The 133,725-nt window shown below is 47.0% G+C and overlaps 1 protein-coding gene across 5 annotated transcripts; it reads left to right on the forward strand.

The window, feature by feature from the left end:
* Positions 1-18,957: 18,957 nt before the first annotated feature.
* Positions 18,958-95,029, forward strand: LOC143764603 (polyadenylate-binding protein 1-like). Of its 5 annotated transcripts, none has more exons than XM_077250337.1 (12): positions 18,958-19,066; positions 30,727-30,933; positions 31,852-32,045; positions 32,121-32,236; positions 34,698-34,834; positions 35,129-35,223; positions 50,383-50,478; positions 50,786-51,058; positions 51,287-51,362; positions 55,587-55,937; positions 93,630-93,780; positions 94,095-95,028. In XM_077250337.1, coding segments are annotated over exons 1-12 (2,394 nt in total). In that variant the 5' UTR covers positions 18,958-19,065; the 3' UTR covers positions 94,792-95,028. The 5 variants fall into 5 exon arrangements, 4 of the variants coding, with proteins under 4 accessions (XP_077106452.1, XP_077106461.1, XP_077106442.1 ...); XM_077250346.1 differs by having other exon boundaries at positions 18,987-19,070; XR_013213233.1 differs by lacking the exons at positions 18,958-19,066; positions 94,095-95,028 and adding exons at positions 19,402-19,539; positions 91,539-91,680 and having other exon boundaries at positions 93,630-93,758.
* The last annotated feature ends 38,696 nt before the right edge of the window (positions 95,030-133,725 follow it).

Consider the following 133,725-nt stretch of genomic DNA (forward strand, 5'->3'; position numbering starts at 1 on the left):
CATGCGGAATCACCCACGTTTAATAGCTGACAGCGGACACGAGCTGTGTCCCATGCACTGCCAATTACTGACAGTGTGCACATTTGGTTTCCTGGGATTTGTAGTTGTACATGAGCTCTTTTAGGCTTCTTGTCGCCAAATGTTCTATTAGTAGTCAGCACATGCCGCAAAGTGTTCTGGGATTGGTTGTAGAACTAGAAGTGCCAGCAAGCCCCTCAGCAAAGCTAAGGCCACATGCACACGTTGCGGAAAGTGGTGCGGATTTTTCCGTACTGATTTTTGTAAACTGTGGATTTACCTCTATTTTTTGGCGGATTCCTATTATGGAGCAGGTGTAAACCGCAGCGGAATCCGCACAAAGAATTGACATGCTGCGGAATAAACACTGCTACGTTTCCGCATGTTTTTTTCCGCAGCATGGGCACTGCGGATTTTGTTTTCCATAGGTTTACATGGTACTGTAAACTCAGGGAAAACTGCTGCAGATCCGCAGCGTCAAAACCGTTGATGGTCCGCAGCAGCAAAATCCGCAACATGTGCACATAGCCTCAGTGGCTGGAAATAGTCTACAGCTGTAGAACTACAAGCACAAGGGAACTTTCGAGATTTTTCAAGATTAGAGCAGAGACTCACTCTGGTAGAACCACAAGTCCCAGGAGCCTGGGACAGGCTGCTGCCATGTTATTCTTGCTGTAGTTCTAATTAGTCCCAGGAAGCTGATACAGCAGAACTGAAAGTGTCAGCAAGTCTAGAAGAGCAGGAGTCAGGAATAGCATCTGTCATTGTAGAACTACAAGCCCCAGAAAAGCCAACAGTGGGGCAGAGAGTAACATCTGCAGAACTACAATCACCAGCGATCCTACAACACCCAGAAGTTTCCTAGGACTTGTAGTTCTACACTATTCCACACTCCTGAGCCATGTGGTTCTACACTTGCTGGAACTTGCAGTTCTCCTACACCAGTGGCCAATACCGGTCTCCTTGGCTTCTCTAGAAACACAAGTCTCAGCAAGAATAAACCAGCATAGCCTGTGCTGGGCTCCTGGGACTTGTGGTTCTACATGTGCAAGTCTCTGCTCCAGTCTTGCAAAATCTCAAAGGTTTCCTTTGACTTGTGGTTCTACAACGGCACAACGTTCCTAGCACCTACGCCTTTAGCAACTTGCTGGCAGTTGTAGTTCCCCAATAGTAGTCTGCACCCGGCTCCTCAGCTTCCTAATGTTTGCTGTGCTACAGCCAAAAGACCTCGGAGCCAGATATAGGCTACTGCTGTAAAACTACAAGTGCCAGGAGCTGGGACCAGACTGCTGATAGAACCACAAGTATCAGCAGACACTAATGTCTGTAGAATTACCAGTAGGGTAGAGGCTAAATCCAAGTCGGCTAAAGGACCTCTGCCCATGTGACCGGAAGGGGCGGCGTCTCTTCCTCCATAGAACAGACAGAGCAGACACGAGGAAGCTGTGGATATCATGGCGGATTGGCGGGATTTCGTGCAGGATTTGGTGTTGGAATGTTTTGTGCAGGATTTGCCTCTTCCTCCATAGAGCAGAGCAGACAGGAGGAGGCTGTGGATGTCATGGCTGGATTTCGAGGATTTTTGTGCAAGATTTGGGGTCATTCTCTAAAGTCACAGATCAGGTAAGTGGGAGTCTGCCTGGGGAGAATGGGGTGGTGGTGCTTGCATGGGGCTGCCTGGGGAGAATGGGGGGGTGGTGCTTGCATGGGGCTGCCTGGGGAGAATGGGGGGTGGTGCTTGCATGGGGCTGCCTGGGGAGAATGGGGGGGTGGTGCTTGCATGGGGCTGCCTGGGGAGAATGGGGGGGTGGTGCTTGCATGGGGCTGCCTGGGGAGAATGGGGGGGTGGTGGTGCTTGCATGGGGCTGCCTGGGGAGAATGGGGGGGGGTGCTTGCATGGGGCTGCCTGGGGAGAATGGGGGGGGGGTGCTTGCATGGGGCTGCCTGGGGAGAATGGGGGGGGGGGTGCTTGCATGGGGCTGCCTGGGGAGAATGGGGGGGTGGTGCGTGCATGGGGCTGCCTGGGGAGAATGGGGGGGGGGGTGCTTGCATGGGGCTGCCTGGGGAGAATGGGGGGGTGGTGCTTGCATGGGGCTGCCTGGGGAGAATGGGGCTGCCTGGGGAGAATGGGGGGGTGGTGCTTGCATGGGGCTGCCTGGGGAGAATGGGGGGGTGTGGTGCTTGCATGGGGCTGCATGTGCATGCTGGACGGGGGGTCCGCCTGGGGAGAAGGGAGAGATGTTGTTTGCATGGGACTGCGTGCTGGAGGGGCCTGCCTGGGGAAGGGTGACTGCTTGCTGGGGGTCTCAGTGGGAAGGGGGTCATGTTCCTTGCTAGCGGTGCTGGGTGTCTGTTGGGAAGGGGGGCTGTGTGCTGGAGTCTCTGTTGGGAAGGGGGTCATGTTGCATGCGTGGGGTATCTGCGTGCAGGGGGGTCTACCTGCAGAATGGGGCTGATGTTACTCGCATGGGTCTGTGTGGTGTGGGGGGGCTGATGTCACGTGTTGTGCAGGTCAATGTGTGCGATGTCACTTGCGGTGGGGGGTGCAGGGAAGTATAGTGCTGTGTGTGGGGGCGAACAGGGGAGGGGATGAATGATGATGGAGATCTGAGGGATTGATATTACTTGGCATGAGAATCTCTGCCTGATGGTGAGGAGTCGGTCCTGTTAATATTATTATTATTGGGGACACCTGCTGTCAGGTTGATGACTGACCTATGACCTCTGGGAGCGAAACAGCTTTACAACAATGTCTCCAGATCCCTGGCTTTATTCTCTCCTCGCACGCTGTGCTGCTCAGTATTAGCCCAATGGCCACTGGTGTCAGCCACTACTTGTATGCAGTTTTCTGCATGATTTTTTTTTTTCTGTTTTATTCTAGGTGTTGTGACTTTTCCCCATCCTGTGCCCCCCAGAGCAGTGACCTCCCTGCAGATGTCATTGCATCACTGGACTTCTTTTCACTAAGTGGAATGGCGGTGCCCCCACAATCCATGTGAGGACCCAAAGGGATGACACCGTGTGCATCTGATAATGTCAGATAGATGAGTATAATTACTTAAAAAAAAAAAAAAACCCTTTTTCTCGATTTGCTCTCCCTCTGTCTCCCCGCTCTCCCTCTGTCTCCCCGCTCTCCCTCTGTCTCCCCGCTCTCCCTCTGTCTCCCCGCAAATCGATGGTAAGCTAAGCCCACCAGCATCAGGGGCTTATCTACAGCATTCTGTAATGCTGTAGTTAAGCCTCCAATGTATCCTAAAAGATGTGAAAAAGAGGTTATATTATACTCACGCGGGCGGTCCGATCCAAGTCGCGGTCCGGTCCTGGGCCTCCCATCTTGATAGGATGACATCCTCTTCTTGTCTTCACACTGCGGTGCGCAGGCGTCGGGAAAGGTCAGAGAGGCCTGGGGCCTGCACACTGCAGTACTTTGTGCTGGAGCTGCAGCGTGAAGACACGAAGAGGACGTCATCCGATGAAGATAGGAGGCGCCAGACCGGACCGCGATGCCCATCGGACAGGACCGGGAGTGTCCCTGGGTGAGTATAATATAACCTCTTTTTCTAATTTTTAAGGATACATCGGGGGCTTATCTACAGCATTACAGAATGCATTAAAGAATGCTGTAGATAAGCCCCTGATGCTGGTGGGATTAGCTCGCCCTCGATTTTGGGGGTGACAGGTTGCCTTTAAGCACCACAATACAATTTTTGCAGCTAAAGCACAGGGGACTTTGGTACAAAATGTGTTTTTTCTTTTTTGTAATTAATCTGTCTTTAATGTTTAATTCATTGTTTTGATTTCTAAAACTCTTTATTGATTTGTATGTATGCATACTTATATATTTCTCTTTTTTTTTATTTCTAACTATTTGACTTGTAATAAACTTGTTTGACAGCTATGAGTTGAAATTTCATTTCCTTGCGGATTTACATTCTATGGGGAAGAGACAAAAGGTCGGGGGTGCAGCAGCTCGGGTGGTGGTGAGGCGGCAGAATGGTTATTGCAGGCTGTAGGCTTTCCTGAAGAGATGGGTTTTCAGGTTCCGTCTGAAGGATCCAAGGGTGGTGGATAATCGGACGTGTTGAGGCATGGAATTCAAGAGGATGGGGGATATTGGGGAGAAATCTTGGAGGCGGTTGTGTGAGGAACAAATAAGTGTGGAGGAGAGTAGGAGGTCTTGGGAGGATCGAAGATTATGTGAGGGAAGATATTGGGAGATTAGTTCAGAGATATAGGGAGGGGACAGGGTGTGGATGGCTTTGTAGATCAGTGATAGTAGTTTGAACTGGATTCGTTGTGGAATTGGGAGCCAGTGGAGGGATTTGCAGAGGGGAGAAACGGGAGTAGAGAGGTGGATTAGCCAGGCAGCAGAGTTGAGGACAGACTGGAGTGGTGCAAGAAAGTTAGCGGGGAGGCCACAGAGGAGGGTGTTGTAGTAGTCGAGGCGAGAGATGAGGGCATGCACAAGCATTTTAGTAGATTGAGGGCAGAGGAAGGGACGGATTCTGGCAATATGTTTGAGTTGGAGGCGACAGGAGGTGGCAAGAGTTTGGACGTGCGGTTTGATGGACAGGGCAGAGTCGAGAGTTACCGTGAGGCAGCTGATTTCAGGTGTGGGAGAGCGTGATGCTGCTTACCATAATAGATAAATCAGGTAGGGGGGATCGGCATTGTCTACATTGAGTTTTAGGAAGCGAGAGGTGAAGAAGGAGGATATGGCTGATAGACACTTCGGGATTCTGGACAGCAGAGAGGTGACATCTGGGCGAGAGAGGTAGATCTGAGTGTCATCAGCATACAGGTGATACTGGAAACCATGGGACTTTATGAGTTATCCTAGGCCAAGGGTATAGATGGAAAAAATTAGGGGCCCCAGGACAGAGCCTTGAGGGACTCCAACAGCGAGAGGGCGGAATGAGCCAATACAGTCTGCTGAGCCTGCGCAACGACCGCAGAGTTGCCCAGATCATACCCCTACTGATTACTGGGTGGCCACCCTGCTGGATCCCTGCTGCAAAGACAAAGTACCATTATTACTTCCATCACTGGAGCGGGATGGCAAAATGTGTGAATACAAGCACATGCTGGTAGGGGCACTACTGACGGCATTCCCACCTGACAGAAGAAACACAAGGCAGAGGAGGAAGAAGTCGCCAACGCAGCTGGGGCACCACCTCAGAAGGGAGGGTTAACATGGCTAAAATGTGAAAAAAATTAATCAGCGTGACACAGCATCCAGCACCACCATCTGATACGGTCTATACAACCAGGTGCCAGCGTTAACAACATGGTGGAAGAGTACATGTCTATGTCCACACATCTGCATGTACTAAGTTGGGTCTGCCCATTTAACGTCTTGGTTTCCAAACTGGACACATGGCCTAGGCTTGTACTTTTTGACTTGGAAGTGCCGGCATGCCCCGTGGCAAGTGTAATGTTGGAACATGTGTTTATCACAGCAGGGGATATCACACGTGGGCACATCTACCTGTCCAAAGTCAACGTGGGCACTCTCGCATTCATTAAAAGAAACCAGGAGTGGAGTCCACAGGACTTGTCTGTACCTCTGGCAAACCAGACAAATGTACCATCTGCACCAAGACATTGTTATATTTTATTTGCCATTTGTTTGATTTTGGGGCCTTACCAAAAAGGAAGAGAAATAAAATCCACAAAAATAATGTTGGATACCATCAGACCTGCCTCTTCCACCTACACTGCAATGTCCACCTCCTGCTAGTCCACCTACACCACCTCCTCCTCCACTAGGACATCCGACTACGGTATCTACATTGTTCTTTTTTATTTTATATTATGTTCTTCTAAGTGCTGTCCCTAAAAAAAACAAAAAAAAAAACTGTTGCATACCTCATCCCCTGCCTCTTCCACCTTCATCGCCACATTTGCCTCAAGCTCATCCACCTACTACACCTCCTCCTACATTTGGACCTATGCCTCTTTTTTTAAGATTATTATTATTACTTTTTATTCTCTGTTATTTTAAATGATCTTACTATCCATATTTGTTTTCAGGGCTGTTGTCCTGCTTACCCCCTTTTTGTTCCATTTTTCACCTTTACCGCTTACTACCCCCATTTTACAGCACGAAAGTTCGAGACCACATTGGCTGTGAGCTGGTCTCATTATGCTGGGAAGGGCCCAATAAACATTTACCTTTTCAGCCTATTAATCAGTGAACAGCTGTCTGCTTTTTCGTAGCTGGTTATTAAAAAATGGGTGGACTCACCCAAAAAATTAATTGGGGCCCCCTCCATTTTTAATAACCAGCTAAGGCAAAACAGACAGCTAAGGGCTGATGTTAAAAAGCTGTGAAGGTCCATGGATATTGGCCCCTACCAACACTAATAAGACTAGTCCTCAGCTGCACGCGAAATGGAGCATCTATTAGAAGCGCTAATTCTTGAGCATCGACTCAGCTGTTCCTGATTGCTTTTGTGCAGTGGCAATTGGGGTAACATATACAGCTCTGGCAAAAAATTAAGAACCCGCCACATATTTAACCCCAGACCGAAAATTTCCTCTCCCTCTTAGGTTTAGTTCAGACGCAGCGTTTTTGAAGCGTTTTTCAACTTTAACATTGCTTTCAACCACTACAAATGCATTCACTGGGAAATGTCAAAAATACTTTTCAAAATTTATTTTACAATTGCAAGGTAAGGATGCATTCCAACTAGCGCTGGGGTCCGCCAGGAGGGGATCCGTAATGGATCTGACCTCCTGGTGACCCCAGCTAAGGCTGGCGGAATCCCGCCATTCCGGCAGCCTTATGCTACGTTCACACTAGCGTTGTGCGCCGCTGCGTCGGCGACGCAACGCACAACGCACGCAAAAACGCGTCAAAACGCACGCAAAAACGCTGTGTTTTGCGACGCATGCGTCGGTTTTTGCCGAAAATCGGATGCAAGAAAAATGCAACTTGTTGCGTTTTCTTGGTCCGACGCTTGCGGCAAAAAAGACGCATGTGTCGCACAACGCAACAAAAAAAAACGCGTCCCCCATGTTAAGTATAGGGGCGCATGACGCATGCGTCGCCGCTGTGTCGCCGACGCAAACCCGACGCACATTAGCTTAACGCTAATGTGAACGTAGCCTTAGCTGGAGTTACCAGGAGGTCAGATCCATTATGGATCCCCTTCTGGCGAACCCCAGCGCTACTGGGAACACAGCCTAAGATGTGTATATTTCAAAACATAATTATGTGCATAAAACAACAAAAAAGTCAGTAAATGGGCACGCCAAATATAGGCATTTTATATGCAATATTTTTATGAAAACATTTTTTGGTTGTAGCAAACTTGGTACAGGAATATTTATTTGTAACTTTACATATTCCCCCGACAATTCTCGCATATTTTTTCAGCCGAATGTTCCTTGCATACATTTTGTCCGCAAGTAGAACAGAAACGCTCCGATTTTCTTTCCTTCTTTGCTGGACAAATATAGCAGCGCTGTCATGCAGAATCCACACTCTTCCCAGCAATAGCAGAGTCATAAAAGTTCTTCCACAGCAACAATACAGACAAAAAGATTGAGTATCACATGTAAACCTAGTACAGGCCTAAAAGGCCCCAGGTGCGTGAATATGGGGTAGTCCCAAAAAAAGGTGTTGAGGGAGGATCTAAGGTGATCCTTCACGGTTAACTCAGTGATTTCCAAATTAATATACAAGGTGTTGCCGGCAACTGAAAATGACCAGACGGAGACGTGTGTCTCTGTTTGGGGGGGATCAAGCTGATCTCTCTAGCCCCCGTTTGTGTATGACTTATCATAGTCATAGAAATTATACTTCAACCAATTAGCATAAGAACACGCTCACAGTTCTTAGCCTATAAGAATGCAGGAACAATCTGTGCGTCAAAGTCTTGTAGAACAATACACTCTCAGTCTCACGTTCTACCGAGGTTGCAACAATCAAGGTCTCATCAAAGTCTCATAACAGCTGTAAACTTAAGCCTACTAACAAAATTTATATCAAAACAACAAAATGGAGTCGAAAAACACAAAATGGAGAATCTTTCTTAATTGCTTCCTTCACAAAGGTTGTTATACCGAAATGTCTGTAACATAAAAATATATGACTAACTGGAAATTACTAACAACTATATACCTGAGGAATACCTAGAGTTTCAAAATTCTAACTAAAGTACTTTTACAGAAAATAGAAAACAAGTAACCTGGCAGGCCTGCGAGGCCCCAGGTATGCGTTCTAGGGTTAAACTGAGATATCACGGAGTCATCAGACGAGTGGCCATAAACCACTAGAATATAAAAGCCACAAGGATTTAGATCAAACCACCACAGGCAGACTTTCAGTAAACCTTTATGTTTTACAATGACAAACAGCAAACATATAGAGGCTTCGAACTGTTTCTGAAGTGAGAAAACAAACATTTATCAAGATTGTGTCACTATGAGCATTGTCTGTCACATCTGTAAATGTTTTACAAGAAATGCAGCTATGTGATTGAAATACTGTACACCAAATGCATTCAGACAATCTTGTTTACAAATCGCCATTTGTATATTCGCCATTTGTACATTTGAGGCAGCCAAAGTTATGGCTCTCAAGGAGAGAAACTAATATAGTGGACAAAGAAATATTTGTAATAATGCAATGATGTTAGTTTGGCTCAGTAGTTTATCAAATTTATATGAAGTGTTTTGTGTCCAATTTGTGCAACCAGGCAACACAAAAAGGAGCTTTTCCAGTGAGCTCTTTAAGGTACACAAATGTGAAGTGTTTGCCATCAAGGATGTGGTTTCACCAATGGGGGGTACCTTTTTTAAAAATATACTATTGCCATCACAGCCACCCATGCCCAAACTTTACGGGCCTATAACAATACAAAGCATGTTCACCCAGGTCATGTCATCGGAGATAAGGGAGAGACATTGCAGGAGACAGAGTTAAGAATTAGGGCCAATGTAGTGGTGTGGGTCTCTGAGACTTGTAATGCAGTGCATGATCTGCCAAACAATTCCCCAATGGGGGTACCTTTTTTAAAAGTGCACTAGTGCCATCGCATGCCCCTAGCCCAAATATCAACGGCCTATAACAGTACTGAGCACGTTTACCCTGGTGATCTAGTGGCAGGAACATTTTAGATTGCAGGAGACCGAGTTAAGAAGTCGGCCCAATGGAATGTCATGCCCAATTCCCCAATGTGGGATCCTTTTTAAAAAAAATAGGAGAGTGCCATCACAGCCCCCTTGGCCAAAATGCACCGTACAGAGCACGTTCACCCTGGTGATCTACTGGCAGATACAGGACAGATTGCAGGCGACCGAGTTAAGAAGTAGGCCCAATGTAATGTCATGCCCAGTTCCCCAATGTGTTGTCCTTTTTTTTAAAAAAAAATAAGTGCCATCACAGCATCCTTGGCCAAAATGCACCGTACAGACCACGTTCACCCTGGTGATATATTGGTTCTGGATGAGGAGGATGAGGATAAGAACAAACAGACTAAATCTGTAAGCGTATACCCATGTGGGATTGTGAAGAGGTGCATGAGAATACGCCTCCCCAAAAGAGAGAATGTATTTGAGGTTATGTTTCGCTGTTTTCACTTGGTGGTGTACAGAAGTCTTTCCCAATCCAGGCCTTGTTCATTTTTATAAGAGTCAGCCTGTCAGCATTTTCAGTTAACAGGCGGATGCGCTTTTCTGTTATAATTCCACCAACGGCACTAAAACCCCTCTCTGACAGAACGCTAGCAGCAGGGCAGGCAAGGACCTCCAAGGTGTAGAGAGCCAGTTCATGTCACATGTCCAGCTTGGATACCCAATAATTCAAAGGCACATAGGAATCCCGGAGGATGTTTGTACGATCTGCAAGGTACCCCCTCACCATCTTCCCAAACATTCCACTTCTTGTGACAGCGCCCCTTGCCTCTGTGCCGCCACGATGGGAATGTCTGAGAAAACTGTCCCAGAACTTGGCCATTGTTCCCCTGCCTGAGCTGGATTGTACTTCTGTCTCTCTCTTGCTTGGAGTCCTTGGTTGTACAACGAACTCTTGACGTCTGCTGCCAGCGTTCTCACATGTGAATTTTCTAAGTAATTCCGCTACAAGGGCCCTGTGGTACTGCAACATTTTAGTACACCTCTCTGCCTCAGGCAGAAGAGATTGAAAGTTCTCCTGGTAGCGTGGGTCTAGAAGTGTCACCAACCAGTAATGAGTGTCACCCAAAATTTTGATAATCCGAGGGTCACGTGAAATACAGTGCAACATAAAGTCAGCCATGCGTGCCAGACTGCTAACAGGCAAGACTTCCGTGTCCTCATCAACAGGACGACTGACGATGCTGTCCTCCTCCTCCTCCCTGTCCTCAGGTCATCCCCACTGAACAGAAGCTAATACAGATGTGTTTGTAGTACCATCTATAGCACATGAAAGTAGCTCCTGTTCTTCCTCCTCCTCCTCATTGCCTACCAATCCAGGTTGAGAAGACATGAGGCTGGGCTGAGTGTAATCCCCCTGTATGTTTCCTTGCTCAATGTCCTCGTGCTCCGCCTGCAATGCATCCTCTCTGATTGTGAGCAGAGAGTTTTTCAGAATGCTGAGAAGCGGGATAGTGATGCTAATTATGGCATAATCGCCACTCACCATCTTAGTGCAGTCCTCAAAGTTTTGGAGGATGTTACATATGTCTGACATCCATGTCCACTCCTGAGGTCTTATGTGTGGAGTCTGACCTGAAATTCGATGGCCTTGTTGATGTTGGTAGTCAACAACGGCCCTCTTCTGCTCACAAATCCTTTCCAACATATGCAGCGTGTTGTGAATTCTGCTCTTGGGCTTCCTCCGGTGGTTGTAAGTGGTACTGCTCTTGATCTCAGCAGTCATCAGGTGCTTTCACTTACTACCAATTCTGACTGGACTACTTATTCTGGCTGGATCCTTTAGTCAGTGCCAGTTGTCCATTGTTTTCTGGAGGATTCACATCTCTGCTTGGTTTCTCCTGCTGGATTGTCCAAATCATCAAAGATAAGTCCTGGCTTTGTTTTTGCAGTCCACATGCGGTGGACTTTATAGCTCAGTGAATTGCTATGTTTTTTCTTGTCCAGCTTTGTCTGTGTAAGGATTTATTCAGCCAAGCTGGAAGCTCTGGAGTTGCAGAGTTACCCTCCATGCCTTTAGTTAGGTGTGGAGATTTTCGTATTCTCTGTGGTGGATTTTTGTAGTATTTTAATAATGACCGCACAGTACTCTGTCCTGTCTTTTCTTTCTAGCTAGCGTGGCCTCCTTTGCTAAATTCTGTTTTCAGTCTGCGTATGTAATTTCCCTCTCTTCTCACAGTCAATATTTGTGGGGGGCTGTCTTTCCTTTGGGGATTTTCTCTGAGGCAAGATAGTTTTCCTGTTTCTTTCTTTAAGGGTAATTAGCCCTCCGGCTGTGACGAGGTGTCTAGGGAGTGACAGGAACATCCCACAGCTACTTCTAGTTGCGTGTTAAGTTCAGGGTCTGCGGTCAGTATAGAGGCCACCTACTCCAGAGCTCGTCCATGCTGCTCCTGGGCCACCAGATCATAACAGCAGTGTAGAGTTCCAGCGCGTGGGGATGGGGACATCACACAATAGTCGGTGAGCTGGAATCTGAAAACGCTGCTGAAGCATGGCAAGGGCGGCTGAAGCTGTAGCTGACTTTCTAAAAAGGTCAGACAGACGGCATACTTTCACTAGCAGATCCGGCAGCTCCGGGTAGCTTTTCAGAAATCGTTGAACCAAGAGGTTAAGCACATGGGCCAAGCAAGGTGTGTGTATGAGCTCACCTTGCCTCAGAGTAGCCATCAGGTTACGGCCATTGTCACACACGACCATGCCTGGCTGTAGGTTCAGTGGTGTCATCCAAACATCTGACTGCTTTTTCAGCGTTGTCCACAACTCTTCTGCATTGTGCGGTTTGTCACCTATGCAGATTAGCTTCAGCACAGCCTGTTGCCGCTTGACTGAGGCAGTGCTGCAGTGCTTCCAGCTTCTGACTGATGTGTTGATTTCAGAGATGGAGGATGAAGAGGAGGAGGAGGAGGTGCAGGAACTGTAGACTGTGGGGGCAACCCTGATTGACATAGGGACAGAAATCCTCAGCATGGGGAGGATGTGTTCCATCCCAAGGTCCAACTGGGTCCCGGCTTCCACTATGTTAACCCAGTGTGCCGTCATTGAGATGTACCGTCCCTACCCACAAGCACTTGTCCACGTGTCCGTGGTTAGGTGGACTTTCCCGGTAACAGCATTGTTGAGGGCACGGGTAATGTTGTGGGACACATGCTGGTGTAATGCCGGTACGGCACACCGGGAGAAATAGTGGCGACTGGGGACCGAGTACCTTGGGATGACCGCCCCCATCAGGTTGCGGAATGCTTCCGTCTCAACAAGCCTAAAAGGCAGCATTTCTAGCACAAGCAGAAGAGAAATATTAGAATTGAGGACTGTGGCCTGTGGGGCGTTGGCTGGGTATTTCTGCTTGCGTTCCAAAGACTGGGTTATAGACAACTGAACGCTGTGCTGGGTCAAGGACGTGGACGGGCTTGCTGATGGTGCTGCTTGACTGTGGGCCACAACAGGTGCAGGGCTAGAGGCATCTTCACATGCACGGTGTACTGGGGATTGGCTTCTATGCAAAACAGTGGAAGAAGCAGTGGTGTGACCAGCAGGCAGTGGTCCTCGAGCCTGGGGTTCAGCCCACAAAGTCAGGTGCTTTGCTTGCATGTGCCTGATCATGCTGGTGGTCAGGCTGGTTGTTTTGCTACCCCTGCTGAAGCAGGCATGGCAGGTGCTGCAAATGGCCTGTTTAGGGTTATCGGCAGAGTCTGTAAAAAATAGCCAGACTCGGGAAGATCTCACAGGTGGAATGGCAACTTCACTCTTCACTAGTCTGTGGCCACCACACTGCTTCTTCCTGCCTGTTGGGGGATATGCCTCCTTCCCCATTTGTGCTGCTGTCCTCGCTACCCATGTCCTCCTGCCAGCTTGGGTCAGTTACTATGTCATCCAGTACCTCGTCGTCCACATCTGCACCCTGCTCCTCCTCCTGACTTTCTAGAAATTGTGTCTCATCATGGTCCACCTTTTGTGACACTTTCCCACCATTGCCTTCGTGTGACTGGGGCTGGTCAAAGCTTTGGGCAGCTCTACATCCGATCTCATCTTTGCCCACTTCAAGTTGACTGGGAGAGATTTCTGAATCTTGAAATGGAAAACTGAACAGCTCTTCAGAGTGTCCAAGTGTGGGATCAGTTGTCTCAGGGCACTCGGCATGGTGGGAGGAAGGAGGATCAGGGTGAGGAATATCCTGGCCTCACTCACGGCTACTCAGACTTGACCGTGCGGAAGACAAGGTGGTGGTGGTGGCTAAGTGACTGGAAGCATTATCCGCTATCCAACCAACAACCGTTACACACTGCTCTGGCTTCAATAGTTGTGTGCTGCGGTCCACTAGAAACTGGGACAGGAATGTCGAGCGAGAAGATGTGGGTCTTTGTTGTTGCCCACTTTCACCTTGCCCACGGCCTCATCCTCTGGATGCACCATCAGCATCACGTCCACTTCCCCGTCCCTTGCCTTAACCATGTTAAATGGACTACTGCACTATTTCAAATGCTCAACACAAATGTCTTTATTAGTAGCAAAATAATATCTGATCAGTATGCCTGCAAATCTATGATTTTTCAAACCCAAACACCAGGCAGGCCTCAGCCTGACCTAACAGACCGTATTCAATTTTTTTTTTTTTTAAAGTTAATTTATGCAAAATAGTGCTGTATAGAATTTGAATATCACACAGCCAAAAAATAAGTACACCAGCCTCCAATGCCCAAACTTGGAGCACAGAGATATGACGGCTGTAACGGAAATACCACAATGGCAAATCTGTGGCCTTTGAATTTTTTTGATACGAAATAGTGCTGTATAGAATATGAATATCACACAGTCAAAAAATAAGTACACCGGCCTCCAATGACCAAATATGGAGCACGCAGATATATGAGGCCTTTTTCAGTGAATTTAAAACACCAAAAAAAAGGGAGCACAAGGGTCGCACAGACAACTATGCTACGTATGCCTGACAAACTATAACTTTTCAACAGGCCTCAGTCTGACAGAACAGACTGTATTTTTTTTTTTGGGGGGGGGGGGGATTTTTGAAAAAAAAAGAAGGAAAAATAGGTATATAGACAGTAAATAAGCTGCAGCAGCAGGCAGTTATGGAGCTTTGGGAGGGATGCAGTGGGAGCAATGGACGCACATACAGTGCCTGCAGGCCTTGCACTGATGTGGATATGCTATGCCCTGCCTACCTAGCGCTACAATATCGGGACCCACGAATTAGCCCTAAAAAGGACTTTTGGTTTCTGAGGAGTTGTGGATGTAAGAGTTGCAGACCTACACTAAGCTCTCCCTATTCTCGCTGAAACAGGAACAGAATGCGGCGAGCAGGGCCTCGCCAGGTCTCTTATACTCGGGATGATGCTGTACGGCCCAGCCAATCACTGCACGACACAACAAAGATGGCTGCCGTGTTTCATGGCCTGGCAGACAATCCCTGCACCGTGATTGGGTCTCTAAAGTCCGCCAAAACTGCTGGGTGGAGACTGCAGTTACCGCCGAATAATACCGGAAATGCTCGCTGCTCGCCGAGTACCCCGATACTCGGGTGAGTAACGAGTAGTGGCAAGCATGTTCACTCATCACTATTTCTGAACTCTTCCGGAGTTAAAAAATTAGTACTGTTGTTTCTAAATGATTATGAACTTGTTTTCTTTGCATTATTTGAGGTCTGAAAGCACTGGGTTTTTTTTAATTTTGACCATTTTTCTTTGTTAGAAAAAAATACTAAATTTATTGCTTGAAAATTCTGAGACATGTCAGAAGTTTATAGAATAAAAGAACAATTTACATTTTACTCAAAAATATACCTAGAAAGAGAAAAATCAGACAAACTGGACATTTTGCAGTGGTCTCTTAATTTTTGCCAGGGCTGTAAGTATAATTACAACTGTGATTTGTCAAAAATCACAGCTGACATTGTAGCGCCCCCACTGCCGCAGGGCCGAGGGGTACCCGGTACCGGGCCTCTGAGTCTCTGCGCTGGGGTTGTCACGGTGGCTAGGCCCAGTCCGTGACCCTGCCGAGGTGCGTACAGTGATAGATATGATGATAGTGGTGGTGGTGCGGTGCAATAAATAACGAGAACACCAGGTTGCAGTCTCTTTACCTCTTTACTGAAGATCTCTGGGTCCTCAGTCCGGAATCCGGATAACCAGGCTGCGCAAGTCCGGCCGGTCCAATGGCACCTCCAGAGTTCTCTTTACAGGTGGAAATCTGTGCCTTCCTTCTAGCGCTATGTGTTGCGGTCCTTCCCTGCTGTGCTTACGGAAAGTCCCCACAACTGTTGTGTCTGTTTCTTAAGTTCCCTCACAACACGATTAGATGATGTTCTGCTAATCCTCCGTCCCTCCCTGATGTTACGGTTAGGACGGCACCCGTTTGACGGGTAGGCTCGAAGCTCTTCCGGGACCCTAGAGTCGCCCCTCTCCACAAGTTGCCCCCCAAGACTGCATAGGTGATTTAGGTGAGACAGCCCGCCTGAGACTGACTGTCCTGCCGTAGGTTCGAAGTATTGCCTGAAGCTGTATATAGAAATACTTCCTTCGGCGTTCCGGACACCGGTTGTTTGCGCCTCAGTAGGATGTTGCCTCGGTCTTACAGCACGACCCCTACTGGTATTCTCCTTGTTGCTTTGATCTCGTTTCTCACTCAGCACAATCTATCTCGCTTCTAATCCTTCCTTGGGCACCGCCGCTATGCTGAGCAGGCACGGTCCCATTACGTTCGCTCAAGTTGCCAAGCCTCTGTCAGGATCCCACCCCTGACAGGGACCCTACTGAATCTTCTCCTGCAACACCCTCTGCCACAAGGTGTTGCCTGGCTCCAACCCAGTCAGCTTTCTGTCTAACTTCCTGCCTGACCCCCAGTTTTACCAGTGTTGTGGAGAGTGGCCTAGTAAATAGAACCCTTAGCTCCCCCTGGAGGCCCGGCGGTGAAATGTATTGGTGTCTGTGATACCTGCTCAGATGAACTCCTTCAGTGCCATCAGACGTACCATAGCTCCCCTTAGTGGCGGAGCCACAGTACTGCAACGACCAGGACTCTGGGGCGCTGCAACATCAAGCCCAGGGTTAGTAATAGAGAGGTGTCTATGAAACACCCCGTTTACTAACACTGTAAGTAAAAATAAAGAAACACAGATTAAAAACATGTAATTAAAATATAAAAACAGACACCCTCTTTCACCCATTTACCAAAAAAAAAACACCTGCAGGTTCAATGAGATCCACAAGGTCCAGCGTAATCCACATCGAGGTCCCAAGACGATCCCCTGCTCCAATACATACAGAAGCCACAGTGACATCATAAAACGTGACCCCTCCCCGTGTCCGCCGTACACACACTAAGGGCGGCATGGAAGCCACCACCTCTGAGGTCACTGGAGATTACAGTTTGCGGTTATCACAGTACCCTCTGAGCTGTCAACTGTCACTTGAGGTGAACTCAAGGAGCACAGTGACCGGCAATATGCATAACCTGGCGGAAACATTGTAGTAGGTTGGATTGCTGGACTGCCCCCAGCGTGACACATCAGCACTACAGTACGGAAGTCCGAAAGTGAACCAGTGGGATCATTACAGTGCATCAGATTGGTGAATCACTGTTGGACTGCAATGTCCACTAGACTTTGTTATATACAGCAAGCTAAATCTAAGTGGGCAGAAGGACCTGGTGTTTTAGCTTACTAAGTCTGGTATTAAACAACTCCAAGGGACCTGGTCCTTTATCCCACTTGGATTTAGCTTTCTCAGTGAGCAGGCTAAATCCAAGTTGGCAGAAGGACCTGGTCCTTTAGCTTACTAAGTCTGGTATTAAACAACTCCAAGGGACCTGGTCCTTTATCCCACTTGGATTTAGCTTTCTCAGTGAGCAGGCTAAATCCAAGTTGGCAGAAGGACCTGGTCCTTTAGCTTACTAAGTCTGGTATTAAACAACTCCAAGGGACCTGGTCCTTTATCCCACTTGGATTTAGCTTTCTCAGTGAGCAGGCTAAATCCAAGTTGGCAGAAGGACCTGGTCCTTTAGCCTGCTAGGTCTAGTATTAAAACACTCACAGGGACCTGGTCCTTTATCCCACTTGGATTTAGCTTTCTCAGTGAGCAGGCTAAATCCAAGTTGGCAGAAGGACCTGGTCCTTTAGCCTGCTAGGTCTAGTATTAAAACACTCACAGGGACCTGGTCCTTTATCCCACTTGGATTTAGCTTTCTCACAGAGAGCAGGCTAAATCCAAGTTGGCAGAAGGACCTGGTCCTTTAGCCTGCTAGGTCTAGTATTAAAACACTCACAGGGACCTGGTCCTTTAGCCGACTGGGATTTAGCTTTCTCACAGAGAGCAGGCTAAATCCAAGTTGGCAGAAGGACCTGGTCCTTTAGCCTGCTAGGTCTAGTATTAAAACACTCACAGGGACCTGGTCCTTTAGCCGACTGGGATTTAGCTTTCTCACAGAGAGCAGGCTAAATTCAAGTTGGCAGAAGGACCTGGTCCATTTGGCCAATAATTATAGTATTAACCCCTTCACAACGCATGATGCAGTTAAGTCATATATCATAGAAATATAAGAAAAAAAATATTGCTTTTGCTCAATTAAAAAAATACACAAATTTGGAATTGATGTGTTCAGAAAGGTCTGACCAATCAAAATGTAAAATAATCTGATCAGTAAACGGTATAACGAGAAAAAACTCGAAACGCCATAATGACTTTTTTTTGGTCGCCGCAACATTGCAATAAAATGAAATAAGAGGTGATAAAAACATGGTATCCGTGCCAAAATGGTATCAATAAGAACGTCCTGCCAAAATAAAAAAAACTCCCAGCGGCGATGTGGATGGAAAAATAAGTTATGGGAAGGAAAAAAAAATTTAAAAAACGGAAAATCGCCCGAGGGTTAAAACACTCCTAGGTGCATGCATGGAAAAAAATCTGTGGTTGTGTGATCTACAAAAATGATCACCAGTAAATAAAACGGGACGAGGATGAGATTGGCGCAGAATATTGTACACACTGGGATTAAGGGGAAAATTCGTGTGTATAATTGTCACATATAAATAAATGTGTAATCAGATGTCACATCTAGTCTGCGGCTCAATATTACTGCAAAAAAATCACATGACAGGATTCATATATATCTATATACAATGAGGGTCCTTCTATCTACTGGGATTTAGCATTCTTATATAGAGCAGGCTAAATCCAAGTCAGCTAAAGGACCTGGTCCCTCTGCCGACTGGGAAATAGCCGACTCTGTGTGAGAAAGCGAAATCCCAGTGCACAGAAGGACCTGGGCCTTTAGCCGACTGGGATTTAGCTTTCTCACACAGAGTGGGCTATTTCCCAGTCGGCAGAGGGACCAGGTCCTTTAGCCGACTGGGATTTAGCCACAACCTTACCAGTAGGCAAAAGTCCAAGTCACCGCTGTGGAACCACAAGCGCCAGCACACCTAGACGTACAGACAGCACCCTAACCCTTACAATGTGATCATCCATTCCCCCTGCAGGATGTCCCTCCAGCTGCCGTCAGTGATCTCTACCACGTCTCCCTTCTTGGCCAGCAGTGTTACCGGGAGCAGGACGAGCAGGAAGCAGCGGACAATGTGTGCAGCGCCATGACCCCGCTGACCCCGCCCCTCACACGGCGAGGACACTGCAGGCACTAGGCATTGTGGGCAAGGGGGACATGACGACTGCGCATGCGCCACATGCACGCGCGCCACTCGCGTCCGTACGGCGACGCGCACCTGGCGCATGCGCAGTCGTCATGTCCCCCTTGCCCACAATGCCTAGTGCCCATACACTCTAGCATTTACCGTTTTCTATCTGCTCTATGGAGGGAGAGGCGCCGCCCCTTCCGGTCACATGGGCATGACGTCAGCAGACGTCCTTTAGCCTCTACCCTGAGACCAGGCTTCGCTGGAGTAGGTGACTATGACGTCTTCAAGGAGGCGGGGGCTGGGAGGGGACGGGGGCGGGGGGAGGGAGGTGACTCCGGACCTTTTTTAATGAGAAAAAAAAAAAAAGAACAGAAAGAAAACTTGCTCAGGTGCCCCCCCGCATCGTCCTGCCGTACGCACGAGCACGGAAGTGTGTATGGCAAATACGTCCCTGCGTCACGTCTGTAAACATATAATAAGTGATGCTCAATAAAGGAGAACTTTTATATTATTGGTGTGCATTTATGGCATAAAATGTTTTATTATAAGGGGGAATCCAGAAACGTGTCAGCCATGATGGGCTCACAGCAGTAGTAACTGCCCGCTGCTCGAGTGGGCGTCAGTTGGCACCATGAGGCAGCTATGCTGTGCCCTGACAGTTTAACAGAAGAAGCCATCAGGATCTGACTGGATGCAAGATAGTAAACCTGGGATTACCGACATATTGTGCATAGTTTGTGAGTCCAAAGTCGGCGCAACCCGAAATCTTTGCGGAGGAAAGTAGAGAAGTTACGATTCTAGAATTCTTCAATCACCGCCACATGTGAGGCCGGCGTCACACTCAGCGTATGTAAATACGGTCCGTTTATTACGGCCGTAATACGCAGAAAAGTCCCCAAAATAATGATCCGTATGTCCTCCGTAGGCAGGGTGTGTCAGCGTATTGTGCGCATGGCATCCTCCGTATGTAATCCGTATGGCATCCGTACTGCGAGATTTTCTCGCCGGCTTGCAAAACCGACATCTAATGGATTTATGTGCGCAAATGTTCGGTAAAACATATATACAGTATATATATATATATATATATATATATATATATATATATATACACTAGATGGTGGCCCGATTCTAACGCATCGGGTATTCTAGAATATGCATGTCCACGTAGTATATAGCACAGCCCACGTAGTATATTGCCCAGTCACATAGTATATAGCACAGCCCACGTAGTATATTGCCCAGTCACATAGTATATTGCCCAGTCACGTAGTATATAGCACAGCCCACGTAGTATATTGCCCAGTCACGTAGTATATTGCCCAGTGACGTAGTATATAGCACAGCCCACGTAGTATATTGCCCATCTATGTAGTATATTGCCCAGCTATGTAGTATATTGCCCAGCTATGTAGTATATTGCCCAGTCACATAGTATATTGCCCAGTCACGTAGTATATAGCACAGCCCACGTAGTATATTGCCCAGCCACATAGTATATAGCACAGCCCACGTAGTATATTGCCCAGTCACATAGTATATTGCCCAGTCACGTAGTATATAGCACAGCCCACGTAGTATATTGCCCAGTCACGTAGTATATTGCCCAGTGACGTAGTATATAGCACAGCCCACGTAGTATATAGCACAGCCCACATAGTATATTGCCCAGTCACATAGTATATTGCCCATCTATGTAGTATATTGCCCAGCTATGTAGTATATTGCCCAGCCACGTAGTATATAGCACAGCCCACGTAGTATATTGCCCAGTCACATAGTATATTGCCCAGTCACGTAGTATATAGCACAGCCCATGTAGTATATTGCCCAGTCACATAGTATATTGCCCATCTATGTAGTATATTGCCCAGCTATGTAGTATATTGCCCAGCCACGTAGTATATAGCACAGCCCACGTAGTATATTGCCCAGTCACATAGTATATTGCCCAACCACGTAGTATATAGCACAGCCCACATAGTATATTGCCCAGTCACATAGTATATTGCCCAGTCACGTAGTATATAGCACAGCCCACGTAGTATATTGCCCAGTCACATAGTATATTGCCCATCTATGTAGTATATTGCCCAGCTATGTAGTATATTGCCCAGCTATGTAGTATATTGCCCAGCCACGTTGTATATAGCACAGCCCACGTAGTATATTGCCCAGTCACGTAGTATATTGCCCAGTCCAGGAAGTATATTACCCAGCCCACGTAGTATATTGCCCAGCCACGTAGTATATAGCACAGCCACGTAGTATATTGCCCAGCCACGTAGTATATTGCCCAGTCACGTAGTATATTGCCCAGTCCACGTAGTATATTACCCAGCCCACGTAGTATATTGCCCAGCCACGTAGTATATAGCACAGCCACGTAGTATATTGCCCAGCCACGTAGTATATAGCCCAGCCACGTAGTATATTGCCCATCTATGTAGTATATTGCCCAGCTATGTAGTATATTGCCCAGTGACGTAGTATTCAGCACAGAGCCACGTAGTATATAGCCCAGCCACGTAGTATATTGCCCAGCGATGTAGTATATTGCCCAGCCACGTAGTATATTGCCCAGCCACGTAGTATATTGCCCAGCCACTTAGTATATAGCCCAGCCACGTAGTATATTGCCCAGCTATGTAGTATATTGCCCAGCTATGTAGTATATTGCCCAGTGATGTAGTATTCAGCACAGAGCCACGTAGTATATAGCCCAGCCACGTAGTATATTGCCCAGCTATGTAGTATATTGCCCAGTGACGTAGTATACAGCACAGAGATACGTAGTATATTGCCCAGCCACGTAGTATATAGCCCAGCCACGTAGTATATTGCCCAGCTATGTAGTATATTGTCCAGTGACGTAGTATATTGCCCAGCGATGTAGTATACAGCACAGAGCCACGTAGTATATTGCCCAGCACATGTAGTATATTGCCCAGCTATGTAGTATATTGCCCAGCCACGTATGACACAGGTCCAAAAATAAAAAATAATCATATACTTACCTTCCGCCGGCGCGTTGTAGCTCTGTCGACTGGCAGGTCCTTGTAGCGCAGGACCTGTCATGACGTCGCGGTCACATGACCGTGTAGCGGTCACATGACCGTGACATCACAACAGGTCCTTCTGCCAGACCATCCGTGCACCGGAACGTGGCGGCTGCATCGCGAGGAGCGGGAAAGGCGGCGTAGGTGAGTATATATAATCATTTTTTTTATTATTATTATTTTTAACATTAGCTGTTTTTACTATTGGCGCTGCATAGGCAGCCTCAATAGTAAAAATCTTGGTCACACAGGGTTAATAGCGGCGGTAACGGAGTGCGTTACCCGCGGCATAACGCGGTCCGTTACCGCCGGCATTAACCCTGTGTGAGCGGTGAGCGGAGGGGTGTATGCGGCGGGCAGTGAGTGCGGGGAGTAAGGAGCGGCCATTTTCTTCCGAACTGTGCGTGTCGCTGATCGGTCGCTGCAGCCATAACAGGCAGCTGCCGAGACCAATCAGCGAACGAATAACATTGACAGAAGGACAGACAGACGGAAGTGACCCTTAGACAATTATATAGTAGATGTCATTGAGACACACATATATATATTCTGTATTTATATTTAATTCACTGCGAGATATGTGAAAAGCCGGTAATTCAATTGCCGGCTTTTAATTTCTCCTTCCCAAACCCGACAGGATATGAGACATGATTACATACAGTAAACCATCTCATATCCCCATTTTTTTTGCATACTCCACACTACTAATGTTAGTGGTGTGTATGTGCAAAATTTGGGCGCTGTAGTTGCTAAAATAAAGGGTTAAATGGCGGAAAAAATTGGCGTGCAATTTTCTCTGCCACAGTGGTAAAGCCAGTGACTGAGGTCAGATATTAATAGCCTAGAGAGGGTCCATGGTTATTGCCCCCCCCCCGGCTACAAACATCTGCCCCCAGCCACCCCAGAAAAGGCACATCTGGAAGATGCGCCTATTCTGGCACTTGGCCACTCTCTTCCCACTCCCGTGTAGCGGTGGGATATGGGGTAATGAAGGGTTAATGTCACCTTGCTATTGTAAGGTGACATTAAGCCAGATTAATAATGGAGAGGCGTCAATTATGACACCTATCCATTATTAATCCAATAGTACGAAATGGTTAATAAAACACACACACACACATTATTAAAAAGTACTTTAATGAAATAAAGACACATGTTGTTGTAATATTTTATTATTCTCTTAATCCACCTGAAGACACTCGTTCTGTAAAAAAGTAAAAATAAAAAATCAACAATATCCCATACCTTCCGATGATCAGTCACGTCCCACGATGTAAATCCATCTGAAGGGGTTAAATCATTTTACAGCCAGGAGCTCTGCTAAAGCAGTGCTCGTGGCTGTAAAACCCCCGGGAATGAATGGATTGCAGAGGAATGACCTGTAGTTACCTTGAGTTGCGGTGATGCGCCCTCTGCTGGATGTCCTCATATGAACTCGAGCGTGGGAACTTTTACCAGGCTCCAGTTCATGAGGACATCCAGCAGAGGGCGCCTCACCGCAACTCAAGGTAACTACAGGTCATTCCCCTGCACTACATTCATTCCCGGGGGTTTTACAGCCACGAGCACTGCTTTAGCAGAGCTCCTGGCTGTAAAATGATTTAACCACTTCACATGGATTTACATCGTGGGACGTGACTGATCATCGGAAGGTATGGGATATTGTTGATTTTTTCTTTTTTCTTTTTTACAGAACGAGGGTCTTCAGGTGGATTAAGAGAATAATAAAATATTACAACAACATGTGTCTTTATTTCATTAAAGTACTTTTTAATAATGTGTGTTTTATTAACCATTTCGTACTATTGGATTAATAATAGATAGGTGTCATAATTGACGCCTCTCCATTATTAATCTGGCTTAATGTCACCTTACAATAGCAAGGAGACATTAACCCTTCATTACCCCATATCCCACCGCTACACGGGAGTGGGAAGAGAGTGGCCAAGTGCCAGAATAGGCGCATCTTCCAGATGTGCCTTTTCTGGGGTGGCTGGGGGCAGATGTTTGTAGCCAGGGGGGGCCAATAACCATGGAGCCTCTCTAGGCTATTAATATCTGCCCTCAGTCACTGGCTTTACCACTCTGGCGGAGAAAATTGCGCGGGAGCCCACGCCAATTTTTTCTGCCATTTAACCCTTTATTTTAGCAGGTACAGCGGCCAAATTTTGCACATACACACTACTAACATTAGTAGTGTGGAATATGCAAAAAAAAAGGGGATATGAGATGGTTTACTGTATGTAATCATGTCTCATATCATGTCGGGTTTGTGAAGGAGAAATGAAAAGCCGGCAATTGAATTATCGGCTTTTCTATACAACACCGGTGCGTATTTCTCGCAAGTCACACTGCTGGTCCGTGTGTAATCCGTATTTTTCTCGCCCCCATAGACTTTCATTGGTGATTTTTTTGCGCAATACGGTGACAAACGCAGCATGCTGCGATTTTCTACGGCCGTACAAGACCGTATATTACGGATCAGTAAAATACGGCTGATAGGAGCTGGGACATAGGGAATCATTGGGCCGTGTGTTATGCGTATTTTACGGTTGTATTTTCTGCGCTCATACGTCCGTAAAACTCGCCAGTGTGACGCCGGCCTAAGGAGTAGATATCCCAGCACCTATGACCAGTGACTCTGGGCCCCCACCACCGGGTTCAATGGGCTTCTTAGTTTGCCAATGGCTCATTACCACCACTATACACTGGATTGTCCAACATGGGTTGGGATCGTTAATCTGCATATTAAAACATTACATAAACTGTGTATTTTTTTTTTTTTTTAAGAAACAGCGCCACTCTTGCCTTGGGGCTGCGTGCGGTATCGCAGCTAAGTCCGTTTAAGTTAGCAGGGTTGCACTGGAATACCGCACACAGTCAGGGGATAAGAGTGGTGCCGATCCCAGAAGAAAGCATCTGTGTGATTCTAAAATGTTACCTCTCACCATAGGGGGGCTGTTTACACACAACATACCAAAAGGGGATGATCACACAGAGCTTCTTTTTTTTAACATGGGTTTTGGAGGGGATTCCACTCCAAAATTCACACTTAAAAATGTGCCAAAAAAAAAAAGCAATGTAAATATTTGGGGTGTTTCTCCTTGATAAAACACCACTATGAAATCAATAGAAGAAGAAGAAAGTCCCCAGTACACTAAAAAACTCACGCCAAAGCTGTTTTTTTTTTCTTGCAAAAAAACTCTGTGACTATACATCCTTAAAAGGGAAACAACATTCTTATAGAGCTTATAAAAAATGCCTCTGTTGGCAGGCAGAGGATATGCACACATTTTGGAAAGTTTGTATTATTATTATTGATGTGTAAATTAACTTGGACAATTAATTATTCGGCCTTCAGACGAGCTCACTGGTGGATTCAGTTACCTCGTTTTGCAGTCTTACATGTACTGTGATACATAGGGGCTGTGGAAACCAAACGGCTCAACATACTAAATTACATTTTACTGTAAAAATTATATTTACCCATAAATACAAGAATAAAAAAAACAAGATGTCAATTTTACTTTGTTTTAGTGAAGCGGTGAAATCTACCAGTTCTTTAAAGGATGTGTCTGGGACTTTAACATTGATGGACTATCCTTAGGGTAGGTCCTGAATGTCTGATTGGTAGGGGGTGTGACACTCGGTACCCCCCGGAGATCAGCTCTTCCTGGTGTCGGCGGAACTGCTCAGTTCTGGAGCTGCATGGCACAGCTTTGTCAACAGAATAGTGACACATGCACATACTATTCAATAGAGAACGGATGTGCAGTACATGGCCGCGGCCACTATACTGTCGATGGAGCTGTTCTGGACAGATCCACAACTCAGCACCTCCAGCCGCCACCGCTGCCAGGATCAGTTGGGTACCGGGTGTCGCACCCCCAGTAATCAAACTTTGATGATGCGGAGCGCCCCCACACCGCCGCAGGGCCGAGGGGTACCCGGAGCCGGGCCTCTAAGTCTCAGTCCTGGGGTTGTCACGGTGGCTAGACCCGGTCCGTGACCCTGTCTGTCAGTGGGGGACGTCCGGTGCAATAAGTGGTGTTAATGGTGGTGTAGCGGTGCAGTTGTGGGGTGCAGGTCGCGGTAAATAACGAGGACACCAGGTTGCAGTCTCTTTACCTCTTTACTGGAGATCTCTGGGTCCTCAGTCCAGAATACGGTTCACCAGGCTGCGCAAGTCCGGCCGGTCCAATGGCACTTCCAGAGTTCTCCTCACAGGTGGAAATCAGTGCCTTCCTTCTAGCGCTGTGTGTTGTAGTCCTTCCCTGCTGTGCTCACGGAAAGTACCCCACAACGGTTGTGTCTGTTTCTTAAGTTCCCTCACAACTCGATTAAATGATGTTCTTCTAGTATTCCGTCCCTCCCTGCTATTCAGGTTGGAACGGCACCCGTTTGTCGGGTAGGCCTGGAGTTCTTCCGGGACCCTAGGGACGCCCCTCTCCCGCAATTGCCTCCCAAGACTTCATAGGTGATGTGTGGTAGACAGCCCGCCTGAGACTGACTGTCCTGCCGCTGTTTAGAGTATTGCTTGAAGCTAGATGTTATAATACTCCCTCGGCGTTCCGGCCACCGGTAGTGCGCCTCAGTAGGGTGTTGCTCCGGTCTTATAGCACGACCCCTACTGGTATTCTCCTATTGCTTGATCTCGTTTCTCACTCAGCACAATCTATCTCGCTTCTAGTCCTTTCTTGAGTCCCGCCGCTTCCAGGAGCTGGCGCGGACCCGTTACGTTCTTTCCAATGCCAAGCCTCTGTCAGGATCCCACCCCTGACAGAGACCCTACTGTCTCTTCCTCCACAACACCCTCTGCCACTAGGTGTTGCTTCGTCCAATCCAGTCAGCTTTCTGATCTAACTTCCTGCCTGACCCCCAGTTTACCCACTATGGTGGGGAGTGGCCTAATGAATAGCACCTTTAGCTCCCCCCGGAGGCCCAGCTGTGAAATGTATTGGTGTCTGTGATACCTGGTCAGATGAACTCCTTCAGTGCCATCGAACGCACCATGGCTCCCCATAGTGGCGGAGCCACAGTGTTGCAACGACCAGGACTCTGGGGCGCTGCACTCCCCCCTGGTTAAACACAGTACTCCGGGACTGGGAAGAAAACAACAATACAGGTTAGCAAAAAGACATACAATTTTGTTGAGTGCAAAAACAATAAGTATACTTGAACAGGCTTCCCTTTATGGGAGGTGAGGACACTTTAACGTTACAAACATAATTAAATATCATAGCAACAGGCTACAATTAACTCTCATTACCCAACCGGGTATTCTACTAAGTGCAAATTTGGTGAACAATAATTTAACATTGCCTTTAAGGACTCACACTCTAAATCCACTAAAGACCCTCCTATAATCACATTATAAGGTATTCTAACTTTTTCATTCTCCTTCTTTGGGATCTGCAGGACCGCCTGTCCTAACGGCACCAGACCTACTGCCTCTCCTTTCTGTTACAGGACCGCCCTGTTCAGCCAGGGCCTACTGCCTCTCAACTACTATACATAGTATAGAACATAACTTTACTTTCATTTTGAGAACACTGAGCCGGCTCTACTTGGCTCCTATAAGGACTCACTCACTAACCCCTACGGGTTCACTTTCTGTCCTTAGTAACGAACTAACTTTCTATGGGGACTCAGGGTTTACCTTCTATCCTCACCTTCATTACTACTTTCCTTCTTTCAGCTATGCAGGACGCTAAGTCTACCCCTACGGGCCTACTGCATCTTTCTTTCAACTTTTTCACTTTCTTCTGAAGTACATCAGCAAAATCTCTTTCACAATTAACTAAATCAATACATATAACTTTTACATGTAAAACAGTTACATTTTTCTCTCAAACATCATCATCATATTACGGTTCTAAACAGTATCACTCATAAACACACTTTGAACGAACATCCCCTTTAAGAGGGGACCCAGTCTTTATGAGGTAGCATTTCTTCTCAGGCTACCAGTCCGTACTCAGCAAAGGCTCCGGTGCGGTATCTTCGCAAAGAGTCTCTTTCCAAGTAAAACCAGTTTTAAACACCCTTAAGGAGGTGCAAACTATTTACAAGCAGTTTGTATCATGCACTGTTCATGATTCAGCAGTTCTTTTCAACAGGAAACAAAAGCAAAAAGCAGAGGAAGGGATCCCGGGTAAACAAAGGGATCCCTTTAAGAGTTTAACCCTAGTCAGGTTTAAAGCAGCAAAAAGCAAGGAAGCAAACAGTTAACTATTTACATGTTCAGGTTTCCGAGGTTTATCCTCATAATAGGTTGCAAGGCATCGATTGGTAGCGAACACTTCCTGGCCTGGGAAGATCTCTGTTCGACTTCTCATCCGATGCGGTATCAATGTCACTAGTCGGTTCTTCAGGTATAATCTGGGTTCGAATGTCAATTTTGGTAGTAAGTTCAGTGGTAGAAATAATGCACCCTGTAGTAGTAGTGCTGGGACTCGTCGGTTCAGAGGTAGTCTTAATCAGGGCAGCAGGTAGTGCTGCTGCAAGTTCAGTCACTGGAACGGAGTCAGGAGCGGTGGCACTAGCAGTCACTGGAGTGGTGTCGGTCATCAGGGCAGGGTCGTCCTTCATACCTGCTTCAGATGCGGTCCCTCCGGTGCCGGTCTGCTCCGTCTGCGCTGGGGTCTGGAACGCTGGTTGCAGGGCCTCACGCTGCGGCGTTGTCATCTCTGCTTGCAGCGTCTCGCTTTTCGGCAGGGCCTTGCTTTCCAGCTTCAGAGCGCTGGACCTTCTTTCCTGATCCGGACCAAGCGAGGCTGCCGACAGGCGTCTGGTGAGGCTCCCGACGATGGTCTTCTTCCACCCGGCCTCAGTGCTCAGCTGCGTCCGCCGGGGTCGGTCGCTGAGCTCGTCCACTCCGGCCTGCAGGAATTCAGCATCAGCGGTGGAGGCCTGGTTGCGGTGCCCCTCCGGGTGGCTGGGGGAGTCCTCTGCTCCGACCCCACGCTCCGGCTCCGGGCGGCTCGCCATGGCATCCTCCATGTCGCTCACTTCTTCTTCCTGGTCCTTTTCTCGCTCTCTCCTTCGTGGGCGGTTTCGCTTTCGTTGTCTCCGCCCCCCATTGAGGATAAGTAGGCGGATCTCGGCTGCTGACGGACACGTCCTCAAGGGGCTGAAATATTTAGACTGGGCGGCCATTGTCTTTCGCGCTCTCCAGCTTGTCTACGCCCACTCCACGCCCTTCTTCTTCTCCTGCGCTCTCCTTAGCGCTGTAATGGCGGCGGTTTTGGCGGGAACTTCTGGCGGCAAGTGGCAATACACAGTCTTTGCAATAAGTCACAGTCCAAGCACAATAAATCACAGTTCCAAGGCACACATGACCTGATTCTTCAGGCTTAAGTAGATCCTGTTCGTGACGCCAAGTTCTGCGGAGCGCCCCCACACCGCCGCAGGGCCGAGGGGTACCCGGAGCCGGGCCTCTAAGTCTCAGTCCTGGGGTTGTCACGGTGGCTAGACCCGGTCCGTGACCCTGTCTGTCAGTGGGGGACGTCCGGTGCAATAAGTGGTGTTAATGGTGGTGTAGCGGTGCAGTTGTGGGGTGCAGGTCGCGGTAAATAACGAGGACACCAGGTTGCAGTCTCTTTACCTCTTTACTGGAGATCTCTGGGTCCTCAGTCCAGAATACGGTTCACCAGGCTGTGCAAGTCCGGCCGGTCCAATGGCACTTCCAGAGTTCTCCTCACAGGTGGAAATCAGTGCCTTCCTTCTAGCGCTGTGTGTTGTAGTCCTTCCCTGCTGTGCTCACGGAAAGTACCCCACAACGGTTGTGTCTGTTTCTTAAGTTCCCTCACAACTCGATTAAATGATGTTCTTCTAGTATTCCGTCCCTCCCTGCTATTCAGGTTGGAACGGCACCCGTTTGTCGGGTAGGCCTGGAGTTCTTCCGGGACCCTAGGGACGCCCCTCTCCCGCAATTGCCTCCCAAGACTTCATAGGTGATGTGTGGTAGACAGCCCGCCTGAGACTGACTGTCCTGCCGCTGTTTAGAGTATTGCTTGAAGCTAGATGTTATAATACTCCCTCGGCGTTCCGGCCACCGGTAGTGCGCCTCAGTAGGGTGTTGCTCCGGTCTTATAGCACGACCCCTACTGGTATTCTCCTATTGCTTGATCTCGTTTCTCACTCAGCACAATCTATCTCGCTTCTAGTCCTTTCTTGAGTCCCGCCGCTTCCAGGAGCTGGCGCGGACCCGTTACGTTCTTTCCAATGCCAAGCCTCTGTCAGGATCCCACCCCTGACAGAGACCCTACTGTCTCTTCCTCCACAACACCCTCTGCCACTAGGTGTTGCTTCGTCCAATCCAGTCAGCTTTCTGATCTAACTTCCTGCCTGACCCCCAGTTTACCCACTATGGTGGGGAGTGGCCTAATGAATAGCACCTTTAGCTCCCCTCGGAGGCCCAGCTGTGAAATGTATTGGTGTCTGTGATACCTGGTCAGATGAACTCCTTCAGTGCCATCGAACGCACCATGGCTCCCCATAGTGGCGGAGCCACAGTGCTGCAACGACCAGGACTCTGGGGCGCTGCAATGACCTCTCCTAAGATGTTAAAGCACCAGATAACCCCTTTAAAGCTCCCCATACACATTAGATAAATGTTGTCAGGCTTTGGCGGGATCGACAGGCCTTATACTGTGTATCGGGGTCCCCAGCTTCACCCTGAACAGATGACGGGGGAGAGAATGATCCGCCCTGTTGAATGTCCTTTTGTTCGGGGTGTAGATAAGCTTTGGTCAGAGGAGTCAGGCCGCGGCTGGTGTGTATGGCCAGCTTTGGCGTGTGACTGCCATGTAATGCTGACATGTTATTATCAAGGTGTTTTTCTTACAATCTCCTTTATTTTAGTGACCCTGCTAATAATGGCCACTAGCACTCTCAGCCACAGTACAGCAACCCTATATGTTGGGGATCTCCTTCAGGACGTCACAGAGGAGATGCTGCATGAAAAGTTTGCTCCTGCCGGCAGCATTTTGTCAGTCAGCATATGCAGAGACAAGATCACCAGTCAGTCTCTTGGCTACGCTTACATCAAGTTCCAGCAGCTGGAGGATGGTAAGAAGCAATACACAATTATAGCTATACATTGCAGCCCTGCCAGCAAGAAAATGGAACTCTCGGCTGGGGTGAAATATTGCAACTGTTCCACAAATATCATGGACATACCCCTTTAATTAAAGAAAGAAAATTGTAGATACAGTGGGGAAAATAAGTATTTGATACTTTGCCGATTTTACATGTTTTCCCACCTACAAAGAATGGAAAGGTCTGTAATTTTTATCGTAGGTACACGTCACCTGTGGGAGACAATCTAAAAATAAAAACCAAACAATCACATTCAATGATTTTTACATAATTTACATTTTATTGCATGAAATACTGTATATTTTTTAATTTCTGGCAATTTTTTAGCTTAACATATAATGTATTAAAAATAAAAAATCTTGCAACTTTCAAACTGGACATGGGTGCTTTTTTAGATTATAACTTCCTGTTGTTTCAGGAAACAACAGGTGTACATAGCTACAGTCGTCAGACCTGAGTCCAATAATTTTATGAAAGCATCTAATGAGCGTGTACAAATGTCATTGTGAAGGGAGGGTGAGCAGGGTCAGCTGTGACATCTCCTATTGTAATTAGTGGATCTTGTATTATCAGCTGTATGTAGAAGCATTACCCGTCATCCTTCCTCTGCTGATAAGGAGCCTGCTGAAAACTCTTCCTGAAAGGGCAGAAAGTATGAAAATTTCAAGATTTCTAAATTTTTTTAGAACAAGAAAAATTAGCAAATTAATTTTTTTTGAAATAAAAATAATGCAAAACAAAATATAGTAAAAAATGTTGTAGCATGGAATGCTGGAGTTGATCAACAATTCCTATCATGGCATCCTATCAGGGCGCAGAGGTCACTGAGGTGGATAAAGTCATTGATAGTCTCTTTCTTTGAAAATGTCCCTGATCCTTTCCCGCCAGCGGAGCGAGCTCTGGATACCATGGACTTTGAAGACATGAATGGCAAAGCGATGCGCATTATGTGGTGTCAGCGCAACCTGTCCCTAATAAAGAGCAGGATCGGCAACATTTCTATCAAAAACCTGGATAAGACCATTGATAGTAAATTACTGTACGACACATTTTCTGCTTTTGGCAGCATCATGTCGTGTAAGGTATGTCATCCCCCACATACAGATGTGTGAGGTCTGTGCAGTAGTAAGGTCACTTATTAATATGAGGTGTTGCAGGTCGTGTGTGACGAAAATGGATCTAAGGGTTATGGGTTTGTACATTTCGAGACCCGCGAATCAGCCCAGAAGGCCATTGACTCGTTGAATGGCAAGATCCTAAATGACCAGAGAGTGTAAGTATGCCCTCATGTAAGGCCGGCTTCACGTGTCTGGGATTTCTGGACTCCTGGACCCAAATAAACATTCTCATAGGCATATTTCAAGCTTTAGGGTTCGGGTCAGGAGACCTTCGGCTGGTCTGCAAACCGCGACCTGGATACAGACTGAGACGTGCCAAGACGGCCTAATACAAAGAATCCGCAATCATTGACTTACATGTCGCCAATGGCAGGGGTTATCCACCTCTGGGGACATTTTTTTTTTTAACTTAATTGCATTTATTTGGGGCTAAAAGTCATGTTTGCAATTCAGTTTCCTTACAAAATTTGCATCTTTTGGCTTTTACAGGCTCTTTGTCTCCTCCTCCCTGCACATTCAACTTTTATGTGGTCGGTGGTCATAAATCAGCTGACAGGAGCTCAGAAATAGACAGATAAGTGTTAGAAGCTCTCTTTTTGGATCCTTAGGCTATGTTCACACGCAGCAAAATCCGCAGCGTTTCCACAGCAGTTTCCCATGCGTTTACAGTACAATGTAAACCTATGGGAAACACAATCCGCAGTGCACATGCTGCGGAAAAAAACGCGCGGAAACGCAGCAGTTTACATTCCGCAGCATGTCAATTTTTTGTGCGGAATCCGTAGCGGTTTTACACCTGCTCCATAATAGAAAACCGCTGGTGTAAAACCGCAGTGGAATCCGCACAGAAAAACGCCGTAAATCTGCAGTGGACCATTCTACATGTGCACAGACCCTTAGAATGAGCTCACTCTTGGATTTTCAGTTAACCCATTCTGCAGCCAGCACTAGACAGAGCAACACTGAGGCTATAGAAGGCAAATGGTGCAACATTCTTAATGAAACCCAATTGCAAAACTAAATTTTAGCCAAGAATATATGCATTTAAGTTAGAAACAAAGTGTCCCCAAAGGTGGATAACCGCGCTGCCAGCTATAGAGAAAATTGGGGTTCCCAGACCCTGTTCTACCAGGCTCCACATATCTAGGACAGTGTGTGTGCCACAAATTTTTATGGGTACATCCAAACATTGCAGATTTTTTGGGGCCAAAATGTCTGCAACTAAAAATCAGTTCTATATATCCGAATACATTTTTTCTGCGATTAGTGGTACAGTGGCAGAGATTTCACAGTGTATATAGAGAAATAAATATAAATATACTACACACATATATAAAATTATCTACATAGGAATACCCCTCTAAGGCCACGTTCACGCGCTCAGGATTTGGTCAGTATTTTACATCAGTATTTGTAAGCCAAAACCAGGAGTGGGTGATAAATCCAGAAGTGGTGACGTATTTCTATCACACTTTTCGGGCAGTTTCACACGTCCAGATAATTCCGGTTCCGGAAAAAATCGGTACCGGAGTTATCCGTGTCCGTGTGCCCGTGAGCTCACGTAGGCCATACGTGCGGCACACGTGTGCCGCCCGTGTGGCGAGTGGGTACCACACGGAGCGTGCAGGAGACAGCGCTAAAGTTTAGCGCTGTCCCCTGCATCGTGCTGAAGCCGCCATTCATATTTTCTCTGCCGCAGCCTTTGCTGCAGAGAAGATATGAATAATAGTGTTTAAAAGACAGATCTATGTGTCCGCCGCCCCCCCACCCCCTGTGCGCCCCCCCGCTGGTCAGAAAATACTCACCCGCGTCCCTCGTTGGCCGTCGCTCCTTCCTCTCTGCCCCGCGGCTTCCACTGTATGCGGTCACGTGGGGCGGCCGATTACAGTCATGAATAGGCGGCTCCACCTCCCATAGGGGTGGAGCCGACTATTCATGATTGTAAATGAGCCGCCCCACGTGACCGCATACAGTAGAGAAGCTGCGGGGCAGAGAGGAAGGAGCGACGGCCAACGAGGGACGTGGGTGAGTATTTTCTGACCAGCGGGGGGGCGCACAGGGGGTGGGGGGGCGGCGGACACATAGATCTGTCTTTTAAACACTATTATTCATATCTTCTCTGCAGCAAAGGCTGCTGCAGAGAACATATGAATGGCGGCTTCAGCACCATGTGGGGGGGACAGCGCTTATTGTAGCGCTGTCTCCGGCACGCCACAGGGACCGCACACGGAGAATGTCCGTGTGCGGTACGTGTTTTACACGGACCCATTGACTTTAATGGGTCCGTGTAATACGTGCACTCCCACGAACACTGACATGTCTCCGTGTTTGGCACACGGAGACACGGTCCGCAAAAAATCAATGACATCTGAACAGATGCATTGATTTTAATGGGTCTACGTGTGTCAGTGTCTCCGGTACGTGAGGAAACTGTCACCTCACGTACTGGAGACACTGACGTGTGAAACAGGCCTTCCTCTGATAGTTCCTCTCCTGGTTTTGGCTTACAAATACTGACTGAATACTGATTGTGGGAAAGTGGGCTAAATGTTTGGGGTTTTTTTTGCTGTTAGTAAATAACAATTTTGGATAAACATGTCTGCATTTTCTGTAAAGGTTTATTGAACATACCAAGTCCAGTCACGAACGAGAACCTGAACTTGTTGCCAGTTCTTTATACACTAATGTTTACATCAAGAACTTTGGAGAAAATATGGACAATAAACAGCTCAAGGAATTGTTCAGCAAATACGGTAAATATGAATCGTGTAGCTACGAGAATCACGGTTATTTCAGAAGACCGTATTTTACTCTCTGCATTATTGCTCCACGTCCCGACCCATCAGCAGGTCTCATAACCTGAGGTAACCGCATCGCAGCCATTTATGATGTACGTTCTGGGCCAGGAGGCCTGCTGATGGGTCGGGACATCGAGCAATAACACAAAGAATAAAATATGGCCACAATACAGTCTTCTGAAGTCAGACTTATTTATGGGTTGTCCTAAAGCTTCCGAAACCTAAATTTGGGCAATACTCTCACTTTAGGGCCTACACGGAGCGTTAAAGTCATGACTGATCAAAATGGGACGTCCAAGGGATTCGGCTTTGTCAGCTTTGAGAAACAAGAGGACGCCTTAAAAGTGAGATGGAGACTTACGAAATATCTGGAGTCAGGATTGGTATCTCTTTTATTGTAGGCCGTCTAAGTTGCTGGAAGATGAGCAGCAATAATCATTTATCAGTCTGTAGACCACTCTCGTGAGACAGCATTCCCCTTTGTAGTGTTAGTTGGGATCTCAGGGCCTATACCCCTACGGCATTGTTTTACATTTTGGAGCAGAAATTGCCTATGTGCATTAGATTCTGGCGCAGCTGCCGACTTTTCTCAGGTGAAGCTACTTCAGTCGGTGGCTTTTTTTCCTATTTTTGCTCTGACATCTTCTCCCTTATATCTTCATTATGAGAGAATAAACATGTTACCTCTTTTAACTGCTCCAAGGTTTCCAAACCCTGAAGCACTGACAAGAAATAACAAAATACTGAACATGGGCAGAGTAATGGATTTTGAAGCTGCTGTGTATTATGTTAATTTTTTAAGAGTTTTTGAGACACTTTTTCAGATGAATTCCGCTCGGAATCCACTTGAAAAAGATGATGTATGCACATAGCCACTGAGCGGAAACTCTCTGAATCCTCCTGTGAGACTCAAAACTCCTCAAAAACTTGGTAGTTCCTGCTTCAAAAACTCAGCAAAAAGACTCAGTGTGCACATTCTCTAAGGATATGTGTCCACGTTCAGGTTTGCTTCAGGCTTTGGTCAGGATTTTATGCAAGTAAAATCCTGACCAAAACTGCACCTGAGGTCACTGGCAGGTCACCTGCGGTGTACCTGCGTGTTTTGCTCATTGTAGCAACATGCTGCGTTTTGAAAAAACGCACCACGCGTGCGTTTTCGCGGCAAAAACGCATGCGTTTTTTCCTGCATAGTGGAGACAGGATTTCATGAAATCCCCTCCACTATGCTGTAACATCTGGACGCTGCGTTTTTGACGCTGCGGAAAAACGCAGCGTCAAAAACGCAGCGTTTCCTGAACGTGGAAACATACCCTTAGGGGGTTTTACTTTTTCAGACATTCACTGAATACCCACAAAACAGGAGTCCCCGTGGGGAGTGGCGTGGCTGTGCGTGTGCTCAGCTATCTAAGGATGTGTACATGTGCAAACACCTCTTCATTCTGCACCTGGATGCGGTAGCCATCCACTGGCCATCCAGACAGGTTGGAGGTTGAGGGACCCCTTTTCTTGAGATCCGGTGCCACCTCTGGAACCTTATCTATCAGGCAGGGATAGCATCAGATGGTTACGCCATCAATGCCTAGGATGGGAATACCCCTCCTGGCCAGGATAATATAGGTTACAATCATTTTCCAAGGCAAGTAATGTGTTCAGAGTGTAGCGGCGCTATTGTAGATGCATAGATTAAGCAGCAAGTAAAGTCCTAAACCACATAGGGGAAATCCTAATAGTATAAAAAAGAGACAACACGTCATACTTGCGCTACAAGAAATGCATAAGTTGTACACCCGTACGGTAAGATGTTAATTACCTGATATGTGGAAGTGAACACTAAAAGATTGGAGTTAATTACGTGCGAGGGTGAGTATCAATCTGAACAAGGGTCTAGAGGCAAAGAGGAGGGATATGATTAGCAGGGCTAAAAAGTCAAAATAAATACATAAAAAAGTGTTTCTCAAGGATATGTTTTATAAATGTGGAGAGGTGGTGAGACCTGCAGTATAAAAAATAATTACTAAAGGAGAGAGAGCATGCCCCTTAACTCATAAAAAGTACAATTGCATATAAAAATGTCTAGGCCTTTGGTAAGAAGTCTTTTTAAATCCTGTGTAAACTGTTTTGAGGGATCGCCATCTAGTTTCCTATACGTCCTCGTATCATTAAGGAGGCGTTGTGATTCTCTGTCATAATGTGATTCATCCATAATGACAATACTCCCTCCTTTGTCAGCTGGGCTAATGACAATGTCGCCCCTTTGTTGTAAATCCCATATAGCCTCCCTTTCTTTTTTAGAGAGGTTGAATCTAAATTTTGAGCACTTTTTATCACTGGTTTTTTTAATGTCGTTGATTACGTTTTTCTGGAAAGCTGTGAATGCTTCAGGCTACGTTCACACTTTGCGGAATTCCCTGCGGATTTTTCCACTGCGGAATTGGGAAATCCGCAGTGCTAAACCGCAGTGGTTTAGCACTGCGGATTTTCCTGCGGTTTCTTCTGCAGATTCCGCTGCGGTTTCCAAACAGCACTTTCCTATTGGTGCTTGTAGGAAACCGCTGCGGAATCCGCAGAAAGAATTGACATGCAATTCTTTTTTTCCGCAGCGAAATCCGCGCGGCTTTTTGCGCGGAATTCCGCAGTGTGGGGACAGCGGATTTAGTTTTCCATAGTGTAACATTGTACTGTACCCTGCATGGAAAACTGCTGCGGATCTGCAGAGGCAAATCCGCTGCGGATCCGCAGCTAAATCCGCAAAGTGTGAACGTAGCCTCAGAGTATTCATTTAAGGGATTACATTTCGACTTGGGCCGTCAGTTGGTGTGTGTGTCCAGCTGTATATCATTGGAGTTAGTTGGAAGACTTCTGTCTGTAGGGGATTTTTTAAGAAAATGTTCTTTTATAGCTAACTTTCTAGCATGAATTGCTTGATGCCTATAAAGGTCTGAAATTTATTGAACTTAGTGGTCGGGGCAAATTTCAGCCCTTTCTGTAACAGGGAAACCTCATTATCCTTGAGTGGGTAATTACTTAAGTTGTAAATCCTTTGTATATCGTTATTTCTTTACAATTTTTCTATTTTTTTGGAGAATTTCCCCCCCTCAATCAAAGGATTGAATAACGAAATCGAACTGTTTGCATTTGATTGACACCTACACATGGAGCCATGGATATATAATGCCATCTGAACACAGGAGGAGCCTACCCTGATGAAGGAATCCGCGCTATTTCGAAACGCGTTGGTTGGTTTTGTGGCTCCTACAGTGTTCCGTACTTCTAACAGGGGCACCACGTGACTTGCGAGTCACATGGCCCGAACGTATCGCAGGTCCTGCCAGCTACAGCAAAGCACCGCGCACTGATCTTCCTATTATACAAGTGGCTGTCACCGGCCGGGACAGCGCGCTTAGGACATACTATACCAGACTCCGATTGAGGAATTGAAGATAAATATAAACGAAGTTCCGTTTTATCAGTGGCAAAGTTTCTGCCAGCACTTGTCTCAAGCTATACCAGCACCTTGGAACAGGTACTGTGATGTTTTAAGTTTAGTCTGCACGTCCAGTCACAAGGGTGTTCCACTATTTGTGGTTACATGTACATGCTCTCTCTCCTTTAGTAATTATTTTTTATATCTACAGGTCTCAAGTCACCACCTCTCCACATTTATAAAACAAATCCTTGAGAAACGCTTTTTTATGTATTTATTTTGACTTTTTAGCCCTACTAATCATATCCCTCCTCTTTGCCTCTAGACCCTTGTTCAGATTGATACGTAATTAACTCCAATCTTTTAGTGTTCACTTCCACATATCAGGTAATTAACATCTTACCGTATGGGTGTACAACTTATGCATTTCTTGTAGCGCAAGTATGACGTGTTGTCTCTTTTTTATACAATAATTTTCCAGTCTACAATAGTCAGGTGTACACCATGTGAACAAAGAACCAGGGGAAGATCAGCTCTCAGGGTGGGATGAAACCCTGTCCTTAGGAGATCAAAAAATGACAGTCCGTAGGAAATGGTGTCCTGATCCCTCAGGGTGAGAGATCTTGTTCTTGTGACCAAACGTATGGGAGTAAAGTAACTATTTTCCTACTTCTATAAGGCCGTGAATGAAATGAATGGTAAAGATGTGAATGGTAAGGCCATTTATGTTGGAAGAGCCGAGAAAAAGTTGAAAAGACAAGCAGTAGTAGTGTAGCAGAGGGAGCTCTCGTCAAACTCAATTTGACAGGTGGACACGCCCCTATCAAGCTGTATCAAAGTGTGTAACCCCTCCCCCCTGCCAGCTGGCCTCCTTGTCTTCTAACAGCAGCTGTGTGGCAGCTCCCCCTCCCTTTTTATATAATTTAATTTGTTAATAGAGTGAATATTATCTCCGTAATTGTTTTATATTAGAGTTTTATATCTATAGGGGATAACGCGCGCATTATGTATGCGGGCATGTTACAACATGAATATTATCCCCGTAATTGTTTTATATTAGAGTTTTATATTTATATATATGTATGCGGGCATGTTACAACATGAATATTATCCCCGGGGCATGTTACAACATGCCCCTGGGCATGTTACAACATGAGTGTTACCCCCGTAATTGATTTATATTAGAGTTTTATATTTATAGGTGGGGATTATAATGGGCGCATTATGTGTGCGACCATATTACAACAAGCGCAGGTATGAATCGTGGTGTTTTATACGTTTATAAAAAAAGCAAAAGACAGGGTATTGTAAAAGTAAAAGATATTTATTGTAAATAAACACAACTCAGAGACATTTCAACGATTCTTGCAGAGTATAAAAGCAGGTGCATTAAATAACACGTTGGCTATACAGCAACAAACGCCTTACAGAATAATGTGATTATTTATCCACTATAAGTTGTGGTTCATTATCACTGAACACATTCTAACTGCAGAAACACTGGCTGTCTAGTTAATGGCCACACAACTGCTTGCATTTAAGTATGGAATACGGTCTCCTACTTAATTACCCTAACAGCTGGGATCACCGTGCTTGGAAAATGACTGGATCACTGTGCATGGAAAATGACTGCGTATGATTCAAACCTGTGTTTGTGGGGCTCCCCGCAGCTGTTTCTCAGGTACCCCAAATAACGGGCGCAAGCAGAGGATGGCTAAAAATAGTTTACTGTGCGAAGTAAGGCGTGCTAGATTTCCCACTAGCCGAGAAAACACAGAATTTGCTAGCAGCTGTCACACAAAGCATCTGTCACCTTGAACGTCCTCTAAGAATTTAAACAACTAGTTAGATCAGTGAAGACAAGTGCAGTTTTGATTAAATTGATAATTGCAATTAGAACGCGGTAAATTTGAAAATGTTGACGAAATAATCGTGAGTGAAGACAAGTGCAGTTGGCCACTGCACATTTAGAGTGAAACAGCATATTTTTCAGCTTATAACGCAGTTTCTCATTTTCATGAGTTTTAAGAGGGCGTGTTATGTGTGATACGGGGGCTACATGCTCGTGTGGTTAATAGATAAAATACAGATATGATATGCCAATTCACCAACAGTGACCGGCTTACACATAACTCGACAATAATCAAGGGTAGATATACAATACAAGGCAATAGACTTTATTAAAGTATGTATCAGACAGGCGTGATATTTACTAAGGCAGCTGAAATGAATTTGCCTCTGTAATCAGAGCAGTGTATTTTATACACAGTGTTCACATATAGTGAATAGTGCTTCTATATGTATTTGTGCTGAGAGTGCATTCTGCAACCAGAGCAATACTGCTAACTATCAGTGTGAAACTTTCAGACAAGTACAGTATATTCTGGACATATTATGTATAATTATTAGTTAATTGTTCACTAAAACGATCATTTCTGACAGAACAATGTCAAATTTTGACAAAGACAATTCAATAATATAAAAATTCTTACAGAATATAAAAAGCAAAAACATTAAATATGTATGTACACATGCATGATTTAGCTTAAAAGACATATTATGTATAATTATTAGTTAATTTTTCACTAAAATGACACAAAATTGTGTTTTATAATACACCATGCTGTTTATTCATTATATGTTGTATTAAATAGAGTCTAACTATCACATTACATGTCTTGCTGTACCAGTATGTATCAGACTGCAATGGCACATCACACTGCTTGCTGTAGTGAATAGAGCTTCTATATGCAATTGTGCTGAGAGTGCAATCTGTTATCAGTGCAATACTGCTAACTATCAGTGTGAAACTTTCAGAGGACTGTGTTATGTGTGATAACTTACCGAAGCGGTAAAAGCAAAACACAGATGTAGAAGTGCAAAAATGACAGTCACTGTATGAGTTTTAATAGACTTTAATAAAGTATGTGTCAGACAGGCGTGATATTTACTAAGGCAGCTGAAATGAATTTGCCTCTGTAATCAGAGCAGTGTATTTTATACACAGTGTTCACATATAGTGAATAGTGCTTCTATATGTATTTGTGCTGAGAGTGCATTCTGCAACCAGAGCAGCGATACTGCTAGCTATCACTGTGAAACTTTCAGACAAGCACAGTATATTCTGGACATATTATGTATAATTATTAGTTAATTTTTTCACTAAAATTATAATCTCTGCCCGAACAGCGGATTAAACTTGAAAATTTTGACAAAAACTATCCTATATTAATGTGCGTATTTTTATTACACTCACCCCTGGTCATATTATGTATAATTATTAGTTAATTGTTCACTAAAATGATAATTTCTGCCCGAACAGCAGGTTAAACTTGAAAATTTTGACAAAAACTATCCTATATTATGGCTCGTATTTTTATTACACTCATCCCCAAATGAGCCATTGCTAATTTGATGACACAATTTTTAGCATTTCAACACTATACATTAACTAAATGCTAGAGCTTATGTTACAGTATTTTATCTGTTTATTTTATAGCATTTTATCTGTTTATTTTATAGCATATTAGATTTTCACATTATTTGTAGCTGTTTGTGCGGCTGCCTCTGTAAGCCGCATTTTTCTGCCGACAGGCCATAAAGATGTGACCGTAGCCGCAGCTCGCTGAGCGTTACCACCGGACTCACTTCTCTTTGGAGGCTTCTGAATGTACACTATTCCCACCCACGGACAGTTTTCATTTAAAAATATGAATATTATTGAATATAATGTATTACCTATGTTACAGTATTTTATTTTCCCGGTGTTACATTTGTTTTGCTGTCTGTTTTACCACTTCAATGCTATACATTAACTAAATGCTAGAGTTTCTGTAACAGAAACTAGGGACCAGTGTTTTGACAGGGTATAAAGCGGTTGTTTTATACATGACAGGTATATGAATATAAAAAGTAAAAATCATCACATGTACAATTAACATACACCATTACACTTCTTATAAAATAGAGTATATTATGTATATTCTGTGTTTCTGCCCGATTATTTGATTATTTGATTTATACCTCACTGTATGGGATTATTATGTATAGATATGAATATTACTGAATAGCCTCATATCTCCCCGGCCGTAATAGGCTCTAATGCTATAACATCCCACCTCTGCTTGCTGTCTCAGATCTCAACCACAGTAATAGAGTCTGGTGGTATAACCGGCCACCTTAGTTTCTGTAGGGGGAGCGGGGTGTGTTTCTACAGTATTATTCTGTTGTGAGCTTGAAGTCTGGGCACTATAACTGCTAACAGCTGCTAAGATTTTCTGTGGTGCAGATACAAGCACTCAACTTGCTAGCAGCTGTTAAAATGTATCTGTACTGACCACTAACTAGATGTCAGGTTGTGTGATATAGTTTAATTTGTTAATACAGTGAATATTATCCCAGTAATTGTTTTATATTAGATGTTTATATGATATATTAAGATTAGTCTTGCTTGACAAGCCAGTGTTCTGACATTTTCATAAACCTATAGCCCCAATAATATTTATTTGGACTGCAGATAATTAATTAAAAGCGCATAAAGCGTGTTAAATAGACAGTACACCAAAATCACAGCGAATCAAAATGTATTAAATTGATTACTGATACGCTTCCAACAAATTGATAATAATATCAAAAGTGTACCAACAATATTTATTCTCTTTTATTGACATCGGATATCGTAGCGCCTGTGCCGTCTATTTGCACACAATCATTTTGAAACCGTGTTTTGCTGACCTTAAACATTTTGTATAACAGATGTGTTTCTCCGGATTTTTCTAGCGCAGCTCGCTGAGCGTTACCACTGCACTCATTTCTCTTTGCGGCTTCTGAATGTACACTATTCTTACCCATAGACAGCTTTCCTTTAAAAAATACGAATATTATTGAATATAATGTTTTACATATGTCACAGTATTTTATTTTCCTGGTGTTACTTTAATAATAATAATGATAATAATAATAATAATAATCATACACCGCAAAATTGTGTCAATATTGAACGACTATGAAATTTTCCATAAAAATCTTCTTGGTTAACCCAAGACACGTAAGAAACAAATGCAGGACTTTTACAACCGCCACAGACACGTATATTATTCCATCATTCTTTAATTCAACATTATTTTATCACACATTAATTTCACAGATGTCTGTGCCATCTATTTGCACACAACCATTTTGAAGCCGTGTTTTGCAGACCTTAAACATTTGTATAACAGCTGTGTTTCTCATGATTTTTCTAGCGCAGCTCGCTGAGCGTTACCACTGCACTCATTTCTCTTTGCTGCTTCTGAATGTACACTATTCCCAACCATGGACAGTTTTCCTTTAAAAAATATGCGTATTATTGAATATAATGTTTTACATATGTTACAGTATTTTATTTTATTAATAGTTACTTTTAACTATTCTTTTAGAGTGCCTAGTAGATTTATATTCTTTGCCTGATATATTTCTACACAAAGCTTCAAACTATTTTGTAATTTATAATGTATCACAGTAGTTTCATATGAAGTTACATCTTAGGCCCCATTCAGACTATTGTAATATCTGTAGCTTAAAATAGAGCCAAATAGCTACTTTCAAATCCGGACATACACCACTGATTTTAATGGGGTCTAAGGGGGTTCTATCATGGTTTCCACATAATAGTTATGGAAAGAATAATGCTACAGAATTGGCCGCTCCGGTTATAAAACAAAAATGATGAAAATTATCCATGATGTTAATGTGAAAAAGGCTTATGCCGTGGGTTTATGGATCTCTACAATAAACACCATGTGTAGAAATTTGGCTCTAGAACTTGTTGGATTAGTGAATATAATAACGTTTGTCATATTTTATAACATGCAGCTAATGATTCCTGCTTTCAACTTGTATGTAACTGGATTAAAATAAAGAATAATGACCTAGCTGATTTGGGTGATATTGTAAAACCATTTATTGTTTCTACTACTTGGCAATTGTTACATTCAGTTATTTTTATTTATTTATTTATTTTTATTTTTATTTAGTTATTTATTTATTTATTTTTCCATGGAATTTGTTAGTCATTACAATTATTTTTGCTCCCAAGATAGGCTATTAGAGCCACCAAGCTACATAAGTGTGCAGGCTCCTGAATATTACAATTACAAAACATTCAAAGTTTGTTTCTCCACTTTTTGCAGATAATAAATCTTAATTTCTTTATAATCTGACTTTTAGTTATAGTTTGTCGCCGTTCTTTGGCGTTCTATGTATACCGTAAATTTTGCTTCCTTTCAGTGAATAATATAAGACAGATTATTTTTATTCAAAAAACATCTAACTTATGTATACTTTTAAAGCTTTGTTACATTTCTAACCGGTCTTCACCATGCTGTGTAACATAAATACATTTTTTGAATAAAAATAATCTGTCTTATATTATTCACTGAAAGGAAGCAAAATTTACGGTATACATAGAACGCCAAAGAACGGCGACAAACTATAACTAAAAGTCAGATTATAAAGAAATTAAGATTTATTATCTGCAAAAAGTGGAGAAACAAACTTTGAATGTTTTGTAATTGTAATATTCAGGAGCCTGCACACTTATGTAGCTTGGTGGCTCTAATAGCCTATCTTGGGAGCAAAAATAATTGTAATGACTAACAAATTCCATGGAAAAATAAATAAATAAATAAATAAATAAAAATAAAAATAAATAAATAAATAAAAATAACTGAATGTAACAATTGCCAAGTAGTAGAAACAATAAATGGTTTTACAATATCACCCAAATCAGCTAGGTCATTATTCTTTATTTTAATCCAGTTACATACAAGTTGAAAGCAGGAATCATTAGCTGCATGTTATAAAATATGACAAACGTTATTATATTCACTAATCCAACAAGTTCTAGAGCCAAATTTCTACACATGGTGTTTATTGTAGAGATCCATAAACCCACGGCATAAGCCTTTTTCACATTAACATCATGGATAATTTTCATCATTTTTGTTTTATAACCGGAGCGGCCAATTCTGTAGCATTATTCTTTCCATAACTATTATGTGGAAACCATGATAGAACCCCCTTAGACCCCATTAAAATCAGTGGTGTATGTCCGGATTTGAAAGTAGCTATTTGGCTCTATTTTAAGCTACAGATATTACAATAGTCTGAATGGGGCCTAAGATGTAACTTCATATGAAACTACTGTGATACATTATAAATTACAAAATAGTTTGAAGCTTTGTGTAGAAATATATCAGGCAAAGAATATAAATCTACTAGGCACTCTAAAAGAATAGTTAAAAGTAACTATTAATAAAATAAAATACTGTAACATATGTAAAACATTATATTCAATAATACGCATATTTTTTAAAGGAAAACTGTCCATGGTTGGGAATAGTGTACATTCAGAAGCAGCAAAGAGAAATGAGTGCAGTGGTAACGCTCAGCGAGCTGCGCTAGAAAAATCATGAGAAACACAGCTGTTATACAAATGTTTAAGGTCTGCAAAACACGGCTTCAAAATGGTTGTGTGCAAATAGATGGCACAGACATCTGTGAAATTAATGTGTGATAAAATAATGTTGAATTAAAGAATGATGGAATAATATACGTGTCTGTGGCGGTTGTAAAAGTCCTGCATTTGTTTCTTACGTGTCTTGGGTTAACCAAGAAGATTTTTATGGAAAATTTCATAGTCGTTCAATATTGACACAATTTTGCGGTGTATGATTATTATTATTATTATTATCATTATTATTATTAAAGTAACACCAGGAAAATAAAATACTGTGACATATGTAAAACATTATATTCAATAATATTCGTATTTTTTAAAGGAAAGCTGTCTATGGGTAAGAATAGTGTACATTCAGAAGCCGCAAAGAGAAATGAGTGCAGTGGTAACGCTCAGCGAGCTGCGCTAGAAAAATCCGGAGAAACACATCTGTTATACAAAATGTTTAAGGTCAGCAAAACACGGTTTCAAAATGATTGTGTGCAAATAGACGGCACAGGCGCTACGATATCCGATGTCAATAAAAGAGAATAAATATTGTTGGTACACTTTTGATATTATTATCAATTTGTTGGAAGCGTATCAGTAATCAATTTAATACATTTTGATTCGCTGTGATTTTGGTGTACTGTCTATTTAACACGCTTTATGCGCTTTTAATTAATTATCTGCAGTCCAAATAAATATTATTGGGGCTATAGGTTTATGAAAATGTCAGAACACTGGCTTGTCAAGCAAGACTAATCTTAATATATCATATAAACATCTAATATAAAACAATTACTGGGATAATATTCACTGTATTAACAAATTAAACTATATCACACAACCTGACATCTAGTTAGTGGTCAGTACAGATACATTTTAACAGCTGCTAGCAAGTTGAGTGCTTGTATCTGCACCACAGAAAATCTTAGCAGCTGTTAGCAGTTATAGTGCCCAGACTTCAAGCTCACAACAGAATAATACTGTAGAAACACACCCCGCTCCCCCTACAGAAACTAAGGTGGCCGGTTATACCACCAGACTCTATTACTGTGGTTGAGATCTGAGACAGCAAGCAGAGGTGGGATGTTATAGCATTAGAGCCTATTACGGCCGGGGAGATATGAGGCTATTCAGTAATATTCATATCTATACATAATAATCCCATACAGTGAGGTATAAATCAAATAATCAAATAATCGGGCAGAAACACAGAATATACATAATATACTCTATTTTATAAGAAGTGTAATGGTGTATGTTAATTGTACATGTGATGATTTTTACTTTTTATATTCATATACCTGTCATGTATAAAACAACCGCTTTATACCCTGTCAAAACACTGGTCCCTAGTTTCTGTTACAGAAACTCTAGCATTTAGTTAATGTATAGCATTGAAGTGGTAAAACAGACAGCAAAACAAATGTAACACCGGGAAAATAAAATACTGTAACATAGGTAATACATTATATTCAATAATATTCATATTTTTAAATGAAAACTGTCCGTGGGTGGGAATAGTGTACATTCAGAAGCCTCCAAAGAGAAGTGAGTCCGGTGGTAACGCTCAGCGAGCTGCGGCTACGGTCACATCTTTATGGCCTGTCGGCAGAAAAATGCGGCTTACAGAGGCAGCCGCACAAACAGCTACAAATAATGTGAAAATCTAATATGCTATAAAATAAACAGATAAAATGCTATAAAATAAACAGATAAATACTGTAACATAAGCTCTAGCATTTAGTTAATGTATAGTGTTGAAATGCTAAAAATTGTGTCATCAAATTAGCAATGGCTCATTTGGGGATGAGTGTAATAAAAATACGAGCCATAATATAGGATAGTTTATGTCAAAATTTTCAAGTTTAACCCGCTGTTCGGGCAGAAATTATCATTTTAGTGAACAATTAACTAATAATTATACATAATATGACCAGGGGTGAGTGTAATAAAAATACGCACATTAATATAGGATAGTTTTTGTCAAAATTTTCAAGTTTAATCCGCTGTTCGGGCAGAGATTATAATTTTAGTGAAAAAATTAACTAATAATTATACATAATATGTCCAGAATATACTGTGCTTGTCTGAAAGTTTCACAGTGATAGCTAGCAGTATCGCTGCTCTGGTTGCAGAATGCACTCTCAGCACAAATACATATAGAAGCACTATTCACTATATGTGAACACTGTGTATAAAATACACTGCTCTGATTACAGAGGCAAATTCATTTCAGCTGCCTTAGTAAATATCACGCCTGTCTGACACATACTTTATTAAAGTCTATTAAAACTCATACAGTGACTGTCATTTTTGCACTTCTACATCTGTGTTTTGCTTTTACCGCTTCGGTAAGTTATCACACATAACACAGTCCTCTGAAAGTTTCACACTGATAGTTAGCAGTATTGCACTGATAACAGATTGCACTCTCAGCACAATTGCATATAGAAGCTCTATTCACTACAGCAAGCAGTGTGATGTGCCATTGCAGTCTGATACATACTGGTACAGCAAGACATGTAATGTGATAGTTAGACTCTATTTAATACAACATATAATGAATAAACAGCATGGTGTATTATAAAACACAATTTTGTGTCATTTTAGTGAAAAATTAACTAATAATTATACATAATATGTCTTTTAAGCTAAATCATGCATGTGTACATACATATTTAATGTTTTTGCTTTTTATATTCTGTAAGAATTTTTATATTATTGAATTGTCTTTGTCAAAATTTGACATTGTTCTGTCAGAAATGATCGTTTTAGTGAACAATTAACTAATAATTATACATAATATGTCCAGAATATACTGTACTTGTCTGAAAGTTTCACACTGATAGTTAGCAGTATTGCTCTGGTTGCAGAATGCACTCTCAGCACAAATACATATAGAAGCACTATTCACTATATGTGAACACTGTGTATAAAATACACTGCTCTGATTACAGAGGCAAATTCATTTCAGCTGCCTTAGTAAATATCACGCCTGTCTGATACATACTTTAATAAAGTCTATTGCCTTGTATTGTATATCTACCCTTGATTATTGTCGAGTTATGTGTAAGCCGGTCACTGTTGGTGAATTGGCATATCATATCTGTATTTTATCTATTAACCACACGAGCATGTAGCCCCCGTATCACACATAACACGCCCTCTTAAAACTCATGAAAATGAGAAACTGCGTTATAAGCTGAAAAATATGCTGTTTCACTCTAAATGTGCAGTGGCCAACTGCACTTGTCTTCACTCACGATTATTTCGTCAACATTTTCAAATTTACCGCGTTCTAATTGCAATTATCAATTTAATCAAAACTGCACTTGTCTTCACTGATCTAACTAGTTGTTTAAATTCTTAGAGGACGTTCAAGGTGACAGATGCTTTGTGTGACAGCTGCTAGCAAATTCTGTGTTTTCTCGGCTAGTGGGAAATCTAGCACGCCTTACTTCGCACAGTAAACTATTTTTAGCCATCCTCTGCTTGCGCCCGTTATTTGGGGTACCTGAGAAACAGCTGCGGGGAGCCCCACAAACACAGGTTTGAATCATACGCAGTCATTTTCCATGCACAGTGATCCAGTCATTTTCCAAGCACGGTGATCCCAGCTGTTAGGGTAATTAAGTAGGAGACCGTATTCCATACTTAAATGCAAGCAGTTGTGTGGCCATTAACTAGACAGCCAGTGTTTCTGCAGTTAGAATGTGTTCAGTGATAATGAACCACAACTTATAGTGGATAAATAATCACATTATTCTGTAAGGCGTTTGTTGCTGTATAGCCAACGTGTTATTTAATGCACCTGCTTTTATACTCTGCAAGAATCGTTGAAATGTCTCTGAGTTGTGTTTATTTACAATAAATATCTTTTACTTTTACAATACCCTGTCTTTTGCTTTTTTTATAAACGTATAAAACACCACGATTCATACCTGCGCTTGTTGTAATATGGTCGCACACATAATGCGCCCATTATAATCCCCACCTATAAATATAAAACTCTAATATAAATCAATTACGGGGGTAACACTCATGTTGTAACATGCCCAGGGGCATGTTGTAACATGCCCCGGGGATAATATTCATGTTGTAACATGCCCGCATACATATATATAAATATAAAACTCTAATATAAAACAATTACGGGGATAATATTCATGTTGTAACATGCCCGCATACATAATGCGCGCGTTATCCCCTATAGATATAAAACTCTAATATAAAACAATTACGGAGATAACATTCACTCTATTAACAAATTAAATTATATAAAAAGGGAGGGGGAGCTGCCACACAGCTGCTGTTAGAAGACAAGGAGGCCAGCTGGCAGGGGGGAGGGGTTACACACTTTGATACAGCTTGATAGGGGCGTGTCCACCTGTCAAATTGAGTTTGACGAGAGCTCCCTCTGCTACACTACTACAAGCAGAGCTTAGGAAGACGTTCGAGGAAATAGAGCAAAAACGGATCACCAGATCCCAGGTATCCCAGGTGAGTGACTTCACTCCCTTTGTGTTTAATTTGTGTGAGGATTTGAAAAAAAATTCTACATTTTTAATAACTTTTTTCTTCTTCTAATTTTAGGGTGTCAATCTCTACATTAAAAATCTTGCAGATTGCATTGATGACCATCTACTGCATCAGTTGTTTTCCAGTTATGGCACCATCATCAGTGCTAAGGTGAGCTCAGCTTGTATCTGCTTCTTTCTTCTTTCTATCCTCATATTCATTTTCATCTACGTAACATAAAGGTTATACTTATGGCCAACATTAGACGTTTTCATCGATACATAGGAGAGGTGATAACTTGTGGATTGGTGGTGGTCTGACTGCTGGGACCCCATCGATCCTTTAGAAATAGAGTGATGAGTAGATGATAACTTTCAATGTCGGGAATGACCCTTTAACGTGAACCTTCTTAGGTGAGGGTGTACTATTTATTTGCCTATGTTTCATTGTAAGGATGGCAAGTGATCTAATATTTCAGGTCATGATGGAAGGTAGATGCAGCAAAGGGGTTGGTTTTGTCTGCTTCTCTGCCCCCGAGGAAGCAACCAAAGCGGTCACAGAGATGAACGGAAGGATTGTAGCCTCCAAGCCATTGCATGTCACCTTTGCACAGTGTAACAAGGATCGGCTATCTCCTCTAGCCAACCAGTTTATGCAGAAGATGGATCATATCCGAATTGTACCCAACCAAGTCATCAATACCTACCAACCACCACCACCTCCCAGCTTTATCATGCCATGTGCTTCACCAGTAAGTTTCCAGATAAAAGCAACCTACAGAAAGCTTTCTTACAGAAACAGTGCCATACTTGTTCTAAGGTTGTGGCTGGTCTTGCAGATCAGCTCCATTCGAGAGAATAGGGCTGAGTTACAAAACCACACTCGACCTGTGGAAAGATGGGAACTGTTACAGAAAGAAAGTAGCCATGTTTTTCTAACAATATACAATCCATTTATTACAACCTAAACTTGTTTTTAGGTCCAGAACCATGCAGGATACTATCATACAGGACCGATGCCGCAGGTTGTGCCAAGTCCTAGCTGTACACCACAAAGTATGTTCAGTGTATTGTGAGAATGGGGTTTAGTATGTATGCCGAGTGTCTTCTCCCGCTAAACCTTACTAGTGCACATCACAGTCTATACAGTGATATTACATAAACTCTGTGGTCTACTATACCAGTCCTCACCATTTTTAAGATTTGCCCTTGCCGTGGGGGCATGGTCTGCCAGCGATGTGAGAGGATGCATGCCCGGCCAGCTCTATGTGCAGATCCTTATACGATCCTCAGGCTGACCTTCTTTTCACCCTCTGGTCGGGTATACTTACTTGCTTAACCCTGGACACTGTAAACAGCCATTTCCCTGGCATGGAGCCTGCCATGAAGAAAGGGAACGTGCTCAAAGGCCAGGACTGCAATCTACAAGATAGGGGTCAACACGATTGTGGCAGAGAGTGCAAGCTGAGCGGGTGAGCACTAAAAGGAGGATGTGGCTAGTTTAGTAAGACTTGCAAGATCAGGAGGGGAAGAAACGGGATGACACGTTGAGAGGGATTCATCCAGACCCAAATTCCTTCTCCCACCTGCTTACTACAGATCAGCCTGAGTATGAACCAGATGAGAACCGGGGATTCCATGCTGTTTCTCCTACATGCCAACTATCAGCTACAGAGCCCAAGATATCATGCAAGCTATTGGGTGGGGGTTGTAGTAGCTCTCTTCCATCTCTGGTGCTGCAAGTAGGAGGAATTATGAAGAACATTTCAGTGGTCAGACAAGATATATGCAGTATCTCAGAGAGAACCACAGACCTCGAGGAGAGCGTTAATGAATTATAGGACATCCTACTTCCAATGAGGCTAGATTTGCAGCAACACACCAAGTTATCAGAGGCAAATCGCATCAACCAGGATGATTTGGAGAACCGCCCATGCAGGAACAATATCTGGATTGTTGGAGTCCCTTAAAAATCCTAAGGCGCAAAGACCACAGAATTCTTTGAAACCTGGCTAGTGATGGTGTGTGGGAAGGATACTCTTAGCCCCCTCTTTGCAGTGGAACGGGTGCAGACAAGGCCTCTACCACCATGCACAGTCCTGGCCAAGATATTTCACTATAAGGATCCGGATACCATCCTACGAAGCTCCATAAATGGTCCAAGAATCTCCATATTCACAGATTATTTTGTTGATGTTCAGAACACAAGTGCGCAGTTCCTGGAGAATAAAAAAACGGCTGTGGACAATGGCTTGCTCCTACTCTAGGTAATATCCGGCCCACTTGTGGGTTGCTGCTATGAATTCAATATCCTTCTTTGACTCTGCTAAGGACACTCTCTCCTAGTTGGATCAAAATGAAAAAAAAACTTTGGGCAGAAGTAGAATGAGATTAGGACCCGGCAAAGAGTGCCTGGAAACTAGGCTTGAAGATGCCTAGGCTTGACTCCGGTCCTCCTGGCTGCTACTTGAATAGCAGTTTTGTACTTGTAATCTTCATTCTACCCTCACTTCTTCATCGGTATGCTGTTATGGGGCATGGATGACTGTTGGGCATTAATGTTGAATATGCATAAAGTTTTGCAACTTTAGAACGATGGAGAATTTAGAAGGTTGCTTGGTTTCCCCCCATTGTGACTGCTACATCCAAGGTTTCGACTTAGGCCCTGGTCCCTTAGAGAGCACCTGTTAGGGCATGGTCGCAGTGGCCAAAATGCTAGTGTTGAAATTTGGGTTATGTTGAAGCATAAAGAGGGCACAACCGACCCTCAGGTTGCTGTTTAGGTTTACATCTGATCTAGAGTGTTTCTTCTTAGTCATACCTAATGTTGTGCAATGCCACGGATGGAGATAACCTTTTCTGGAATACCCCTATCTATTCCGCAAGGCTGACTTTCATGGCTAAAAAGATTACCTTATTGCCGTGGAACGTAAGGGGAGTAAATGAACCTGATAAAAGGAAGGCGATCTTCAATACCATGAAGAAATATCAGCACGTAATATTATGCCTCCAAGAGACTCACATGAAGGAGCATAATACATATCTATTACCCCCAGCCTAAGGGTACTATCTCACAGTGGCACTTTGGTCGCTACGACGGCACGATCCGTGACGCTCCAGTGTCGCTCCATTATCGCTCCAACGTCGTAGACTGCGGTCACACTTCGCAATGCACGGCGCTGGAGCGATAATTTCATGACGTATTTGCGATGTAGAAGTCGTACGGGACAGTCGTACGGGCATGTCACACAGTGACTGAATGAGCGCACAGTATTGTACCGCCCAATCAGCACACAGGAGGTGGAGAATTTGGCGCTCCTACGTATCAAGCTCCTCCACCCATTACATCGTATACAATATCGTGCACACCTTTGTTACATGATGCGATCATGCCGCCACAGCGGGACACTTGACGATGAAAGAAAGTTTCAAATGATCTGCTACGACGTACGATTCTCAGCGGGGTCCCTGATCGCAGTAGCGTGTCAGACACAGCGAGATCGTAAGTATATCGCTGGAACGTCACGGATCGTGCCGTTGTAGCGACCAAAGTGCCACTGTGAGAAGGTACCCTTAGTGGTCTCGAGCTATCATGCAACATTCTCCAAATATTCACGCGGAGTTAGTATTTTAATTAATCATACAATTCCCTTTCACTGTATTGACCAAGAAATAGCTAAAAAGGGATGATACATCTGTCTGTGTGACACAGACACTAGGGACAGTGCACACCCGCAGGTTTCCACGCTGCCATATTTCGGTCTGTGACACGGACACTAGGTACAGTGCACACTCGCAGGTTTCCACACTGCCGTATTTCGGTCTGTGTGACACAGACACTAGGTATAGCGCACACCCACAGGTTTCCACGCTGCCATATTTCGGTCTGTGACACAGACACTAGGGACAGTGCACACCCGCAGGTTTCCACGCTGCCATATTCCGGTCTGTGACACAGGCACTAAGGACAGTGCACACCCGCAGGTTTCCACACTGCCATATTTCGGTCTGTGACACAGACACTAGGGACAGTGCACACCCGCAGGTTTCCACGCTGCCATATTCCGGTCTGTGACACAGGCACTAGGGACAGTGCACACCCGCAGGTTTCCACACTGCCATATTTCGGTCTGTGACACAGACACTAGGGACAGTGCACACTCGCAGGTTTCCACGCTGCCATTTTTTGGTCTGTGTGACACTGACACTAGGGACAGCGCACACCCGCAGGTTTCCACACTGCCATATTTCGGTCTGTGTGACACAGACACTAGGGACAGTGCACACCCGCAGGTTTCCACGCTGCCATATTTCGGTCTGTGACACGGACACTAGGTACAGTGCACACTCGCAGGTTTCCACACTGCCGTATTTCGGTCTGTGTGACACAGACACTAGGTATAGCGCACACCCACAGGTTTCCACGCTGCCATTTTTCGGTCTGTGTGACACTGACACTAGGGACAGCGCACACCCTCAGGTTTCCACACTACCCTATTTCGGTCTGTGTGACACAGACACTAGGGACAGTGCACACCCGCAGGTTTCCACGCTGCCATATTTCGGTCTGTGACACGGACACTAGGGACAGTGCACACTTGCAGGTTTCCACACTGCCGTATTTCGGTCTGTGTGACACAGACACTAGGTATAGCGCACACCCGCAGGTTTCCACGCTGCCATATTTCGGTCTGTGACACGGACACTAGGGACAGTGCACACCCGCAGGTTTCCACGCTGCCATATTTCGGTCTGTGACACGGACACTAGGGACAGTGCACACTCGCAGGTTTCCACACTGCCATATTTCGGTTTGTGTGACACAGACACTAGGGACAGTGCACACCCGCAGGTTTCCACGCTGCCGTATTTCGTTCTGTGTGACACGGACACTGGCGACAGCGCACACTCGCAGGTTTCCACACTGCCATATTTCGGTCTGTGACATGGACACTAGGGACAGTGCTCACCCGCAGGTTTCTACGCTGCCATATTTCGGTCTGTGTGATACGAACACTGGCGACAGCGCACACCCGCAGGTTTCCACACTGCCTCACGATCCGTGTTATACAGTGGCAGCATGCAGTATTCGGGGCATGCACTGTAAGGCAGCGTTTGCACCCGTCTGCGATCACGGCAGCATGTTACGGTTGTGACTGAGCCCACCTTTTAGTGACGGCCATGTGATCCCGTCCTCACCCCATGATATCAGACTCCTTCGTGAAAGTCTCCAGGATACATTGTTCGGCATTTCAGTATTTCGTATATAATCTTGTGCAGGTGTAAAGCCGGATGGAGAAACCTGGAGTGAAGACTCTGTGAATAAGCCCCCAGCACTGGTTCCAGGAGAATCGCACTCCTTTGCCTCGCCGCCCACTGTGCCGCCTCCACTCATCCAGGACGCCTCTACAGTGGATCCTTCCAATCCCAACAACTATAAATCTACACCATCAACTTCGAGAGAGTCGCAGCCCGGTAACTCGGCTCCAACAGCTAACGGTGCGTCGACCACAAAGAGAGGAGAAAGCCCAATTCATCTCTCCCCAACAGAGGAATCCTCGCATGGGGAGATGCAGAAGCTGCACGATAAACCCATCACTGCGAATTCTGCCGCCGGACGAGATCTGCCAGGTGAGCAAATATCGCTGCATCTACTTACATTGGGCCTGAGAGCTAACTGCAAACTGAACTATTAAAGGTAGAGTTGAGCGACTTTTACTTCTTTCGGATCGAGTCGGGTTTCGCGAAACCCGACTTTTCAAAAGTCGGGTCGGGTGAAATCGGCCGATTATTGCGAAAAGTCTGGGGCCGACTGAAACACGAAACCCAATGCAAGTCAATGGGAAATCAAAGTCGGCAGTGAGTGGAAGACAGGAAAACACCTACAGTGCCCATTTTAATGCCAAAAACATCAATTCATATTACTGAAGCTTGTCAATCTTAATTTACTTTATAATAATAGTTAGGCATTGAAAACTGGGGTCATTTGGCTAAAGTTGTGGGGGGGCAGGGCTGGCTCAAGATTTTCCCAGGAAACGCGGAATACATCACGGCGGTGGAGCAGGGAGAGGTAAGTATTTCAACTTTGCAAGTGCTGTGATCCTGAGCAAGCAGGGGGGGCCCACTCGTTGGCCTTGGCACTGGCACAGGGCCCCTCAAAGTACGGTGGTGTGTTTGACGGCGGGTGGCGCCTCCCACCGACAGAGACAATTTTGCGTACTATGAGGGGCCCTGTGCCAGTGACGTCGCCAACGAGTATGCACCCCCCCCCCCACCTGATGAAGGAACCTGCACTTTCATCTGCACCTTCCTCTTTGTCCCCGTGTAAGGTGGTATAGTATGCGGGGAGGGGAACCTGACTTTCAGCAGGGTCAGATTCTGGCTGTGTAGAGTGCCAGGGGAATGTAGTGATCTGGGTCAATGTACCAGCAGACTCATATAGCAGTGGCTGGGCAATGGGCAGGATGAGGAGGAAACACAGATATAGGCCCAAATAATAAAGTAGGCTAAATGCAGTTCAAAATTGGTAACAGGACTAAACTGGCGGCATTGCTTTGTTCAGCGGAGGACAACTTTAATGAGAGGCTGACACAGTTAGTAGGCCCAAATAATAAAGTGGGCTAAATGTCTGCCAAAAAATTGTTCATAAATAAACAGGCGACATTGCTTTGCTCAGTGTCGGAAAATTGTAATGAGTAGTGTAACGGGGTCTGCTGTGCTGTAGTAACTCTTTCAGCACCACCACGTGGTTCCGGAGGTCCACTTTGCTTTGGCTGGATTCTGAATGAAGGACGCTGACTGGAATTCCTTAGATTACATGAGAGCATATAAAATATCACTGCTACTCCACATATTTCCAGTGTGACACTCTTTACTCACAGAACACAGAATATATCACACAGTTACAGAGGGCGGGTCAATTGACAAACAGCAAGCCAGACAAACATTACAATAGCCGCAGGTGGCCGGAGCCTGCTGATATTCACTGTGGTAATTACAAAGGTGGGGGAAGGTCAGAAGGAGGATATCTTGTCTCCTCTGCCCAGGGGCGCAGCCGGTGGACTGATGCATTTCACATGGAACCTATTATACATAATATATACTGCATAACAAATTCTTGGTGCTGGGGGTTCTGTAACACGGCTCCCCTTTTCAGCGACGCGATCGGCATACACAGTCTGATCCTTAACGGATCGGTTTGGGGATGACCGAAGTTTATGGGGTTGGTACAAGTTCCGTTTGTCGACTTAGTCCATTGGCATTACCGTTTTGTTTGCCGGGTCTGTAGTGGATGGTGAAGTCCAGAGGTTGTAGGGCTAAACTCCACCGCAGTAATCTGGCGTTGTCTCCGGAGACCCGATTAAGCCAGACTAGGGGATTATGGTCCGTTAGGAGGGAAAACTGTCGTCCATACAAATATGGTTGTAACTTTTTGAGTACCCATACTACTGCCAGGCACTCCTTCTCGATGGCTGCATAGCTCACTTCACGGGGCAGTAGTTTCCGACTCAGGTAAGCTACCGGGTGTTCTTGGCCGTCCGGCCCGACTTGACTCAGTACTGCCCCCAATCCAAACATAGAAGCGTCCGTGTGCACAAGGAAACGTTTAGTTGGATCGGGTGCGGCCAATACAGGGGTATTGGTGAGGGCGTCCTTTAGCTGGCGGAAGGCTTCCTCACACTCTGGGGTCCAGGTTACCTGGCGGGGTTGGTTCTTACGGGTCAGATCCGTGAGGGGCTTGGCTACGCTGCTGTAATTGGGGACGAATTTCCTGTAATACCCTGCTGTCCCTAGAAACGCCATGACCTGGGTTTTAGTGCGTGGGGTGGGCCATTTGGCTATGGCCTCAATCTTGGCTGGTGCTGGTCGCTGTTTCCCACTTCCCACCCAATGTCCTAAATACTGAACCTCCGCTTTGCCCACGTGACACTTGTTTGGGTTCAGGGTGATTCCGGCCTTGTGGATCCTGTCTAATACTGTCTCTAGGTGATTTAGATGCTCTTCCCATGTCGCGCTGTAGATGTCGATGTCATCCAGGTAGGCACAAGCATAGTCCTGGAGACCATCCAGAAGCCGGTCAGCCAGCCTCTGGAAGGTCGCAGGGGCATTCTTCATCCCGAATGGCATAACTCGAAACTGGAATAAGCCGAACGGGGTGACAAATGCCGACTTGGGAATAGTGTCAGGACTAAGGGGAATCTGCCAGTAGCCTTTGCATAGATCGATGGTGGTCAAATACTTTGCCCCCGCCAGCCGGTCTAACAGCTCATCCACGCGCGGCATGGGATACGCATCCGTCACAGTTTTCTCATTGAGCCTGCGATAGTCTACACAAAACCGTGTAGTCCCATCCTTCTTGGGCACTAACACTACGGAGGATGCCCAGGGACTATCTGACTCTTCAATGACCCCTAAACGCAACATCTCTTGTATCTCTTGTCGCATCCCTTCTCGTACAGACTCCGGGACGCGGAAGGGGGGTTGTCGCAGGGGGGTCTGATCCTGGGTATCAACCTTGTGTTGTGCCAGGTGGGTGTACGCCGGTCTCCCTGAAAACATCCTCTGTCGCTGCCTCAACAACGCCTCCGCCTGCTGTCTCTCCCGGGGACCTAAGTCTTCACCCCAGTGTACCTGATCCCATGTTTTAGACTGAGTCCTCTCCCCTAAGACGTCAGGCAAGGGAAGTCCGGCTACATCCTCTGCTTCAGGTGCACAGATGGCCACTACCTCTTCAGGGCGCTCCCGATAGGGCTTCAGCATATTCACATGGAACATGCGGATAACCCTGGGGTCGTCACAATCGGCAACATTATAGGTGGTGTCGGCTATTTTCCCCACTACCTGGTAGGGCCCCTGCCATGCAGCTTGGAACTTGTTCTGCCTAGTAGGTTCTAACACCAGGACCTTCTGTCCTATCTCAAAGGTGCGTTCTCTGGCCCTCCAATCGTACCATACGCGCTGGCGCCGTTGAGCCACCTGCAGGTTCCCCCGTACAGCCTGGGTCAGCTCCTGTAGGCGGTCCCGGAATTCCAGCACATAGGGTACAATAGGTACCCCTTCTATGGTGCCCTCTCCTTCCCAGTGTTCTAGCACTAAGTCTAGGGGTCCCCTTACCCGCCTCCCGTATACCAGTTCAAACGGGGAGAACCCTGTGGATTCTTGGGGTACCTCCCGATAGGCAAACAGGAGGTGTGGCAAGAATTTCTCCCAGTCCCTATAAGTCCTGGTAAAAGTCCCAATGAGTTGTTTCAACGTTCCGTTAAAGCGTTCACACAACCCATTGGTTTGCGGGTGGTACGGGGTGCTCCTAATGGACTTTACGCCGCACAGCTTCCACAGTTGGTTGGTCACTTCTGCTGTAAACTGGGTACCCTGGTCCGAGATAATCTCCCGGGGAAATCCAACCCGTGAGAAAACCTGGAGCAGGGCAGCCGCCACCGTGTCTGCCAATATGTTAGGTAACGCAACCGCCTCTGGATACCGTGTGGCATAATCTACCACTGTCAATATATACCTTTTCCCTGACGGACTGGGTTTGGCTAATGGCCCTATCAGATCGACCGCTACTCGGCTAAATGGTTCCTCCACAATGGGGAGGGGGCGTAATTTGGCCTTGCATCGATCTCCCCTCTTGCCAATGCGCTGGCAACTGTCACAGGTCTAGCAGTACTGACGAACATCATAGGTTACCCCCGGCCAATAGAAGTTTTGTGTCAGACGATGCCTGGTGCGACTGACGCCGAAGTGCCCGGCTAAGGGTATGTCATGAGAGATTCACAGTAACTCCTGCCTGTACTTCTTGGGAACTACCAGCTGTCGTTTTATAGTGGGGCTCGTCCCTGTGTGGTGCTGCTCTGTGATCCGGTAGAGGAGTCCCTGCTTCCATACAAACTGTTCCCCTTCCAGTACCCCTCTCCCCTCCTGTGCCTTCCCACGATATCCCTCCAATGAAGGATCCTCAAGTAACTCCCTCTTAAATTCAGCTGGGGTGGCCCAAGAAATGTGTCTGGCTATGGGAATACGTGTAGGGCTGGGATGTCTTACTTGGGCCTCCTCTGAGTGTGATTCCGCCTCCGCAGCTCGAGCTTGTCTCCGGGTGGTCACAGGATATGTCTCAGCCAGAGGGCCGACCGAGAAGGCAGACAACATGGGCCCCAAGTCATTTCCCAGCAAAACGTCTGCAGGCAAATCCTCCATCAAGCCGACCTCAACCAGGCCATCCCCGACTCCCCAGTTCAGGTGAATCCTTGCAGTGGGCAGTCGATGTATGGCTCCCCCTGCTACACGGACTGCCACTGTCCGGTCCTCCTCTCTTGGTCCTGGACGAGATGAGGCTTCACAAGGGTCAAAGTTGCTCCAGAATCTCTTAGTCCCTGCATACGTTTCCCATTAACCCACATGACCTGTCGATGCTGTTGTCGATTATCTGCCCGGGCTGCCTGCACAGGGTCTACTTCATGCAGCACTTCCTCCATCTCTTCCACCCCTTGGTTAGATGTAGCCCCCAATGCTGGGTCAGCTTCGCCTTGGTAGCAGTGTACAGCGGCCCGGCTGAAGGTAGCTGTTCCCGCCTTTGGCCACTGGGTACGCTGAGACCGGTTGGGACATTGTCTTTGCAGGTGGCAGGTGTGATGGCAGGTGATGGCAGGTGTGGCATCGCGCCCCAGGGGGACTGTGGTAGGTTGGGCTTTGAGCTGGTCCCCCGACAATCTTCTGTGGTTTGGGGGCTTCCAGACCCATGGGAGGACCCCTAGTGACCATCTTTGATCCGGCCGACTGAGACCTCCTGGCATCATGGTGTTCGTCGGCCAGACGAGCGGCCTCCTCAAGAGTCGTTGGTCGTCTGTCCCGAAGCCATTCCTGTGTCTTGGGGGTTAGTCCATTAAAGAATTGCTCTAACAAGAAGAGCTGGAGGACGTGCTCCTTAGTGGTTGCTTGGCTCCCTTGTACCCACTGTAGCAGTGACCGCCGTAATTTACAGGCCCATTCAGCGTGGGTATCGGTTACCCGTTTTATAAGTCCACGGAACTTTTGGCGGTATGCCTCTGGTGTCAGCGCATACCGGGCCAAGATCACTTCTTTAATCCGCTCATAGTCCATACAGTCCTCATCAGGTACCGTGCGATAGGCGTCCGCTGCCCGGCCTGTCAGCTTGCTGGCCAGAATCTGAACCCGTTCCTCCGGCTTCACTTGATGACGGGCACACTGCCGCTCAAAGTCCTGCAGAAAGCCATCAATGTCTTCCTCTGCCTCCCCCAACTGTCGGAAGGCATTATACTGGATTTTTTTGTGGCTTACTGTTGAAGGTACCTGGGCGGAGGCCAGAGCTCCCCCTGCTCGCTGACTCTCCTCTCTCCTCGCTGCCATCTCCATCTTGGCCAGCTCCACTTTGGTCCGCTCTGCCATCTCCATCTTGGCTAGCTCTATCCTGGTCCGCTCAGCCATCTTTTCCTTCAGATCAGTACGTGCATCAGCCATCACCTCTCGTATGATCTCTACTGAAGGGTTTGGGCCATAGAACACCAGTCTGTTCTTTACCTCCCTCTGGAATTCAGTCTCCTCCACGTTCACATTGGGGGGCGCTGTACTGTCGTGTTCCATGATGGCTGCTATCAAATCTGCTTTTGTTTTGTTGCTGGCGATTAACCCTCGAGCTTTCACCAGGTCTTTTAATGTAGTCCTCTTTAACTTCTGGTAGTTGTTTTCCATTCATTCCTTTCCTCCTGTAGAAGGGGTCTCATATCCCGCTGTCTGCCACCAGTGTAACGGGGTCTGCTGTGCTGTAGTAATTCTTTCAGCACCACCCCGTGGTTCCGGAGGTCCACTTTGCTTTGGCTGGATTCTGAATGAAGGACGCTGACTGGAATTCCTTAGATTACATGAGAGCATATAAAATATCACTGCTAGTCCACGTATTTCCAGTGTGACACTCTTTACTCACAGAACACAGAATATATCACACAGTTACAGAGGGCGGGTCAATTGACAAACTGCAAGCCAGACAAACATTACAATAGCCGCAGGTGGCCGGAGCCTGCTGATATTCACTGTGGTAATTACAAAGGTGGGGGAAGGTCAGAAGGAGGATATCTTGTCTCCTCTGCCCAGGGGCGCAGCCGGTGGACTGATGCATTTCACATGGAACCTATTATACATAATATATACTGCATAACAAATTCTTGGTGCTGGGGGTTCTGTAACTTGTAGCAGACTAAGTTAGTAGGCCCAAATAATAAAGTGGGCTAAATGTCTGCCAAAAAATTGTTCATAAATAAACAGGCGACATTGCTTTGCTCAGTGTCGGAAAATTGTAATGAGTAGCAGACTAAGTTAGTAGGCCCAAATAATAAAGTGGGCTAAATGTCTGCCAAAAAATTGTTCATAAATAAACAGGTGGCATAGCTAGGTACAGGGGTGGGCTCCTCTGCTGAGTAGCAGACAGTGGTAGTAGGCGCAAAGTATTAACTGGTCTAAATGGAGGCCAGGGCCCATGTATATTTAAACTATCATCTACCATTTCAACAAATTTGTATTGGCAGTGCCATTGAAGGATTTAACAGCACAGACTACACAGTGGTGGAGCAGGGAGAGGTAAGTATTGCAAGTGGTAGAGCACTGTTCGAGCGGGGGGGGAACACTCTCGTGGGCGGCAGTACTGGCACAGGGCCCCTCATATTACGACGGTGTGTCTGACGTTGGTTGTGCACCACGCCCGTCAGAGACACTTCATTGTACTATGAGGGACCCTGTGCCAGTGCCGTCGCCCAAGAGTGGGCACACCGACCTGTCCAAGCAAACGGCACTCGCACGGGTGCTTGCGCCAGGTGGTGACCACGGCCCTGTGGGGGGAGTCAGCCCATTTAGGGAGGTATAAAAATGGCCTATAGTGGACATTCAGCAGCTGCAATTGGAGGAATTGGAGCAGTCAGTAAGAGGAGGCCAAAAGCAATACATTTTTCAGGCAAGCTACATGTCATCAGGGGAAGGTGGGGCCAAAAAATTGGAAATCCATGATTGGTTCATTTTAATGAAGGTTAGATCATCAACATTTCAGGTGGCCAGACGTGTCCTTTTTTCGGTCAGTATTGAACCAGCAGCACTGAAGACTCTTTCTGATAGCACACTAGCTGCTGGGCAAGCGAGCTCCTGTAATGCATATTCTCCCAATTCAGGCCAGGTGTCTATTTTAGATGCCCAGTAATCAAAGGGGAATGACCTGTGATGGAGAACATCGATAAGCGGGAAAAGTAGTTCGTAACCATACTGGACAAATGCTGTCTCCTGTCACTTTGAATTGATGCAGCAGTCCCTGTTGTGTCAGCGGTCATTGCGAAATCACTCCACAACCTGGTCATAAAACCCCTCTGTCCAAGGCCACTTCGGATTTGTGCACCTCTAACACCTCTGCCATGTTGCCCACTACGGCTCGTGTGAGAACCATCACCGCCGCTGTGTGCTGGGAATGCCTGAACCAAACGGTCTACAAGAGTTGCTTGTTTGGTAGCCAATATTTGCTCAACGTTCTCATGTGGCATTATATTTTGTAATTTTCCTTTATATAGTGGATCCAGGAGGCAGGCCAACCAGTAATCGTCATCGGTCATCATTTTGATAATGCGGGGGGCCCTTTTTAGGATACGCAAGGCATAATCAGCCATGTGGGCCAATGTTCCAGGAGTCAATTCACTGCTTGTGCTGGGTTGAGGAGCACTTTCTTGCAAATCAACATCACTTGTGTCCCGCAAAAACCCTGTACCTGACCTTGCAATGCCACCAGTTTCTATTGCCCCCTGAGAAGCATCCTCCTCCCATAAATATTCTCTTCGTCCGCCACCTCGTCCAGGAGAGTTCCCTGAGCAGACAATGGCTGACTGTCATTAAGGCTTCCCACCTCCTCAGCTGCAGACGCCTGCTCCTTAATGTGCGTCAAACTTTGCATCAGCAGACGCATTAGTGGGATGCTCATGCTTATGATGGCTTCGTCTGCACTTACCAGCCGTGTGCATTGCTCAAAACACTGAAGGACTTGACAGAGGTCTTGTAGCTTTGACCACTGCACACTAGACAACTCCATGTCTGCCATCCAAGTGCCTGCCCGTGTATGTGTATCCTCCCACAAATAAATTACAGCACGCCTCTGTTGGCACAGCCTCTGAAGCATGTGCAGTGTGGAGTTCCACCTTGTTGCAACGTCGATTATTAGTCGGTGCTGGGGAGGATTCAGCGATCGCTGATGGTTCAGCATACGGCTGGAGTGTACGGGCGACCGGTGGATGTGCGAGCAAAGTCTTTGCACCTTCAGGAGTAGGGCTGGTAACCCCGGATAATTTTTCAGGAAGCACTGCACCATCAGGTTCAAGGTGTGAGCCAGGCAAGGTATGTGTTTCAGTTCTGAAAGGGCTATGGCAGCCATAAAATTCATTCCGTTATCACTGACTACCTTGCCTGCCTCAAGATGTACACTGCCCAGCCATGACTGAGTTTCTTGCTTCAAGTACTTGGCCAGAACTTTCGCGGTGTGTCTATTGTCGCCCAAACACTTCATTTGTAACACAGCCTGCTGACGCTTACCACTAGCTGTTCGATAATGGGACTCCTCGTGTGCAACACTGGCAGCTGCGGATGGAGTGGTCATGCGACTGCGCTCTGTGGACGAGCTTTCGCTTTTGGAGGAGGAGGAGGAGGGGTGGCGAACGCGTACAGCCAACTGTTTCCTAGATAGTGGGCTAGGCAGAACTGTCCCACTATGGTTGTCCCCTGTGGACCCTGCATCCACCACATTAACCCAGTGCACCGTGATGGACACGTAACGTCCCTGGCCATGCCTACTGGTCCATGCATCTGTTGTGAGGTGCACCTTTCCACTGACTGATTGCCTCAGTGCATGGACAATGTGGTCTTTGACATGGTGGTGGAGGGCTGGGATGCCTTTTCTCGCAAAGAAGTGCCGACTGGGTAGGTCATAGCATGGTACTGCGTAGGCCATCAGGTCTTTGAAAGCTTCGCTTTCAACCAACCGGTAGGGCATCATCTCTAACGAGATTAGTGTAGCAATGTGGGCGTTCAAACCCTGTGTACGCGGATGAGATCATGACTACTTCCTTTTCCTAACGAGAGTCTCTTGTAGGGTGAGCTGGACTGGAGAGCTGCATAGGGTAGAACTAGCGGTGGTGGTGGTGGACATGGCGGATTGAGAGAGGGTTGGTGATGGTATTCTTGATGTTGGCCTACATATAGTGTTTCCTACCAAAAACCTTGTGATTCCCTGACTGCTTTGGCCTTGCGACGATACCTCCACATTTGCTGCTGCTGGTGTCCTAACCGGTGGGCTTACAGTGAGGGAAGGAATGTAGCGTTGCTGGTTACATTCATTCTCAGCAGGTGCACCAATGGTACGGGACGTTTGGTAGTTAGTCCAGGCTTGCAAGTGCATGCTGGTTAAATATCTAAGCATGCACGTTGTATTTAAATTATGGAGATTCTTCCCTCTGCTAAAGGTCTTTGAGCATTTCTTACAGATAACTTTGCACTGATCATTCGGATCTTGGTTAAAAAATTGCCACACTACACTCTTCGTACTATGGAATACATTTTCAGGCATTACACGCTGTGCTACTTTCACCGGATGGCCACGCTGTCCTAAAGCTGGTTTTGTTTTTGACAAACGTTTTTGGCCAGATACGGGCCTGCCAGATGAAAGCTGTTGCGATGTAGATGGCAGCTGCGGATCATCCTCCTCTAGCTTCTGAGCTACTGCCAGCGGCACCCTCTTCCCCCAATGGCTGCCAATCTGGGTCAACCACTGGGTCATCTATCACCTCCTCTTCAATATCATGTGCACCTTCCTCTGTATCACCGTGTAAGATGCTATAGCATTCGGGGCGGGGCACCATAGTCTCATCAGGGTCAGATTCTGGCTAAGTACACTGCGAGGGCAATGTAGTGATCTGAGTCAATGGAACAGCATAATAATCTAGCTGTGGCTGTGCATCAGTGCACTCCATGTCCGATTCATCTTGTAATGGGCTGTTAACAATTTCCCTTTCTAACCCAGGCACGGTATGTGTAAAGAGCTCCATGGAGTAACCTGTAGTGTCGCCTGACGCATCCTTCACTTTTGGTTTGGGTGAAGGACACAAGGAAGCGACTTGTTCCTGACCGGGAGCATCCACTGACGACTCGCTGCTTTTATATTTTGAACTTTCTGAAGAGGAGGTGAAAGAGCTAGAGGCTGAGTCAGCAAGGAAAGCCAAAACTTGTTCTTGCTGCTCCGGCTTTAAAAGCGGTTTTCCTACTCGCAGATAAGGGAGCCTTCGAGGCCTTGTGTAGCCAGACGATGATGCTGGCTCAACACCTCCAGCCTTAGGTGCTATTTTGCTTTTCCCACTACCACCAGATGCTCCACCAGCACCACCACCAGTACCAGCTGGCAACGACTGCCCACGGCCTCTTCCACCAGAATTCCTCATTTTTGGGAAAATCTAACCAAAATAACAACCGTTATATGGTACTGTAAAACAAGGTAGAAGGTGTATATAAACTTGTTGAGAATTTAAATCTCCCTTTTTTGGGGGGGAGACTGCACCAAAACTCAGGCCCAGTGTATAACCCAACACAATGTAAGTGGCAGAACGTGGCTGGCTGATATACCACAAGCTAAAAGAACTGACGTAGATCCACTTTGTGACAATTTGATTCTCTCTTTTTGGGGGGGGAGACTGCACCAAAACTCAGGCCCAGTGTATTACAAAACACAATGTAAGTGTCAGAACGTGGCTGGCTGATATACGACAAACTAACAGAACTGACATATACAGTGGCGTATCTAGGGGGGGGGGGCAGCCTGGGCATATGCCCCGGGCGCAGCCGGCAGGGGGATGCAGTCGGGTCGCCTAATGTGGCGGTCCGCAGTGTCTCCCCCCCGGCGGCTGCATTCTGCCGCCCCCGGTCTGGGAGTCAGTTGTTCTCTGTGCCGACTGTCAAACTGACAAGCTGACAGCCGGCACAGAGAAGCTGCAGAGCGCCGGCAGGCGGAGGTGACGTCCAGTGGCGCAGGCCTGTCTGGTGCTCGCTGCTCCCGCCGGTTTCGTTGCTTTCAGGCCCAGGATATTTCTCCCTTGCCATCTGCGCAGTGCAGGATGGAGTCACCGCGGTAGGAAGAGGAGGATGAGACGGACTGGCAGAGCCGGGAGGCGATGACGGGAGGCGCAGGTAATAGTAATTATAGCCTGTGTTCGGCGGGTACACTGCCCCCCCCCCCGCTCGCACTGTGACCAGGAGATCACACAGGATTCTCGCTGGTTTCCTGGATCCCGTGCACATTGCAGCAAAACCTCAGCTGTGAGGAGACTTTCTTCTCTGCAGGTGAATGAGGCAGACTGAGAAATGCCGCACAGTTCTGTGTTTTGGACACTTTTTTGCGCCTGGTGTGACTTTTCAGGGCTTACACCAGATAACTGGCCCGATGTCTCCATTCCCTGACAGGAAGCAGAGGCGCCTATAATAAGGAATCAGACTAAAAAGTTTATGAAAAGTTGTAGAATTTTACTGCCCCCTCCCCATGTTTAACCCTTAGTGCTTTTCCTGCAGCCCCCCGATCCTCGGCTCCGGCCCCCCGGCTGATCGTGCACCTCGACATGGACTGCTTCTACGCTCAGGTAGAAATGATCCGGAACCCGGCTCTGAGTGAGAGGCCTTTGGATAATTGTCAGGGTTGTCAGCCGGCAGGTGGGGGGGGGCACACTGTGACTGGCACCCTATGGGGGACGCGCGTTGACTGACACCGTATGGGGCTATTCAGAAGCCTGCGATGTCAGGATTCAGCTCTGCAGGTTCCAGTAGTCGTCACATGGACACTTCACTAATATGTGACTTTCATACTTGTGGTCCTGTGACAATGAGCTTCTCTTCTGCTTCTCTCAGTTTTTCACTGATCATTGAGAGCATTAGGGAGAGGAGCTCGTGGGTACATGACTTAGCCTGGAGTCACACACAGCGAGATGCGGCCGAGTCTCGCAGGTTAAAACCAAGCTCTGGTGCTGACACTCCAGAGCGGAGCGTGCGGCTCCATGTATTGCTGTGCGGCTGCACGCCCGGAGTGCCGGCGCCAGAGCTTGGTTTTAACCTGCGAGACTCGGCCGTATCTCGCTGTGTGATCCCGGTCTAAGTGTGAAAATCGCGTATGTCCTTGGTGGTGATGGTGGAGGAGGGGGGGCGCCAAAATGAAGTCTTGCCTCGGGTGCCAGAAACCCTAGATACACCTCTGGACGTATATCCACTTTGTGACAATTTGAATCTCACTTTTTTTGGGGGGAGACTGCACCAAAACTCAGGCCCAGTGTGTAACCCAACACAATGTAAGTGGCAGAACGTGGCTGGCTGATATACGACAAACTAACAGAACTGACGTATATCCACTTTGTGACAATTTAAATCTCCCTTTTTTGGGGGGAGACTGCACCTGGAGCGCCCCCACACCGCCGCAGGGCCGAGGGGTACCCGGCACCGGGCCTCTGGGTCTCAGTCCTGGGGTTGTCACGGTGGCTAGACCCGGTCCGTGGCCCTGTCTGTCAGTGGGGGACGTCCGGTGCAATAAGTGGTGTTGTAACGGTGCAGTTGTGGGGTGCAGGTCGCGGTAAATGAGGACACCAGGTTGCAGTCTCTTTACCTCTTTACTGAAGATCTAGAGTTCTCTTCACAGGAGGAAATCTGTGCCTTCCCCCTAGCGCTATGTGTTGTAGTCCTTCCCTGCTGTGCTTACGGAAACTACCCCACAACTGTTGTGTCTGTTTCTGATGTTCCCTCACAACTCGACTAGATGATGTTCTGCTAATCTTCCGTCCCTCCCTGAGGTTCGGGTAGGAACGGCACCCGTTTGACGGGTAGGCCTGGAGTTCTTCCGGGACCCTAGAGACGCCCCTCTCCCGCAATTGCCTCCCAAGACTTCATAGGTGATTTGAGTTAGACAGCCCGCCTGAGACTGACTGTCCTGCCGCTGTTTGGAGTATTGCTTGAAGCTGAATGTTATTCTACTCCCTCGGCGTTCCGGCCACCGGTAGTGCGCCTCAGTAGGATGTTGCTTCGGTCTTACAGCACGACTCCTACTGGTATTTCTCCTTTGCGTGATCCCGTTTCTCACTCAGCACAATCTATCTCTCTTCTAATCCTTTCTTGGGCACCGCCGCTACCCGGAGCAGGCACGGTCCCGTTACGTTCGTTCTCGTTGCCAAGCCTCTGTCAGGATCCCACCCCTGACAGAGACCCTACTGTATCTTCCCCTACAACACCCTCTGCCACAAGGTGTTGCCTGGTTCCAACCCAGTCAGCTTTCTGATCTAACTTCCTGCCTGACCCCCAGTTTACCCACTATGGTGGGGAGTGGCCTAATGAATAGCACCCTTAGCTCCCCCCGGAGGCCCGGCTGTGAAATGTATTGGTGTCTGTGATACCTGATCAGATGAACTCCTTCAGTGCCATCGGACGCACCATAGCTCCCCATAGTGGCGGAGCCACAGTACTGCAACGTCCAGGACTCTGGGGTGCTGCACACCAAAACTCAGGCCCAGTGTATAACACAACACAATGTGAGTGGCAGAACGTGGCTGGCTGATATACCACAAACTAACAGAACTGATGTATATCAACTTTGTGACAATTTAAATCTCCCTTTTTTTGGGGGGAGACTGCACCAAAACTCAGGCACAGTGTATAACACACCACAATGTAAGTGGCAGAACATGGCTGGAAGATATATTAAAAAATACAAGGATTGTAGTACAATTTCAATCTCCCTACAATGATCTCAGGACAAGTATGGCAGCAATAAAAAGGACTGCTGCACACAAAAGTGTGGACAAATAAACAAGATAACTATGCAGAAAGGAGCAACAGGATTTTTGCTTTTAAAAAAGCAGTTGGTTTGCTCAACACCGTGCAAACAGCAATGCAGCTATCAGGGAGCCTTATAAGGCAGCCTAATAAGCTACAGAGCTGATGCACAAAAATATAGCCTCCACTGTCCCTGCAAAAAAAAGGTGGTGTTGGACAGTGGAAATCGCTACAGCACAAGCGGTTTGGGGGTTAATATTTCCTCCCTAACTATATCCCTTCTTCTGACGAAGCTACAGCTCGGCAGCAGTAACATGGCGGTCGGCGTGCACGCCCATTTATAGCCCCTGTGACGCCGCAGAAAGCCATGACTTCCCCTGAAGAAGGCACGCCGCCGAAACGCGCGTAGGGGTCGTGGCACCATTCTCTTGAGTGTTCTGGTAATGTATTTATAATAATTTCTGGTTTATTTGTTTGCCATGTTACTGTCTATCCGCTCTCTGTAACCTTATGCAGTATGCAGTTATCTATGCCACAGTGGCTTTAACACTATGGTTAACATAGTGACGGTTTGACTTTAGTTATTATTTATAGTTTTGTTTTCCTTTTAATATTTGATGTTATTTAGAACATGACGTATTAGTCCAGTCACTTTTTCTCTCTCAGTATTGTTATACACTCAGAGTGGTGCCACTAATTTTTGTTGGCTTACCATTGTAACACACATGTGGCTACCAGGTGTGTTTTTTTAGATGTGTTTTGTGTATTAATAGGGAGTCTATCCCTTGTCTTTTTTGTAATAAAGATTATTTTTCAAATTGTTCATTATACGCATTTTTCTTTATATGATTTCAAGAAAGCCAGCCAATCAGTGCCATGCCCTTCTCTAAGATGGTGGGGACCGAGACCTATGTCATCACGCTGCCCACACTCTGCGTCCTCCTTCATTGGCTGAGAAATGGCGCTGAACACGTCATACGAAACACGACTTTGGCGCGAAGATCGCCGACCTCATGGCCGATCCCACACTAGATCGGGTCGGGTTTCATGAAACCCAACTTTGCCGAAAGTCGGCAATTTTTGAATTTGTCCAATCCGTTTCGCTCAATCCTAATTAAAGGGGTTGTCCAGGACTTGTGTGCTGATGGTCAGTATCAGATGAGTGAATGTCCGGCACCCTGCAGACACAGGGTGTATGCAGTGGATGGGGTCAGAACAGCGCTGACACTGTGCACTAGCCGGTCTTGGTGCTGTAGCTTATCTGTCACTCAGCTACGACACAAGAATGGCCACTGCACAAGAGACAGAGCTGTTCTGCTCCGACACCGCCAGCTGATCGGTGGGAGGCCACGTGTCGGACCCCCACGTACAGCCATTGCTCCTGATGGGAGTCTTAACAGACTTTGCCATCCTCCAGGACCAACATCCACATGATTCTTATGGTCTGTGCTAATGATTGGGGGCTGAGAAGGGACTGCGGCGTCACAGGGGCTATAAAGGGGTGTGCACGCCGACCGCCATCTTACTTCTGCCGATCTGAGCATAGGGAGAGGTTGCTGCTGCTTCGTCAGAAGCAGGGACAGAGTTAGGGAGGGAAGATTAACCCCCAAACCGCTTGTGCTGTAGCGATTTCCACTGTCCAACACCACCTTTTTTTTGCAGGGACAGTGGAGGCTATATTTTTGTGCATCAGCTCTGTAGCTTATTAGGCTGCCTTATAAGGCTCCCTGATAGCTGCATTGCTGTTTGCACCGCTGCTGTGTAAACCAACTGCTTTTTTAAAAGCAAAAATCCTGTTGCTCCTTTCTGCAGTTATCTTATTTGTCCACACTTTTGTGTGCAGCAGTCCTTTTCATTACTGCCATACTTGTCCTGATATCATTGTAGGGAGATAGAAATAGTACTACAGTCCTTGGATTTTTTCAGATATCTTCCAGCCACTTGCTGCCACTTACATTGCGTTGTGTTACACACTGTGCCTGAGTTGTGGTGCTGTCTCCCCCCAAAAAAAGTGAGATTGAAATTCTCACAAAGTGGATATACCTCAGTCCTCTTAGTTTGTGGTGTATCAGCCAGCCACTTGCTGCCACTCACATTGCGTAGTAAAATACACTGGGCCTGAGTTTGGGTTCTGTGTCCAAAATAAAAAAGTGAGATTGAAATTCTCACAAAGTGGATATACCTCAGTCCTCTTAGTTTGTGGTGTATCAGCCAGCCACTTGCTGCCACTTACATTGCGTTGTGTTACACACTGTGCCTGAGTTGTGGTGCTGTCTCCCCCCAAAAAAGTGAGATTGAAATTCTCACAAAGTGGATATACCTCAGTCCTCTTAGTTTGTGGTGTATCAGGCAGCCACTTGCTGCCACTCGCATTGCGTAGTAATATACACTGGGCCTGAGTTTGGGTTCTGTGTCCAAAATAAAAAAGTGAGATTGAAATTCTCACAAAGTGGATATACCTCAGTCCTCTTAGTTTGTGGTGTATCAGCCAGCCACTTGCTGTCACTCACATTGCGCAGTAAAATACACTGGGCCTGAGTTTTGCTGCAGTTTAACCCCCCAAAAAAGGGAGATTTAAATTGCCACTAAGTGGATGTACGTCAGTTCTGTTTGCCGTATATCTGCCAGCCACTTTCTGCCACTTACATTGTTAGTGTAATACAGTGGGCCTGATTGTTGCAGCTGTAATGACCAGAGGTCCGAATAAGATCCAGTGAGTCACAAACCAAGACTAAAGCAGAAATCTCCAACCACTGTTTACTCAAAAGCAGAATAAGAAAGGTATTATGGAGAATACTCAGGCAGATGCACCCCAAAAGATACACTAATAATTAATTCCTCTCAAAAAGCTTTTCTCCGACACGCTGGCAGCAAATCCACACAGTCTCTTTCTATATCACTGCTCCTTCTCCTTTTTCTTCCCGCCTTTTTCTTCTCTGCTCACACTTCCTTATCTGACACTGTTACACACGGGACACCAGACCCCACCCACCAGCACACATAGTCTCCGGGGGCCTGGCAGTGTCTGTCCTTTGCTGCAGCAGGCAAAAACCACAGGGTCCTAGTGCTCTCTCAATGAGACTACAGTTCACCCTCTTACATGCCACCCCACTAGAGGTTGGCGTCCTCGACATACCTTCCCACTCAAAGTCATCCTGAGCATATCGCTGAGGCGGTATTCCTGCCGTAGATCGTGTAGTTCTCCTGAGTCCTACATCAACAGGTGCAACCCTAGAGGGAGCTAAAGTCTCTTCCGTGGTCGTGTTAGCGGGCGCCAGTGGAGTTGCCTCCTTCTGCGGCTCGATGTCCCGTGATACAGCGTCAGGACCAAGCAGTTGACCTGATGCGCTCTCCTCAACAGCATCCTCCACATCCTCAACATTCTCATCACACGAGGCCAGATTGGTCACAGGGGGCAAATAAGCAGGCGCAGGAGCAAGCACACCATCAAACTCAAGATCATTCAGAGTTCCCGCCCCTTGGGACACGGCCTCTGGCTCTAGGGGGATAGGCGCCGAATCTTCAAACCAGCACCGTTGTAGCATGTTACGGTGCAAATTACGGGTTGGCCCCCCTGTCCCCACCGGCTCGACCTCGTACACTGGAATCTCAGGATTCACCTGTTTTTTTATCAGATACGGTATCGCCTGCCATCGGTCACTCAGCTTTCCTGACCGTCGTTTTGTCCTCACCAACACTCTGTCCCCCGGAGAGAACAACTCTGTTTGTACGGGTCGCGTGTCCCTATGGACCACCTGGCGAAGGCGGTCGCCCACCACCTGATGCACCACCCTCAACCGCCGTCGATGCTCTCGTACCCACTCGGATGCAGTCCGAAGGGGGGTGGAGGAGGGATCCGGCATGTTCAAATCCTCAATGTCTCGGCCAGGTCTACCAAACATCAACATGTGTGCTGAGTAACCAGTAGTACTGTGCACCCTGTTATTGTAAGCCCACATCAATTCGGGGAGATACTCAGGCCAGCGTGTCTGTTGCTGACCCTCTAAGGACCTCAACATTTGCAACAAGGTCCGATTAAAGCGCTCACACGCCCCGTTACCCTGAGGGTGGTAAGGCGTTGTTCTCGACTGCTCGATACCATAGAGCTGGTGCAACTCCTTCATCAGCGTCCCCTGAAAGCAGGCCCCTTGATCTGAATGTACTCTCTGCGGACACCCGAACACTTGGAAGAAATGTCGGCACACGGCCTCAGCCGCCGACTTGGCCGTCTGATCTCTTGTCGGCACCGCTACAGCATACTTGGTAAAGTGATCTGTCATCACCAGGCAATAGAAGTACCCTGACGTAGAGTACCCTATCAAAACGTAGTCAATCATGAGTAGCTCCAGTGGAGCTGAAGTCTTAATAGACTGTGTGGGAGCCCGCTGCTCAGGGCTTTTGTTGAGCCCACAGATTCGGCACTGCCAACACGCGTCGGCCACCATCCCTCCCAACTCAGGGCAATAGAGGACTCGCTGCAACCACTGAAGTGTCTTTTCACTTCCAAAATGGGCCCCCTTCTCATGCGCCTCACGAGCGACCACTGGACCCATCCCCACAGGAATTATCAGTTGGTACCGCTGCTGCAGCTCAGATGGCAGGTACACCTTATGATACAAAAGACCTTGTTCCACACACAACTTATCCCATTGTCGAAGGAGTTTCATTCCTTCCATGGACAACTGAGCCTTGTCCTCTGCACTGGGCCAGACCTTGTTTTGTACCCAACGGCGCACAAGTGCAACGTCCAGACACTCATCCTGGACTTTTGTCCAATCTGAGGGTGTTTTACCCAGGACACAGGGCATCCTGGTGGCCACCCCACTTGAGTGTACCACACTTTGGAAGATAGGTATCTGCCCCAAAGCTGGAGTTTCAGTGTCCTCAAGTTGTTCATCAACATCTTCCCCTGATGACCCAAGGGGCACTCTTGACAATGCATCTGCATTGCCGTTTTCTCGACCAGAGCGGAATTTAATGCGGTAATTGAACTTGGCCAGTCTGGTGACCCACCGCTGCTCCAACGCTCCCAGTTTTGCATTCTCTAAGTGAGCTAGCGGGTTGTTATCTGTCATGACTAGCACCTCAGCTCCTGTTAGATACTCGGCGAAGCGTTCTGTCATTGCCCACACCAGGGCCAGCAATTCCAGTCGGAATGAGCTGTAGTTAGCTGGATTTCGCTCGGAGTCTCTTAAAGACCTGCTGCCATAAGAAATCACTCGCTCTCGGCCGTCCTGCACCTGTGCTAGTACTGCCCCCAACCCATGAAGACTACCATCGGTATACAACAAAAAAAGGGTGTCAAACCGGGCATATGCCAGCAATAGGGCACTCGTTAGGGCGGTTTTCACTTCATCAAATGCCTTTTTCTGTTGGGGCCCCCATGGGATGGGGCGGTTTCGAGGACCCAGCGCTGTCCCTCTCAAAAGTTCGTTCAAGGGACCCACCACTTGTGAGAATTTAGGCACAAACTGCCGATAGTATCCTGCTAGGCCCAGGAAGGCCCACACTTCTCGTAGGTCACAAGGAGGTGGCCACTCTTGTACCGCCTTAATCTTACTGGCTATAGGTAGTACCCCGTCCGGGGTCACCAGGTGTCCCAAATACTCAATCTGGTCTCGTAACAGTTGACTTTTTTTGGCTTTATTTTCAGGCCATAGCTCCTGAGCCGCCGGAGAACTTGACGCAGCTTCTCCAGATGATCTTCAAATGAGGTTCCGAACACCACAATGTCGTCTAGATATATCAGGACTGATTCAAAATTTAGATCGCCTAGGCAATGTTCCATCAGGCGTTGGAAGGTTCCCGGGGCGGTAGCGAGGCCAAAGGGCATCCGGTTGAACTCAAAGAGCCCCATTGGCAAGACAAACGCCGTCTTGGCCCGATCTTTTTCAGCCATTGGGACCTGCCAGTACCCGCTTGCCAAATCTAACGTTGAGAAATACTTGGCCCGACCCAGGGCCGACAGGGATTCTTCAATACGGGGTAAAGGATATGCGTCCCGTACGGTGTGGGCATTCAATTTTCGATAGTCCACACAAAATCGGAGTGTCCCATCCTTCTTGCGGACCAAGACTACAGGGGCCGCCCAGGGACTCCGGCTCTCTCGGATCACTTGGTTGTCCAGCATACTGGCCACCATGCTCTTCACCTCTTGATAGAGCGCCGGAGGGATTTGACGATATCTTTCTCTAATGGGTGGAGTATCCCCCGTTGGAATCTCATGCTCAATCGTCTGGGTACACCCGAAGTCCTCTCCATGTCGGGAAAAGGTCTCTTGATGCTCCCATAAAACTCTCTCCAACTGCTCCAACTGCATGGGGGTCAGCTTCTCCCGATCCACTCCCATCTGCTCCATGATCACATGACCATTCCATTCCTCCGTGGGAGGTTCAGCCCGGCCTACCTCGACCGCAAATGTCCAGGACGACTGCTGGTCTGGTCGCAGTTCGAATCCTGCATTTTCCGGCATCTTCTCTGCCGGCACAAACAGTTCAGCCAGTATGGTCCTAGCGGGAATTGCAACAGCCTCATCTAAAACATTGATGCATCGGACCGGCACCCGTCCATTCTTCACAATCGCCAAAGACCGGGCCACATGTACCTTGGCAAATGAGGAACTCTCTTGAGCGGGCTCAAGTAGCACTTCAAGCCCATTCAATCTCTGCAGCTCCCACCATGTTGTGGATTCTGTTTGTGGGCTCCCTCTGGTGGTTACGGCTGGTACTGGGTGACTTTGGTGGGTTGCGGTCTCTGGTTTCCACCTGTCCATCAGAGGCTGGGTGTTTCCTATTTAGCCTGGCGTTTCTGTCATTCCTTGCCGGCTATCAATGTATTCAGATGTGCTCAGTTTGGTTCCTGACTACCTGCTCCCAGATCTTTCAGGATAAGCTAAGTGCTGATTTTCAGTTGTTTGGTTTTTTTGTCCAGCTTGCTTATTATGTCTCTATGCTAGCTGGTAGCTCTAGTGGACTGAGGTTCTCCCCATGTGCCATGAGTTGGCACATGGGTTCTTGTAATCTCAGGATGGTTTTTTGATTAGGGTTTTTTGCTGACCGCTCAGACCCCTTTTGTATCATTCTGCTTTCTAGTTACAGCGGGCCTCAATTTGCTAAACCTATACATCATCTCTATGTGTGTGCTTTCCTCTCATTTCACCATCAATACATGTGGGGGGCAACTATGCCTTTTGGGGTTCATTCCTCTGGAGGCAAGTGAGGTCTTTATTTTCTCTGCAGTGCTAGTTAGCTCTTAGGCTGGTGCGTGGCGTCTAGAACCAACGTAGGCACGCTCCCTGGCTATCTCTAGTTGCGTTTGTCAGGCGTAGGGCAGCGGTCAGCCCAGGTTCCATCACCCTAGAGCTCGTCCGTTATTTATTTGTACTTTGCTTGTCCAGTGCTATCCCTTGCCATTGGGATTCATGACAGTATAGCCGGCCCACAAAGTGTTAATTGTTTGGGCTGAAGCAGGAGAAAAAGAAGTGTTCTGGGGAAATTTTTTTTTTTTTTTTTTCCTTTAGAGGTTTTGCTGCCTAGCCCTTAATTGCTGTCTAGCTGCTTCTTATCTCCTCTTAACCCTTGAATGGCTCTGACCTTAGCTGTTTAATATGGATGTCCAGAGTTTGGCTTCCAGCCTGAGTAATCTCGCTGCAAAGGTTCAAAACATACAGGATTTCGTTGTTCACACTCCCATGTCTGAACCTAGAATTCCTATTCCAGAGTTCTTCTCTGGAGATAGATCTACCTTCCTGAATTTCAGGAACAATTGTAAATTGTTTCTTTCTTTAAAATCTCGCTCCTCTGGAGACCCTGCTCAACAGGTCAAGATTGTTATATCTTTCCTGCGGGGAGACCCTCAGAATTGGGCATTTGCATTGGCACCAGGGGATCCTGCATTGCTCAGTGTGGATGCGTTTTTTCTGGCACTGGGATTGCTGTATGAGGAACCTAACCAGGAGATTCAGGCTGAAAAGGCTTTATTAGCCCTCTCTCAGGGGCATGATGAAGCAGAAATATATTGTCAAAAATTTCGGAAATGGTCGGTGCTTACTCAGTGGAATGAGTGCGCCCTGGCTGCTAACTTCAGAAATGGTCTTTCTGAGGCCATTAAGGATATTATGGTGGGGTTCCCTGCGCCTACAGGTCTGAATGAGTCTATGGCTATGGCCATTCAGATTGATCGGCGTTTACGGGAGCGCAAACCTGTGCACCAGTTGGCGGTGTCTTCTGAACAGGCACCTGAGACTATGCAATGTGATAGAATTCAGTCCAGAAGTGAACGGCAAAATTATAGGCGGAAAAATGGATTGTGTTTTTATTGTGGCGATTCAGCTCATGTTATATCAGCATGCTCTAAACACACAAAAAAGGTTGATAAATCTTTTGCCATTGGTACTCTGCAGCCTAAGTTCATTTTGTCTGTGACTCTGATTTGTTCACTGTCTTCCATTTCCGTCGATGCCTATGTGGATTCGGGCGCTGCCCTGAGTCTGATGGATTGGTCATTTGCCAAACGCTGCGGTTTTAGTCTGGAGCCTCTGGAAGTTCCTATTCCTCTGAGGGGAATTGACTCTACACCATTGGCTATGAATAAACCGCAGTATTGGACACAAGTGACCATGCGCATGACTCCCGTTCATCAGGAGGTGATTCGCTTCCTTGTACTGTATAATTTACATGATGTACTAGTGCTTGGTCTGCCATGGTTACAAACTCATAATCCTGTCCTGGACTGGAAAACAATGTCTGTGTTAAGCTGGGGATGTCAGGGGGTTCATGATAATGCACCTCTGATTTCAATCGCTTCATCTACTCCTTCTGAGATCCCTGCGTTTTTGTCGGACTATCGGGATGTTTTTGAGGAGCCTAAGCTCAATTCGCTCCCTCCTCATAGGGATTGTGACTGTGCTATAGAATTAATTCCTGGCAGTAAGTTCCCTAAGGGTCGTTTATTTAATCTGTCAGTGCCAGAGCATACTGCTATGCGGAATTATATTAAGGAGTCCTTGGAAAAGGGACATATTCGTCCATCTTCGTCCCCTCTGGGAGCAGGGTTTTTTTTCGTGGCAAAAAAAGATGGTTCCCTGAGGCCTTGTATAGATTATCGCCTTCTGAATAAGATTACAATCAAATATCAGTATCCATTGCCATTATTGACTGATTTGTTTGCTCGCATTAAGGGGGCTAGGTGGTTCACTAAGATAGATCTTCGCGGTGCGTATAATCTTGTGCGGATAAAACAGGGTGATGAGTGGAAAACTGCATTTAATACGCCTGAGGGCCATTTTGAGTATTTGGTAATGCCTTTTGGACTCTCCAATGCTCCGTCAGTCTTTCAGTCCTTTATGCACAATATTTTCCGTGAATATCTGGATAAATTTATGATTGTGTATTTGGATGATATTTTGGTGTTTTCTGATGACTGGGAGTCTCATGTTCTACAGGTCAGGAAGGTGTTTCAGGTTCTGCGGGCCAATTCTCTGTTTGTGAAGGGCTCAAAGTGTCTCTTTGGAGTCCAGAAGATTTCTTTTTTGGGGTATATTTTTTCTCCTTCTACTATTGAGATGGATCCCGTCAAGGTTCAGGCGATTTGTGACTGGACACAACCTACATCTGTTAAGAGTCTTCAGAAGTTCTTGGGGTTTGCTAATTTTTATCGTCGGTTCATTGCTAATTTTTCCAGTATTGTTAAACCTTTGACTGATTTGACTAAAAAGGGTGCTGATGTTGCTAATTGGTCTCCTGCGGCTGTGGAGGCCTTTCAGGAACTTAAGCGCCGGTTTTCTTCTGCTCCTGTGTTGTGTCAACCAGATGTTTCACTTCCTTTTCAGGTTGAGGTTGATGCTTCCGAGATTGGAGCGGGGGCGGTTTTGTCACAGAGAAGTTCCAATGGCTCGGTGATGAAGCCATGTGCATTCTTCTCTAGAAAATTCTCGCCCGCCGAGCGCAATTATGATGTGGGTAATCGGGAGCTTTTGGCCATGAAGTGGGCATTTGAGGAGTGGCGTCATTGGCTTGAGGGTGCTAGACATCGTGTGGTGGTCTTGACTGATCACAAGAATCTCATTTACCTTGAGTCTGCCAGGCGTCTGAATCCTAGACAGGCTCGTTGGTCGTTGTTTTTTTCTCGTTTCAATTTTGTGGTTTCATACCTGCCAGGTTCAAAGAATGTGAAGGCAGATGCTCTTTCCAGGAGTTTTGTGCCTGACTCTCCTGGAGACTCTGGGCCTACTGGTATCCTTAGGGATGGGGTAATATTGTCCGCCGTATCCCCAGACTTGCGACGTGCATTGCAGGAGTTTCAGGCGGATAAACCTGATTGTTGTCCACCAGAAAGACTGTTTGTTCCGGATGATTGGACCAGTAGAGTCATCTCCGAGGTCCATTCTTCTGTGTTGGCTGGTCATCCTGGAATATTTGGTACTAGAGACTTGGTGGCCAGGTCTTTTTGGTGGCCTTCCTTGTCAAGGGATGTGCGCACCTTTGTGCAGTCTTGTGAAGTGTGTGCTCGGGCTAAGCCTTGCTGTTCTCGAGCCAGTGGGTTGTTGTTATCCTTGCCCATCCCGAAGAGGCCTTGGACACACATTTCCATGGATTTTATTTCTGATCTCCCTGTTTCACAGAAAATGTCCGTTATCTGGGTTGTGTGTGACCGCTTTTCTAAGATGGTTCATTTGGTGCCCTTGCCTAAGTTGCCTTCTTCCTCTGAGTTGGTCCCTTTATTTTTTCAGAACGTGGTTCGTTTGCATGGGATTCCGGAGAATATCGTTTCTGACAGGGGATCCCAGTTTGTGTCTAGATTTTGGCGGACGTTTTGTGCTAAGATGGGCATTGATTTGTCTTTCTCGTCTGCATTCCATCCTCAGACGAATGGCCAGACGGAGCGAACTAATCAGACCTTGGAAACTTATTTGAGGTGTTTTGTTTCTGCTGATCAAGATGACTGGGTTGCCTTTTTGCCACTGGCCGAATTTGCCCTTAATAATCGGGCTAGTTCTGCTACTTTAGTCTCTCCTTTTTTTTGTAATTCGGGGTTTCATCCTCGTTTTTCTTCTGGTCAGGTGGAGTCTTCGGATTGTCCTGGAGTGGACGTGGTGGTGGACAGGCTACATCATATTTGGAATCAGGTGGTGGACAATTTGAAGTTATCTCAGGAGAAGACTCAGCAGTTTGCTAATCGCCGTCGCCGCGCGGGTCCCCGACTTCTTGTTGGGGACTTGGTGTGGTTATCTTCTCGTTTTGTCCCTATGAAGGTTTCTTCTCCTAAGTTCAAGCCTCGGTTCATCGGTCCTTATAGGATCTCGGAGATTCTTAACCCTGTATCTTTTCGTTTGGATCTCCCAGCATCGTTTGCTATTCATAATGTGTTCCATCGGTCGTTATTGCGGAGGTATGAGGTGCCCGTTGTTCCTTCGGTTGAGCCTCCTGCTCCGGTGCTGGTGGAGGGAGAATTGGAGTATGTTGTTGAGAAGATCTTGGATTCTCGTTTTTCCAGATGTAAACTCCAGTATTTGGTTAAGTGGAAGGGTTATGGTCAGGAGGATAATTCCTGGGTGGTCGCCTCCGATGTTCATGCGACTGATTTGGTCCGCGCCTTCCATAGAGCTCATCCTGATCACCCTGGGGGTTCTCGTGAGGGTTCGGTGACCCCTCCTCAAGGGGGGGGTACTGTTGTGGATTCTGTTTGTGGGCTCCCTCTGGTGGTTACGGCTGGTACTGGGTGACTTTGGTGGGTTGCGGTCTCTGGTTTCCACCTGTCCATCAGAGGCTGGGTGTTTCCTATTTAGCCTGGCGTTTCTGTCATTCCTTGCCGGCTATCAATGTATTCAGATGTGCTCAGTTTGGTTCCTGACTACCTGCTCCCAGATCTTTCAGGATAAGCTAAGTGCTGATTTTCAGTTGTTTGGTTTTTTTGTCCAGCTTGCTTATTATGTCTCTATGCTAGCTGGTAGCTCTAGTGGACTGAGGTTCTCCCCATGTGCCATGAGTTGGCACATGGGTTCTTGTAATCTCAGGATGGTTTTTTGATTAGGGTTTTTTGCTGACCGCTCAGACCCCTTTTGTATCATTCTGCTTTCTAGTTACAGCGGGCCTCAATTTGCTAAACCTATACATCATCTCTATGTGTGTGCCTTCCTCTCATTTCACCGTCAATACATGTGGGGGGCAACTATGCCTTTTGGGGTTCATTCCTCTGGAGGCAAGTGAGGTCTTTATTTTCTCTGCAGTGCTAGTTAGCTCTTAGGCTGGTGCGTGGCGTCTAGAACCAACGTAGGCACGCTCCCTGGCTATCTCTAGTTGCGTTTGTCAGGCGTAGGGCAGCGGTCAGCCCAGGTTCCATCACCCTAGAGCTCGTCCGTTATTTATTTGTACTTTGCTTGTCCAGTGCTATCCCTTGCCATTGGGATTCATGACACACCGGCAGCATTAAGAGTTCCTCTTGTCTGGGTCCCAGCAGGATCGGGGCCCGCGATGGCACTCGGACCTGGCCCACCCGGCCACCTGGGACCGCACTTTTCAGCAAGTCGCAACTCAGCACTAGACGGTGTAAAATTCTGTGTGGGTCAGTGTCTTGTCGCACGGGCCCAGTATCGGGGTCCTTCACTGGCATACATCTGGTGATTCAAGTCTCGCAGCACGTTCATTCCGAGCGTCACCTCCATCCCTCTTCTAGGGGGGTGATCCACCAGTACTACCCCTTTCTGCCCCAGCTCTTGACCAAACATTTTTAGCTGCATCCACACGATCCCCTTGACCAACAGTTGACCATTATTTGCGGCGGTAAGTCGTATCACTCGGCCATCCTCGGGAATCACTAGTCGACTGAAGTATCTCTCATATACTTCTAGAGGCATTATAGTACATTCGGATCCCGTGTCAACCAAGCACCTCATCTTCCGCCCTTCAAACTCTGCTTCCATCACTGGACTACATGCAAACAAATCTTGCTCATCCCGTTGAGGGCTTTGTGCGGGTGGGGCCGCTGCTGCTTGCCTTCTCATGGCAGCGGCCGGAAGTTTAAAGCCGGCGACGGGGCTTCTGAGGCTGCAAGCGTCCGGCAGTAACGAGAGATGTGTCCCTGGCGCCCACACTTCCAGCAGGTGATTGTTCCTCGTGGACGAGGGCTTGACTCATTCTGATAGGACGACCTGGCCATCTGTGGGGTCACCGTTCCAGGGGGTAGGGCAGAAGGCCCCCGTGAGGGGGTAGAGGCGGGACCAACTGTCAGTTGAGACAATTTCAGCTTCAACTCCTTCACCTCAGCACGCAAAGCTTGTACCACGCTTACCAGCCCCTCTCCCCCTGACCCTGATGACCCACCTTCCTCCAGCTGGGCACTGTTCACTGACCCCTCGGGCACATGGGCAGATTTCTCTTCCTTTTCCACTGCAGCTCGGTAAATCTGCCAGAAAGATAATTCTGGTGCAGCCCGGGCCATCTCCAACAGTTTGTCCCTGAGAAGTCTATTGGCTAACCCGGTTGTTGTGATTTTGGTTTTTGTGAATCTCCCCCGGTGGTCAATGGTGGTATTGAACTTGTGTGCTTCACCTTCTCTGTTCACCTGTTTCCATCAGGATGTGGGAGTTTTCTATTTAGCCTTGCTCCTCAGTCATTCCTATGCCGGCCATCAATGTAACCAGAAGCCTTTCTGTTGCATGTTCCAGCTCCTAGTCAACTATCAGCTAAGTTGGACTCTTGTCCTATGTTTGTTTTGCATTTTTGTTCCAGTTCTCAGTGATTGATTATTTCTTTGGCTGGAAGCTCTTGTGATCTGAAATTGCCACTCTGGTATCATGAGTTGATATTAGAGTCTTAAAGTAATTTCAGGATGGTTTTTTGTAAGGGTTTTCAGTTGACCGTGAAGTTTCCTTTTCTGTCTTCTTCTATCTAGTAAGCGGACCTCCCTTTGCTGAACCTATCATCATACTACGTTTGTCAATTTCCTCTGCATTCACCGACAATATATGTGGGGGGCTTCTGTCTGCCTTTGGGGAAAAATTTCTCTAGAGGTAAGCCAGGTCTGTACTTTCCTCTGCTAGGGTTATTTAGTCCTCCGGCTGGCGCTGGGCGTCTAGGGATAAAACGTAGGCACGCTACCCGGCCACTGCTAGTTGTGCGATAGGTTTAGCTCACGGTCAGCTCGAGATTCCATCTTCCAAGAGCTAGTCTGTATTTATGTTCTCTTGCCATTAGGGAACCATGACAGTATGGCCGGCCAAGGGTTAAAATAATTGGCAGAAGAAAGGAGAGAAAAAGAAGTCTGCAGGAAAATTTTTTTTTTTTTTTTTTTTTTTTTAGAGATTGCTCTATAGTTGAATCACTTGCATCTCTGTGTATACTGCAGCCTTCGTCTCTCTCTCCTTCTAATCCTTGAATGGCTCTGATCTCACCTGAGTAAAATGGATCCTCAGAGTTTAGCTACAGGTTTGAATAATCTCGCTATGAAGGTTCAAAGTTTGCAGGATTTTGTTATTCATGCTCCTGTATCTGAACCTAGAATTCCTTTACCTGAATTTTTCTCCGGGGATAGATCTCGCTTTCAGAATTTCAAACATAATTGTAAATTGTTTTTGTCTCTGAGATCTCGCTCCGCTGGAGATCCCGCACAGCAGGTCAGGATTGTAATTTCCTTGCTCCGGGGCGACCCTCAGGATTGGGCATTTGCATTGGCACCAGGGGATCCTGCGTTGCTCAATGTGGATGCGTTTTTTCTGGCCTTGGGGTTGCTTTACGAGGAACCTCATTTAGAGATTCAGGCTGAAAAAGCCTTGATGGCCCTGTCTCAAGGGCAAGATGAAGCTGAAATATACTGCCAAAAATTTCGTAAATGGTCTGTGCTTACTCAGTGGAATGAGTGCGCCCTGGCGGCGAATTTCAGAGAGGGTCTCTCTGATGCCGTAAAAGATGTTATGGTGGGGTTCCCTGTGCCTACAGGTCTGAATGAGTCCATGACAATGGCTATTCAGATTGATCGGCGTTTGCGGGAGCGCAAACCTGTGCACCATTTGGCGGTGTCTACTGAGAAGGCGCCAGAGAATATGCAATGTGATAGAATTCTGTCCAGAAGCGAACGGCAGAATTTTAGGCGAAAAAATGGGTTGTGCTTCTATTGTGGTGATTCAACTCATGTTATATCAGCATGCTCTAAACGTACTAAGAAGGTTGATAAGTCTGTTTCAATTGGCACTTTACAGTCTAAGTTTATTCTGTCTGTGACCCTGATTTGTTCTTTATCATCAATTACCGCGGACGCCTATGTCGACTCTGGCGCCGCTTTGAGTCTTATGGATTGGTCCTTTGCCAAGCGCTGTGGGTATGATTTAGAGCCTTTGGAAGTTCCTATACCTCTGAAGGGTATTGACTCCACGCCATTGGCTAGTAATAAACCACAATACTGGACACAAGTAACTATGCGTATTAATCCGGACCACCAGAAGATTATTCGCTTTCTCGTGTTGCATAATCTACATGATGTTTTGGTGCTTGGATTGCCATGGCTGCAATCTCATAACCCAGTCCTTGACTGGAAAGCTATGTCTGTGTTAAGCTGGGGATGTCAGGGGGCTCATGGGGACGTTCCTTTGGTTTCCATTTCGTCATCTATTCCCTCTGAGATTCCGGAATTTTTATCTGATTATCGTGACATTTTTGAGGAGCCTAAGCTTGGTTCACTACCTCCGCACAGAGATTGCGATTGTACCATAGATTTGATTCCGGGCAGTAAATTCCCTAAGGGTTGTTTATTTAATCTATCTGTGCCTGAACATGATGCTATGCGTGAATATATTAAGGAGTCCTTGGAAAAGGGACATATCCGTCCTTCATCATCTCCCTTAGGAGCCGGTTTTTTCTTTGTATCTAAAAAAGATGGCTCTTTGAGGCCGTGTATTGATTATCGGCTTTTGAATAAAATCACGGTTAAATATCAGTATCCTTTGCCACTACTGACTGATTTGTTTGCTCGAATAAAGGGGGCTAAGTGGTTCTCTAAGATCGATCTCCGTGGGGCGTATAATTTAGTGCGAATTAAGCAGGGGGATAAGTGGAAAACCGCATTTAATACGCCCGAGGGCCACTTTGAGTATTTAGTAATGCCTTTTGGTCTTTCAAATGCCCCTTCAGTCTTTCAGTCCTTTATGCATGACATTTTCCGTGAATATTTGGATAAATTTATGATTGTGTATCTTGATGATATTTTGATTTTTTCGGATGACTGGGACTCTCATGTCCAACAGGTCAGGAGGGTTTTTCAGGTTTTGCGGTCTAATTCCTTGTGTGTGAAGGGTTCTAAGTGTGTTTTTGGGGTTCAAAAGATCTCTTTTTTGGGGTACATTTTTTCCCCCTCTTCCATTGAGATGGATCCTGTCAAGGTTCAGGCTATTTGTGATTGGACGCAACCCTCTTCTCTTAAAAGCCTTCAGAAATTTTGGGGCTTTGCTAATTTTTATCGTCGATTTATAACTGGTTTTTCTGATGTTGCTAAACCGTTGACTGATTTGACCAAAAAGGGTGCTGATGTTGCTGATTGGTCCCCTGCTGCTGTGGAGGCCTTTCGGGAGCTTAAGCGCCACTTTTCTTCCGCCCCTGTGTTGCGTCAGCCTGATGTTGCTCTTCCTTTTCAGGTTGAGGTCGACGCTTCTGAAATCGGAGCTGGGGCGGTTTTGTCGCAGAAAAGTTCCGACTGCTCCGTGATGAGACCTTGTGCGTTCTTTTCTCGTAAATTTTCACCCGCCGAGCGAAATTATGATATTGGTAATCGGGAGCTCTTGGCTATGAAGTGGGCTTTTGAGGAGTGGCGTCATTGGCTTGAGGGAGCTAGACATCAGGTGGTGGTATTGACCGACCACAAGAATTTGATTTATCTTGAGTCTGCCAGGCGCCTGAATCCTAGACAGGCGCGCTGGTCGTTGTTTTTCTCTCGGTTTAATTTTGTGGTTTCTTACCTGCCGGGTTCTAAGAATGTGAAGGCGGATGCCCTTTCTAGGAGTTTTGAGCCTGATTCCCCTGGTAATTCTGAACCTACAGGTATCCTTAAGGAGGGAGTGATATTGTCTGCTGTCTCCCCAGACCTGCGACGGGCCTTGCAGGAGTTTCAGGCGGATAGACCTGATCGTTGCCCGCCTGGTAGACTGTTTGTTCCTGATGATTGGACCAGTAGAGTCATCTCGGAGGTCCATTCTTCCGCATTGGCAGGTCATCCTGGAATCTTTGGTACCAGGGATTTGGTGGCTAGGTCCTTCTGGTGGCCTTCCCTGTCGCGAGATGTGCGAGGTTTTGTGCAGTCTTGTGATGTTTGTGCTCGGGCCAAGCCTTGTTGTTCTCGGGCTAGTGGATTGTTGTTATCCTTGCCTATTCCGAAGAGGCCTTGGACTCACATCTCGATGGATTTTATTTCTGATCTCCCTGTTTCTCAGAAAATGTCTGTCATCTGGGTGGTGTGTGACCGTTTCTCTAAGATGGTCCATTTGGTTCCCTTGCCTAAATTGCCTTCCTCATCCGAGTTGGTTCCTCTGTTTTTTCAGAATGTGGTTCGCTTGCATGGTATTCCGGAGAATATCGTTTCTGACAGGGGGACTCAATTCGTGTCTAGATTTTGGCGGGCGTTCTGTGCTAGGATGGGCATTGATTTATCTTTTTCGTCTGCTTTCCATCCTCAGACTAATGGCCAGACCGAGCGAACTAATCAGACCTTGGAGACTTATTTGAGGTGTTTTGTGTCTGCGGATCAGGATGATTGGGTTGCCTTTTTGCCGTTGGCGGAGTTTGCCCTCAATAATCAGGCTAGTTCTGCCACCTTGGTTTCTCCTTTTTTCTGTAATTCGGGGTTTCATCCTCGTTTTTCTTCCGGTCAGGTGGAGTCTTCGGATTGTCCTGGAGTGGATGCTGTGGTGGAGAGGTTGCATCAGATTTGGGGGCAGGTGGTGGACAATTTGAAGTTGTCCCAGGAGAAGACTCAGCATTTTGCCAACCGCCGTCGTCGTGTTGGTCCTCGTCTTAGTGTTGGGGACTTGGTGTGGTTGTCTTCTCGTTTTGTCCCTATGAGGGTTTCTTCTCCCAAGTTTAAGCCTCGGTTCATCGGCCCGTACAAGATATTGGAGATTCTTAACCCTGTGTCCTTTCGTTTGGACCTTCCTGCATCTTTTTCTATTCATAATGTCTTCCATCGGTCATTATTGCGCAGGTATGAGGTACCGGTTGTGCCTTCTGTTGAGCCTCCTGCTCCGGTGTTGGTTGAGGGTGAGTTGGAGTACGTTGTGGAGAAGATCTTGGACTCCCGTGTTTCCAGACGGAAACTTCAGTATCTGGTCAAGTGGAAGGGCTACGGTCAGGAGGATAATTCTTGGGTGACAGCCTCTGATGTTCATGCCTCCGATTTGGTCCGTGCATTTCATAGGGCTCATCCTGATCGCCCTGGTGGTTCTTGTGAGGGTTCGGTGCCCCCTCCTTGAGGGGGGGGGTACTGTTGTGATTTTGGTTTTTGTGAATCTCCCCCGGTGGTCAATGGTGGTATTGAACTTGTGTGCTTCACCTTCTCTGTTCACCTGTTTCCATCAGGATGTGGGAGTTTTCTATTTAGCCTTGCTCCTCAGTCATTCCTATGCCGGCCATCAATGTAACCAGAAGCCTTTCTGTTGCATGTTCCAGCTCCTAGTCAACTATCAGCTAAGTTGGACTCTTGTCCTATGTTTGTTTTGCATTTTTGTTCCAGTTCTCAGTGATTGATTATTTCTGTGGCTGGAAGCTCTTGTGATCTGAAATTGCCACTCTGGTATCATGAGTTGATATTAGAGTCTTAAAGTAATTTCAGGATGGTTTTTTGTAAGGGTTTTCAGTTGACTGTGAAGTTTCCTTTTCTGTCTTCTTCTATCTAGTAAGCGGACCTCCCTTTGCTGAACCTATCATCATACTACGTTTGTCAATTTCCTCTGCATTCACCGACAATATATGTGGGGGGCTTCTGTCTGCCTTTGGGGAAAAATTTCTCTAGAGGTAAGCCAGGTCTGTACTTTCCTCTGCTAGGGTTATTTAGTCCTCCGGCTGGCGCTGGGCGTCTAGGGATAAAACGTAGGCACGCTACCCGGCCACTGCTAGTTGTGCGATAGGTTTAGCTCACGGTCAGCTCGAGATTCCATCTTCCAAGAGCTAGTCTGTATTTATGTTCTCTTGCCATTAGGGAACCATGACACCCGGTGATAAATTGATCCCGGAGCAAGCGGTCTACCTCCCGGAACGCCCCCATGGCCCCCGGGTCTAGTCGCTGCATCTCATTCAACGTCTCTTGCAAGATATTAGAGTACTGCATCAGGGACTCACACTCTCTTTGGGGACGATTAAAGAATAGGGACCGAAGCTGGGCCACACGCGCTCGGCCCCCTGTTGTGAATTCGGTTTGTGGGCTCCCCCGGTGGTCACTGGTGGTACTGGTGTCTTGTGTGCTTTGCTTTCTCAGTTCACCTGTTTCCATCAGGATATGGGAGTATCCTATTTAGCCTTGCTCCTCAGTCATTCTAGTGCCGGCCAACAATGTAACCAGAGTCTTTCTGTTGCATGTACCTGCTCCCAGTCTGCTGATCAGCTAAGTTGGACTATTCAGTCCTTGGTCTATTTTTGTATGTTTTGTCCAGCTTGCAGTTATGTGACTCTCTGCAGCTGGAAGCTCTTGTGGGATGCTTGCAGCTGGAAGCTCTTGTGGGCTGAAATTACCACTCCGGTGTCATGAGTTGGCACATGAGTTTAAAGTAATTTCAGGATGGTATTTTATAGGGTTTTGTAGCTGACCGTGAAGTCCCCTTTTGTATTTTTCTGCTATCTAGTTAAGTGGGCCTCGCTGTGCTAAATCTGCTTTCATACTACGTGTGTCTTTTCCTCTGAACTCACCGTCATTATATGTGGGGGGCTGCTATCTCCTTTTGGGGTATTTCTCTGGAGGCAAGCCAGGTCTGTGTTTCTTCTACCAGGGGTAGTTAGATCTCCGGCTGGCGCGAGACGTCTAGAGAAAACGCAGGCACGTTCCCTGGCTACTATTGGTTGTGTGAATAGGTTTAGCATCGCGGTCAGCTCTAGTTTCCATCACCCGAGAGCTTGTCCGTTTTTCCCTATGCTCCTGATGTTCCCCTGCCATTGGGAACCATAACAGTATGGCCGGCCCGTGTGTTAAATCTATGGGCTGAAGCAGGAGAGAAAAGGAACTGTGTGGAACTTTTTTTTTTTTTTACTCTGAAGTTGCACTCCAGCTATAATTGCAGTCTGCTGCTTTCCCTCCTCTTAATCCCTGAATGGCTTAGACTTTACCTGTTGAAATATGGATCCCCAGAGTCTGGCTGCAAATTTGAATAATCTTGCTGCTAAAGTTCAGAATATACAAGATTTTGTTATACATGCTCCTATGTCTGAACCTAAAATTCCTATACCAGAGTTTTTTTCTGGAGATCGATCTCGTTTTCTGAATTTCAAATACAATTGTAAATTGTTCCTTTCTCTGAGATCTCACTCCGCTGGAGATCCTGCACAGCAGGTTAAGGGTACGTTCACACAGGACTTTTTTGCTGCTTTTTTTTGCTGCTTTTTTTTATGCTAATTTTCAGCTGCTTTTTACAGTACCAGTAAAGCCTATGAGATTTCAGAAATCTCATGCACACACGTTGGTTTTTTTTTTGATCAGTTTTTTCTGCTTTGCTGCTTTTTTTGGACATAGGGCATGTCACTTCTTTCAGCGTTTTTGCTGCGTTTTTGCAGCGTTTTTTCACCCATTGACTTGAATGGGTGATGAAAAAAACGCTGCAAAAACGCTGAAAAAACGCATGTAGCATTATTTGCTGCTTTTTTTGTGCAGAAAAATCATGGCCAGCAGGAAGTGATGTCACAGCCAAGAGCTTAGGGGTGTGGTTAGTGAGGTGTCCATAGTGACAGTGAGCCATTGTGAGGTGTCCTGATAGTGATGTATTGTGAGGGAGTTTCTGGTAGTGAGGTGTGAAGAGCCATTGTGAGCCATTGTGAGGTGTGAAGAGCCATTGTGAGGTGTCCTGATTGTGATCTATTGTGAGGGAGTTCCTGGTAGTGAGGTGTGAAGAGCCATTGTGAGCCATTGTCAGGTGTGAAGAGCCATTGTGAGGTGTCCTGATTGTGATCTATTGTGAGGGAGTTTCTGGTAGTGAGGTGTTAGCCATGTCTTGGTATAGGAGGATGGGCATTAATGTTTCCCAACTAATCATGGAGGTAATATTTTTTTTAATTTGTGATATATCTATCTATCCGATTGTTTGCAATGGTACACTTTGCGATGCTCATGTGCTGTTATGTACATGTTCATGTGTTCTGCATGTGTATGTCTGTATCTTCCTTGTCATGAATGTTGGCTTCATTTCATCTTGCATTTGGTAATTACTTTTTCATTTATTTTTGCAAGGTGGAAACAATGCCTGTAATTTGGGATTTAGCTTGCCCAAACTACAGTGATCGTCAAAAAAAGGCAGATGCATGGCATGTAATCTGCCGTAAATTGTTCCCCCGCTGGGATGAAGGCGATGCTAAGCTCCACTGGGAGATTGGTAAATAAAAAACTTAACATATGTCCTTTTCTAACAAATTAAATGACCAGGTAGTAGGTAAATACTAGTGATGTCAACGTGCTCTGATAACGTGTTATGTGAGCGTGCTTGAGTACTAACTGAGTGTCTTTGGTGTAGTCATCAAACATGTTTGATTCACCATATCTTCACGTCATGTGTTCCAGCTACCTAACAAGCATTAGACATGCAGACACAGCAAGTCCAACATACTTCCTGAGCACACTGTAGACACTCTGTTAGTACTCTAGCATGCTCAGATAACACTTTTTTCATAGCAAGTTTGCACACCACTAGTAATGACCTGCCTGTTGTGGTCATTGCTGTTTTTCACTTTAGGGCCAGGATCACACTTGTGAGAAACTTGCGCGAGCCACTTGCATCAGTACCCGGCACTGCCACCGGCACTCGGACCAGAGCATTCAGCTGAATAGAAATACATACAGCCGCACGCTCCGGTCCGTGTGCTGGCAGCAGTCCCGGGTGTAGAGGAGCAAGACTTGTGCGAGTTTCTCACAAGTGTGACCCCGGCCTAGGGCTTATACTCATTTCCGAGAAAAATGTGTAGTGCAATTAAATAAAAAATGTAATTGCGCTCTGACCAATGTTATTCAATGGGTTACATCTCATCTGCGACATTTTTTGCTCAGGTTAAATCATACTGAGAAAAAAATTTCAGCAGGCTGTGAATAACCTTGTTTATTGGATGAGACTCGCCCATGCAAGTGAATGGGCGCAAGGCAAAAGTCACACATCACTCGCACCATGTGAGTGATCTGTGATTTTTATATACCGATCGCATTTGAAAAGCCTGCAATTCATCGACTGCGTACAGTCAAATTACATCAGGAGCCAACAGGATAGATGGATTACATACAGTATATACACATGGAATAGACAGATTTACAGATATCAGTGACATATAAAATTAGTGCAGTATGTGCAGCTTACTGTACATGTATTTATTAAAACATAATTTTTCTGAAAAAAAATGGCATGGGCTCACATTCAAATTCTTAACCAGCAGAGGGATTGTGTTGTCTGGTGACATCAAGCACCGAGGTTAGTAATGAAGAGGCATCAATAAGACTCCTATCCACTACTAATCCTATTGGTACATGGTACATAAAGACACAGCCAGAATGAAGTCCTTTATTTAAAAAGAAACAGACTCCTTTTAATTATTCTTAATTAAACCATACTTACGACCTCCCCTAATGCCACCAAAGCCCTAGTCATCTGTAAAAGAGTTAAAAAAAAATTCCTCACCTTTCCACAGAGATGCTATTTGTCCCGTACCGGGTCCAGCTCTGCTACATCTATATGGCAGGCTGCATGGTTGCATGATGTGTCCTTACAGCCTGTCATCCAACAGATACTGAGCACCGTGTGCTCAGTGTCTGCCTGTGAACTGCTATTCCCTGTCTGATGGCACCGCGTGATAAAGTTCTCCTGCTCGCGGTGCTGTCTGAAAGGTCTTGCAATTTCACGGCCAATGAACTCACTTCACCCCTGTGACGTGATAGCGAGAGCGGTGTGAAATTCACATGGCAGTCGCACTGACATCCATATGTGAAGTGAGTTCATTGGCTGTGAACTTGCAGATATGTCTGATGTCACCGGAAGCAGGTCCTGCGAGTTCACAGGGCTCCGACTGACTACACGACTCAGACTCCACAGCCCTGCCAGGGCTGTGAAGTCGATAAGCCAAACCTCAGACTCAGACTCCGAAATTTCCATGACACCGACTCCACAGGCCTGGAAGAAATGCTGACTACTTTGTCAACACTGTGCAATTGACAAAGCCATGTTGCTTAATTGCTGGCATGATCATATGTGACCTGAAGAACACTGCCTGGCATAAAAGGTCCCATTAGCAGGGCATCTCACATAAAGTGTATTTCTTAATAAATATATTTTTTATATTGTAGAACATGATGTCCGTAAACGATGGAGATCTGTGAGAGACAGATTTACCAAATTCACAAATACTGAAAGCAAAAGTGGATCGTCACCAAGCAAAAAAAAATGCTCATACTATAATGACTTACAATTTCTGCTCACAAGCAGAGAGCTACGTGCGTAAGTATTCTCTCCAATCTTGCCCCCTATGCATTGATGGTCATTTAAGTAGAGGTGAAAAAAATCCTGAGTTCATGATGTTCGACAGTCTGATTAAAGTAGTTGCCCAGCCACCAGTAATTCTCAAATCAGCTTGTCATTTGCAGTCATGTTACATGAAAACAGTACAGTGGGACATAAGGTGCAGCTAGATGTGACAAGAGCATAAGCTGCAACTTGTTCCGGAGCGATGTGTGATGGTAGACATATATCCATTCTACAACATAAATATATTACTGTTCTGTACTAATGTATTTTTATTTACTTTATTTCAGAAGTCAAGGAAACATAGAATCAGAGAACAATGAAACTGCAGCATTGCCTGAAATAGATAACACTGTTCTTCCTACCAATGTAAGCAATGCAGAGCCAGAGGAGGGAGTTCATACACCGCTGTCCATGAGAGAGCCTACTGTCATGTTGAGTTCACCACGTCCCAATATTAGAGCTGCTCACCGTGGCAAGAAAAAAACAAAAAGTAATTCTCAAAATCAGGAATTCGCAAGTGAGGCTCTTGATATGCTCAGACGTTCAGAGTGTGAAGATGATTTAGACTTGATTGGCTGCAGTATGGCAAATCGAATACGTAAGATCCATCATGACAGACAGGCATCTTACATATCTGCAGCCTTTGCACTACTTGACTTTTACGAGTCCCCAAACCCAATCCCAAATGTAGCCCAAATAATAGCTGGGATGCATAATGTATTCCAGCCCAATTCTGTAAAACTTGGGCAGCAAGGCCAACAGCCTCAATTGTCCAACCCAAGCACACAACATTTTTATCAGCCATCCCCTTTCAATTTGCCATCACATCAATCTTTTATATCTCAAATTAATGGTGTACCTTTTGGTTCCAACCAGACATATAATCAGCAACCCTTGAACCCCAACACTCCAAGCACATCCAGTTGTGATGTAGGATCAGATGTAATTTCCACCCCTCCACCGCAATATCATATTTTTAATTAAATGGTTTTTAAAAATTGTTTAAATTCTTATTTTTTGGTATTTTATTACTAAAAAAAGTTATACATTAAAAAAATGTGTTCTGTTTTTGTGCTGTGCCTTTTGGTTCAAACACACCACACATTCATCGACTCTTGAACCACAAACAGGCATACTGCAATCACATCAACTTTTGCTGTTGAATATGATGTACTCCACAATATCATATTTATGACATTTCTGAAATATATGTTTATACTGCAAATTTTTGTTAACTTAAGTTGTATAATAAATATATTTTGTTATGTTTAAGACTTGTGTTGTGATTATTAACCCCTTTCTGACATCGGACATACTATTCCATCCATGTGACCTGGGCGTTAATTCCTATGGACGGAATAGTACGTCATCGCGATCGGCCATGCACACTGGGGTGCGCGGTTGTTCGCAGCTGGGTGTCAGCTGATTCTCACAGCTGACACTTGGCACTAGTTGCCAGGAGCGGTCACAGACCGCTCTTGGGATTTTAATCATCGATATGTTGCAATTAAACAAGACCACAGCATTCCAGAAGCTGGCACAGGGCTGACAGCCCCTATGCCTTTGTCAAAAACAAAAATGTCATAAAACTGATAAACCGCTGTTTAACTTTTATCCCTTATAACTTCCTTCCAAAAAAACATTTTGGTTCAAAAATTTTGCTGATGTAAAGTAGACATATAGGAAATAATGTTTTTTTTTTAAGGGCATGAAAATTAAAATTTGGAAAATTTCAAAATTTACAATATTTTCATTTGTCATAAATAAACGCAAGTCATACTGAAGAAATTTTATCACTATCATAAAGTACAATATGTCACAAGAAAACAGTCACAGAATCAACGGAATCCATGGAAGTGTTCCAGAATTATTACCTCATAACGGAACAGTGATCAGAATTTTTCAAATGTTCCTGGTCATGAACATGCAAACCACCCTCGAGGGGTAAAGGTTACAAAAAAATGTACACATGTTTTATAGAAAGGGACAATATAAGATATCATGCAGGACTCAGTGATTCAAGTTGGAGGATGTTCGCTGCTGTGCCTGCATATCTGGGACACAAGAGTATTGCCATGGGACGGATCCTTCTGGACTCATAAAGTAGTCTGCGAAAGTCTCTCGTACACAGACACCGGAATTGGAAGGCCGTCCTAAAACCCAGCTGATCGATGTGTTGAACAAAGGCAACTGTGACTCATCAATCTGCTCTTGATCTTGAGAGTACTCGCGTGCATAGTTGTGCAGTATGCAGCATGCCTTTATCACTGCATCTACAGTTTTTACTTCCAATTGGATGGCTGTGTGTAGCACCCTCCACTGGCTGCTCATTATTCCAAATGTGCATTCGACAAATTTACGTGCACGACTCAGCCGATAGTTAAAAACCCTCCGTCGGGCATTCAGTCCCCTTCGTGGGTATGGGCGCAGCAGGTTTGGCATCAACGGAAAAGCCTCATCCGATACCATCACAAACGGGACTGGATGTGTGGAACCCGACAAAGGCCTATTGGCTGGTAGTGTACAGCAATTTTGGAGAATTTGTAGTCCTATTTGTGAAGTTCTCAGCACCCGAGAGTCCCCTGTACTGCCATAGGCACCAACATCAACGGCAACAAAACGGTAGTGTGCATCAGCCACCGCCATCAGGACCACAGAAAAATACTTCTTGTAATTAAAGAAGCGTGATCCTGAATGCGGTGGCTGTTGCACCCTGATGTGTTTACCGTCAACGGCACCCAAGCAGTTAGGGAAGTTGGCTACAGTTTGAAAGCCTGCTGCGACCTGCAGCCAAGTCTGCTCGGTTGGGGAAGGCATCACAATGGGCTGCAACTTCTCCCAAATTACGTTACACGTGCACTTTACAATATTTGAAATTGTGGATTTCCCAACACGAAACTGTAGATGCAGTGACGTGAAGCTCTCTCCCGTGGCCAAAAAGCTGTGAAATAAAGGTAGAAAAAACAAAAATTAGTATGAGAACGTTAATTAATTAAACCTAAGGGCAGTTTCACACGTCAGTGTCTCCGGTATGTGTAGCGACAGTTTTCTCACGTACCGTCTCACGACACTGACACACGTAGACCCATTCAAATGAATGGGTCTCTGCAGATGTCTGCATGTTTTCACGGGCCGTTTGTCCATGTGTAAAACACTTAGACATGTCAGGTTTTGGTCGACTGCATGGATCACACAGACCCATACAAGTCAATGTGTGCGTGTAAACACTGATGCCGTCTGTGTGCTGTCCGTGTGCTTTTTTGTAAAGTCAAAAGGATAAAATTGAAACAAATTTCAATACAAGGACAGCACATGAGCGCTAAACACAGACATCGCACGGATCCCACATGGATGTACCACGTGTGCACACGGACACACAGACATGGATAACTCCGGTAACGTGTTCTCTGGTACCAGAAATATCTAGACGTCTAAAATCACCCTAAATGTGTAATACAAAGGCGTAAGGCTACTTTCACACTAATCCGTCGATACGGGCCGTCGCAAACCATCGGCCCGACGACAGTGTGTTAATTAATAACAACGTGGGCAGCGGATGCAGTCTTACGAGGCATCCGCTGCCCAGTGTGATGAGCGGAGAGGAGTGGGCGGAGTTCGAAAAAAGCATAACCGACGGCTTAAAAAACGTTACATGTAACTTTTTTTGTGCAAATGGTCCGCCAAAACACGACGCAACCGTCGCATGACGGTTGCGACGTGTGGCACTCCATCGCAATGTGTCGCTATGTAAAAGTCTATGGAGAAAAAACGCATCCTGCGGGCAACTTTGCAGGATGCGTTTTTTCTACATAACGACGCATTGCGACGTGCGTCAAACGACGCTCTTGTGTAAGTAGCCTAACCCGAGGCAAAAAAATGTAGCGGTTTAGTTACAGAACGATGGAACATTACATGAAGCAGCACAAGTTAAATAATGAATTACTTGTCTTCTAAACTTACCGTAGGGTGATGAGTAGCCTTTCCTCAGCACAAATTGACTTTCTCATCAAGGTGTCCTGTAAGGTGATATGTGGACGTAATATGTTGAGGAGACGGTCAAATGCAGGTATTGATAGTCTGCAAAATGAAACAAACTTCTCCGGGAATCTAGATAAAAAATAAATGTAGATATTATATATATATATTTATTTCTTTATAAGAAATAGAAAAATAGAGCAGCACATTCAGCATGGAAAGAGTCTGTGTGCAATAGACCTTCCACAGGCATATATCAAACCTTGCATGTAGGAGTCCAAAAAAGGAAGCAGCACACCACTGTCTGTGAATAAGGAGCTGTTTTATTTAGCCCATGATGGCGATGTTTCGGTTAAGTGTAGAGGGCTTGAAAAAGGTTCGCTACACTGAACCGAAACATCGCCATCATGGGCTAAATAAAACAGCTCCTTATTCACAGACAGTGGTGTGCTGCTTCCTTTTTTGGACTAAATAAATAAATATATATATACTAGATGGTGGTCCGATTCTAATGCATCAGGTATTCTAGAATATGTATGCGTAGTGTATAGCGCAGCCCACGTATTATACTGCGCAGCCCACATAGTATATTGTGCAGCCCATGTAGTATATTGCGCAGGACACGTTGCATATTGCGCAGCCCACGTATATAGCAATGTGGGCATGATATTCCTGTTAAAAAAAAATAGTTATATGCTCACCTTCCGTTGGCGCCTGAACCAGGAAGCGGTTACCGACGCTTGGGATCCACCGAAGCTCCGCCGAGCCGCTGGCACTGGCCGCCATCTTCCTTTCCCAGGATGTATTGCGAAATTACCCAGAAGACTTAGCGGTCTCGCGAGACCGCTAAGTCTTCTGGGTAATTTCGCAATACATCGCCGGGAACGGAAGATGGTGGCCGGCCCCAGCAGCTCGGCGAGTATAGCAGGTTTTTTGTTTTTTTATTATTTTTAACAATACATTTTTTTACTATTGATGCCGCATAGGCAGCCTCAATAGTAAAAAATTGGGGACACACAGAGTTAATAGCGGCGGTTACGGAGTGCGTTACCCATGGCATAATGCACTCCGTTACCGCCGGCATTAACCCTGTGTGAGCGGTGACCGGATAGCGTATGCAGGCGCCGGGCAGGGAGTAAGGAGCGGCCATTTTCTTCCGGACTGTGCGCGTCGCTGATTGGTCAGGCAGCCATGACAGGCAGCTGGCTAGACCAATCAGCGAATGAATAACCGTGACAGACAGAAGGACAGACAGACGGAAGTGACCCTTAGACAATTATATAGTAGATATATATATATATATATATATATATATATATATATATATATAGCCTTGTGTAAACTATATAACTACCAAGTAAATAATATTGTTCTCCAATTATAAAGAAATGTTGCATTACCGTCTTAAATCTTGGTACAAATTATTAAAATGGCCTTTCTTTGTGTGATCAGCAACAATTGGATGCACCCACATTCTACGGCGTGCTGTAGAGCGCTGTAATATAAAACAAAGTGCACATTTAGTTTATTTATTTATGCTAAAACAAACGGATATCCGTGTATGTGTTTCACACATATGGCAACCATGTGATGCATCAATATGACACGTCACAGCTAGTGTTGAGCATTCCGATACTGCAAGTATCGGGTATCGGCCGATACTTGCTGTATCGGAATTCCGATACCGGGATTCCGATACTGTAATGGTATCGGGTATCGGGTATCGCAACAACATATGTGTAAAAGAGAGAATTAAAATAAAAAAAATCGCTATACTCACCTGTCCGACGCAGCCTGGACCTCAGCGAAGGAACCGGCAGCGTTGTTTGTTTAAAATTCGCGCGTTTACTTGGTTACGTGAAGTCCCGGCTTGTGATTGGTCAGGGCGGCCATGATGCCGGGACGCGGACCAATCACAGCAAGCCGTGACGAAATTACGTCACGGCTTGCTGTGATTGGTCCGCGTCCCGGCAACATGGCCGCCATTAACCAATCACAAGCCGTGACGTCACGGGAGGCTGGACACGCGCACTTTTTAAAATGCATTTAAAAAGCGCGCGTGTCCAGCCTCCAGTGACGTCCCCGGCTTATGATTGGTCACGGCGCCATGTTGCCGGGACGCGGACCAATCACAGCAAGCCGTGACGAAATTACGTCACGGCTTGCTGTGATTGGTCCGCGTCCCGGCAACATGGCCGCGATTAACCAATCACAAGCCGTGACGTCACGGGGGGCTGGACACGCGCACTTTTTAAAATGCATTTAAAAAGCGCGCGTGTCCAGCCTCCAGTGACGTCCCCGGCTTATGATTGGTCACGGCGCCATGTTGCCGGGACGCGGACCAATCACAGCAAGCCGTGACGAAATTACGTCACGGCTTGCTGTGATTGGTCCGCGTCCCGGCAACATGGCCGCCATTAACCAATCACAAGCCGTGACGTCACGGGAGGCTGGACACGCGCACTTTTTAAAATGCATTTAAAAAGCGCGCGTGTCCAGCCTCCAGTGACGTCCCCGGCTTATGATTGGTCACAGCGCCATGTTGCCGGGACGCGGACCAATCACAGCAAGCCGTGACGAAATTACATCACGGCTTGCTGTGATTGGTCCGCGTCCCGGCAACATGGCCGCGATTAACCAATCACAAGCCGTGACGTCACGGGAGGCTGGACACGCGCACTTTTTAAAATGCATTTAAAAAGCGCGCGTGTCCAGCCTCCAGTGACGTCCCCGGCTTATGATTGGTCCGCGTCCCGGCAACATGGCGCCGTGACCAATCACAAGCCGGGACTTCACGTAACCAAGTAAAAGCGCGAATTTTAAAGAAACAACGCTGCCGGTTCCCTCGCTGAGGTCCCGGCTGCGTCGGACAGGTGAGTATAGCGATTTTTTTTATTTTAATTCTTTCTTTTACACATTTATATGGTTCCCAGGGCCTGAAGGAGAGTTTCCTCTCCTTCAGACCCTGGGAACCATCAGGGATACCGTCCGATACTTGAGTCCCATTGACTTGTATTGGTATCGGGTATCGGTATCGGATTGGATCCGATACTTTGCCGGTATCGGCCGATACTTTCCGATACCGATACTTTCAAGTATCGGACGGTATCGCTCAACACTAGTCACAGCGCATGAGAAAAACATGATCACAGTGCCTGGGAACAGGGCAGAATGTAACTATTTTTCACAGGCGTTGGTACGAGTCACACTAATCACATAACAATGCCATGTATATGTCACATGTATACTTTACCTGTTGCAATTGATCATGGATAATTTTCAGCAGTAGTAGCTTCCTATATGGCCTTCTTAGTCGCAATGGACGCGTCCTTCTCAATCGCAATGGCTGTTCAGTCTCCATTTTCTACTCACAGTGAAATATGCGTGGTTCAACAGGAAGCAGTTATTTTTTTTTCTCTGGGGTAACTCAACTTTATTATCATGCACAAAGAGACAAAAAAAACGCATGAAAAAACGCACCAAAAAACGCACCAAAAACGCACCTATAAGCAGCTGAAAATTAGCATAAAAAAAGCAGCAAAAAAAAGCAGCAAAAAAGTCCTGTGTGAACGTACCCTAAGATTGTTATTTCTTTACTGCGGGGTGACCCTCAAAATTGGGCATTTTCATTGGCACAAGGGGATCCTGTGTTGCTCAATGTGGATGCGTTTTTTTCTGGCTTTGGGGTTGCTTTATGAGGAACCTAATTTAGAGATTCAGGCTGAAAAAGCCTTGATAGCCCTTTCTCAAGGGCAAGATGAAGCTGAAATATATTGCCAAAAATTTCGAAAATGGTCTGTGCTTACTCAGTGGAATGAGTGCGCCCTGGCGGCGAATTTCAGAGAGGGTCTCTCTGATGCCGTTAAAGACGTCATGGTGGGGTTCCCTGCGCCTACAGGTCTGAATGAGTCCATGACAATGGCTATTCAGATTGATCGGCGTTTGCGGGAGCGCAAACCTGTGCACCATTTGGCGGTGTCTTCTGAGAAGGCACCAGAGAGTATGCAATGTGATAGATTTCTGTCCAGAAGCGAACGACAGAATTATAGGCGTAAAAATGGGTTGTGCTTCTATTGTGGGGATTCAACTCATGTTATATCAGCATGCTCTAAACGCACAAAGAAGGTTGATAAATCCTTTGCTATTGGCACTTTACAGTCTAAGTTTATTTTGTCTGTGACTTTGATTTGTTCATTATCATCTATTGCCGTGGATGCTTATGTGGATTCTGGCGCCGCTCTGAGGGTACCGTCACACAGTACCATTTTAATCGCTACGACGGCACGATCCGTGACGTCGCAGCGATCGTATGATTATCGCTCCAGCGTCGTAGACTGCGGTCACACGTTGCAATCACGGCGCTGGAGCGATGCCGAAGTCCCCGGTAACCAGGGTAAACAGTACGTACTTACATTCCGGTGTCTGTCCCCGGCGTTCTGCTTCTCTCCACTGTGTAAGCGCCATAGCCGGAAAGCACAGCGGTGACGTCAGACGTCACCGCTGTACTCGCTTTCTGGCTGGCCGGCGCTTACACAGTGCAGAGAAGCTGAGACGCCGGAGGACAGACACCGGAATGTGAGTATGTACTGTTTGTTTTTTTTACGTTTACGCTGGTAACCAGGGTAAACATCGGGTTACTAAGCGCGGCCCTGCGCTTAGTTACCCGATGTTTACCCTGGTTACAAGCGAACACATCGCTGGATCGCTGTCACACACAACGATCCAGCGATGTCAGCGGGTGATCAAGCGACGAAAGAAAGTTCCATACGATCTGCTACGACGTACGATTCTCAGCAGGATCCCTGATCGCTGCTGCGTGTCAGACACTGCGATATCGTAACGTTATCGCTAGAACGTCACGAATCGTACCGTCGTAGCGATCAAAATGGTACTGTGTGACAGTACCCTGAGTCTTATGGATTGGTCCTTTGCCAGGCGCTGTGGGTTTGGTCTAGAGCCTCTGGAAGTCCCTATACCTTTAATGGGTATTGATGCTACACCATTGGCTAGTAATAAACCACAATACTGGACACAAGTGACCATGCGTATGACTCCAGACCATCAGGAGGTGATTCGCTTCCTTGTGTTGTATAATCTACATGATGTATTAGTGCTTGGATTGCCATGGTTGCAAACTCATAACCCAGTCCTTGACTGGAAAACAATGTCTGTACTAAGCTGGGGATGTCAGGGGGATCATGGGGACGCACCTTTGGTTTCCATTGCTTCATCTATTCCCTCTGAGATCCCGGCTTTTTTGTCTGATTATCGTGATGTTTTTGAGGAGTCTAAACTTAATTCGCTCCCTCCTCACAGAGATTGCGATTGCGCCATAAATTTGATTCCTGGCAGTAAATTTCCTAAAGGTCGTTTATTCAATCTGTCTGTACCTGAACATGCTGCTATGCGAGAGTATATTAAGGAGTCCTTGGAAAAGGGACATATTCGTCCTTCTTCATCTCCTTTAGGAGCAGGGGTTTTTTTCGTAGCCAAAAAAGATGGTTCCCTGAGACCTTGTATTGATTATCGACTTTTGAATAAGATTACAGTCAAATATCAGTATCCTTTGCCATTACTGACTGATTTATTTGCTCGCATTAAGGGAGCTAAGTGGTTCTCTAAGATTGATCTTCGTGGTGCGTATAATCTGGTGCGAATTAAGCAGGGGGATGAGTGGAAAACCGCATTTAATACGCCCGAGGGCCATTTTGAGTATTTGGTAATGCCTTTCGGTCTTTCAAATGCCCCTTCAGTCTTTCAGTCCTTTATGCACAATATTTTCCGTGAATATCTGGATAAATTTATGATTGTGTATTTGGATGATATTTTGATTTTTTCTGACGACTGGGAGTCTCATGTTCAACAGGTCAGGAAGGTTTTTCAGGTTTTGCGGACCAATTCTCTGTTTGTAAAGGGTTCAAAGTGTATTTTTGGGGTTCAGAAGATTTCTTTTTTGGGGTACATTTTTTCCCCTTCTTCTATTGAGATGGATCCTGTTAAGGTTCGGGCTATTTGTGACTGGACGCAACCGACTTCTCTTAAGAATGAAAACAAACCAACAGAAATAATATGGGCTCCACACACTCTGTGTGCAGGTATCAGAAAAAAGTTATCTCTACCCATGTATGTATTAAAGAGTGATAACGTATACTCCGGATACTTGAATAGAGGGAATTCCCTCTTTGAGAAAGCAACGCGAAACGTGCGTCAGGGGGTACTCGGAGTCCCAGGCAGATCATTATTTCACCATGGGTAAGCGAATGTGTATCAGTCTTGCATAGCAATTGATTTAAGTATGGCAGATACATGGCTATATGGATATTAGTATTATACTAAATATTTATGCCATGCTTTTCTTGTGCTGATATTGGCGCTCATTTACATGGATATACCATGGTGTTTTTTTACTGGTTTTTTCTTGCCTGAGACTCGGATGTCTTTGTACTAAGGTCTCCTTTATTCTATTACTATATTGTCAAAATTTCCTGTGAACTATGTCATGTTCTTTTAATGATTGTTCGTAATAAAAACTAATATTCTTTTATATAAATGTATAGAACTCCTTTTTTTTGTGTAATATTCGACTTCTCTTAAGAGCCTTCAGAAATTCTTGGGCTTTGCTAATTTTTATCGTCGATTCATAACTGGTTTTTCTAGCGTTGTCAAGCCTTTGACTGATTTGACTAAAAAGGGTGCTGATGTTGCCGATTGGTCTCCTGCTGCTGTGGAGGCCTTTCGGGAGCTTAAGTGCCGCTTTTCTTCTGCCCCTGTGTTGCGCCAGCCTGATGTTTCACTCCCTTTTCAGGTTGAGGTTGATGCCTCCGAGATCGGAGCGGGGGCGGTTTTGTCACAGAAAAGTTCAGATTGCTCAGAGATGAGACCTTGTGCGTTCTTTTCTCGAAAATTTTCGCCCGCCGAGCGAAACTATGATGTTGGTAATCGGGAGCTCTTCGCTATGAAGTGGGCATTTGAGGAGTGGCGTCATTGGCTTGAGGGTGCTAGACATCAGGTGGTGGTCTTGACTGATCACAAGAATTTGATTTATCTTGAGTCGGCCAGGCGTCTGAATCCTAGACAGGCGCGCTGGTCGTTGTTTTTCTCCCGGTTTAATTTTGTGGTCTCATACCTACCAGGTTCTAAAAATGTGAAGGCAGATGCCCTTTCTAGGAGTTTCGAACCTGATACCCCTGGTGATTCTGAACCTACGGGTATCCTTAAGGATGGGGTGATATTGTCTGCTGTCTCCCCAGACCTGCGACGTGCTTTGCAAGAGTTTCAGGCGGATAGGCCTGATCGTTGTCCGCCTGGGAGACTGTTTGTTCCGGATGATTGGACCAGTAGAGTCATCTCGGAGGTTCATTCTTCTGCGTTGGCAGGTCATCCTGGAATTTTTGGTACCAGAGATTTGGTGGCTAGGTCCTTCTGGTGGCCTTCCCTGTCTCGGGACGTGCGTACTTTTGTACAGTCTTGTGATGTTTGTGCTCGGGCCAAGCCTTGTTGTTCTCGGGCTAGTGGATTGTTGTTGTCCTTGCCTATCCCGAAGAGGCCTTGGACGCACATCTCTATGGACTTTATTTCTGATCTCCCTGTTTCTCAGAAAATGTCTGTCATCTGGGTGGTGTGTGACCGTTTTTCTAAGATGGTTCATTTGGTGCCCTTGCCCAAATTGCCTTCCTCATCTGAGTTGGTGCCCCTGTTTTTTCAGAATGTGGTTCGGTTGCATGGTATCCCGGAGAACATAGTTTCCGACAGGGGATCCCAGTTTGTGTCCAGATTTTGGCGGGCGTTCTGTGCCAGGATGGGCATTGATTTGTCTTTTTCGTCTGCATTCCATCCTCAGACGAATGGCCAGACGGAGCGAACTAATCAAACCTTGGAGACTTATTTGAGGTGTTTTGTGTCTGCTGATCAGGATGACTGGGTCGCCTTTTTGCCGTTGGCAGAATTTGCCCTTAATAATCGGGCCAGTTCTGCCACTTTGGTTTCCCCTTTCTTTTGCAATTCGGGGTTCCATCCTCGTTTTTCATCTGGTCAGGTGGAATCTTCGGATTGTCCTGGAGTGGACATGATGGTGGATAGGTTGCATCAGATTTGGGGTCAGGTGGTGGACAATTTAAAGTTGTCCCAGGAGAAGACTCAACATTTTGCTAATCGCCATCGTCGTGCTGGTCCTCGTCTTCGTGTTGGGGACTTGGTGTGGTTGTCTTCCCGTTTTGTCCCTATGAAGGTCTCTTCTCCTAAGTTTAAGCCTCGGTTCATCGGTCCTTATAAGATTTTGGAGATTCTTAACCCTGTGTCCTTTCGTTTGGACCTCCCAGCATCTTTTGCTATCCATAATGTCTTCCATCGGTCATTATTGCGGAGGTATGAGGTACCGGTTGTGCCTTCCGTTGAGCCTCCTGCTCCTGTGCTGGTTGAGGGTGAATTGAAGTACGTTGTGGAGAAGATCTTGGACTCCCGTGTTTCCAGACGGAAACTTCAATATCTGGTTAAGTGGAAGGGCTACGGTCAAGAGGATAATTCTTGGGTGACAGCCTCTGATGTTCATGCCTCTGATTTGGTCCGTGCCTTTCATAGGGCTCATCCAGATCGCCCTGGTGGTTCTTGTGAGGGTTCGGTGCCCCCTCCTTAAGGGGGGGGTACTGTTGTGAATTCGGTTTGTGGGCTCCCCCGGTGGTCACTGGTGGTACTGGTGTCTTGTGTGCTTTGCTTTCTCAGTTCACCTGTTTCCATCAGGATATGGGAGTATCCTATTTAGCCTTGCTCCTCAGTCATTCTAGTGCCGGCCAACAATGTAACCAGAGTCTTTCTGTTGCATGTACCTGCTCCCAGTCTGCTGATCAGCTAAGTTGGACTATTCAGTCCTTGGTCTATTTTTGTATGTTTTGTCCAGCTTGCAGTTATGTGACTCTCTGCAGCTGGAAGCTCTTGTGGGCTGAAATTACCACTCCGGTGTCATGAGTTGGCACATGAGTTTAAAGTAATTTCAGGATGGTATTTTATAGGGTTTTGTAGCTGACCGTGAAGTCCCCTTTTGTATTTTTCTGCTATCTAGTTAAGTGGGCCTCGCTGTGCTAAATCTGCTTTCATACTACGTGTGTCTTTTCCTCTGAACTCACCGTCATTATATGTGGGGGGCTGCTATCTCCTTTTGGGGTATTTCTCTGGAGGCAAGCCAGGTCTGTGTTTCTTCTACCAGGGGTAGTTAGATCTCCGGCTGGCGCGAGACGTCTAGAGAAAACGCAGGCACGTTCCCCGGCTACTATTAGTTGTGTGAATAGGTTTAGCATCGCGGTCAGCTCTAGTTTCCATCACCCGAGAGCTTGTCCGTTTTTCCCTATGCTCCTGATGTTCCCTTGCCATTGGGAACGATAACAGCCCCCCAAACTCCCCTCTAACAGTTCCAAAATCTTTTCTAACGTATCCCTCTCTGATTCTGGGCGCACCATCACCATACGCCTAATATCGCCCTCCAGTGCATTTAATGCCAGCTCAGCGTGTAACGCGGGGGTCAGATTACACATGCGCAGAATACTCTGGACCCTCTCGGCCCAATCTTGCAACGCCATATTGCGCCCATCGTATTTCGGCATGTGCTGAAGTAAAGCTCCTACAGGCACATACCCTCCCGAAGTCGCCGCGGCTGCCAGGGGAACCCCAACCCCCGAGGAGGATGCGGATACAGCGGGGTCATTTCTACCCTCGCCTTCGTCCATGACAAACACTGGATCCTGCCGACTATGCCAAAAATGTAATGACCAGAGGTCCGAATAAGATTCAGTGAGTCACAAACCAAGACTAAAGCAGAAATCTCCAACCACTGTTTACTCAAAAGCAGAATAAGAAAGGTATTATGGAGAATACTCCGGCAGATGCACCCCAAAAGATACACTAATTCAGCAGCAGCTGAAATCACTGTGCCACTCCAAGGTCTCCTGAGACCTGTATACTCCAACAGACTAGTAATCAATTTTCCTAACAGAACAACTCAATACAAGAACAAGTGTAAATTGAATGTAGGGTTAATAAGGGAGCCCCTGGAATGGCACACTGAGTATAACTTACACACATCTAATATTCAGTACAAAAGTAACGATTAAACACTCTGAACAGGGATACCCGGGTATCTATGACTATGGTACCGTTAACCTGAGATGAGTCTCCTCTCAGGCAAGAATCCGCACAGGCTGCAGCCAGTCCAAGTTTTCAGCGCCAATAAGTTACAGCAAGCTTCTCTGTCTTGTCGGCCGATGCCGAGCCCAAACGCCGGGGACTTAGGTTAGTGGTCTCACGATGTTGTCCCTACTCCTGTAGTTCCTAGGAATGCTCTTGCAACAATCCGTCCGTCTCTATATCAGCAGTCTGTCCAAACTTGTTTCTCAACGCAATGCACAAGGACTCCGCAGCAGATACATACTGGGTTTTCAGTAAAGTCTCAGTCTTCCAAAATAAAGGTTAACTTTTCTCCAGGCAACGTTAGCAACAAAAAGTCTCTCACAGAGTTAATTCCTCTCAAAAAGCTTTTCTCCGACACGCTGGCAGCAAATCCACACAGTCTCTTTCTATATCACTGCTCCTTCTCCTTTTTCTTCCCGCCTTTTTCTTCTCTGCTCACACTTCCTTATCTGACACTGTTACACACGGGACACCAGACCCCACCCACCAGCACACAGTCTCCGGGGGCCTGGCAGTGTCTGTCCTTTGCTGCAGCAGGCAAAAACCACAGGGTCCTAGTGCTCTCTCAATGAGACTACAGTTCACCCTCTTACACAGCAGTCTCCCACCCAAAAAAGGGAGATTTAAATTCTCAACAAGTTTATATACACCTTCTACCTTGTTTTACAGTACCATATAACAGTTGTTGTTAGTTTGGTTTCATTTTCCCAAAAATGAGGAAGTCTGGTGGAAGAGGCCGTGGGCGGTCATTGCCAGCTGGTAATGATGGTGGTGGTGGTGGTGGAGCATCTGGTGGTAGTGGGAAAAGCAAAATAGCACCTAAGGCTCGAGTTGTTCAGACAGCGTCATCGTCTGGCTACACAAGGCCTCGAAGGCTCCCTTATCTGGGAGTAGGAAAACCGCTTTTAAAGCCGGAGCAGCAGAAACAAGCTTTGGCTTTCCTTGCTGACTCAGCCTCTAGCTCTTTCGCCTCCTCTTCCGAAAGTTCCAAATTTAAAAGCAGCCAGTCGTCAGTGGGTGCTCCCGGTCAGGAACAAGTCGCTTCCTTGTGTTCTTCACCCAAACCAACAGTGAAGGATGTGTCAGGCAACACAACAGGTAACTCCATGGAGCTCTTTACACATACCGTGCCAGGGTTAGAAAGGGAAATAGTCAACAGCGCATTACCAGATGAATCGGACATGGAGTGCACAGATGCACAGCCACAGTTAGATTATTATGCTGTTCCATTGACTCAGATCACAACATTGCCCTCGCAGTGTACTGAGCCAGAATCTGACCCTGATGAGACTGTGGTGCCCCGTCCCGAATGCTATAGCACTTTACACGGTGACACAGAGGAAGGTGCACAGGACATTGAAGAGGAGGTGATAGATGACCCAGTTGTTGACCCAGATTGGCAGCCATTGGGGGAACAGGGTGCCACTGGCAGTAGCTCTGAAGCGGAGGAGGATGATCCGCAGCAGGCATAAACATCGCAACAGCTTTCATCTGGCAGGCCCGTATCTGGTCAAAAACGTTTGACAAAACCAAAAACACTTTTAGGACAGCGTGGCCATCCAGTAAAAGTAGCACAGCGTGGAATGCCTGAAAAGGTATTCGATAGTAGGAAGAGTGCAGTGTGGGAATTTTTTAACCAAGATCTGAATGATCAGTGCAAAGTTATCTGTAAGAAATGCTCAAGGACCTTTAGCAGAGGGAAGAATGTCCAAAATTTAAATACAACGTGCATGCGTAGACATTTATCCAGCATGCACTTGCAAGCCTGGACTAACAAACGTCCCGTAACGTTGGTGACCCGCTCAGAATGAAGGTAGTCAGCAACGCTACATTGCTTCCCTCACTGTAAGCCCACCGTTGAGGACACCACCTGCAGCAAATGTGGAGGCATCGTCGCAAGGCCAAAGCAGTCAGGCAATCACCAGGTTCTTGGTAGGAAACACTATATGTAGGCCAACATCAAGAATACCATCACCAACCCTCTCTCAATCTGCCATGTCCACCACCACCCCCGCTAGTTCCACCATATGCAGCTCTCCAGTCCAGCTCACCCTACAAGAGACTCTCGTTCGGAAAAGGAAGTACTCATCCTCTCATCTGCATACACAGGGTTTGAACGCCCACATTGCTAGACTAATCTCGTTAGAGATGATGCCCTACCGGTTGGTTGAAAGCGAAGCTTTCAAAGCCATGATGGCCTACGCAGTACGACGCTATGACCTACCCAGTCGACACTTCTTTGCGAGAAAAGCCGTCCCAGCCCTCCACCAGCATGTCAAGGACCGCATTGTCCATGCACTCAGACAATCAGTCAGTAGAAAGGTGCACCTCACAACAGATGCATGGACCAGTAGGCATGGCCAGGGACATTACGTGTCCATCACGGCACACTGGGTTAATGTGGTGGATGCAGGGTCCACAGGGGACAGCCATAGTGGGACAGTTCTGCCTAGCCCACGGTCTAGGAAACAGTTGGCAGTAGGCGTTCGACACCCCTCCTCCTCCTCCTCCAGAAGCGAAAGCTCGTCCACAGAGCCCAGTCGCATGACCACTCCATCCGCAGCTGGCAGTGTTGCACACAAGGTGTCCCATTATGGAACAGCTAGTGGTAAGCATCAGCAGGCTGTGTTAGAAATGAAGTGTTTGGACGACAACAGACACACCACGGAAGTACTGGCCGAGTACTTGCAGCAAGAAACTCAGTCATGGCTGGGCAGTGTACATCTTGAGACAGGCAAGGTAGTCAGTGATAACAAGAAATTTTATGCCTGCCATAGCCCTTTCAGAACTGAAACACATACCTTGCCTGGCTCGCACCTTGAACCTGGTGGTGCAGTGCTTCCTGAAAAGTTATCCGGGGTTACCAGCCCTGCTCCTGAAGGTGCGAAGACTTTGCTCGCACATCCGCCGGTTGCCCGTGCACTCCAGCCGTATACAGAACCATCAGCGATCACTGAAGCTTCCCCAGCACCGACTAATAATCGACGTTGCAACAAGGTGGAACTCCACACTGCACATGCTTCAGAGGCTGTGCGAACAGAGGCGTGCTGTAATGTATTTGTGGGAGGATATACATACACTGGCAGGCAGTTGGATGGCAGACATGGAGTTGTAAGGTGTGCAGTGGTCAAAGCTACAAGACCTCTGTCAAGTCCTTCAGTGTTTTGAGGAATGCACACGGCTGGTAAGTGCAGACGACGCCATCATAAGCATGAGCATCCCACTAATGCGTCTGCTGATGCAAAGTTTGATGCACATTAAAGAGCAGGCGTCTGCAGCCGAGGAGGTGGGAAGCCTTAATGACAGTCAGCCATTGTCCGCTCAGGGAACTCTCCCGGACGAGGTGGCGGACGAAAAGGAGGAGGAGGATGATGGGGATGAATATTTATGGGAGGAGGATGTGGAGCGCCCCCACTGCCGCAGGGCCGAGGGGTACCCGGCACCGGGTCTCTGAGTCTCTGCTCTGGGGTTTTCACGGTGGCTAGACCCGGTCCGTGGCCCTGCTGAGGGGCGTCCAGTGAAAGATGGTGAATGGTGGTGATGTTGCAGTGGTGCAGTGCAGGTCGCAGTAAATAACAAAGACACCAGGTTGCAGTCTCTTTACCTCTTTACTGAAGGTTTCAGGATCCTCAGTCCGGAATACGGTTAACCGGGCTGCGCAAGTCCGGCCGGTCCGATGGCACCTCCAGAGTTCTCTTTGCAGGTGGAAATCTGTGCCTACCTTCTAGCACTTGTGTGTTGTGGTCCTCCCCTGCTGTGCTTACGGGATAGTCCCCACAACTGTTGTGTCTGTTTCTGAAGTTCCCTCACAACTCGATTCTGATGTTCTTCTTCGTCCCCCAGATGATATGGCTAGGACGCACCCGTATGACGGGTAGGCTCGGAGGTCTTCCGGGACCCTAGAGTCGCCCCTCTCCTATTGTTGCCCCCTATGTCTTCTTAGGTGATTTGAGTGAGACAGCCCGCCTATAACTGACTGTCCTGCCGTAGGTTTGAAGTATTGCTTGGAGCCTAGTACTTCCTCGGCGTTCCTGCCACCGGCTACGTGCCTCAGTATGATGTTGCCTCGTCTAACAGCACGACTCCTACTGGTGTTTCTCCTTGTTGTGTTGATCTCGTTTCTCACTCAGCACAATAAACCTCGCTTCTTGTCCTTTCTTAGGGTACCGCCGCGATCAGGTGCAGGCGCGGTCCCGTAACGTTGTCTCTGTTCGCTAGGCCTCTGTCAGGATCCCACCCCTGACAGGGACCCCCCTGAATCTTCCCCTGCAACACCCTCTGCCACAGGATGTTGCCTGGTTCCAACCCAGTTAGCTTTCTGACTAACTTTCTATCTAACCCCCAGTTTTACCAGACTGTGAGGAGTGGCCTAATACATAGCGCCCTTAGCTCCCCCTGGAGGCCAGACTGTGAAGTGTATTGATGTCTGTGATACCTGGTCAGGTGAACTTCAGTGCCATCAGACGTACCATAGCCCCCCTTAGCGGCGGAGCATCAGTGCTGCAACGACCAGGACTCTGGGGCGCTGCACTCCCCCCGGTTAAATCCAGTACTCCTGGACTGGGAAGAAAACAACAATACATGTCAGCAAAAAGACATACAATTTTGAAATGCAGTAACAATAAGCAAATTTGAAAAGAGCTTCCCTTTATGGGAGGTAAGGACACTTGAACGTTACAAACATGGTTAAATACTTTAAATAACATATTATAAATAAATTTTCTTACCCAACCAGGTATTCTACTAAGTGCAAATCTTTTGAACAAGAATTCAACGTTGCCTTTAAGGACGTACACACTGAATCCACTAAAGACCTTCTTATAAAACATTATAAGGCTAATCAACTTTTTCTTCATTTTCCATCCTTACATCTGCAGGACCGCCTGTCTATCTGCCCCAGGCCTACTGCCTCTCATTCTGTTGCAGGACCGCCCCTTTCCGCCCGGGCCTTCTGCCTTTCTGCTACTATACACAGTATAGAACTTATCTTCCTTCTCTCAGTTCAGGATCACCAAGCCATCTCTGTATGGCTCCTAGGAGGACTCGCCGACTAACCCCGTACGGGTTCACTTCCTGTCCTCATTCTCTAACACGTTATTAAACATTCCTTACAATTAACTAGCTAACTACATATAACTGTTATATGTCAGTATTATTACTTCTTCTTTTAAAGCATCATCATTTTCTAAGTGCTATCGATGAACGTTCCTTTTAAGAAGGAACCAAGTCCCTATAAGGTAGTGCAACTTCTCAAGCTGCGAGTTCATATACAGCAAGGGCTCCGGTGCTGTTTCCAGAAACAGTTTCTTCGCAAAGAGTCCTTTCTTTTGTAAAACCAGTAGAGGGCACCTTTAAGAAGGTGCAAACTATTTACAAAGAGTTTGTAATCATGCAGTGTTCATGATCCAGCAGTTCTTTCAACAATGATGAAACGAGTAGTACAAACAAAAAGCAAAAGAAGGGATCCCGGGTAAACAAAGGGATCCCTTTAAGAGTTAACCCTAGTCGGGTTATAGCAGCAAAACAGCAAAAAGACGAACAGTTAACTATTTACATGTTCAGAGTATTAGGATATTTACTTGAACCACTCAGGAGGCAGCACCGGCGGAGGCAACCCCTTTGGGAATTGCCCACCGCCTGGTACTGCGTAAGGGGGTTTGTCGTCCCATCTGGGGGTCTGCGTACCCACTGTCTTCAGTTCTGGGGCAGCAGGAGCACCGACCACCTGAGGAGGCGCCTCCTTGGCCACGACGGTGGTTGAGGTGACAATGCTGCAGGTCGTGGTTTTGATGATGGTGTACGTTGGAGTGACCTCGGTGGTCTTGGTGATGATCATGGGCTGACCACAAGGGGGCACCTTTGCTATGGGGGCCAGCTTCACCGGCACCTTAGTCGGGGGTGTCACGGGGTTTTGCTTCTTATGGACATTCAGGGCGAACCACCCCTTCTCCCCAAAGTGCCGGGTGTAAGTAACTTCGTCCCCCGGGTAGAGATCCCGGTCTGAGTGGCCCTCTCTGAGATGAGACTCCACATCCCGCCGGTTGACGAACACTTCGGCGTACAGGCCCGGCTCCTTTATAAAGCCCCAGCCTCCGCGGAGCTTAAAGGCGGTGACGGTGCCCTGCCTGCGCGGGGCCTGGTGAGCGGTGGGGTCCTTGCGGGCCCTGTCCTTGACCGCCAAGTCTTTTTGGTGGTAGGCCTCTAGCCCGGCCTGGTACACCCTTTCCTTCTCCTCCCACTGCTGTTCTAGCTGGGCCTGGTATTCCTCGCAGCTCAGGGCCTGCACCATCTCCCCTTCCTGTGTCTTCACCCCGGGGAACCCCATGAGGTTGGGTCCTGGGTTCACCCAGCGGCACAGTGTATGCTCCGCATGGACCTCACCCAGCAGGGTAGTTGGTGGAATCGGGGTTTCAGGAAGTGTTCCATACCCGTTGTCTCCTCCCATGGTAACAAGCGCTGGAGTCTATGGGTCCCAGGGAGAGGGGGTGCCGCGACGGGGCCTATCAACAGACCCTCAGCCAGCGGGGCAGGGTTGGCGGACTCACCAGTCGGAGCGTGCCCCTCCTCGGTCGGCTCCTCTGGCGATATGGTCGATGGGAACGTTGGCTGGGGTTCCGGCAGCAACGCAGGGTCCGACGTTAGAAGGCCCTCCGCCGGCGCCTCAATCCGCATCTGGAGGAGTTGTTCGATCAGGCCTTCCATCTCCATCTGCAGGAGGCCGGTCCCAATCGCGGAGAGCTGGCCCCTGTGCTCGTCCGGGTGGCTGGGGGAGTCCTCGGTTCCAACCCCGCATTCCTGGTCTGAGCGACTCTTCATGGCGTCCTCCGCATGGGTCGCTTCCTGGTCTTTTTCCCGCTCTCTCCTTCGTGGGCGGTTCCGTTTTTGTTGTCTCCGCCCTCCATTGAGGATTAGGAGGCGGATCTCGGCTGCTGACGGACACGTCCTCACGGTGCAGAAATATTCAGACTGGGCGGCCATTGTCTTTCGCGCACTTCAGCTTGTCTATGCCCGCTCCACGCCCCTCTTCTCCTCTTGCGCTCTCCTCAGCGCTGTAATGGCGATGGTTTTTGGCAGTGAATGGCAATGCACAGTCTTTACAATAAGTCACAGTCCAAGCACAATAAATCACAGTTCCAAGGCACACATGACCTGACTCTTCAGGCTTAAGTAGATCCTGTTCGTGATGCCAAGTTGGAGCGCCCCCACTGCCGCAGGGCCGAGGGGTACCTGGCACTGGGTCTCTGAGTCTCTGCTCTGGGGTTGTCACGGTGGCTAGACCCGGTCCGTGGCCCTGCTGAGGGGCGTCCAGTGAAAGATGGTGAATGGTGGTGATGTTGCGGTGGTGCAGTGCAGGTCGCAGTAAATAACAAAGACACCAGGTTGCAGTCTCTTTACCTCTTTACTGAAGGTTTCAGGATCCTCAGTCCGGAATACGGTTAACCGGGCTGCGCAAGTCCGGCCGGTCCGATGGCACCTCCAGAGTTCCCTTTGCAGGTGGAAATCTGTGCCTTCTAGCGCTTGTGTGTTGTGGTCCTCCCCTGCTGTGCTTACGGGATAGTCCCCACAACTGTTGTGTCTGTTTCTGAAGTTCCCTCACAACTCGATTCTGATGTTCTTCTTCGTCCCCCAGATGATAAGGCTAGGACGCACCCATATGACGGGTAGGCTCGGAGGTCTTCCGGGACCCTAGAGTCGCCCCTCTCCTATTGTTGCCCCCTATGTCTTCTTAGGTGATTTGAGTGAGACAGCCCGCCTATAACTGACTGTCCTGCCGTAGGTTTGAAGTATTGCTTGGAGCCTAGTACTTCCTCGGCGTTCCTGCCACCGGCTACGTGCCTCAGTATGATGTTGCCTCGTCTTACAGCACGACTCCTACTGGTGTTTCTCCTTGTTGTGTTGATCTCGTTTCTCACTCAGCACAATAAACCTCGCTTCTTGTCCTTTCTTAGGGTACCGCCGCGATCAGGTGCAGGCGCGGTCCCGTAACGTTGTCTCTGTTCGCTAGGCCTCTGTCAGGATCCCACTGCAACGACCAGGACTCTGGGGCGCTGCAGATGCTTCTCAGGGGGCAATAGAAACTGGTGGCGTTGCAAGATGAGGTACAGGGTTTTTGCGGGAGACAAGTGATGTTGATTTGCAGGAAAGTGCTCCTCAACCCAGCACAAGCAGTGAATTACCTGGAACATTGGCCCACATGGCTGATTATGCCTTGCGTATCCTAAAAAGGGACCCCCGCATTATAAAAATGATGACCGATGACGATTACTGATTGGCCTGCTTCCTGGATCCACGCTATAAAGGGAAATTTCAAAATATCATGCCACATGAGAACCTTGAGTAAATATTGGCTACCAAACAAGCAACTCTTGTAGACCGTTTGGTTCAGGCATTCCCATCACACAGCGGCAGTGATGGTTCTCAGACGAGCTGTAGTGGGCAACATGGCAGAGGTGTTAGAGGTGCACAAATCAGAAGTGGCGTTGGACAGAGGGGTTTTATGACCAGGTTGTGGAGTGATTTCACAATGACCGCAGACACGACAGGTACTGCTGCATCAATTCAAAGTGACAGGAGACATTTGTCCAGTATGGTTATGAACTATTTTTCCTCCCTTATCGATGTTCTCCCTCACACGTCATTCCCCTTTGATTACTGGGCATCTAAAATAGACACCTGGCCTGAATTGGCAGAATATGCATTACAGGAGCTCGCTTGCCCAGCTGCTAGTGTGCTATCAGAAAGAGTCTTCAGTAGTGTTGAGCGATACCTTCCGATATTTGAAAATATCGGTATCGGATTGGATCGGCCAATTTTCGAAATATCGCCGATACCGATACCCAATACCAATGCAAGTCAATGGGACCAAAATATTGGAATTAAAATAAACCCTTTCTTTCCTTGTAGGTTCATTCTACATGATGGAAAACAACTAAGAATAATGTAGGATGTATTGGGGGAGGGGGAGGAGACATTAAAGGCATAGAGGTTTTGCTCAATCAAATGGAATAGCAGGAATTTCAATATTTTTTTAAGACGTTCGGAGTTACAAAGATATTGACTATGTTAAGATTTTTTATATTTTGTCAGATATTGATGTTTCACTACTTCCATGCTCTTCACCTTCTTTTTTACTTCTCCCACACTTTCTTCTTCATCATCCTCAGCAGCAGCATCTTTTACATCAACTTATTCTTCACCTTATTCATCTTCTTCTTCATCTTCTACCTATTATTCTTTTTTGTTACATTCTTCATATTCTTTTTAGTCAACTATTATTCTTCTTCATATTCTACTTCTTCATCATATTCTTATTTGTGACAGGCATTCCTGTAGTTGTTATCTATAAAAGTTTGAAGATTACACCTTCCGTTCTGCCTGTCACAAAAGAGTTACAACAGGATGTGTCCACATTCAGTTTGGCCTGCAGCAGCAGGCTTTATCCAGGTGCACCACGAGGAGGAATGGACCCCATACACTGCTTAGTCTTCTTCTGCTTATAATTTAGATGACATCTTTTGCTCTGATGTTTAGTGTTATGCTTAATGTTCTTCTGCTCTTTGTTCTGCAGCTTCTTGTTCTTCTGCTTCTCGGTCTTCCGGGTCGTCGTCTCCAGGGTCGTCGTCTCCGGGGTCGTCGTCGTCATCGGTGTGGTCTTCAGGGTCGTCGTCTCAGGGGTTGTCGTCTCTGGTGTCATCGTCATCTTAGGGGTGGTCTTCAGGGTCGTCGTCTTTAGGGTCTTGAGCTTGGAAATGTAGCAGAAGGTACAAGAAGGCTGAGAAAATGCAGAGAACCAGCTGATGGAACTGGAACCCGGATGGCTACCCGAAGGTCCAAGAGCCAATGGAACTACCGAGGACCAGCTGATGTTACTGGAACCCGGTTACTAAGCAGCAGGTACCCGTGCCAGAAAGTACTACCAAGGACCACCTGACGTTGGTGGAACTCGGATACCCAGAAGGAGGCACCTAAGCCAAAGGCTCTGCCCGGAACCAGCTGACTGTACTGGAACCAGGATGGGGAGCAGAAGGTACAAGAGCAAAAGACACTGCCGAGAACCAGCTGACGGTACTGGAACACGGATGGGTAGCCGAAGGTACAAGAGCCAATGGAACTACCGAGGACCAGCTGACGTTACTAGAACCCGGTTACTAAGCAGGAGGTACCCGTGCCAGAAAGCACTACTAAGGACCACCTGACGTTGGTGGAACTCGGATACGCAGAAGGAGGCACCTAAGCCAAAGGCTGTGCCCGGAACCAGCTGACGGTACTGGAACCAGGATGGGGAGCAGAAGGTACAAGAGCAAAAGACACTGCCGAGAACCAGCTGACTGTACTGGAACCCGGATGGGTAGCCGAAGGTACAAGAGCCAATGGAACTACCGAGGACCAGCTGACGTTACTGGAACCTAGTTACTAAGCAGGAGGTACCCGTGCCAGAAAGCACTACCAAGACTACCTGACATTGGTGGAACTCGGATACCCAGAAGGAGGCACCTAAGCCAAAGGCTCTGCCTGGAACCAGCTGACGGTACTGGAACCAGGATGGGGAGCAGTTCAAGATTGTCTTCCTACAGCCCCAACTAGCGGTGTTGGAGCCCAGGGTCAGCAGGGGGAGCAGAGTGTAGGCCGAAGCCTGCACTCGAGGCAGTTTAATATCGGTTGTTGTGTCTGCGTGGCGGTCGCAGGACACATTGCCGGCTACACAGCAAGGGAACAGCTGGCGTTACTGAACCCCACTGACACAGTGGCGAGTGTTTTTCTCTGTGCAGCCACGACTTCCGGGAACCAACTAGTGGTGTTGGAGCCCAGGGTCAGCAGGGGGAGCAGAGTGTAGGCCGAAGCCTGCACTCGAGGCAGTTTAACATCTCTTGGAGTGTCAGCGTGGCGGTCGCAGGACACATTGCCGGATACACAGCTGGGGATCAGCTGACGTTACTGAAACCCAATAACACGGCAGCAAGTGTTGACTGTGCAAACAGCACTTCCGAGCAGCAACTAGCGGTGTTGGAGCCCAGGGTCAGCAGGAGGAGCAGAGTGTAGGCCGAAGCCTGCACTCCAGGCAGTTTAATATCTGTTGTTGTGTCTGCATGGCGGTCGCAGGACACATTGCCGGCTACACATCAGGGGAACAGCTGGCGTTACTAAACCCCACTGACACAGTGGCGAGTGTTTTTCTCTGTGCAGCCAGTGCTTCCGGGCACCAACTGGAGAGCAGAAGGTACAAGAGCAAAAGACACTGCCGAAAACCAGCTGACTGTACTGGAACCCGGATGGGTAGCCGAAGGTACAAGAGCCAATGGAACTACCGAGGACCAGCTGACGTTACTGGAACCCGGTTACTAAGCAGGAGGTACCCGTGCCAGAAAGCACTACCAAGGACCACCTGACGTTGGTGGAACTCGGATACCCAGAAGGAGGCACCTAAGCCAAAGGCTCTGCCCGGAACCAGCTCACGGTACTGGAACCAGGATGGGAAGCAGTTCAAGATTGTCTTCCTACAGCCCCAACTAGCGGTGTTGGAGCCCAGGGTCAGCAGGGGGAGCAGAGAGTCGGCCGAAGCCTGCACTCGAGGCAGTTTAATATCTGTTGTTGTGTCTGCGTGGCGGTCGCAGGACACATTGCCGGCTACACATCAGGGGAACAGCTGGCGTTACTGAACCTCAATGACCCAGTGGCGAGTGTTTTTCTCTGTGCAGCCACGACTTCCGGGAACCAACTTGCGGTGTTGGCGCCCAGGGTCAGCATGGGGAGCAGAGTGTAGGCCGAAGCCTAATTGGAGCAAATTGAAAGGGAACCTTTAATCCCCTCAGGCGTTACTAACTAAAAGAGCCACCTTGTGCAGCAGTAATGCCGCACAAGGAAAAGGTGGCTCTTTTAATTATGTTCCTTGCACACGCTGAATATAACACTTATAAAATTTTGCCCCTTATACCATGAAACTGTCTCGGAGGCGGGACTTTCCTTCTTAATGAGACGCAGCACAGCTGTCAAAAATAGCCCCTTGGTGCTGGGCGCAGCCTCCTGAGCGTTGCTTTTTGGTGTACAGGAGTCTGCGCTGTTGTGTTATCCCTTGGCCATGCGCTGTTAGCGCTGCCCATCTTCTGACATCATTTGATGTCAGCCGGTGCGGTCGCGCTGCCCATGAATCCCAGCCCCGCAGTGTCTTCTGATTTATTCACACTGCAGGGCTGGGATTCATGCCCTTGAGGAGTAAATATGTACGCCTCTCACTCATGTCCTTACACCTGCTTCAGACTGTGCGGCGTCAGCTGATCCTTTATCGCATGCCACGGCCATGAAGCCGCACAGTCTGAAGAAGGAGGAAGGAGATGAATGAGTGGCGAAGATATGCGCCGCTCATGCCCATGAATCCCAGCCCCGCAGTGTCTTCTGATTTATTCACACTGCGGGGCTGGGATTCATGGCCTTGCGCAGTAAATATGTACGCCTCTCACTCATGTCCTTACACCTGCTTCAGACTGTGCGGCGTCAGCTGATCCTTTATCGCATGCCACGGCCATGAAGCCGCACAGTCTGAAGAAGGAGGAAGGAGATGAATGAGTGGCGAAGATATGCACCGCTCATGGCCATGAATCCCAGCCCCGTAGTGTCTTTTCATTTATTATCACTGTGGGGCTGGGATTCATGGTCTTCCGCAGTAAATATGTACGCCTCTCACTCATGTCCTTACACCTGCTTCAGACTGTGCGGCGTCAGCTGATCCCTTATCGCATGCCACGGCCATGAAGCCGCACAGTCTGAAGAAGGAGCAAGGAGATAAATGAGTGGCGAAGTTATGCACCACTCATGGCCATGAATCCCAGCCCAGTAGTGTCTTTTCATTTATTATCACTGTGGGGCTGGGATTCATGGCCTTCCGCAGTAAATATGTACGCCTCTCACTCATGTCCTTACACCTGCTTCAGACTGTGCGGCGTCAGCTGATCCCTTATCGCATGCCACGGCCATGAAGCCGCACAGTCTGAAGAAGGAGGAAGGAGATGAGTGAGTGGCAAAGATATGCACCGCTCATGGCCATGATTCCCAGCCCCGTAGTGTCTTCTGATTTATTCACACTGCGGGGCTGGGATTCATGGCCTTGCGCAGTAAATATGTTCGCCTCTCACTCATGTCCTTACACCTGCTTCAGACTGTGTGGCATCAGCTGATCCCTTATCGAATGCCATAGCCATGAAGCCGCACAGTCTGAAGAAGGAGGAAGGAGATGAGTGAGTGGCGAAGATATGCACTGCTCATGGCCATGAATCCCAGCCCCGTAGTGTCTTTTCATTTATTCACACTGCGTGGCTGGGATTCATGGCCTTCCGCAGTAAATATGTTCGCCTCTCACTCATGTCCTTACACCTGCTTCAGACTGTGTGGCGTCAGCTGATCCCTTATCGCATGCCACGGCCATGAAGCCGCACAGTCTGAAGAAGGAGGAAGGAGATGAGTGAGTGGCGAAGATATGCGCTGCTCATGGCTATGAATCCCAGCCCCGTAGTGTCTTTTCATTTATTCACACTGCGTGGCTGGGATTCATGGCCTTCCGCAGTAAATATGTTCGCCTCTCACTCATGTCCTTACACCTGCTTCAGACTGTGTGGCATCAGCTGATCCCTTATCGCATGCCACGGCCATGAAGCCGCACAGTCTGAAGAAGGAGGAAGGAGATGAGTGAGTGGCGAAGATATGCACCGCTCATGGCCATGAATCCCAGCCCCGTAGTGTCTTTTCATTTATTCACACTGCGGGGCTGGGATTCATGGCCTTACGCAGTAAATATGTTCGCCTCTCACTCATGTCCTTACACCTGCTTCAGACTGTGTGGCATCAGCTGATCCCTTATCGCATGCCACAGCCATGAAGCTGCACAGTCTGAAGAAGGAGGAAGGAGATGAGTGAGTGGCGAAGATATGCACCGCTCATGCCCATGAATCCCAGCCCCGTAGTGTCTTCTGATTTAGTCACACTGCGGGGCTGGGATTCATGGCCTTGTGCAGTAAATATGTTTGCCTCTCACTCATGTCCTTACACCTGCTTCAGATTGTGCGGCGTCAGCTGATCCCTTATCGCATGCCACGGCCATGAAGCCGCACAGTCTGAAGAAGGCGGAAGGAGATGAGTGAGAGGCGAAGATATGCACTGCGCATGCCCATGAATCACACCCCCGCAGTGAGAATAAATAAGACACTGCAGGGCGTTATCTCGGGCAGGGCGGCCGCACAGGCACAGCCAGCCTGACAACCAATGATGTCAGAAGACGGGCAGCGCTAACTGTGCATGGACAAGGTTGAACATAACAGCGCAGGGTCCGGGGCAGATTCAAACAACGCTGAGAAGGCGGCGCACGGCGCCAAGGGGGTTTCTGCGTGTCATTACAAAGGAAAGTCACACCTCTGGGACGGTTTAACGGTATAAGGGGACACATTTTATACATGTTGAGTTCGACGTGTGCAAGGAGAACAACTAAATGAGCCACCTTGTAAAACTGCAGCATTACTGCTGTACAAGGTGGCTCTTCTAGTTACAGATGCTTGGGGGGGAGGGGGGACAGGTTCCCTTTAATTTGTGTTGTGGTGTCAGCGTGGCGTGGCGCAGAACACATTGCCGGATACACAGCTGGGGATCAGCTGACGTTACTGAAACCCAATAACACGGCAAGTGTTGACTGTGCAAACAGCACTTCCGAGCAGCAACTTGCGGTGTTGGAGCCCAGGGTCAGCAGGAGGAGCAGAGTGTAGGCCGGAGCCTGCACAGGAGGCAGTTTAATATCTGTTGTGTCAGTGTGGCGGTCTCAGGACACATTCCCGGCTACACAGCAGGGGAACAGCTGGCGTTACTGAAGCCCAATAACACAGGAGCGAGTGTTTTTCTCTGTGCAGACAGCACTTCCGAGCACCAACTGGCGGTGTTAGAGCCCAGGGACAGCAGGAGGAGCAGAGTGTAGGCCGAAGCCTGCACAGGAGGCAGTTTAACATCTGTTGTGTCAGCGTGGCGGTCGCAGGACACATTGCCGGCTACACAGCAGGGGAACAGCTGGCGTTACTGAACCCCAAAAACAGAGGAGCAACTGTTAACTGTGCAGACAGCACTTCCGGGCAGCAACTGGCGGTGTTGAAGCCCAGGGAAAACAGGAGGAGCAGAGTGTAGGCTGAGGCCTACTTAGAGCAAGTTGAAAGGTAACCTTTAACCCCCCCCCCGCAGGCGTTTGTAGCTGAAAGAGCCAACTTGTGCAGCACTAATGCTGCAAAAGGAAAAGGTGGCTCTTTTAATTATGCTCCTTGCAAACGCAGAACTAAACACTTATAACATGTGTCCCCTGATACCGTGAAATCGTCCCGAAGGTGGGACTTTCCTTCTTCATGGGACGCAGCACAGCCGTTATTCCTACCCCCTTGGCAGCGTGCGCTGCCTCCTCAGCGTTGTTTGAATCTGTCACCGAGCCTGCGCTGTTATGTTCAACCTTGGCCATGCGCAGTTAGCGCTGCCCGTCTTCTGACATCATTTGGTGTCAGGCGGGCTGTGCCGATGCGGCCACGCTGCCCGAGATCCCACCTCGCAGTGTCGTCTAATGTAATCACACTGCGGGCCTGGGATCCATGGACATGCGCAGTGCATATCTTTGCCTCTCACTCACCTCCTTTCGGCTTCTTCAGACTGCGGCGTCACGGCCGTGGCATGCTATTAGGGATCAGCTGACGGCGCCCAGTCTGAAGAAGGCGGAGGGAGATGTGTGAGAGCCTGAGGTGAAGATATGCACTGCACATGCCCATGGATCCCAGGCCCGCAGTATGATTAAATCAGAAGAGACTGCGAGGCGGGATCTCGGGCAGTGCGGCCGCACAGGCCCAGTCCGCCTGACACCAAATGATGTCAGAAGACGGGTAGCGCAAACAGCACATGGCCAAGGTTGAACATAACAGCGCCGGCTACGGGACAGATTCAAACAACGCTAAGGAGGCGGCGCATGGCGCCAAGGGGGTAGGGATGACGGCTGTGCTGCGTTCCATTACGAAGGAAAGTCCCACCTCCGGGACGGTTTTACGGTATCAGTGGACACATTTTATAAGTGTTAAGTTCAGCGTGTGCAAGGAGCAAAACTAAAAGAGCTACCTTTTCCTTGTGCAGCATTACTGCTGCACAAGGTGGCTCTTTCAGTAACAAACACCTGGGGGGGGGGGGGGACAGGTTCCCTCAAATTTCAGTTGTTGTGTCAGCGTGGCGGTCGCAGGACACATTGCCGGATACACAGCTGGGGATCAGCTGACGTTACTGAAACCCAATAACACGGGGTCATGTGTTTTGACTGTGCAGACAGCACTTCTGAGCATCAACAGGCGTTGTTGGAGCCCAGGGATTACAGTTCAGGTGGTAGAAACATGAACACAACAGGAGACCTGGATACTGTAGCCAACCAATTATTTAATCTGGAAGAGGAGTGGCAAATTCTTACGAGATCCAGGCCTGGTTCATTTTCAGAAAAGTAAGCCGGTCAACGTTATCAGAGGATAGTCGCATGTGACGGTCTGTTAGTACACCGCCTGCAGCACTAAAGACGTGTTCCGATAATACACTAGCAGCAGGGCAAGCCAGCACCTCCAATGCATACTGGCTTAGCTCTGGCCATGTATCCAGCTTAGAGACCCAAAACTTGAAGGGGGAAGAGCCGTCTGGGAGTACAGTAAGAGGGCAAGACATGTAGTCTGTCACCATCTGACGGAAACGTTGCCTCCTGCTGACTGGAGCTGCCTGTGATGGTGTAGACATTTGTGGCGGGCACACAAAACTGTGCCACAGTTGGGCCATACTGGTCTTGCCTTGGGCAGAGGCACTGCTTCTGCTCCCTCTTTGTGCAGAGCCTCCTCCACTGCCTCGAAGCACTGAGCTGCTTTGTAAAGCACTAGCAGCACTGCTCTCAGTTGGACTGGAGAAGATGATGGAATTCACCAGTGTGTCTTGGTACTTCCGCATTTTACGCTCCCGGTTCAACGGTGTGATGAGGCTTTGTAAGTTGTCCCGGTAGCGAGGATCTAGGAGGGTGTACACCCAATAATCAGCCGTGCTGAGAATGTGGGCGATGCGGCGATCGTTTCGCAGGCACTGCAGCATGTAATCAACCATGTGCTGCAGACTGCCAACTGGCCAAGAAACGCTGTCCCCTGCTTGAGGCGTGATCTCTGCCTGCTCTTCATCACCCCACACTCGCTCTACACACTGACTACTGGAGAATTGTGTAACTCCCTCCTCTGGATGGATGTCTTCCTCCTCCATTGACTCCTCCTCATCCTCCTCACAAAGCGTCCCCTGCCTAGGCCTTTGTGAGGAACCACATAGCGCTGACTGTCCAGAAGCTGATGGAATTGGTGAGTCCTCATCCTCCACCTCTTCCACAACATCATCCCTTAGCGCTTGCAGTATTTGTTGAAGCAGGCAGATAAGGGGGACAGTTATGCTGACTAGTGCATCATCTGCACTCGCCATCCGCGTGGAATCATCGAAGGAACGCAAAACCTGGCAGACGTCCTTCATAGTGGCCCACTCTGTGGTTGTGAAGTCTGACCGCGCGCAGTGCGACTTCTTTGCGCCTGAGGCAGCTGGTACTCCATTACTGCTTGCTGCTGCTCACACAACTGCTGCAACATATGTAACGTGGAATTCCACCTGGTGGGTAGGTCACATATGATGCGATGTTCCGGAAGGCGGAATCGGCGCTGCAGAGCTGCAATGCACGATCTTGCCATGCTGGAACGCCGCAAGTGAGCACACTCTAGGCGGACCTTGTGCAGCAGTGCATCAAGATCCGGATAGTCCCTCAAAAGACTCTGCACGACCAAGTTGAGCACATGTGCCAGACATGGGATGTGAGTGAGGTTGCCTAGGCCCAGAGCTGCCACCAGATTTCGGCCATTGTCACACACTACCATGCCTGGCTGGAGATTCGCTGGCACAAACCACACGTCGCTCTCCTGCTTGATGGCATTCCAGAGCTCCTGCGCTGTGTGGCTTCGATTCGCCAAAGAAATTAATTTCAAGACGGCCTGTTGATGTTTGGCCACAGCTGTGCTCATATCGGTCGTAACAGGTAAACGTTCATGGGTCCATGTGGAGGTGGACTGTCACGGCTCCTGCAGCGATGATTCTGAGGAACTTGTGTATGAGGAGGAGTCAATGCGTACAGACTGGATTCCTGCAATCATTGGAGTTGGCAGAACACGTCCTGCACCACTCGCACGATCTGTACCCGGCTCAACAACATTAACCCAATGGGCAGTGAGGGAAAGGTATCGCCCCTGTCCATGGTGACTGGTCCACGCATTGGTGGTGAGGTGGACCTTGCTACTGATGGCGTTCAGTAGCGCGTGTTTTATGTGTCCCTCTACATGCTTGTGCAGGGCAGGGACGGCTTGCCTGCTGAAATAAAAGCGGCTGGGCACATTGTATTGTGGGACTGCCAATGCCATCAAGTTACGGAAGCTGTCAGTCTCCACCAGCCAGAATGACAGCATTTCAAGGGACAGTAGTTTTGCAATGCCAGCATTCAGAGCCTGTGCTCGGGGGTGGTTTGCCGAGAATGACCGCCTTTTTTCCCATGCCTGTGCTACCGATGGCTGTAGACTGGGCTGGGCGTGTGAGGATGACTGGGAACGTGGTGCTGTGGGTGGAATTACACTGGGTCTGTGGACAACAGTGCCAGAGGTTCTTCCATGGCGATCCTGTGAGGAAGCCGAACCAGCTGTGTGGGAGCTGGAGAAAGAGGCAACAACATGAGCTGAAGAGGTGTTAGGTGCCGCTGTAGGTTGGCCTAGGTCTTCAGTGTGTTTTTGTAACTCCACCGCGTGCCTGGTCCGCACATGTTTCCACATATTTGTGGTGTTGAGGTTGCTGACATTTCTTTCTCTTTTGACTTTCTGATGATACACCTTGCATTTGACAAAGCAAATGTCATCTGCAACTGTGTCAAAAAAGGACCAGGCACTGCAAGTCTTGGGAGTGCCCGTTTTGGCTTTTGGAAGAGGCATGCTCCTAACGGGTGCCGAAGTGAAGGCTAGAGGCTCTGCAGTCTTCCCCCTCCCTCTCCCTCTTTGGGCCGTTCGGGAATCTCTTCCACAGAGCTGCTCCCACCACCTTCCTGTACCTCACGCCACGATGGGTCAAGGACCTCATCATCTACACTCCCCTCTTCCAACAACTGCTTCTCCTGGGTTGTCTCGGCAGCACAGTACGCACCTGAAAGTGGCACCTGAGTCTCATCATCAGATGCGTACTGAGGTGTGCTGACCGGAGGCACTGGCCCACGCGTCTCTTCAGAGTCAGAGAGACAAAGCTGTTAGGCATCACCGCATACTGCCTCTTCTTCCATTTCTCCAATGCTGCTTGGCTGGCCCCCTGTTTCCAAGCCAAGAGATTCAGAGAACAGAAGTAGAGACGGCTCCTGTCCTGGGCTCTCTGACTGCCTGGGCAATTTGGCATGTGGTGAAGAGACAGATGGGTGCTCTCCAGTGCTCTGTGCCTGACAGGATGTGGCACTACTTGAAGTCGATGCGTTAGCTGCCATCCATCCGACAACAGCTTCAATTTGTTCTTCACGCAGCAGCGGTGTACGGTGATCTCCTACAAAGCTGCGCATGAAGAACTGTTCCCTGCTGAAACTGGGTGATGATGAGTCACTGGTGCTCGCAGCGGGCACAGACTCCCCATGTCCTCTCCTTGCTCCATGCACACGCCCACGTGCCTTACTCCCTGCCTTCTTCATCTTGGTTGACTGATAAAGATAAGCAGAAAAGTACTAAGGGCTTAGTGTGCTTATTCCTGAACAGCTCCTAACAGGTATAAGAAACACTAATTTTCTAAAGTGTGGACTAGACTTTAATATGAGCTAATGTGGCCTACACAACTGTAAAGTGGTGTGTTTGGTGAACTTTTTTAATTTTTTTTTTTTAGTTGCAGAACTGACTACAGAGTGATGTGCACTCACACAGAGACCGTGCAGACAGCCGTAAACGGCGCTGCAAGGCCAAAAAAACCTCCTCTATGTTATCCTATGTAGTGTTTTTCAACAATATTGCTGGATACGGATGGAAAGCCACTAATAGGAAATATTTGAAAAAATGTGCAGCAGGCTGCACTAATTGCAAAAAAGGACAATGGATTTAACTGTATGAGGCCGTGACGCACCCTGAGCTGACTACAACCGGCTGTGGCTGCGGACAGACTACAGAGCAAAGTGCACTCACACAGAGACTGTGCAGACAGCCGTAAACGGCGCTGCAAGGCCAAAAAAACCTCCTCTATGTTATCCTATGTAGTGTTTTTCCACAATTTTGCTGGATACAGATGGAAAGCCACTAATAGGAAATATTTGAAAAAATGTGCAGCAGGCCGCACTAATTGCAAAAAAGGACAATGGATAGAACAGTATGAGGCAGTGACGCACCCTGAGCTGACTACAACCGGCTGTGGCTGCGGACAGACTACAGAGCGATGTGCACTCACACACACAGAGACCTTGCAGACAGCTGTGAACAGCGCTGCAAGGCAAAAGCAAGGTTCTCACACAGCGGTTGCTTAATTAGCCTGGGTAAAGCACAATGAAGCAAATCACTATCTCTAAACTGGCCCTCAGTCAGAACACAGCGTCCTGTCCCTAACTGAATTCACAGCAGAGGGAGCCCAAAATGGCGGCAGCAAATTTTATACTGCATCATGACATCATTTCAGCAGCCAATCACAGCCATGCCAGTAGTTACATGCCCACCATGCAGAACAGGATGTGCCCACACTTCTAATCATTCCTCATTGGCTGAATTCGGGCACTTTGAATTCTGGGAACTTCCGATTCCAGTATCCGATACATGGAAAATATCGGAACTCGGTATCGGAATTCCGATACCGCAAATATCGGCCGATACCCGATACTTGCGGTATCGGAATGCTCAACACTAGTTTTCAGTGCTGCTGGTTCAATACTGACCGAAAAAAGGACTCTTCTGGCTACCCAAAATGTTGATGATCTAACCTTCATTAAAATGAACCAATCATGGATTTCTAATTATTTTGCTTCACCTTCCCCAGCTGACACGTAGCTTGCCTGAAAAATGTCTTGCTTTTGGACTCCTCTTACTGACTGCTCCAATTCCTCCATTTGCAGCTGCTGAATGTCCACCATAGGCCATTTTTTAAACTCCATAAATGGGCTGACTCCCCCCACAGGGCCGTGGTCACCACCTAGCGCAAGCACCCGTGCGAGTGCCATTTGCCTGGACAGGTGGGTGTGCCAGCTCTTGGGTGACGGCACTGGCACAAGGTCCCTCATAGTACAATGAAGTGTCTCTGATGGTGGTGGTGCACAACCAACGTCAGACACACCGTCGTAATATGAGGGGCCCTGGGCCAGTACCCCCCACCCACGAGAGAGTGTCGCCCCCCAGCTCGAACAGCACTCTACCACTTGCAAAAATTACCTCTCCCGGCTCCACCACTGTGTAGTCTGTGCTGTTAAATCCTTCAATGGCAATGCCAATAAAAATTTGTTGAAATGATAGGTGATAGTTACAATATACAGGGGCCCTGGCCTCCATTTAGACCAGTTAATACTTTGCGCCAACTACCACTGTCTGCTACTCAGCAGAGGAGCCCACCCCTGTGCGTAGCTATGCCACCTGTTTATTTATGAAAATTGTTTTCGCAGCCATTTACCTAACTTTATTACTTTGGCCTACTAACTGTGTCATCCAGTCCTTACAGCTGTCCTCCACTGAACAAACCAATGCTGCCTGTGTACCCCTGTAACCTATTTTAAACTGCATTGAGCCTACTTTTTTATTTTAGGCCTACTAAGTCTGTCTGTGCCACTCCGTACAGCTGTCCTCCGCTGAACAAACCAATGCTGCCTGCGTACCCCTGTAACCTATTTTAAACTGCATTGAGCCTACTTTTTTATTTTAGGCCTACTAAGTCTGTCTGCGCCATTCCTACAGCTGTCCTCCACTGAACAAACCAATGCTGCCTGTGTACCCCTGTAACCTATTTTAAACTGCATTGAGCCTACTTTTTTATTTTAGGCCTACTAAGTCTGTCTGCGCCACTCCTTACAATCGTCCTCCGCTGAACAAACCAATGCTGCCTGTGTACCCCTGTGTCACGGGGAGACTAGGTGGGCAAGAGCTAATAACCCGGGCCCCTGCAATTTCCCTCAGACTAGGGAAATCCTGACTGACCCTCTACCTAGAGTTTACACTGATGGTGTGCATGTCTAGGCCTCGAACCTCGCCCTGTCTCTTGTTTCAACCCTAGGCTGAAACCACCGCCCACCACCCAGTGAAAAGATCATACACCAATACCCACAGTTAGAACAGACAAGGATAACGGAAAATATACACCACGCCGCAGTCACTCAGGAATACACTATAAATGTGCAGGGCAAAATAAATTCAAATATAGGAAGGAGTAAATAAGACAAAGGGAAATTCACCACCAGCAACGATACTCCAACTACTAGCTCACCACTCCAGACCGAGATAACAACGCACAAGACAGAAGCTATAATCGGCGACGCCCAATGTTCAGGAGAACTATTTAAAGGCAATGGGCATGGCCCAGCTTCCAATCCGAGGATTAGGTAAATTAACCCCGGACCAGCTAGATAAAATCTAGCCGACGCCAATGAGCACATAGTGGTCAAAAGCGGAATTACCGCTGTCTGTCGAACGACCTGGTCTGAACAGCGTCCGACATGACAGTACCCCGCCTTCTACGAGGGACCCCAGGGCCCTCACGGCTTATAGGACCTGGCTTGTCCGGATGGCGACGGTGAAAAAACCTGACCAGCCGATCCGCATGAATGTCCGAGGCTGGTACCCAGGACCTCTCCTCAGGCCCATAACCATGCCAGTGTACCAAGTACTGTAAAGTGCGGCGCACTACACGAGTGTCAACCACCTTGGAGACTTCAAATTCCAAATTACCATCCACCAAGACTGGAGGTGGCATAGGCGCTGCGTCCACAGAACCCACCACCTTCTTTAAAAGAGACCTGTGGAACACGTTGTGTATCTTATACAACGTAGGAAGCTCCAATCTGTACGCTACTGGGTTAATGACGGCGGTGACCCTAAATGGACCAATAAACCGTGGACCCAATTTAAGGGATGGTATTTTGAGTCTTATGTTTTTTGTGGATAACCACACCCAGTCATCCACACTCAGGTCCGGACCTGGCACACGCCTACTGTCAGCCACACATTTGTACCTAGCACCCACACTTAACAGGCGCTGTTTAACTCTCCTCCAGACTGATGACAATTGTGCTCCTAACTGGTCCTCCTTCGGAACGCCGGAAGAGCCCCTCTGACTCAAAGTACAAAATTGAGGATGTAGCCCGAAAAGTACAAAATTGAGGATGTGGCTGAAACGACCGCCCACCACCCAGTGAAAAGATCATACACCAATACCCATAGTTTAGCACAGACAAGGATAACGGAAAATATACACCACGCCGCAGTCACTCAGGAATACACTATAAATGCGCAGGGCAAAATAAATACAAATATAGGAAGGAGTAAATAAGACAAAGGGAAATTCACCACCAGCAACAATACTCCAACTATTAACTCACCACTCCAGACCGAGATAACAACGCACAAGACAGAAGCTATAATCGTCAACGCCCAGTGTTCAGGAGAACTATTTAAAGGCAATGGGCATGGCCCAGCTTCCAATCCGAGCATCAGGTAAATTAACCCCGGACCAGCTAGATAAAATCTGGCCGACGCCAATGAGCACATAGTGGTCAAAAGAGGAATTACCGCTGTCTGTCGAACTACCTGGTCTGAACAGCGTCCGACATGACACCCTGTAACCTATTTTAAACTGCATTGAGCCTAATTTTATTTTAGGCCTACTAAGTCTGTCTGCGCCACTCCTTACAATCGTCCTCCGCTGAACAAACCAATGCTGCCTGTGTACCCCTGTAACCTATTTTAAACTGCATTGAGCCTACTTTTTTATTTTAGGCCTACTAAGTCTGTCTGCACCACTCCTTACAATCGTCCTCCGCTGAACAAACCAATGCTGCCTGTGTACCCCTGTAACCTATTTTAAACTGCATTGAGCCTATTTTTTTATTTTAGGCCTACTAAGTCTGTCTGCGCCACTCCTCACAATCGTCCTCCGCTGAACAAACCAATGCTGCCTATGTACCCCTGTAACCTATTTTAAACTGCATTGAGCCTACTTTTTTATTTTAGAGAAAAAGACCTAGCACTCAACTTGATGCTTTAGTGAAGTATTTATTGTAGTACCCAACAAACGTTTCGGTCCGTCATATGGACCTTCATCAGTAACGTACTATTGTGAGACTTGCGTGTAGAGACAATATAGTCCCGGGGTACATATGGCGCCTTAGGTAAACGCTGAACCTGTATGGAGACTGTGGAGGATATCCTGTGAAGCGCCGTAGTCAGACGCGGAGTCCACCGCTAGTCTCGGTGGACTCCGCGTCTGACTACGGCGCTTCACAGGATATCCTCCACAGTCTCCATACAGGTTCAGCGTTTACCTAAGGCGCCATATGTACCCCGGGACTATATTGTCTCTACACGCAAGTCTCACCATAGTACGTTACTGATGAAGGTCCATATGACGGACCGAAACGTTTGTTGGGTACTACAATAAATACTTCACTAAAGCATCAAGTTGAGTGCTAGGTCTTTTTCTCTATTACATTAAGGTGTGGGAGCCTACCTTAGCACCATTCCAAGCAGTTCGTGCACACGCCTTTTCTCTTACTTTTTTATTTTAGGCCTACTAAGTCTGTCTGCGCCACTCCTTACAGCTGTCCTCCGCTGAACACACCAATGCTGCATGTGTACCCCTGTAACGTATTTTAAACTGCATTGAGACTACTTTTTTATTTTAGGCCTACTACCTGTGTCTGCGCCACTCAATACAGCTGTCCTCCACTGAACAAAGCTGAGCTTCAATGTTCAGGCTTTCAGCCTATATCAAATATTAAACTGCATTTGGCCTACTTGTTTGGTTGGGCCTACTAACGTTGTTCTGCTGCTTGTTGTTCTCCTCCACTGAACAAAGCTGAGCTTCAATTTTCAGGCTTTAAGCCTATATCAAATATTAAACTGCATTTGGCCTACTTGTTTGGTTGGGCCTACTAACGGTGTCTGCCGCTGCTTGTTGTTCTCCTCCACTGAACAAAGCTGAGCTTCAATTTTCAGGCTTACAACCTATATCAAATATTAAACTGCATTTGGCCTACTTGTTTGGTTGGGCCTACTAACGGTGTCTGCCGCTGCTTGTTGTTCTCCTCCACTGAACAAAGCTGAGCTTCAATTTTCAGGCTTACAACCTATATCAAATATTAAACTGCATTTGGCCTACTTGATTGGTTGGGCCTACTAACGGTGTCTGCCGCTGCTTGTTGTACTCCTCCACTGAACAAAGCTGAGCTTCTATTTTCAGCCTATATCACATATTAAACTGCATTTGGCCTACTTGTTTGGTTGGGCCTACTAACGGTGTCTGCTGCTGCTTGTTGTTCTCCCCCAATGAACAAAGCTGAGCTTCAAGTTTCAGGCTTTCAGCCTATATCACATATTAAGCTGCATTTGGCCTACTGTTTGGTTGGGCCTACTAACTGTGTCTGCCACTCATTACAGTTTTCCTCCACTGAACAAAGCAATGCCGCCTGTTTAGTCCTGTTACCAATTTTGAACTGCATTTAGCCTACTTTATTCTTTGGGCCTATATCTG

This window comes from Ranitomeya variabilis, chromosome 1, assembly GCF_051348905.1.
Source record: "Ranitomeya variabilis isolate aRanVar5 chromosome 1, aRanVar5.hap1, whole genome shotgun sequence".
In the NCBI taxonomy this organism is placed as follows: domain Eukaryota; kingdom Metazoa; phylum Chordata; class Amphibia; order Anura; family Dendrobatidae; genus Ranitomeya; species Ranitomeya variabilis.

Bases quoted from the DNA above. Each gene is read 5' to 3' on its own strand.
- LOC143764603 (XM_077250327.1), top strand. From the start codon at position 19,494: ATGCAAGATAGTAAACCTGGGATTACCGACATATTGTGCATAGTTT. The intron at 32,046-32,120 runs GTATGTCATCCC...GAGGTGTTGCAG, and splicing joins GCAGCATCATGTCGTGTAAG to GTCGTGTGTGACGAAAATGG. The intron at 55,938-93,629 runs GTGAGCAAATAT...TTTATATTGTAG, and splicing joins CGCCGGACGAGATCTGCCAG to AACATGATGTCCGTAAACGA.